Here is a 144,179-nt window from a genome sequence, read left to right as displayed (position 1 = left end):
CCCAGGGGTAACAGAAAGTATCTTCCACTTATGGTTAATTAAAAACTGTAAATGAGGGATTGGTGAGGATCCATTAAAATAAATCACGGGATTTATCTACAACATGTGGCACGAGTTATACCTGACAGTTTAGTAGACAATACAAGAAAAGGGTACATCAACAACTACAAACACTGTGCCAACCAAAGTATAACACGTTTTTATTTTTGTCTTAGTGTGACATGGTTAACTTCCTTGTGTAATCACATTGGAGAGTCATCAGATAAAAGCTATATAAAACTGTGCTCTGGAGGTGGAGTTTATATGCCCATTTGCCAAACCCGGTACAGCTTTCAAGACATTTTGCGAGTCATTACTGGAACAAAAATGGCTTCTGCCTTTAGCGAAATTTCAAATACAGTAATTCATCCCAATATTACATTTCCACTGGTGAATCATTGCAGCTTGGAGCATTTTCTGTGACGAAAAGGAAAAAAACTAAACTAAACTGTGCACATTCACTCTTTGCCTGTCATCATATTAATGTGGAACTCCTGGAGGACAACTCGACACAAATGGATGCGATCAGTGTTCATCCAAGGAGAATATGGCAAAGCTCTGTGCGCCTTAACTGTGTGTTTTAACTTAACTGGTGGAGAAATGGTGCCAAGTCCTCTGGTGCAAAACAACATGCAGACAATTACTCATACCCGCCCGTCTATGGGAAGAGCTGTTGAATTTGCTGGTGGCTAATTAGGTCTTTGATAGAACTTCAAACGTGTTAAAGGGGTTTCTATGGCACAGCTGGTAAAACTGTCACCATGGCGATTAAAATGACCCAATTCCCAGAAGATTTCAAGACAGAGCTACTGCCACTGAGGGAACTGCCATCTCCTGTGTCAGTGTAATATACTGTGGGCAAGCAGTGAAAGTGAGGGTGGGATAGTACGGATGGAGAGAAGTGCATATAATGGCTGCAAGTGAAATCCTGACAGAAAGTATGGAATATTAAAAAGAATAGTTTTTAAAAGTTAGCAGAGAGCAGTTTTGCATCAAATGAAGGAGCTGTATGCAAGAATTGTTTTTTAAAGGGCCATATTATGCTGTTTTCTGACCTTTTATAATGCTGTGGTCTAATCAAAAACATGGAGTTGTGTTTTGTTTCATTCACACATTTTTAAAACACACAAACTGCATATTTAGGCTGAGTTCTCTAGAAGAGTAAACACTCTGTTCCACCTTGTGATGTCATGTGGTAATACAGGAAGTGCTCCACTGTGTTTTTAGACTCATTTTCAGCCCTGGAATTGCTAATCTTGACTGAACAAAAGGTAAAGGTAGCTGTTAGAAGAAACTAGAAAACTACTGCTTCATGACATCACAAGGTGGCACAGAGCATTTTGAAATTTGGAGACTAATAATAAAGCATTACTCAAATGCATTACTGTGAATGAAACGGAACACCACCCCAGATATGTTTTTGATTAGGAAACAACATTATAACATGACTTAAAGCTCAAAAGAGAGTGTTTTGTGTTTTATAATACAAACTTGACCAATCTGTATGTGTCCCATATCAAATATAGCTTTTACTGATAATAATTCTCATGCTGATTTCCTGTTCATTTGGTGTTTTGGTTCTTAAGATGATTATCCAATCAAAAAGTAGAATGAGCCTCACATGAGTCTCTCATTTGTGTTGCCAGTTTGACTCTCCCTGATCTAAATCCTCACTAAACCCCAACACTGGTCAGCGCTAGTGCAGCTTCTGAGTGAATTCTCCAGGTTATGGAGTGGCCTATCCATATGCTGAGAAAAACATATATGCGTCCAGAGTGTTTCTCATGATTAGAACACAAATGTGGCATAGGAAGTGAATGACGTTGCCCACTAACGAGACTCTTGACATGTGTAATTCCGGTCCCTAATAGAGTTTAACACACCGTAATGATGTAATGAACATAACTTAGAGAATGTTTTACAGTGCAGCTGAGGGACAGAGTTTGAGAGGGGGAGGCTGACAGTTCCAGCGTGTCATTTGGCTCATGTGCGAGTGTGTGCACTTATTTAAATATGCACTGCCAGGCTGCATTCTGAGTACAGACACAACTGACATCTCTCCCTCCTCTCTCTCAGTAAGAGGAACACAAAATGTCATTTCTGCCTAGCAACCACGTGGTCGCCTGCAGGGCTGTACTGCTGTGACACCAGTTTTATTTGTTTTGCCTTTTCTCCTTGTTCCATGTGAAAGTCATTAGAATGAGCTGCTATCTCACTGTCACACTTCAGTATTTTTATTACTGCCTATGGACAGTGTCTAATATAAACCGAAAATACCTATTCAGAATACTGTTTTGAGTAACTGTATTCCAGTAGAATTACTCTTTCATTTGGTGGTATTTACAATAAATTCTCAAAATCAAAGGAATACATGAAGATACTTGATCACGCAATGCATAAAAAAATAGAACACAGAAAAAAATTTATAATAGATGAGATAAATGTGCATATATTAGTGGGATTGTTGCTTAGTTGTTCAGTTGGATGAATACTGAGGAAAAGCCTATCTCCAGCACACTGACAAGAGCTTGGCATCTACTGTCATCAAATGTTGCTCAGGGACATAACAGTAGTATGCACAGGTTGAAAATAGAATTGAACCACCGGATTTATAGGAGCATATAGAAAACGTTGAAAGGACAGCATTTTTGTTGTATCCAAGTTGCCAATATGCAGGCAAAGAGTGGTATCTTATTTGGTAAAGTACGAACTGATAAAAGCAGAAAATACAGTTTAAAGAGGTATACTCGTCCAAGCATCGTAAAGGAACAGTCCAGAATTTTAGACATAGGACCTCATTTACTAGTGAGCCAAAGTGAAAACAGTCTTACCCACTCCACAAAGCACCCGAAGCAAATCTATTATTACGCAAGACTACCGATGTAACTGTTTGTGTTGATAGAATAACGCTTGAAATAAAACTAACCTTGCATCACATGAATAGTCATATGTTGAGGGACTATTTTCTCAGCAGCAGCGGAATTTTACTTTGCCGGTGAGATAGGTGCTAGGTGATATCACTCCGCCGCTGCCAAGCTTTCTATCAGGAAGTACAACACGCTGCTGCTGCTGCTCAGACATAAATCCTTCAAATGCAAGGTTGGTTTTACTTCTAAAATTATTCTATCAACACAGACATTTACATTGACAGTCTGGTGTAATAATAGATTTGCTTCGGGTGTTTTGTGGAGTGGGTAAAACTGTTTTTAGTGGCATGCTAACTATGGGTATTGACATGCACTAGCCTAGCACCAGCGACCTCTGCAAATACAAGGACTGGATGGAATATTTAAAAAAGTGTCTCCATACTTCTCCAACACTCTGACTTACAAGGAAATGAGGCCCTATATCCAAAATTCTGTCCCTTTATGGGCCTGTACCTGTTTTATTTCCATGTATTTGAGCGAAATTTGTCTTACCGTATTACAGCTATATTCATATATATTGAGGCCCAAATAAGTCAGCTGTGTTCAGTCTGCAACTATATATAAATAATTTTATTGTTCACACACGGTTAGCATGCTGTTTGTTTAGGCTTTACCCTGTCAGCAAAACTCCACGCAATGCTCAGAATGCATGAGGTAAGTTTGTCAAGTTTTTTAGACAGTACAAATCAGATTCAGTGCCCTTACGAACTTTTAGCCTCTTATTGAACTTTGATGTTTTAATGAGTTTCTACATTGTGCGCATTCCCACTTGTATATTGTGTAAATTATTCACTATAACACTGGCCCTGTCATGCCTGGTATTGTCACATCATCTTTTCGTGTCTTGACCAAACTCTGACTTCCATCAACATCAATAAGTCATTAGTAAAAAGGGAGTAAACAACGCCACAAAGTTTAGCGGATGTTAAAGTGAAAATATGAGCTACTAAACGTTGGAAAGCCTTTTCTTGTGACCAGATGTTCCAAGCGTTCACCGTCACGCTACATTTATATTTGAGAATAAAACAGTTCAGGCTCAGTTCAATGTCCTCAGGCAATCGAAACAACACAACATGTCTGCCTTAAAAAGCACAAGTTGTGAGCTCTGGCCCCAGCGGCACTCAGTATACACAACAACAACACTTTTTCAACTCACATCTGACACAAAGATTAAAAATAAATGTGATGATATCAATTTAGGAGTCCATCCAGGCTGATTCGCACTGTTCAGGCTGTAGGGAAATGTTTCAGAGATTTGATCTGTTTTGTTTTGGTGGTGTTTTTTTTTTGTTTGCAACCGCATCTGCCACCATTGTTTAGCTGACAAATGTGTTTTTCTCTAGCTGCTGGAAAAGTTGAAAAGCCATGAAATGCAATACAACTTTATCACAGAGGTACTTTTAAAAATATATAGACTCATCTCGTACAAGCTGGAAGGATGGTATTTTCTTTCACTTGGTGTCACTTCACTCTGGATAGCTTGATAGCTGTAAGTAATTGTGGAGATGATGTCTTTACTTTGAGATTGCTTGGGGTTGGGGCTGATAGTTCTATTTTATAGTTTGCCTCATAAAACAGGTCATTTACCAAGTAATGAAAGTATGATTAGTCCCTCTTAACCTATTACAAACAATATGGCCGACACCATGCTGATACCAATCAACTTATGTGTACCAAACGGGCAGTCGTGATTATTATAACAATAGAAAGTGTTTCAGTTGAATCATAAAGAGCTGTTTTTATATGCTAAATGAATTGTTCTTGGAACTAAGTTGTTCAAAGAATTGGTGTTACATCATTTACACTGAATGCATTACATATTTAGATATGTTAATGGTTCGTTTTAGCAGGAATTTACAGTTACCTCTTTTGGATAAAAATTGTGTGATTTCCAAACAATTTAAAGGTCCTACATTATGAAAAGGACACTGTGGTTTGTTTCATTCACATGTTTGAGTAATCCTGCATTATTAGTCTGTTTACATATCCAAAGCTCAAAATGCTCTGTTCCACCTTGTGATGTCACAATTTGAAGTTAACAGCTATTTCACAGGCAACAGGCAATTTCTGGGCTGAAATAGTCTATTCTTGTGAAAGTGTATGAAGTTTAAAAACACAGTGGAACACTTCCTGTATTACCACATGACATCACAAGGTGGAACAGACTGTTTTCCATTTGAGAGAAGAACTCCCCTAAACATGTGTAAATGAAACAAAACACAACTCCAGGTATTTTTCTGATGAGGAAATGACATTATAACACAGATCAGAAACTAGAGTAATAAAGGCATTTTAAAGCTCAAATAATTCAATAATAATGCATGTTTAGCTTGTCCACATACTAGAAGATTTCTGGTTCTGGTGATATACTATTGTGAGATAAGGCCACTGTCTGTCATAGTGGGAGATCTGATTAAAACTCCCAGCATTATTTCTGCTTTTATTCTGCCAACAAAGTCATTTAAAAAGTTGTGTTAAAGTTCCCAATTAGAAGTTCAGTACTCCCTTGAATACACGAGTTGTTACAGCGCTGCGGCACACTCAGGGCCAGGGACTCTGGGGACTGATCCGTGGTCTATTTTGGCTCTTGACCTAAAGTGTGCAGAGCTAGCTCATGTGTACGTAGCTGATATGCGAGCTGTTCTCTCCCCACTATCGAGCTCCCAGTAGGACATCACAAAGCACCTCGGAGATACTGCGAAACAGAGCAGAACCAGCTAAATTAGATCTTTCTCCAGGCTTGGTCCTAACTGTCCCCATCCTTTACTGCACATACTAGCAGAGAACACCACTATATAAAGCAAATGGAATGGATGACAGAACAAAAATGAAAGAATAACACTGGGGAAGGACTTGCGGTGGTTTTAACAGTTAGCTTTGAGATGGATAATGTGCAAGGTAGCTATCATAAATTTAACCAGTGGCACAAGGCATTGACAAAGCAGTGATATGTATTCCTTTGTGTTGAGACTTGATGTTGGAGTTACAAAAAGGAGATGGGGAGGCTGAGGTAGGTGATGGTTCTGCTGCTGCGGTGAAGATGGTTAGAGCAGGGTTTGGAGTCGTGTTGTCATGATACTAAAATTTCACTTTTGATTTTGATACTAAGGAAAAAGACTGGATACTTAATACTAGGGGTGTGCAAAATATCGAAATATCGAATATCATATCATATAATGTGGTGATACAGTATCGATATCTTGGACTGCTGTATTGATATATTACCAAGACTAATTTTTGATATATTTTACTAAATTATTTTGTTACATCACTACAGTTTTGTTGCTTGCTTAAAGAAAGAAAACACATTTGACATATTCACTGTTTTGCTGATTAAAATGAATTTTGCACAAGTGTTACGGGCCCCGGCCCTTTGATATTTGTTTAAAGTGCTCCCGTTCTTCTGTAATTGCTTTTGTGTGTGTGATGCTCCCGGTCCGCGAGCCCTGGACCCGGATGCGCGGGAGTTCCCGACGCGGGACGGAGGCTGGCGTCGCAGAGCATTGGTGATTGGCCCTTCATCCCTGCGCTCCCACCAATCCGCAGGATGCCACCTGTGATAGTGGGGGATTGAAAAGGGACCATCTTCCGCCTGCTTGAGGCAGCTGGATTACTGCGGCCAGCTCGCCCCTTTTGTTTGATGGGCTGTCTCATTTTGTTATATTGCCGGCTGTTGCCTCATTTAGTTCATTGAGACACCTTTTTTTGTTCGCAGTAAACCTTGAGTTAGATTTGGTACATGTATTTACTTAGGGCTCTTTAGTTTATAAGATTATTTAGTTTAATTCCTATTTATTTTCACCTCTATTGCCTGTTTTTTGTTTTTTGTTTTGTCTTCCCTTACACTGTAAATAATAAATGCACAATTTTTAGTTAAACCTTTAACATCCTGTTTTTTTTTTGTTACTTCCCTTTCTCCCCTAGCAAAGGGGACATAGCAACAAGTGGTTTAACAAAGATTTTTAGTAACACAGCCATGATTTAGCCTTTATTTTTTATTGAACCGTATCGAATCGATTTGAAATATATTGCATCAAATCGAAAGCGCACTGTATAGAGATATGTATCGTGGCCTATGTAAAGCATCAGCAATTTCTTAACGATATCCAGCTCTACTTGATACCAATTGCGATACCACAATGATGGAAAAAAAAGCTGGACAACAGATGTAATTTTCATCACAAAATAGTAGTGCTTTCTTTTATTTTTATACTGGCTGTGATCAAGTTTAAGATAACTCCAAAACTGTTCAAAAGATACATGATTAGTATCTGATTTTTGATATATTCCCAACCAAGATTGTCAAAAGTAAGTGGAAGTGATAGGAAGTGAGTGGAAAGGATAGAAGGATGTGATTGGCTGACAATGCCCCAAGAACCAATAGATTGCCCCATAGTTATATTTAGTCTAAAGGTCATTGATTCAACACACACAAATACTTTTTTGTATCGACTGCATCACTGACAAAAGCATTTAATATCTGGACAGACCTGAGACATAAGAGGTAGCCAAACTTTGATCAGTTTTCTTCAGAATTGACAAAACTTCTTCGATGATGGATGAAACACCTTTTAAAACAGCATTCATCAAACTTCATTTTAACCTTGTATTGATTGTGTGAAAAAATATCTGAAAACAGAAAAAGTCAAAGTTGCACTGCCCAACAGGTAGCATAAAAATACCATAGAATTAAAGCCAATTCTCCAATTGGTGACTATTGTTAGCATGATAGCTGGCCCTGGGGTGATAAATACTGTTTGCAAGTATCTGTGACAGGCTGGAAGACAAGGGATCATCATGGGGTAACAGCTGGCTACATAACACCCTCTTTGCCTGTCTCGCCGTGCTGTCCCTGTCCTCCGGGTTTATTTTCAGCCTTCGTAACTGTCTCTCTCTTCTCTTCTACCCACAACCTCTATCTGTCCCTATACACCCCAATGGTGAAGTATAGCCCATTCTATTTTGGATGAGAATTTAATGCACGCTTAATGCCGCAACCGGGATCGATCACATTTTTGACGTCAATGAAGTCTCTGAAAAATGACTACTAATGTATTTTTATCGACTGTCCCATCACTAAAACCGTCCGGGGCATCCGATTTATTTGGCGGCGTCAAAAAAGACATCACACTTGAGTGGACAGTTGAATTAATGGTCGGGGGAATGGATCAATAAAGCACTTCGTGGAACATTCAGGGTGTTGTGGTGTTAATCCCAAAACACAATTCCATCGCCATCTCTGTCTCCTCCCACCCTCTTCATCCCTCCATCTATTTCACCTGTTTCACTGCGGGGTGTGCTTAGCGTAATCCCGTGTTCAGCACATCTCTGACACACTAACCTTAAGCCAAGCACCGCCAGGGCTAATCCCAAAAGAGGAGTGCTACTGTAAGGTTTCATCAGTTAAATATTAGGACAGAATTAAATGTTAAAGAGTTTTTTAGTACTTTTCTGTTCTCTTTGTAAAGTGCCTTTGAGTTTGTTGAGATGCCCTATATAAAATGTAGGTATTGTTGTTATTATTAGATGTCACCAAGCCCTGAATGGAATGTTAAAGGTGCACTGCTGAACATTTCTGGTGGAGGGTCCGCCACCTCCTTGTCTCCATGAAAATGTTATTGCTTTGTTTAGAATGTTTCACAGTATAGATTAAACCAATCTGTCATGAGAGAGACAAGCAGGTTACAGCACTATTCCACATTACAGTTCAGATCTGTAGAACGAGTTGCCCCTATTCACAGAAGGAATTATGGTCTTTTTGAGCCCTAGAAACACCTGTAATGAATAAATGTTGAATAAATATGTTTTATTAGCCAGGCTGGTGCCACTTGTTGCCTCCACTCAATTTCATTTCTCTCCAGCCACTAGGTCAGGAATCAGAACACACTAGACGGTTTGCAAGAACCCCAGAAGTTGTAGACCGCATAACGACCAACTATTGAAGAGCTGTGAAGCCATGACGTCAAACTCAAGTGCCTGCCTGGGTCCCTTTTGTGGTACAGCACAACAGTAAACAAAGCAGTTGAGATGGATGTAGATGAAGCCATACATTCTGTGATGGCAATGATTCCAAGATCGAGGATTTAAAGCTGGAACAATGAGAATGTTTGGTGAATTTTATCAAGGGGAAAGACGTTATTGCCCTTCTTCCTACGGGATTTCGCGCATTACATACATCACGACCAAATAGCTGCGATTGGTTAAATTTAAAAAGTACCGTCGAGCGAATGAATCCTAATGCTGCGAGGTCAGTCGGTTTCCACGAAGTTAAACCAGCGGATGAATCAGACTAGTGTTTAATATCATACCATGGAACATTCCAGGCAAAGCAATAACATATCCATGGAGACAAGTAGGTAGCGAATTCTCCACCAGAAAAGTTCCACAAAGCCCCTTTAAAGTGCATATGACAGGTTAGACTGCACAATTTACTAAAATAAATATAAAATATAAGGTAATTATTTATGACTTTGCTAAAAAAATATTTCCTGGTTGGATATGAGCAGGAGGCATGACATACATAGAGGTAATTTAGCTGTTACCTAGAAACCATAATGAAAACAAGAGGCAAACCTCGACTCATTTATACAATAGTTATTGTTTAAAGACTAAAATCACTTGACCAAAACTGACTAAAGTAAATTGCTTTTTGCTTTGCTTTTTGGGTGGATACTGATGCCATGGAGGGATTCTACATGTAAATGTCCTCATTTTGTTTTCATATGAACATTTACCATTGATACTGTCCCACCAAATCACGTAATAATTAGAAAAACATGAAAACTTGTCACTTTTAGAGTAAAGTGAGCAAAATAACATGTGCGTTAGAATTTTGTTTTGTAGTTTCTGATTACCACAAAAGTTTCTGTTCGCTGAGCAAGAAAACTCTATTCACCAGACAAAAGCCAAACCCAAAACTTGGAAAAAGTTGTTTGGTCGAATGAAGTTTTTGCACCAAATGATTTGCAACACGATCAGGTGTAGGCCCAGACTCAATAGCAGCAATGTCAAAGGTCTCCATTCACCTTGTTTTCTTTGCTGCTTCAAGTTGCCAAATACCTGAGGATGGATAGAGAAAAAGGCACAAACTTGTTTCACCGAAGCAGAAGTTTTCAAACTAAAATAAACCTGTGCAACATTTGAGTGGGAGTAAGGCTCTATTTTTAGAAGGCAACAGTGATGGTTATTGGTTAAAAATAAAAATAAAAATCTTTTAAAGCAGCACTGGGTAAAATTTCTAATTGTGGTGATTTTTTTAAAGCCATTCTGTGGAACATTTCAGGTAAAGCAACATGTTAGTGAAGACATTTAGCAACCTGCAACCCATAAGGCCAGGTTACAAGTCAGGTCTGGGGAGAGGCAAACTTGCTTGCAACAAGGATACTTGTGTTTCAGTGAATTTTAGTGCAATAAAAACACACAATTAAAAAAATATTTTTAAGTCTAGTGTAGTGGATATATCGGGCCAATATTTGCACTTCAGAAAGTAAGTAGCAGGAGTGTAGACAGATGATGTTCACTAGCCTTGGATAAATAAATGAAATGGCCCAATCTCACAATGAGGAAAGTGCCATTTAATATTTCACTGATGCATTTTGCAGTCTTGACTCCTGTCTGTCTTATCAGTTACCAATCTTCTTCCCTCTTCCCAACCAAACACTGCTATGAAGCTCTATATATTCCTATATTATACATGGACATATGTTGGCTTTTTCCTTGTTTTTACACCAATTTGTCACTGTCAGCCTACCATATAGCCTGCCACAGCCCTTCAATCAATCACCACTCAAGCCTTTTCTATGAAGCTCTCATCCTTTTTTGATGGTACCACACCAGCTACATACCACAGCCTTATCCCAAACCCTATCATCACCACCGCAGCAGGATGAACATCCCCTCCCCTCCATGAATAGTTATGCATAGGCCTGTCATGATAACAAATTTTGAGCACAATATATTGCTACAGAAATATTGAGATAAACAATAATATTGAAACTACTTCATGCCACTGACCCAATTCTAATAAGCAGAATAATCCCAGGAAACTATTTTTAAATAGACAGTATAATTTAAAGACATGAGCTGCAACAAATAAATAGCAGAATAAACCAATAATTACCCACAAGAGTGATTTATTCAAACCTCTACAGTTCAAATCTTATTATATCACAAGTAAAATAACAAAAATCTTCACACTTTTGCAAAGAAAATGTACACACAATAGGTATTGAGCTCCAAAATACATTGTTCCAGCTTTCATATACTGAATGATAAGCAGTGGTGGAAGGTAAAGAAGTACAGAAGTAAAGGTACAATCATCTGTACTTTACTTAAGTAAGTTTTACAGTGGCTAGTTTTTACTTTTACTTCACTACATTTGAGAACATTTACCTATACTTTCTACTCCACTACATTTTAGAGCTGGTCTGAAAAGTAAAAAGTACTTTTCTTTATGGTTTAAGACCCCCTGAAATGACAAATTTGTATTTAGCACATTTAATTTAACTTAAGCCAAACACACAAAACAGCTAGAAAAAGTAAGAAATCAGTTTTTACTCCACTTTTAAACAGGTACTTCAGTTGAGTACTTCATCCATCACTGACGATAAGTCCATGTAGTAATTATCGTGACAAGCCTAGTTATACAAAACAAGAGCAAGAATCTTTTGTGACAGTAACAGGTCTAAATTAGCAGCAGCCATCTCCCCCGGGTTCACCCCAGTCCCTATGACGGAGCACACCCCGACAGGCTGACATAGTTCACCACAGCACACTGACTAACCCACAGAGGTGAGCGGGCGCTGTGGAGCCAGATGGTGACACACAGGGGCTATTTATAGACTCTGAGGCATTAAAAAGGCGCTAAGAACAGAACAAATGAGAGAAAGAACATCAACGCAATAAGAGCAGTGCCTGCAGCTTCTAGTATCGATGTCTGGGCCTATTCTTCAGCATCGATCGGGCTGGGTTTGAAATGCTCAGCGGGAAAAGTCCATGCCACTAACTGCGTTTTTAACAGTAGACAAATACAGTGACACAAAACGCTTTCAGCCAGCTTGTAGTATCAGTCCAACCAGCTCAACTATGACAAAGCTCAAGCAAATACTGAGAAGTTTTTAAAGTTGCACTATGTAACTTTTTGCTAGGTCTACTGTATAGAAATATCATTGCTCTGCTTGGAATGTTCCACAGTATGACATTAAACAGATTTAACTTAGATTTATTCAATTGCAGGTGGTTTTATAGCTCAAAAATACCTCAAAAAGCATGCATTTTGACTGAGCGGGGTTGCCTCTCCTGTTACTTCACTGATGATACAAGGTTTAATGCCATACTGTGAAACATTCCAGACAAAGCAATAACATCTCCATGAAGAAAAGCATTTGACAGAATCTCCACCAGAAAGGTTACACAGTGCACCTTTAAGCAGTGGTTATTTGTGTATTTTTATAGTTTGGGGCACATCTAAATACTGCTGGCCGAGTGCATGCTGTGAAGCGGAATAAATACAGCAATTTTCCTCATAGCTCCTCTTTATAGGGCATCAAATATATTTATGTAAAGAATAAATATGATATTCATTCAAGCATAAGTTTTTCACTTTGTGAAATGAAATTATGGCCATGCTGTGCTGTTAAGAGAAGACATTAGAGACTATTATATTAAGTACAAGACACATTCTGCGATATATAAGATGGTGCATTTCCTTGAGTGTAATTGGTTAAATAATAACTTCCCCTACAGTGTCATCATTCTATTAGAATAGTAAAAATGTAGATATATGAACAACAAAGGCTGATTTTTTTCATTAAGATTTATCGTGGGCAGTCTTTCATTGTACTTCGTTGTGAGAAATTATAATTATTATTATTATTATTTTTTATTTTTTTTTGCTATACAAGATAAGATTTGAGCCATAGAAGGTGTTACTGCTGTGTTGCATTCTGTTATTTATTTATTGCAGCTCATATTTTTTAACAATATTGCACATTTAGAACACTGTTTGGGGGATTATTCTGTTTTATGGTTTGGTTTCAATAGTATTGTTTATCACGTATATTAATTATGCGATATATAGGACAGGATATTTTAAAAATTGCAGTGTTTGGGATTTGATCATTTGCCAATATTTACGCAGCCCTAGAAGTGTGCCTTCTAACAGCAGTACAACTTTAAGGAGCCTGTTGGGAAGGTCATGTAGAAGGCAGCTTTACATTCTAAGCAACTGTGGCCTATATCCAAACTCGTTAATTTTGTCTTACGGAGATAGACTTCATTTGCATGTTGATAAATACTTGTGGGTAACATACAGTACTGTAGTTTGCTGTGACTGCAGAAACAAAAGTATGCACAAAAGAAACCGCTAATGCAGCAACTAGGAAAACGTGCTTATTGAAATCACTGACAGTGGAAACTCTATATTGAAGTGGGACAAAGCCAGAAGAGTCAGAAGAATCAGATCTGGGGACAAAACAAACATGGCAACACTGGGACAAAGAGGCCATCAAGATAAGGACAGCTTATTGGACAGTACAGTGTCTTGACAATATCCTGCCTCACATCTTCAGCTGTACAAATGAGAATACAACAAGACACGGCCCGATGACATAACATGAGCCTTCTCTTTTCATAAGCTCATGATTCAGAGTTATGAGTACATTAAGCATCTAAGACCTCATTAATACATGCATGTGACTTTCAAGTGGTTTTATTTAAGTATTTTGTGCGGGCAAAAGATGTAAATGCTGGTGCTCTATGTTTGAGTCATAGAAACCCAAAAGTGCTAAAGAACTGTGAAAAGTAAAAAAAGAAATGCTCTGTCCGTGTGCTCTTTTTACAACAGACTGTGTATTTGACTACTTATGGTAATATATGAAGACATTGTAGCAGCATCTAGAACTTAAGTGGAAGAAACAATTAGAGAAATACTTGTTTGTACATTTCACAAACCATTTAAAAGACATTAGACTCAGTTCAGCAGAGTTTAGCTTCAGGCCGTATGGTTAGTCTTATAGCTGAGGGACCTCAAGCTGTTGCTTAAGGGCATAACACAAATGAAACATTTACAGGTTACACTGGAACAAAACTCTGGTCACTGTTAAAGCTGGGTTCAACCTCAGGCTCTGAGCAGGTGGAAGAGGCACCAGCCACTTATGCTGCAGGATTCAGTGTGGTTTGTGAATGCACCAGGAGTTAAAGTTACAGTTAGAGAACCATAGTCATAGACACTTTGTACATTACAGTAGAATAAATACAGTGTAGTCACTTTAACTGCCATTGATTGATTTATTTGTTCAAACTTTATTAGTAAGTATAAGTAATACACAGTGACATTTATTTGTATAAGAGAACAACGTAAATAAAACAACCTCCCACCCCACTCGAGGCTCAGAAAAAAATCCAAAGATAACAAATAAAATAATAATAATAAATATATAGAACTTAAACCAGACATAGTACTCATTTGCATACAGCAATTTAGACATCAAAAGAGAACGTTAACATAGTCCACAAATGGGTTCCAGGTTAGGGGAAATCTTTGCTGCGATGCTAATACCCTATATCTGAGCTTTTCCAGCTATAGGAAAGACGGCACCTGCTGTTTCTTCTTGTCCATATGCTGCACTGCACATAACCACACTCTTAACCACTTATTATACAAAGATTTTGTAGGCTTATAGCTGCTGGCTTGTGTTGTTACATTTTATGTTTATCTGTTATTTTTATCTTTTAATATTTTGATCTTGATTACATGTTCCTCTTCTCCTGCTGTTCTTGAACTTTATGATGCAAAACTGTAATTCCCCCATTGTGGGATAAATAGAGGTTTTCTTATGATCCGATTCTTGGTGTCAGTATAGTTGTTAATATAGGCCTATTCATGTCTAAAGGAGGCATTTATTGAAAACATAAACAGAAGGTAATGCTTAGCTGTTGCAAAGATATTTTTCAGCACTGAACATTATGGATACTATTTGGGTAACTACAGAGTTTTCTTTAGGGACCTGCTATATTTCTGTTTCAACGGTGAGTAACCCAAGTGACCTACGTTCACTTCTTTACTGCATTCTATAGAATAACTCTGCAGTTTAAGCTCAGCGTTTGTGTGGGGGGGATTCTAGTAAGTGGTATTTGCTAACCTCTGCCTGCAACCACATTTCAAATAAAGCTGCAAACCTGGGCAGTACCTGGCAGACTAAAGGGGAACGAGTGAGGGAGGAGGAGGGGCGTAGTCTGGAGATCTAAGAAACAGTGTGACTGATATCCACAATTCAAACTCCGCCAGTGCAGCCAGTTGTTTGAAATCAGAAATACTTGGAGTATTTTGTGATGTCACCAACTACTTGAAATCACAGAGGCCACTGAAGGCAGCACAGACTTAGATTGAGCGTATTTTACCAAAAAGCCACAAATTCACCTAGTTTGCACTAAAGATGCGAAAAAATGACTAGGACACTTTTGACAATCCCCAATATTGGCCTCTCTTGTTTGAGTAATATAAAATGTTATTCAAAATGCCTCTAATAGTGACTACACAGGATTTTTGTTACAGGGTGTCCCAGAAGATGCAGAACCATTTGGAGAAAATCCAATAAACCGGTACAGCCTGGTCCCAGATGTCCCAAACAACAATATTCATTTCACGAGGACACACTTTATTCCCCAATAAAACATATCCGTATCTTAGCAATTTCACCTGCACTCAAGAGACTAATAAAAGGAGCTTTGTCGCGCCAATAAATATGAAGCAGGATTATCACTAAATGGAATATTTTTTTGCAATTTAACATCTAATGAGGAGAGAACAGTTCGAGATATTTTGAATTCTAAAAAACCTTGCCTCAACCAAATCTTGAAGAATTCGAGCATTGGTAGATTTTAATTTTCTGGTAGACTGACAAGGCTGCCAATCTGTGCTATCAACACCTCTGAACACTACCAATCACTCACACACAAGACACAGCTTTCATACAAGGTGACACGTCTTGCCTATGAGCACAACAACATTAGGAACGAACCTCAAAGCTTAAAGATAATGGACTAACACTGAGATTAAAAAATATATATTATTGCACAAATTAACATCAGTAAGATAGAGGGAATGGTAAAAAATAACTATAAATTATTCTGCAGAGTCTGTATTAATACTTTACAGTAACGTCACACTGGAGGTGCACTGCATGTATGTCTATGGTGGAACATTCAGCAGTTACCATGCACATATTAGCAAACACTGCCAAACACTAATAAGTTTTAGGATCCAAGTCTGGAAACTCAAGAAAAAATACAAAATTGATTTTTCAGATGAATTGTTCATGGTCCTAATTAGATATTTATTTTCAATTAAAAAAGTAAGACTAACTAACTGAAAACTGTTGACTAATGCTGGCTAGCTTGTGACTGTAGTTTTAAGTGAGAAGGACTTGTTTTACAGCAGACCAGCTCACCTGCTGTAGCTCCAAGGCTACGTTCAGACTGCAGCCTGAAGTAACCCAAATTAGATTTTTTCGCCCCTATGCGAACTGTATATGAACTTTTAATGACAGTCTGAACAACACAGATCAGATTTTTTCAAATGCGACCAAAGGCCACTTGGACATGTGCACCTAAAACTGATACATATCCGATCTTTTGACATGCGACTTCAGTCTGAGCGGCCAGATCGCATTCATCCCACCTACACGTCAGACTCAGAGTCTAGTCAGTGGAGGGAAAGCGAGGTTAGCAAGTTAATTAATATTTGGGGGGGATCGCTGTTTTCAGGCCAAATTGGAGGGGTCTTATTGGAACCGGGCAGTTTTTGAAATGGCCGAGCGAGGGAACAGGCGGTCCTGGCTCCAATGTCAATGAAATAAAGAGTCCCTGAGCCAAATAAAAGGAGGCTAAAGACTCAAACAAACAAAGTGGCAGTGGACGTGTAACATGTCCATTTTGCGAAGAACTGGACCGTGAGACAAGACCAGCATTTAGGCAGCTTCCATAAACACTGAGCACTCTCACTGCATGTGACGTCGTCATGTCGTCCAATGCACATGCAGGACGCTTTTGAGTCCTTTAAAGTTCACACTGGAGATCGCATACAAGTCGCATTTAATTGGAAATGTGAACAACCTCTCTCAAAAAAAAAAAAAAAACTATATCACAAAAAACCTGAACTGAGCATTAAGCCCCGCAGTCTGAACGTAGCCTAAGTAAATTCTTTATGGTCAGATTGTGTTAAAACAAAGCTCAGATTAAAAGGTAACTTGAGTAACAGAGCTTCAGACAGAGCAGTGCCTTCATTTAGCATCACACCCACCGAAAATGTTTATATCAACAGCTGCAAAGTATCAACTAGGACATATACACCATATTACGGGAAGTTCAAGTTTAACTCTCAACAATAAAAGTGAAATAATAAGCTTTTCAAATGCATCTCCCTCATTCAATTCCAAAAAGATGTAACCACAATATTATAACATTTTTATAAGTGTTTTTACAACCATCTTTGAGCAAGCTTTATTTCATTGCCTTGTTTAAAGATTACTAAGCAGCCCTCTTTTCTCCCTCTGTGTGTTGTGTGATAAGACTCATTGTCATATCCACTGATGTTGTTTTTCTGTTTTTAATTTATTCAAAGACTACGCTACGCAAATAACAAAAAAATAAATGAGGGCAGGCAGAAGTTATTTTCCCACAATTGAAGCTAAATGCCAAGTGACGTTCAAAATTAATATCCATGACTTATTTTGTGATGATTAGGTCAGCTGTTTGTTGTAATACAGATTCTACTCCAGACGGATGGTGTTGGAACATCCATTCCTCACTGGCCTATGACTTGAACGTTATGGGAAATCATGTGGCCCGTCAGCAGCCTTCTGCACGGATAACTCTCCACTGTGCAGGGTTATGGGGGTGCCTCCTCTATTGTAATTGAAAAACAACACATTTGCATAAGTAATCTTAATAAATTAGACGCAAGACATGGCAATTGTTAATCCGTAGTAACCCCAGCCATGGGAGTCCTCCAGTGTCACGCAATTTGTCATAACACAAAGCTTGAGAGTTTATTTATTTATTTATTTTCTTAAGTTATAAATGAACATGGTAAAGGGTTGCTAATCTGCAAGAATTAACCAATGTACTTTAACGCATGAAGACATTTGAGGGATACAATCATGTTTTACTTGCTATTATTACTGCAGTTAATAAGAGTGATCATGAGCACGCATGGGGGTGTGATTTGACAAGTTTGCATGTCAACAATTTTTTTTAGGTTCTCATTGTCTTCACATATCATCCAAAGTCTGTGTATTAATGTTGTTTGTCAGTTTTTAAAGGTTCACTCTGTAACTATGGGAGGAAAAGTCTATTTCTTTGCTACATGATGCCATTAAGCTTATCTTTATCTATAAAGAGGCAAGCAGTGACCGAGCCACGTTGCTGCTTTGCTCTGTGGATATAGGGCTGGGTATCACTGGGAAGTTGGCAATACGAATACATACCTCAATACACAGGCCACGATACAATACATATATAGATATAGTGCAGTTTCGATTCGATATGATATATTTTAAATCGATTCAATACAGTTCAATAAAAAATAAAGGCTAAAGGCTGTGATACTAAAAGTCTTTGTTAAACCACTTCTTATGCAAAGTGAATATGAAACACAAACATTTTAATCCTCAAAACAGTGAAAATGTCAAATGTGTCGCAAAAAAGAGTTTCCTTCCACTAAACAAGCAACAAAACTGTAGAGCTGTAGCAAAATAATTTAGTAAAAAATACCAAAAAATACTATATATATCGAAACAGCAGCCTATGATATCGATACTATATCATCACATTAAACAATGAGATATTTCAATAGTTTTGCGTCCTCACTCACAGTAAAATGTGTGTGTTTTTTTTGTGATTTACTGCTTTTTTGAACAGTTCCTTAACATGAATGGGTCAAACTAAATGTCATTTTATAAAAGAAACAAATCTTTTACTTTCAGAGTTGTATGCATTTATTTCCTGATTAACCCTGAACCAACACAAGAATCAGCAGAGAAGCAGAGTAGGCAACACGAGTGAGAGATTTGTGCACAAATAAACGCATATGGCATCATAATAACAGCTAGTTATTGAGTAATTATCATTATTGTAGTGCATATTTATTTAGTTTTCCATAATTTCACTGGGTAAACACACTCTCACTCTCACATCTTTGAAATGAATAGATCATAAAGATTCAGATCCCACAAAGAAGTTGAAAGTCCCATCACTACGTAGTGTTTTTCAAGGTACTTTTGAACAATAGTTTTTTATTGTTATGAAATAAATGCTGCTAGATGTCTAATGCCATACTGCCAAACATCACAGGCAAAGCAGTAACATCTCCATAGAGACAAGCAAGTGGTGGACACGACAGGTTACGTAATACACCTTTAAACACATTCAGAATACCAAAGGCCTTCTCCCACCTGATGTTTTGTCTCTACTTAATAAACTTCACACTACACATAATCTTGACAAGAAAGGTACCCAGTACGCTATGCCAGAAATGTCACGTAACACAAAAACAGATGTCATTTTTAAAGATTGCTTTCATTCTCTACAATGTTTTCAAAATAAATCAGCACACAATATCACAGTTCAGCATGTGAACATTTGTCTTTCAACACAAATGAACACATTACATTTCAAAAAATACAGATTGCCTCCTCTGGTCTTTGTAAAGCAGGAGTAATTACATTCCACTGTTCCCAAATGAAAACAAAATCATTAAATCATACATTGCCTCCACCTCCTACTGCACTATTTACCACAACACAGCATCTGTGCTACCAAAGAAATTAATACAAACTTAAACAACATTACTGTTAAATGTGTGTTGCGCTATTTTCTGATCTATGTTATAATGTTGTTTCCTCATCACAAATATATCAGGAGTTGTGTTTTGTTTCATTTACACATGTTATTCAGCCGGTGTTCCTCTCGCAAACTGAAAATACTCTGTTTCTGCTTGTGTAAATACAGTAAGTGCACCACTCCACAGACTTTGACAAGAATCATCTGGCTGATTTCAGCCCTGGAATTGCAAATCTCTACTGAACTAAAGGTAAAAGAAGCTGTTAACTTTCAAACTGCTTCATGACATCACAAGGTGGAACAGAGCATTTTGAGCTTTATAGATGTAGACAGATAAAAAATAACTGGCTACTCATGCACGTGCGAATGAAACAATACACAACTCCAGGTGCATTGTGTAACTTTTCTGGTGGAGGGTCCTTCAGATGCTTTTCTCAATGGAGCTGTTATTGCTTTTGTCTGGAATGTTTCCCAGTATGGTATTAAACCTTTCTTTTAGGGATGTATGATATCCAAGTCTCTCAGTACGATATTATCACAATATGCATCTCTCGGTACGATATTTATTGCAATATTTTGGAGAGGCTGATATAATTGTAGATAGAAAGCTTTTTTTTTGCTTTTTTTGACAAGAATTTGGTGTGAAATATTCCTGTCATAATCCCAAGAATTCAAGTAAAAACATATTTCTTCATGTTGCCTGCACTGAAATGAATCCTGGGATATGTAGTTCCAGATGTTTATTAGATATTGCATCTGTAAAACAATGCATTTAAGCAAAAGAACTTGTGATCTGATATATTGTGATGCCCCACGATACTATTGTGAGACATTTGACGATACGATACCACATTTCAGTTATTGTTACATCCCTACTTTCTATCTTCATGGAAATCAAACTATGTATTTTAGAGCTCATGTTGTGGAATGTTACAGGCAAAGCAATTATATGATTGTAAAAAAAAAAAGAAAAAAGCAGGTGATGGACCCCCAACCAAAAAGTTACATAGTGCACCTTTAAAGCTCACAAGAGTCAGTGTTGTGTAATATAGGACCTTTCACAGCACATCCAATTATTGGTATCTATGGAGAAGGCAAAAGTGAGTCTGACGGTTGATGAAAAAAACAGAAATAATAAGGGTCCAATGAGACAAAAAGAAAATGGAAAAGTGGATGGAGACTCGGCACAGGACTGCAGGCTTGTTTATGAGCCATAGCCTGGAGAGAGGTCAGCTGTGGCCGCCAGACAAGCGCTAATCTCCCATTACTCTCATCGGGCTACTGGCACTGCTAACCACTCTGCCGCTGCTGCTGCTGGAACTGTCATTTTTGAACATTTGTGAGGGGTACCAAGTTTCTCTATCTTGCTGACTCTGGAGAAAAATGTGGAATCACCGTGGTGACCTGGAACTGAGCAAGAAAGTTCAGCTAAACCACAATTTTGAAGTTTACACATTCATATTTTTCAACTTTGGTGTCGTATAGAGGCTAGTGTTGTCATGATGATAAAGTTTTGAACTCGATTTTGATACTAAAGGAAAAGGCTCATTAACAGATAACAATTTTGATACCACTATAATAGTTAAAATGCTCTTTTTTAAGACAATAGACATGGATGTTTTTTGCTGTTATTTTTGAGCAATAAAAACACCCATAATTTAATACATCCATCTTACATATAAGTTTAAAGGGACAGTCCAAAATTTTGGACATAGGACCTCATTTCCTAGTTGGTCAGAGTGTTGGAGATGTATGGAGACACTTTTTTAAAATATTCCATCCAGTCCTTGTATTTGTAGAGGTCGCTGGTGCTAGGCTAGTGCATATCAATGACCATAGTTAGCCTGCCACTAAAAACAGTCTTACCCACTCCACAAAACACCTGAAGCAAATCTGTTATTACACCAGACTGTCGATGTAAATGTCTGTGTTGATAGAATAATGTTTGAAATAAAATAAACCTTGTGTTGTATGACTCGTCGCATGCTGAGGGACTATTTTCTCAGCAGCAGCAAAATTTTACTTTGCCGGTCAGATAGGTGCTAGGTGATATCAGTCCGCCGCTGACAAGCTTTCTATCAGGAAGTACAACTCATTGCTGCTGCTCAGACATAATTCCTTCAAATGCAAGGTTGGTTGTACTTCTAAAGTTATTCTATCGACACAGACATTTACATCGACAGTTTGGCATTAAAACTGTTTTGCTTCGGGGGCACTGTGGAGTGGGTAAGACTATTTTTAGTGGCAGGCTAACTATGACTAACATGTTCTAGCCTAGCCCCAGTGATTGGATGGAATATTTTAAAAAGTGCTCCACATGTCTCCAACACTCTGGCTAACTAGGAAATGTCCAAAATTCTACACTGTCCCTTTAATACCACATTACAGGCAAAGCAATATCATCTCCATGGTGGCAAACTTCCAACCTGAAGTGACACAGTGCACCTTTAAGTAACAAAACTGAGTACTTCTTCCACCACTGGAGAGAAGAGAAAAAGGCTGAGGAAAAAAAAAGACGACTCTAAATAGTATAGACTGCTTAAGTAGGTCCCTTGTCGCTAAGTGAGTTTGAACCGACCCAGGACAGACAAGAAAAGGGGCTCAATGACCTTAGCTAAGGACAAGGAAGTGTCCTCTCTTCAACTGCCCTCTGCCACACTATCAATCTAAGTCTGGTCTGATGCACACAGCACATTTGTATCATCGCCCAACAGTTAGCAAATGTCCTTCGCTTGAGGCTACGTCCTAGCTAATGCTTTTACATACTGGCTCGACGAGAAAAAAAAGTAACCACTGTCTGATTTAGTTGGAAAAGTTGACAGCACAAAACTTCACAACGATTTGGTCTTCAAAAAGGTTTTCCGCAAGTAGCCAAACGAAATATAAAAGAATTGTATCATTGGTTTGCTGTTTCTTGATAAGATTCTGAGGTATGCTTCAGTGCAGCAACTATCCATGAATGTTTTATACGCACCAAGCAGACAGTGCACTTCAGTAATCCGGCGGTACACTGAGGAGGAAGGAGATGACCCACAATGCACTTTCTATCAGTCATGTAACAGTGAAAAAGCTTTGACTCACCGCTCCATGAAGTTTTCAAAAGAACCATTGTTTTAGATTACAAAACCAACTACTTTTTTTTTTTATTTCCAAAGCCGAGAAAAAAGTTAATTGCTGGTGGTTATTCTCCCAAGGTGTGACATGTTCTTCTGTTGATTCTGTGTGGATAGTTTTCCACATCATTTTTATGTGTTAATGAATTCAGGAGTCTAGATTACCCATTCATGACCCATTGTAAGTAATGTAAATCCCAGAGTACAAAAATTAGTAAGTACATTTCTTACCTGACCAGCCAGAACCACACACTTCAAACCAAACTTTACAAAGACTCCCCTATTACACAAGGCATGATTGACGATTAATGAATTGGAGAAACACATGGTTCCATTGCGTCACAACAAACATGGGAATTTACACATAAAAGGGGGAAAAACAAGATGAAGGACTGAGGAACAGTGCAGATTTTTACAGAATCAACAATTGAAGGATCAAACTATTATCTCAAGTAAAAAAAAATGATGTATTTTGTTCTGAATTATATGAGAATTTTGGAGAGGAGGTGTTTTTGGCATTTGAGAGACACATGATACAAATTAACGGCTGTGGTTGGTTGGATGGTCTCAAGTTTGGGAGGAGGGTTTTCTTCCATCATCTGGTTCAAGTCCCTTCTTAACTCAAACTGAACGTAGAAGGGTCTGACTGGTCAGAGAATTACAGATCACTCAGACTGCACATGGTCAGACTGACTATTGGTTTTGAACCCAAAAGGTCATCATCTTTGAAAGCTGCACACATGAGACCATGTGTTCACAAAATAACTGTACATTTATTAAAGGAAAAGGCTTGTGGTGGGATCCTCAGTCCAGTCAGAAAGAATCTGGAACACGGCGAAACCTCATACAGCACCAGTTCACTGCAGTTTGAGCCCGGGGTTAGACTATACCTGTATATACACTGAAATTAGAGGAATCATCGGATTGACTCCTTTAACCCATGATTCAGATACTTAGATTTTATTATATCTTATCTATTTCAAAATAAACATCCTTTTTCACAGTCCAAGGCTTTGATAGATGAAGGCCAAATGTCAGCCTTGCAGCCCACTGCCCTATCAGTCATGTCACACTCTAATGTTAGACTGAAGTTTTCTTCAAGTATAAACTCTGCGCTAGAGACATTTTTGTGCAACCCACGTTTCATCATGAATCATTACTGAAATAATGCCAACATTTTATACAATGAATACTTATAAGAGGCCTGAGAATGAGAAGATTACTGTTTACTCAGCTGAATATGCAGTGCGATGTGCATATAAAAGAGACACATTAGAAAACACCATTGTTGCTCTCAATTTAGACTTAATTACCGCTGCCAAAACAGTCCATCATATCAATATTGACTCTTCGTTTTTGTTTCTGATTACTCATTTTAAAGCCTTCCTTTTGGGTATGACTTGTTCATTTTGCCAACTACCTTTTAATGAGAGCTTGAGAAGTCCTAGACACTGTAATTATGCTGCACCATTGGGATTAACTGTGAACCTGCAAGCACTTAATACCAAAACAGAAACATTTCAACATTATTGCAAAACAGCTTGGAGTTGAGTACGTTTTAAATTTGTAACTTGTTTTGAAACTGTTTACACATCTTTGTAGTCAACTTTTTTAACTCCAAATTTGATCTGATTTCTCTTATTGTATGCAAAAGGGTGAGATACATGTAATCACACATTCAGGTACAAATGTTATGCTGCAGCAGACATCAAAATGCCACTCACTAACCTTCATTGATTTTCTTTTAAAATGTGACAAAGGCTTCCAACCTGAGTATTGACGTAACCTCAAACAAAAGACACAAGCATATGAATGTGCACTTACTTAGCAGATACTTGGACACAGAGTGGAGTCAATCTAAGTCCCACCTAAATTGTAATGGTGTGACTATTAAAGGGTCTGTACTATGTTAAAATGTTTTTGTCTTAACTATGTTCTCTCTTGAAAACATGCACGGATTTGTGTTTTGTACATTCATTTATACTTTAAAAGCTGCTATCTATAAGTTTAATAGATTTTTTTTTTTTTTTTTTTTTTACCTACTGGATGCAGATGTGAAGCATGTTCCCACCTTTTCCCCTCACCAGGCCTTTGTTCTGTCATGGCATTATGTGAGAATATAACAGGGCCGGGTCTGCCAATCTAATTAGAAATGGGGACTTAAACTGCATATTGAGGTCTAAAAATGTGTTCTTTCCACCCAGTCGTGTCATGAGGTGGATCTCTCCTGTATTTTAAAGTCCATGCCAGTTTTCCTAGTTTTGTATGCTCAAGTAAGTAGAGCTGAATTACTTCAAGTTTTTCTTACATGTTTGAAAGTAATACAATAGGCTGTATAACAAAACACACAAAAAAATATATGTTAGATTGTCTTTATGCTTGTTTTGTGCAGTTCAATATGTTTCAAACCTCATCATCAACCAACAATAAAAATAAGAGCAAAAGAATAGAAAATGTAGAAAAGTGGCCATAGGAGCAGGTTTTTCTGAAAGAATGAAAGCTGATGACGATCAATTGGTAAATTACATGCTGCACTGATTACCGATCCATAAACCAACACAGGGACAGAGAGAGAGAGAGAGAGAGAGAGAGAGAGAGAGAGAGGTCGCTTTAGAATGGCCTGTACAATCACATCATCTTCGCATTTAGCGTAATGCACTGTGTATTGGACATTCAGGACTTGTTTTATTTAGAAAAGCATACCTCTACAGTTAGAATAGTGTTTCCATATTTTCATTTTATCACCACTTAATATATCTGATAAACGCATGCTATCAGGCACAAATGAAATCTTTTTTAGCCTTAAAAGTCCTATACCACACACAACCGACTCTTGTGAGTTTTTAGTCATGTTATAATAGTGTTACCTCCTCAAAAACATACCTGGAGTTGTGTTTAGTTTCAGTCACACTTGTTTGAGTGATCTTTTATTATTAATTGGTCTACATCTACAAAGCCCAAAATGCTCTGCTCCACCTTGTGATGTCATGAAGCAGTAGTTTTCAAGTTAGCTACCATTTACTTTTAGTTCAGTGGAGATTGGCAATTCTAGGGATGAAATTATCCAAGTGATTCTAGTGAAGGTGTATGTAGTTTAAAAACACAGTGGAGCACATCCTGTATTATGGCACGACATCACAAAGTGGAACAGAGTGTTTTCAGTTTGAGAGAAGTACTCAGCCTAAATATGCAGGATTTGTGTGTTAAATATGTATGAATGAAACAAAACACACGACTGATGAGAAAACAACATTATGACATAGATCAGAAAATGTCTTAAAATGGACCCTTAAACACAACGTCTTCTTATGTATTGATGGATCCACAATGATGGATGATAAAATTGGGAATACTTAGTTCTTATACCTCAGACGGCTCCTGATGGGGCATGGTGAATACTGCTGAGCCAGAGACACTTTTTTTTTTGAAGATTGATCGTTGCCATCTAGCTGAGACGAGACAGTGCCTTAAGGATAAACAGTAGCCGAACGACTCTGATAGACAAATATGTCATTACTGAAGCCCATGCATATTCCCATGGGCCATATACATTGGCGTTCGTTTATTGGCATGTTGTCCTTAAGTGACACTTGACTCGATGCCCAACAAAGTTTTCAGAACCAACTTTAAGCTACAAAGTCCAACGTCATCTATTGTGATTCTGTGTAAGCAAGTGGTTTGTAAGATTTATCTATAGCAATAATAGTGTTGGCAAGTCTTTGTAGACCAGCCCGCCAAAGGAAATATGAAGTTAAGCCTTGGCCATTGTACCCACAGCAGAACATAAAACCAGAGCTACACCTTAGTCTCTTTAGCTAACTCAAAGTGTGAAGACAATTCCACTTTAAAGATAGACCACTCTAAAAGTCTGCTAAGTAACTTTTCAAGCAGAGGGTTTACTTGCTTGCCTTGAATATTCCACAATATGGCATTAAACCTATCCATATGTCCATAAAGACGGCACAGTGCCAAAAAGATTAGTGCTCTCATCTCACAGCCTTTCCGTGTGGAGTTTGCATGCTCTGCCTGTGCCTGTGTAGGTTTCCCCCACCACTAAAAACACAATAATACACAACAATTGGGTCCTGGGTGGGACGGATTCCACTGAAAAAGAGATTCTTAATCTCAGCAGAATTATCTTGGTTAAATAAAGATCAACAAAATAAAAAATAAAGATCGATGTACATGTCAGGTATGTGGAGAGGCAAGCCCACCCACAGTAAGAAGGGGCATTTCCACTGATCCAAAGGTTGGCGGTTTAAGATCACTCTCAACATAAACCTCATTGGTAGAGGTTGGCACACAGGTTGTGATGTGATTGCAACAGATGAATGCTGATGAATGCTGTTGTTGTGTCCTTGGGCAAAACACTTAACCCACCAGTATGAATGTATGTGTGAATGGGTGAGTAGGCCGTTGACGTAAAAGTGCTTTGAGTGCCATGAAGGTGGAAACGCACCATATGAAATTGTGACCATTTACCATTTAAAGCAGATGCGGTTTAATTAATTCTAGATAAAAATGTTTAATGCAATAATGTGGAACATTTCAGATAATGCAATAGCATCTCTTGGGGACACACAGGTGGCGAACCATCCATCAGAAGAGTTTTGAAATTTCACAAAGGAACACCAGACATCTGCAATACCTTAGCGGATGTCATTTTCATAATATAATTGTAATTTCATGGCTATTTCATGAACAATTAAGAACTAACTCAAGCATTATCTTGTGTCTCAAGGTTAATTACACTGTCAGAATACACAGGTATGAATAAATATATACATATCCTTGCCTTAAGACTTTTTATCTCCCAAATAAAATAATTATCGCTTGGTTTTAAAGATAACCTTCCCTCTCTCGCTCCCTAAAGTCCATATTACTTTGGTTTATCTTCTTGCACCTGAAGCGAAGATTTGGAGCTTGTCTTACACTGAAAAAATACGTCCCATAAAAACAGATGTGAGATAAGAAGAGGAGGGCACACTTGGTACTGTGTGTGGGCAGGTTAAATCATTCAATTAGTCAGGAAGATGAAGTCAAGCTTGTCAAGGCTGCCCAATGTGTGCGGCTGAAACAAACCAAGCGGATGCAAGGTACAAATGTTATGAAATGCAAAGAACCAGGGCACCACTTGAGCTACTATAAATAAAGCATGAACAAAGATTTATTCTTAATAAACATTTAGTTCATTATGAACTAATTCAGGCTCAGTAACTACTTAAGGGTGTGACTTTCCTTAAATGTTAAATGTTAGTCCTCCATAGAGACAAGCAGGCGCACAAATCAGCCAAGTTACGGGTCAGATCTGCGAAAAAGACTCTGCTCACAGTAAGAGTGCTTTTTCAAGACTTTTTTTTTTTTTTTTCACCTGCACACCTGTAATTGAATAAAATAAATGTTTAATGCCATTCTGTTTAACATTCGAGGCAAAGCAATAACATCAAACAGGTGTCAGACCCCCCACCCCCACTCCTAACCCTCCTTTAAAGGAGGGTTTAGGAGATAAGGTTATTGGATATCAATTAGTTGTTAGAGAGCCTGAGCTATTTGTTCATTATGAATCAAAGTCTTTGTACTTTTGTTACATTTTATTATGTCTAATTTAAGTGTAGTCAAGTATTATTTAAACCAGCACAATACACTGCACATTTGCTATAATGTTATTTTGATGTACATACAACAATGGATTTTGATTGGAGTGATGATGAGATTTTATTATTATTTTTTTATAAAAATACCAAATTCAATAAAATTATGTTGATGAGATTATAGCTTCTGTAAACAAACTAAATAAAAATACTAGAACATAGTGCTTCTTGTATATTTCAAATGCTCCATTCAATTGTGGACTCATTGAGAGTACCGCCATTTTAATAAGTTTGATGTTTTTAAAAAAAAAAAAAAAAAAAAAAAAAAAAGCTTATTTCAAAATGCTGCAAAATTCATGTTCTTAAAAGGAAGTCACACTGGGAATAGAATGAACACTTAGCTGTGACTTTCATCTTGAAAGTGGGTTTAAATGTTAAGTAACAGAGAGACCAGGTCCTTTATGCTATATGACAAGAACAAAAAACGGTGGTAGTTTGCGGCCCCTGGGACTGGCGTTGGGAGAGAAGATTGGATGTGCAAAACTGTGATCTGAACTAGAGCAATTTTTGTGGTTCTCCAAAGGCTCCAGTGCACACAAGCAGGTGTTAACTGTCAGGCCATTTTCTTTCTAATATAAATGTAAATCTTACACTAAAACATGGCTGGCCCAGGAAACAGCCACTAAAGCCTTTACTGTTGTCCATTTAAAGTGCTTTAGCTACAGCCTCTGCACTCAGCACTTCTGTGGCTGTTTCACCAACCTGTGCAATACTCCACTTACACTTGTATCATCTTATAGTACAAGTACAGGTAAAGCAGCACTATTTTCTTCCACTACTACTACTACTGCTACTGCTGATGCTGCTGCTGCTGCTTTTTCTGCTACTACTATACTACTAATATCTGCTTCAGTTCTACTTTAAACTACATCAAAGTACTGCTTTTTAATTCTTGAGTATACCTGTACCTGTACTATAACACATTTAAAAAGTACATTTCAAATCAATTGGTTGGTTGAATATAACTCCAAAATCATAAATGGTTAATAGATAGATTGACTTTCTATACATATACTGTACACTCATAGCTGCTGCTTCTTGATTACACTGGAATGCCAAAAGCTTGCAGTCATCACATCTGAAGACAAGAGTTTTTAAAATGCATGTATTCTCAGTAGCATTAATTAAAAGTGTGGACTCTGGGAGATTGTAGAAGAATGCCTTACAGTCCACTAGTGATGCATTGGTCTGTCTGTTTCTCTTTGGGATTATGCAAACTACTAGGTGGATGAGTGGACCACGGGGCAGTGGTAAATCCACTCAGAACAAGATTAATATAAGGTACATGAGAGGAAATGGACTGTGCTGAATGTAATTTCTCATTCTCTGCATGGATTTCACACTGTTGTCACTCTATCTAACAGGTACAGTGAGAACAATTAGAAGACTGCAAGACGTGGCACCGGCACCTGGCAGAGCAAAAGCAGCTGTTTTAAATACCCTGTGAAAGAAGACTGAGAGATAAACTCCTGGATCGACCATGAGTAAATATTACACTGGAACATATCAATAAGGACAAAGACACATCCTCATCTAACCAGATTCAGCTGAAAGATTTGACTGTGTAGACCTCTGGATTAAAAATTAAACTAAACCATAGAATTGATTGAGTAGAGATGATGGAATCGTGATCCTGATTAAAATACGATTAATTGCACAGCACACAAACACATGTGCCCTGTTATTGCAGCAGGATAAACCTTGAACGATGATCAAATGTCGTAATAGTAGTAGTAGCAGTAGTAGTAGCAGTAGCACTAGGATTATCAGTAGTCATAGAGATAGTAGCAAGAAATTGTGGAAATGGTAGTAAAGATGATTAATGATAGTATCAATAATATTAGTAGTAGTCATGAAAAATAGCAGTAATTGGCTGTAGTGGCTGTAGTAAAAAAAAATATTGGTAGTTATAATAGATAGTAGTAGTAAAGCTAGTGGCAGCCCAGAGTCAAACAGTAGTACTAGTAGCAGTATCAGCAGCAGCACCGGTAGTAGTAGTAGTAGTATGTAGTCATAAAAAATAGCAGTAACATTAAGTGACTGTAACAAGTAATAGATAGTAGTAGAAGTGAAGCTAGTAGTAGTAGTGGTAGCAGTAGTAGCAGTATCAGCAGCAGCACCAGTAGTAGTAGTAGTAGTAGTAGTAGTAGTAGTAGTAGTAGTATGATGTACCATGACGTATGACTGTCAGCATGAAATAGAGTATACTAGAGAATACTAGAATACTGGGTGGGAATAGTCATTGCAATATCTTATAGTAATGTTATAGTAATACTAATAGTATCAGTGTAGGTGATTTAGTAGTATTACACAACATAGGCTATTACTTAGACCTACAGATTTTATATATATATAAAAAAAATCTATATCTATTTATTTATTTATTATGGATGGTTTAGCAATAACAACATTAGCATGATGAGCCACATCTCTCTAAAGCTCCTCGTCTAAACAGCACTTTGCTCTCTTCACATTCTGCCCTATTTATTGGTTATATAACATGCTAAATTCATTACTCACAGTCCTTGGGGGTGAGACGCCAATTAAAACATTTTTTATGAGTCAATATATAATTACAATCCTCCTGGCAAGCTGCAAAAAGGACCAACTAGGTGTAAACGCACGAGCCAGAACAAACGCTTGCCATAAAAGTGGAGTATACGTCCAAATGCATCATGGGATTATTCTGGGATGCCACAGATAAAGCTACTATATTGTAACAGATGCCATGCTGTTGCCTTGGCAGCGTCATAGCAACAGCTGGGGCTGGGAGTCAGGATGTCACACATGTACAAAGTATCCGGCACACACTATCAAGTTAGTTTGTATTGGATCCCATCAAACTAGAGCACAGGAAGAACTGATGAGACGGGGAAAGAGAGAGAGAAAAACATTGGACACACGCAATAAAGTTAGAAATACTACACAAATCAGGAGTGATCAGGGTTCATTTGGACGCTGTAATTGTTAACAGCGGCCATACTGGCTCTATACCCGTAGCCCATGGCAGTTCTGGAGTAGTTTGCGCATCTCTAACCTGATTTATGGAGTGCTTGGCTCTTCCGAGGAAAACAGCTCACAGCTTTGGGCACCTCTGTGAGTTGATCTGAAACAGAGCAGTCTTGGTGGGGAGCCCTGAACAGATGTCAGACCTTAGCGAGCGCTGGTCCAATAAAGAGTTAATGAGATCCACTTTCGTTTATTAGTGCCAGAATTCATTTTTGCATGCCACCATAACACATGATTGGGATTAACAAAGATGTAGACAGAGCCTGAAGTATCTAGTGACTAAATGTAATGGAGGAAATATGCGGCATGGTGAGTTATGCAAATATTTTAAGTTTATAATATTTCCTCTTTTAGACAAACTTGAACCACGAGGGAAATTATTTGGACACAGCAGCTCACACATCAGAATATATTACAATAAAAAAGAGCAAAATATACAAAGAACAAGAGACTGGTGTCAAAAAAGGCATAATTATATATGAACAAGTAAAAAAAAAAAAAACAAATATATCGCTCACCTATATACAAGAGGTCGTAAGGAGAAACAATGCAATGATGAAGTAATTGGCATGACATAGGGTTATATATTACATAAGAGTGAGTTGTTGTACAGTTGTATGGAGTATAGTTTTAATGTAGTCCTGTATCTCTCACTGAGTTGAGGTATGAGAGGTTGCTTGAGAATGAGCTCTCACAAAATTTACACAAAAATATTGCATGAAAGTACTAGTTAAATAAGTGTTTAAGATGATTGGGTAACTCTGCATAATAAGTCCACTTGAATTTGCCTTACATGAACAAAGACTTAATTCATAATACAAAAACAAATAGTCTAGTCTATTAAAAATGCTACTGCCACCTCCTCTCACTTGACTCCCACACCATTTCATTGCACTTTCTCAATCAGCAGTCTCAGACAATCATAGCTCTAAATTTAAAGCCCTGCAATTTCTGTGATTTCCTTGAATATGATGGAGGTAGTGCCTGGGAAGTGAGTATTCAAGTTCACCAGGTTAGACTGCTATTCTCTCATGCCGTGTCATTACAAGCAAAAGAAAAAAAAAAAAAAAGATTGGGAAAAATTGACAAAAAGTTATATTGAGTCAGATTTTTTATTTTATATATATATATATATATATATATATATATATATATATATATATATATATATATATATATTTTTTGCGCATGTGTTCAAATGTACCTGTAAATATCTTCTATGTCTTCATCTATTGCTCAAAAATACAATATAATTCCTTCTGAGAATAGGTACGACTCTCCACAGATCTGAATTGTAATGTAGGGCTGTAAACTGCTTGTCTCCCTTCTGATAGACAGGTTTAAATGGACAGTCTGGAATTTTGGACATAGGACATCATTTCCTAGTTAACCAGAGTGTTGGAGACGTGAATATTCCATCCAGTCCTTGTATTTGCAGAGGTCGCTGGTGCTAGGCTAGCGAATGTCAATGGCCATAGTTATCCTGCCACTAAAAACAGTCTTACCCACTCCACAAAAGACTTGTAGAAAATCCAAACTATTTATGTAAATGTCTGTGTTGATAGAATAATGTTTGAAATATAACTAACCTTGCATCGCATAAATCGCCACATGTTGAGGAACTATTTTCTCATATATCAGTCCTCCGCTACCAAGCTTTCTATCAGGAAGTACAACTCACTGCTGCTGCTCAGACATAAATCCTTCAAATGCAAGGTTGGTTTTACTTCTAAAATTATTCTATCAACACAGACATTCACATCGACTTCGGGTGCTTTGTAGAGTGGGTAAGACTGTTTTTAGTGGCAGGCTAACTATGGTCATTGACATGCGCTAGCCTAGCACCAGCGACCTCTGCAAATACAAGGATTGGATGGAATATTTTAAAAAGTGTCTCCACACATCTCCAACACTCTGGCTAACAAGGAAATGTGAATGAACTACAACATTAACCACAAAAGGACAGAAATATCACTTTATACCCTTGTTTGAGAGGTCTCTTTTTAGGTAATTTTAATAATTACACTCAATATTGTAATTTTCATATTACATTTTTGGATAAAACTCCCACCTCTGTCAAGAATATGAATGTGAGGTGAACAATACCTAAAATATACTGAAGTATGGCAAGTTATCTGTTTTTAGGTAATTTTAGTAGTTTTAATTTTAGACAACAAACTTTTGACAGTATTCGAATTTTTCATATTTCCAAGTCAACAATTGTGATATTATACATTTTTCAATAGAACTCCCATCTCTGTCAAGAAAATGAATTTGTTTCTTGTTTGAACCCTAAAGTCTACTCTATGGCAGGTAATCTGGCAGAAGCCTGGCGCTCACAGTGGAATAGAAAGAGCGGCTCTACACGGCTGCTCCAGAGGGATAAACAGTATGCCCCACGACTTTGCAGTGATAAAAGACACCAACACTCTGTATACAACGTACTCTGCTTCTAAATCTGTTTTCCTACCAGGACATGCAAACTACTATTTGCCTTTTGGGAAAATCCAGTGTTTTCCTAACATTTGTCTAGCTCTGCTGATGTCTTTGCAACTGTCAGCCCAATAATGATCAAATATGCGCCAGGAGATGTTTCAGCATTGAACGTGTCCCTCTATTCATGTACACTTCTTAAAGCTGTTGTCTATAGAGAATGGTAGTGTCCTTTTGAGTGAATGTTAGGCCAATTTCATAGGAAAGTTCTAACTGAATCTCAAGTCTTGCATCTATATTCAAAGTAAATGCATTTCACTGTTCTCAACTCTCCCAGCTCCGGTTGGACTGCTGTGTTCTTAACTTTTCGAAAGGTATGGAAATAAAAATAGAAGGTAGAAAACATTTTTTTTAAAAGCTGCCAAAATTGAATTGATTTTGCTCATTTTTTGCTGAGAGTGTAATGGATTCTTTAACCTGCTTAATCAAATTGATCCAACACTAAACTTTATGCCAGAAGGAAGGAGAAAAATCAGTAATGCGTCTCTAGACATCAACAGATACCAATTTGGACTGTGGGACTTATCGTAATAATATGCTAATGCTACCGTTTGCGTCCTTGAAAAAATGCCTCAGTATTCATATAAGTTTGCTACTGTAGGGCATCTGGCAAAACTTGACATAAAACTTTCTCTCGCTTTCATACAGAGGGATGTCAGTCTGGTCACCACACCCTTCATCACATCTCAGGCCAGAACCAAACATGATCGTGCAATCAGATTTATTTTATTTATTTATTTTTTTTCAGTGACAAATGTGAAACAAAAGATCTCACTGGTCAAATCCACAATGTTTTTCAGTCCCTTCTGATAATTTTTCCTTTCTTTTTCCCTCATAAGTAGCCATATTTGTTTTGACAGGGATGGAAGATGCACATCCCTGAATGGCTAATCCACCTGTCAATCATGCTCACCTGAACTCCATTTGGGAGATTCACCAGTGAACAGACTCACATCTCCGTAACGTACTGATGGAGTGTATCATCTAGATCCCAGGCAATTGCAACGCTAACGTGGCTGAACAGTTTTCCCTGGCACTGTACATAGCCCACTTAGCTGTGTTGAACATTAAGAATACAATATATTAGATCTATTGCTGAGTACACATTACTACTGCTGATACTGTTGAGTTGTATAAGAGTACCTGGGTGGTCTTAAGTGCATAATTACCAGAGATTGCCCCCTTAAGTCCAATTATTTCCCACACCATCTTGCACACACGATCAGGCGCATCAAGTGGAGCTTTCAACTCAGCAGGTTGTATCCTTCTAGTTCTGTATAATAAACCCTCATTTGGAAAGAAAGGGAGTGCAGAGTGCTCTCAAAACAATGTCGACCACTGTTTTGCAATGGAGTAACAGGACTATCTGAAAATAACAATGCCTTTGAAATTATGTGTGTTTGGTCGTGGTTCAAGCCCAGTTAGGTTGGGATGTTGACGTGGCTTAGTAAAGTTCTACTTATGGTTAAGTCTAGTCCACGTTTAGTTCTGGATTTGGACCAAGTTTAGTTCTAATTGTACTGTGTGCTTATACAAGTGTGAACGCACCCATAGTCATCACCCTTAACACTAAGAACCAATAAAATACGTTTGGTTCTATTGCCTGCTCACTGAATACAAATGGATCCAGTCCCCATTAAGCTACCTGAGAGAGTCCTGACAGTGAGAGCCCATCAAATGAATGAAACAGGGAAAGACTATAAGGAAAGACATAACACAATTCCAGAGCAGGGAGTGACGCCGAGTTGAAAGCCGAGATGAGGAATGAGAGAGTGAGCGTCGAACAGAGAAAGGGTCCGGAGTGGAGGGAGACGAGCAGGCACCCATCCATCATGCGGGCCTGCGTTTGTCAGACACGAGTAATAGATCAGGAGAGATACAGAGGAGAGCAGACACTCCTCCCCTATCTATTTGTACGCGCCATCAGAGCTCTTCTCCTCTGTCACCTCCAGACCGCCACAATTACAGGCCACATCACTACACGCAGACGGTTAATGAGCAGCGCCGCATACTGAGACTAGACCGGAGTTAATGGACACCGTATTCATCTTGGGGGCGAAATATAACAGGCATTACTGCATAATTTATGAGTTTATTTATGTAATATCCGGAATTAAGCATCGCGTCAACACGGTTAATATTTAAACACACTCTCTTGGCCACTTCCATTCTCACAGATTGTCTTGATTGCCAGGCACTACACAAGCACAGACTCAGCGCATCTGCCTCAGAGCTGGGATCCATAAAGGAAATAGATGTAATTACAGAGAGACGCCAGCCATTGACTAGTTAACGGCTATTAGAGATCTTAAGAAATCTATGGCATGGGTAATGTTTTGGTTAAGGTCCCCATATTCATTCATTTGGGTATTTAGAAAGCAATGATGGATAATTAGCACCCACACTAGCAATCTGCACAGCAATCATGCTTGACAAATGACTGAAGGTGGAAAATGAAGTGAATGGTAATAGCTTAATGTAAAATTCATACACAGACAAGTATTTCTTGTATTAAAGAAAGCACCATAAATGAAAAGATTTGGCACAGTGAAGTTGTGGGTGTGCTGCATTTGCATGGATCAATTGACCTTTGTGTACGGTGTCCTTATCTGTCAATAACGGCTAACAATTAGAATGTGTTCATTCATCATCTTCTGTTCGGGGTCAAGGTCGGTTTGGAGTCTATCCCAGAAATTCTGGCCAGAGCTTGTAGCAGGGCTGGAACAAAACATGCAACGATAGATAACCTTTTAGAATAAAATTATACAAAATAACCTTTCTGGAATCTGGTATGCTTCACAATATGACATTAATCTACCTTGCATTTACTCAGTTACAAATGTATAGATCTGACCTGTGACTTGGTTTGGTGGTGCCATCTTCTTGTCTTAATAAAGATAGCTTTAGATGGCAATAACAAGCAGATGGCAGACCCTGCTCCGGAGTGGATAGCATACTTTAAAGTCTTTTCACAAAACAATGCATTGCTTGCTTCAGAGCACAGTTTTGTGGATCACAGCATGCCCCAAAATGTAGTGTTTAGATTTGTAAATAGCTGAATATGAGTCCTAAAATATCTAAGAGAGGTAATTTCACACCACATTGCACTGAATATCTTTAATACATGCAAGTAAGGTGATGCTTTCAGCTATAGCATAACAAATACAGCTACTGCAAACAATCTTCAAATATTTGTAAAGCAGAAGTAATTACGCCAAGTTGCAAAGGTTATGTTTTTGCCTGGTAATTAGCTACATATTTGTGCAAAGCTGAAAGTTTGCTTGGTCTCATGTGCGCACAATAAAAGATGACAAACAAAGCCTTTTTATGCCTCCCTCCATAATTTAGCAGATCTCAAAAGTTTTCACACATTTAATCAAAAGCAACACTTCTCTATCTCTAGTCAAAAAACACGGGAGGCGGGCTGCTGCTGCGAAGCACGAGTCATCTCCAAAAGGTAGATCATAGGCCAGTAAAAATAGAAACCCACATTACTCTACAGTGTTTGTGGTATCCATAGCTACAACCACAGACTGCTGTAATGTTTATGCTTGGATAATTCCCTTTTTTTTTTTTTTTTTTTTTGCATACTAGTCACAATGGATTTGAAAATTTAGTTTGACAAAAAAAATCCAGCAGTGTAGTGTCAAGTGTCTAGATTGCCAGCAGTTATGATGTTATGATAAATTCAAATTTCAGATAAAACTCAAAACTCCTGCTTGTGTTCAAAATATGAACTTTGCACAACATCAAAACATACATTTCAAAAATCACAATTCAATATTTCTTCCAAAATCTTCCAGCCCTACTTGCCACTCCACACAACAGCATTCTTCCTGCTTACTCCTTAACATTCAGCTCATAACCTTGGCTCCCTCTTGCTCTCCTCTGACGAGCCCTCTCTCACTCCCCCTTGCTCCTTCGCCTCGCTCGCCCGCTCTTCCCTGGTGAGGTGGGATTGCGCCACTGAACCGGCATCTGTTGCGAAACACAGAAAGCAGGCACTCAACGCAGGCCTGTGTGCACGGGGGAGCGTTTAAACCCCTACTGTAGTGGACAGCATGGGGACATCTTAAAGGCATATTTGCTGGGTTAGAATATAAAACAGTATGGTGCCACAGTCAGAAACTATCATACTTAACACGGCAGCTTTAGCAGTTCTCATAACAAGGAAATGAGCACAAAAGACCAGGCTTCTGAGCATAAATTCTCACAGGTGAATATAGGGCTGAGGGATTTAGTGGCAAAAAAAATTATCGTGATCTCATTCCTGTGATCTACAGGTCATGACTCATTTTTTCCTACCTCACTTCTATTATTGGTTAGCTTCTGTAGGCTCAGACTGAGTAACAGCTGGATTTAGCCAATTACAGTGAAGGGTGAACTTTCAGAAGAAGATGTCTTTATTTACCACTTAAAGGCAATGGACATGGAAAGAAGACAAATTCACCGTATTTAGTGCTTTTTCTACCAATAATCCCACAGCTATTTAGTGAATGGTTTAAAAGCTCTTCTGGGGACTGGTGTTGTGAATTGGCCTTGACTATAAACACAGCTCCAAGAACACTGTGATACACATTATTTTGGCTTGATTGGTTAGCCTGTTAGTAGTACACAAATCAAGAAATGCTGTGTATAAATAACACAACTTGGTAGGACTTTTCAAGATAAAGTAAAGATAAATTCGTTCAAAACTGACAGTCTTTCTTTGAAGATGGGGCATTTCCTTTTAAATTCTGCATGCTCTTGCTATAATATTGGGCATCCCCAATCAGCTTAAAACATACACAAAAGGCTAGTCTTTCAAGTATGCCCCAGTGGCATTGAGCAACTTAGCTGCAAGGGATGAAATAAAGAATTTGGGACAGCATTGCTTTTGTCTTTATAAAACAGAACTCAACAGCACAAAAACTATGTCAACTATTTGTTTGCTAAACTGAAGATTAGCATAAAGTCAGTGACAACAGATAATTCTGAAATGTGGGACACAGAGACACAAAGCACATTATTTGATTTTACTTTGGAGATTAGCCGTTCATTTTTGACTGCATTTTGGCATTTGCTTTGTTGCTTGGAACCCATAGATAATTTGTTCGCAGGTAATTTCTTCACAAAGTGGGGTCAGTTTCAGAAAGACATTTAGGGCACATAATGACCCACACAATCAGATACAGAATATATGGACAATCATGGTTTCAAAATACATCGAACAAATCAATATATGTCACACTGCCAGGTTCTTCTATCTTCAGAAGTATCACCTCCCTCTTTCAACTGTAGCCAACACTCCCAAAATTAAATAGTGTGTGGGGGTTCTGTTCCTTTTGGCTCTGTCTCCCTCTCCAGCTCAGACACATCAATCAATTACACTTACACTCCTCCAGAATTTACACTTCTCCATGGATTCATTTTTCAGCCTGACGTTGAGTGAAGGAAAGGTACTTTGTGATGCCAAAAATAGGGCCCCACTGTTAACAGCAGTCACTGGAGTTAAAAGGCTCCTCATAGACACGCTGTTTATTGATGGGGTACTATGAAGCCTGCCGCCATGTTGTATGTCAAACTTTGATCGATCAGTTGTAGAGATGATGCGTTATGGCATTGTCCTCCATGAGAATGATTTATTAAGAGGCGTTTATCCCTTAACATATGTACACACCCCATTGACAGAAAAGTAAAGTAGTAATCACTGAATGCTATAAAAATGAGGATAGTTACAAGAAGGTGAAGATAAGAACAAAAGGGCAGAGCTGGAGCATGATTGACAGCTGTCAGTGCACCCGAGCAGGTGTCCTCCACACAGAATCAACAATGGAGAGAGCTCAGGAGTTCAGGGACTGCAACTGCGTGACATGGACAACAGTACAGTTACTATGGAGTAGAAGAAACTACTGTTCATAAAAGGTCCTATATTTGCAAAATTGTGGATACGTTTACACATAGCTGGGTATGTTGAGAAACAAATATTTCCCTCCGTAACATTGTGCACATAGCATCGTTTTCAAAAAGAAATCAAAATTAACCTACATAAATACACCATCGAGTGCCATCCTAACGACACCAAGCCTATGGGCGGCACCTGGATTAGATCCAAACCTGTAGCATTTATTTCATTACAGCTGTAAGTATTAGTCAAAAATATCTTGAAAACGTCCATTACTGAGCGGACTCGCCTCTCCACAGATATGTTAGAGAAGTGGCAAAATTGCTGCCCTCTGAGCCTCATTCGTCTCTGGTGATGGATATGATACATCAGCTGTTTGTGCAAATGCAAACACATGAAAAGTGTTTGCACCAGAAGAAACACGACTGCTGCTCTGAATACTTCCACGATCATCATCAGAGCAAAAGGGAAACACTGGTCACACTTTTGGCGTGTCAGCTCCTAAAACTCCATTTATCTCACTTTACATGCAAATGCCAAACTGTAGTTTTCCAGAATAGAGTTTTTAGAAAGATTTGTTTTCAGAGGTGAATTTGCTGTTTGTGTGTAAAAGATGAGTACAAACAAAGGGAAATTAATCTCTGTTTTTAAAAAAATATTCGTGCACGTGTGAACGGGGCCTGATTATCTTGATTTTAGCCATGTCATAATGTTGTTACCCCCTCAAAAACAGACCTGGAGCTGTGTTTTGTTTCATTCACACATGTTTACTTGTAGTACTTTATTATTAGTCTGTCCACAAAACTCCAATCCACTTTGTGATGTCATGTGGTAATACACACTAGAATCATTTGGATGATTTCAGCCCTGGAATTTTTTATCTCTACTGAATAAAATGTAGCTGTTAACTTGAAAACTACCACTTCATGACATCGCAAGGTGGAATAGAGCATTTTGAGGTTTGGACATGTGACAGACTAATATTAATGATTACTCAAACGTGTGAATGAAACAAAACCCATCTCCAGGTATTTTTTCAAGGAGATCACATTATAACATGGCTTAAAGCTCACAGGAGACATTTTTGCATAATATACGACCTTTAAGTATTTGAATCTCTCTGTTATGCTGGATCACGTACCAACTCTATAACCTCCTGCTTTTACAGTGGAAATCAGGATCAAGCAAGCTCACCTTTCTGAACGCTTATGGAATATTTTGTCATCTGTAACTTACATCAATACTCACATCAAATCCCAACTTCACTTATTAATTCAAGAGTTAAAAGTGATGTTTAAGGCTTACACATTAACCACTCTCTCATGCATATTAACTAAATGTGCTAAGCTGCTAATGGGCAGTGCAGATACGTGGAATTATAAATCACATGGATCTAGCACAGTGCAAATCTGTATGCAAACTTTTCTTCCCTCATTCATATTCAACATGGTCTTTAATGGTAAACATTTTATTTCACCATAGGCAATTTCATCAAAGCTCTAGTAAACAACCAGACTTTGGGATTCAAACTATGCGTGTGGGGGAAAACACATCATTTTTCATCTATGGAAATATTCTGAAGGCGTTTAAAGGGTCCATATTGCGCTATTTTCTAATCTGTTATAATGTTGTTTCCTCATCAAAAACATACCCAGAGTTGTGTTTTGTTTCATTCACACATGTTTAACACAGAGAGCCTGCATTTTTATACTGAGTTCTTTACAAATAGAAAAGAAAAAGAAACAGAAAAGTTAAAAAGGTAGCTGAAAATTACCACTACATGACATCACAAGGTGGAACAGAGCATTTTGAGCTTTGGAGATGTAGATAAACTAATAATAAATGATTCCTCAAACATGTGTGAATGAAACAAAACAGAACTCCAGGTATGTTTTTGAGAAGGAAACAGCATTCTAACATGTCTTAAAGCTCACAAAAGTCATTTTTTCATAATACAGGACCTTTAAAGTGCAAATATCAGACACAGCACAGCTCCAATACAGCTTGGAACCTTTTTAAAGAACATTTTACAGTTTACACATTTATGGCTATTTCTGACTCCTGTGTGAACTCGGTTTCCATGGCAGTGAAGGATATTCTGTTTAGCTGTACGGTGATACTCAGAATAAAACCATGAGAAAGGCATCCACGATCGGCTCAGATTAGTTGTGTTTTTTATGCTTTTTGCCAGGAATAGTATGCGAACAGCAGCGTGACAATTTGTCAAACTGCAAATTTAGATGTCGGGGTGTAGTTCCTTTTGGGATCAGTCTTCGTGTTAATACAATCTTCCCTCAGTATAATGTCATGCTGTAAATCATGTTAAGATCAAAGACAAATCCAAGTACATCTCTCATTATGTCTGATGGGCTTCTGATGAGCTAGAACTGGATATTCCAGCTGACAGTCCATGTGGGTAATCTCCAGCACTAGAAAGCTTCATTTGGACTGCAATGTACAAGAGAGAGAGAGAGATACAAAATCTTTTCAGCCACTCTGAATGAGTAAACTTTAGATCCTGGCAATGCGCAATGTTAGATACATGTAGATGCAACGACTCGCATTTGGGCATCACCTCGTGTATGTGTTCTGGTCCATCCAAGCAGTGACATGTTTTAAAGGGCCCATATCACGCTATTGTCTGGTCTATGTTATAAGGCAGTTCCCTCATCAAAAACATACCCAGAGTTGTGTTTTGTTTCATTCACACATGTTAAAACACACAAACCCTACATATTTAGGCTGAGTTGTTCTCTTAAACAGAAAACGCTCTGTCCCACCTTGTGTTGTCATGTGGTAATAAAGGAAATGTTCAACTGTGTTTTTAAAAGCCATACAGCTTCACTAGAATCAATTGGATGATTTCAGGCCTGGAATTGCCCTGGAATTGCCAATCTCTACTGCACAAACGGAGTTGTTAACTTGAAAACTAGCCAGGTTACGCCACCTAGTGCCTCTGCTCAATTTAATTTCTCTGTAACGACTAGGCCAGAATCAATGGTTCGCAAAAATCCCGGATGTGCAAGTTCGGGCACCAGCCAATCAGAGAAGAGTGATATATTCAGTGTTGCCAACGGTTCCTCAGATCGAGGATTTAAAACCGGAATAAAGAGAATGTTTGGTGAATTTCATCAAGGGGACAGACGTTATTGCCCTTCTTCCTACGGGATTTGGGAAAAGCTTAATATACCAGTTAGCCCCGTTAGTGGCGCATTACATATGTCACGACCAAATAGCAGCGATTGGTTAAATGATAAAAAGTACCCACCTACCATCAAGCAAACGAAATCTAAGGCTGCGAGGTCAGACGGTTTGTACAAAATGAAACAAAGTAAAACCGGCTGATAAATCTGGCAACTTGAAAACGACCATTTAATGACATCACAACATGGAACGGGTTATTTTGAGCTTCGGATAAAGACAAAAAAATAATGCAGAATTACTCAACTGAGTGAAACAAAACATAATATGGTAACAACATTCTAACATGGCTTAGGAGAAATAAATTTTGTGTCATGTAGGACCTTTAAATGTTGGAATGTGTTGAAAATAAAGAATCTTAAATACAAGTGATCAATTTACTAATGACTGCCAATAACTGTTAATTGTTTAACACAGCAACTAGTCGCCAAATAATCAAAGCAGTGGCGAATAACAACCCATTTTTAAACGTTTTCCCAAGTCCCAGTTCTTTAATGATGGATTGCTGTCATCAAATATAAAATGGGCAATGTTTTTTTCACACATCCATTCGCCCAACTCTGGAGCAGATCTCACGATTGACTTTATACTGCACTTCTGAGTAAACCTGCTACTAACAGTAAGGCTGTATTTTGTCCATTATTGATCCACAGCTTTAGAGACGTTGATGAGATGTTCTTAAATGAGCATAATCAGAAAATAAATAAATAAAAGAAGCAAACAACCACAACCCAACTGCAAATCCAGATCCAATCATCATTAAAACCTGTACAAATCATTTTCTGCCACTAAACCAGTTCCAGCTCTCGGGCAGCTGGAGATGGGCCCGCCTGCACTGGCCATGGACGATTGGCAGTTAATTGCATAACTAATGGGCTACACTAAGACTCTGATTGATAGACATCCATTTACACTCAATTAGTGTTAATTCAAGTGATATATATCTACAATTTCACTCAGACTGCACAGAAGTTCGCTAATTCTCCAAATGTAAAGTGAATGGAAAATCTAAATTAGAAGACAATGTAATTCAATAGGCTACGCAGTGTATTATGTACATGTTCAAGTCTAATGTGAAGCTCTGACGCATTGTCCAGGATTAGGGAACAGAAAACAGAAGCAAAAATAATGGAAACTGAATCTTTCCCCAAATGGTGTTGATCAAGGGCTTGAGATAAACCACAGTCATACATTTTTTAAACAGGAACCCCAAGTCCTTTACCAGACCTAATTTCACATGTGTTTGCGTGCGTTTTAAGGTGGCTTAGAGCTCTATCTCCCAAGTCCATAAATATGCAAATGGAACAGTAAGGCAAAAGGAAGAAAGCAGGTGCAGGAGGGGTGAATGTGCGCAGCTGACACAGCACGTGGAGATCTCCCCCCTGAGCATTCGGAGGATCCCATGCTCTCTGATCTCTGCATGCACCAATCATATGGGATAGTGCCATAGAATACGCACTGTTAGTAAGCTGTACCCTATTCTCCACTTGGCCTGCAGCAAGCTATTGTTGGAGCTACCTTAAGGGAGTTTTGACCATGCCAATCTACAGCACCTGGCCTCCATATATCCTTTATCACGCTGTCCTAAACCTCCTGAGCCGTTCCCCAGCGCTGCGCCCCCTGGCCTCGAAATCTATTTAATTACAGACCTCTTCTGGCCCCATGATGTTTTTTTTTTTTTTTTAGGTTTTTTTTTACAGCTATATCCGACTCCTACATGCACTATTCTAATTCACTAACCAGATTTATCCGTGAACTTATCCTTTGGCGTTGAATGATGGGTCAGCTAGAGCAGAACCTAACCGAAAGAGGGTTATCAGAAACTTGGAGTTATTCACCAGCTATAGCCTCCGTTTCTCCATGGTAGTCTACACATCTCGCCCAGTAGCCCTCCGCACACACTTAAGCACATCACTTCTCAGCCCATGGCCATAACCTACAGAAAAGCATATCACCATGTCTAAACCGTGTGGGTAGCGAAAACACCAGCGCCATTATCTCTCCATCTGCCTTCTCTCCTGTCTGCGCCTCCCGTGACTGTGCGCGTGCACAGGGTGTGTGTGATCAACTCTCTCAGTGTTACAAACCAAGCACAAAACGATGCGGCAACACCAATCGGGTTACACTGAACTCAGGAGCAAAGTAGCCTTGTTAAAACAGTACCATACCTGAACGTGTCTTCAGTCCCGTTTGGTAAAGGATCTGTCTGTGCTTTTCTCCACACTTTCACTTCAGGTAAAGAACTCCACTGAACAATCAATACGTCCAATAATCCTTCACTCACACAAAATTAAATCTCGTATCCAGAGTTTGGTCCAAAGACGACCACGCACACAGCTTCTAGAAGGCGGTCAAATAGAATAAAAGGTCTTGGTGCGGCTACAGGAATCCAGCAAGCACCGGTGATCCACTGGGACGGTGTAGAGAGCGTGAAGAAGGCACCGTTAAAACGGCGCACCGCCGCGATGCGCACTCATCTGCTGTCCGCATGAGCGTTTCTCTTGAGTTAAAAAGATATCCAATAGTTTGGGAAGAATCCACTATTCAGTTAAGTAAAGAAGCAGGCAAGTAATGAGTGATGAGGAGCGTTGAACCTGCTACTGTCGTTTGCCGGGCTGCTCCTCAGATAAGCTCTCATAAACGCTCTTTTGCCCTCCCTTCACGCTGTTATTCCTGCCCCAATATCACATCATTTAGAGCCGTCTACATCCCTCTCGCAGTGGTCATTTGTCCGCGTGAATATATCCTTTTCCTCCTGTGGTACGTGGGCTGCTATCTGCCAGAATGCTAAGCTCTTGAAAAAATAAAATAATAAAAAAAATAATAATTGAGAAAGAAGCGAAGTGCAGCTTGAAGCCGTGTCACTTTAGCCCACCGCGCTCGCTTCTTCAGCCCCTCAAGTGACTTTGTCCTGACCTCTCTCTTGTCTTCGCGGCGAGACGCACGGCTGCCTGCGGTCAGAGCAGCACTAGGCGCAGAATTCCAATAGAGTTCTCCCAAACACTTCCTCCTCCTGTTCCTCCGCCACGCCGGTGCCTTTCCGCGTCTGTCTCTTCGCCTACTTTGGCAGTGTGCGGCGGTTTGTCCCGCGAGGCGCTACGCCTACCTCCTGCTGTCGTCCAATCCAGTGCGCCTGCTTTGAGCGTAGGGCGCAGGCTGTATCCGTCCCGGTCTGTCTACTGGCGAGGCACGGCGCGGTAAGCACTGCTGATAAGGCGAGCGTTACCGTGACGGTGACGGCCGGGGCGTGTGCTCACAGAGGAGGTGTTTTCAGGACTCACGCAGACACACACCGGCAGGGGTTCTCGCGCTGAGGTCCGTGGGCACAAAAAGGACTGACGCACCACACAGAGGATGGAGAGATGAAGTTCTTTATAAATTTCACAGTTTGCATTGATTGTTTTTTGATCATGCGTTATCTATATGTATGTATATATGTGCAGTCACTGCAGTATGTATGCTGCACATCTGTACAAATGCAAAGTGTAATGTCATTTTCATTACTTCTCCACATGAATGCAACAGAGATCTGCAACACCTGTGTGAATCTGTGACATAGTTTTGATGGAAACAAAGGTGTAAACACGAGTAAACGAGATTGCACCAGTGAGCCCTCTTCTACACAGCTGGAATGGAAATGGTTTAGTGTGGTTATTTCTGCCCTGTGACTGCATACATCCCTATGGAACAGTTCTGACTGATGCATTACTTAGTACAGAAAATCCTCCTTTCCCCAAAACAATACAGTGACTCGTTATAACTCATAGCTGAAAAGGACAACATGTTGAGTCACTCATTAGCTATCTTACATGGAAACAATACAGTTATGCAATATGTGTCAGTGCTGATCTATACTGGTTTGTTCACTAAACCACCCACTATTTCAGACTGCAAAGGCAACAGCTTTGTGCTCAATAAAAGCAAATATTTGTTTTGAATCAATCGCTTGATCCAGTGACCTATGAGAACTTATCCAGCATGCAGTCAAGCTCTCAAGGCTGGTGGTCAGGCTGGGAGGGCAGAAACTAATAAAAAGATAACAAATAATCGCAATGGTGGCTCGTATAATCATAATGGTAGAGATAGATTAAAGGAATGGGCTGAACTGTGCTGAGGCCAGGGGAGTGCAAACCCTCATGTTTTTCCGCTTGTTCTCAATCAGAGTGGAGCACCTGTAGGCTATGCAGGCCAAGGTCAGTGTGCAAAATGAAACGCAAGCTGAGGGTAAGAAAGGAGCATGGAGCCAGTTTATTTTGGGTAGCTCTCTAGTGACTGTTGCATTTGTGGAATTAAATCGCCAAGAATAATAAAACTGAACCAGTGAGTTTTACATGTGGCTTTCCCGTGGGGCCAACACAATTTTCAGAGGTCTACACATAATAGTTGACCAAAAAGGACACTGTCTGGTATTGTTATAAGCTCAAACACTGGTCTAAACTAGAATGGTAAACTGTTTTCAGCAAGTAAGAAAGTTGTTGGTATCGCAGAAAAGACTCAGAATCCAAACAAACACTCAACACTTGGTAAATAATGAAAACCATTAAATCTCATGGTACACTAACACACATTGTTGACTGGCCTCCCCTGTTGGAGCTGAAAGCACAGATCTGTTCACCACAAGTTGGACTGGGATAAAGAGCACAGTGGAAAGCCCCAGGTCTCTGAGGTCAGTGCAAGGTAAGCCAGGTTTTGAGTCTAAATACAACCCGACGGAGCCATTAGAGGGAGCTGTGGGCTGCAGAGTCAAAGGTGAACCAAGAAACCAATTAGGCGTGGCTCTTAGGAATATGAGATGAGTCCAGGAAATCATGATAGCATTTTAGACATTTTTTGTTAGATATAGTTCAATTCATATTCAATTCAGCTTTATTTTTGTTATTGCAGATACAACTTCAACACAATCTCATTATTTCTGAGTATATATTATTTAGGTATTTTTGTAATATCCACAGCAGCCCTGGGGTTGACTGACAGATGGGGGGCTGCCAACCTGAACCACCAGCCTCTCTGACCACCACCAACACACACCAGATTCATAATAAAAAATTTGGGTGAAGCATCTTGCCTAAGGACACATCAGCAGTCTCTTCTAGAGTGACTGCTGCCCCACTGTGAGTTTTTCTTTCAAACAGAAACCAATCTGTTCCCCTTTATGATGTCATGACAATACAAGAAGTGCTCCACTATCTTTTTAAACTCCATACACCTTCACTGGAATCATCTGGATAATTTCAGTCCTGGAATTTCCAATCTCTACACAACAAAACTTAAAAGGTAATTTGAAAACTACTGCCTTATAACATCACAAGGTGGAACAAAGAATTTTGAGCTTTGGAGATAAAGGCAGACTAATAACAAAAAGTTATTCAAACATGTGTGAATGAAACAAAACACAACTCCGGGGATGTTTTTGATGAGGTAACAACATTATAACATGGCTAAAAGCTCTTAAGAGTCAATTTTGTGTAATAAAGGACCTTTAAGATAATTGCTTATGTTTTTCTGCAAATAGACAGGCTCTTCTCTTCTACATGTTATTTTATGCAATTGACTGTAGTTAGTGATGAGTCACAAAATAAATTAAAGCAAGATTTCTACAAAAAGTGCAAAAACTAAAGTAAAATACTGCAGTTGAGTGTGACATAAAACAAGCTTGTTATTTTGCTCATATTTGCCACCGCGTTCCAAGCCTGCTCACAGAATAAAATGGCTGAAACATTGGCGGCACAGTGATCAAGACAATGAGGAGACAGACGAGGACAGAGAGTGGGGCAGAGGGAGGGAAAATCGCTCCCACTGAGAGAGGAGGGAGCAGCCTGCAGCCAATTCAGCACCACGGACAGCGACGCTCTCGGATTGAGCTGCACAAGGCCCGAACAAGCCTTATCCTCCCAGAGAAAAGCCAAAAGCCCTCCACAACACGCTCTGATCTCTCCCTCTGTATCCCACACTGACAGCCTATTTCCACTGCCCCCCCACGCCCATCACTCACTACCACTTCCTGTATCCATTTCCAAACGCTGTTTCCTCATCATGTCTGTGTATGTGACTGGTCTATGCGTGAACCCACATACACTGGCACGGAGACATGTGTGTTAAATCACTAAGCCATCCAAGTTATAAATATCTGGAGATTTGTCAAATGGCTGCATGATGCGTTCAGACAGACAGAGGCTGACACTACTGTATATGTGCTATTATGGTTTCAGAGCATGTCTGGTGGTTGGCAGTTATGGAGTCTTATTGAACTGCAAATGAAAGGAGAATCACTTTGAAGTCGACGTGTTTAATAAAAATCTGAACATGAGTAGTCGTAGTTTGGTTTGATCAGAGACAATTACGACAAAGGGGTCAAGATGAGGTAAAAATGTGTAAAATGTGATATATTCAAGTAATACTTCAAAATATTATTGAAATTTCTTTAACCTGTAGTAGTGTTTTTTATAGTACTTTTTGTAGCCTTGGATATAAATAGTATTCAAACTATAGTAACACTTAAGTTAAAGGTCACATATTAACTAACTAGCTAACTAGTAGTAATAGGAATATGTAATTAGTTAATTAGATATTTCTTGGAGGACAGAAAGTATTTGTTTTTCCATCGGGCAGTAAACACTGGTGGAGAGAAGAAGAAGACTGAAGTGGCTGATAGTTTTCTGGCAGTGAAGATGCAGTACACAGCTGAACTAGAAGGCTAAGAGAGGGGGAGGATAAGGACATTTCAGGTTGTGTTTGAGTGACAGCAACAGATGACAACAAGGATACTGCCACCATATTAACAAACATATTGACAATGAGGAGCAGTGATCAAGACTTTTGCCTCACAGCAAAAAGGTCCTGGTTTGGATCCATGTGAAGTGAAATATTTTCATGGGAAATAGTAAATTCTATAATTCTACAATCTGAAACATGCAGTTCAGGTTTGTCTTTTAACGAACATTTACTTTTCACAATAATCACAAACACATTATTGCAGTCCCTTGGCAGGTGAAAGAATCTTTATTACTCCATAGAATGGTTGTATGATTTGTACACGTCTGGTCTCCCCCCTTGCCCTTCTGTCCTACACGTCACTTCAGAATTGAGCACTTAGTCAATGAGCCAATCAGTCAATGGGCTGATCATAAGATCACTGTCTGTCTGTGACAGGGGATCAATGCTCCTGTCCACTCATTGACAGCCATTGATTGGCTAACGCTGTTGGGAAGTGCTTTATTAAGAAGTGCTTGGACTGGTGCAGAACGTATCTGAAGAGAATTGTTAGAACACAGGCTTGTTTATTGACTTTTCCACTCAGCACACACTTATGTCAGACATTTGTACTGGACAAAGTTCCTGTATACTTTTGATCACTCACTGGGTGTTGGTTATAGGAAGATCCTTTATTACATTATTTCATGATTCATACAAGTCGCATGTTGCATCATATACATATAAGTGATTAGCTGTCTCAGTGTCACTTCTACAAGTGGAGATAAGTTGTATGTAAACATGTAGTATTGATGCCTATTAAATACAAGAATTAACAACAACTATATTTTTACACACATTATGTCTTTTGTCTTCCACTTCTCCATGTCAGTAGTCAGATAATGATCCAATTCCACTCAGACTTCCTCTATGTCTTTTACTAATTATAACCAAGAGAGTCCTGCTCTAGGACAACACATGCTGTGTGGTGTGATGATTGTGCATGTTCAAAATTACAGATTTGGAGACTGGAGATGTGAGCCCATTCAGAGGAAGGCTGTACAATAGACACAATTAAAATGATTGAATCAGTCTTCATGAACTATTTGTCCATTATGAATAAATATTTGTTAATACTTTAATATGACAAATTAAGTTGTATTTTTACAATGTGGTACAAGTTTTTCTAAATTTAAATCAATGAGAACTTAATTTCTCCATCTCGGCCGTGTCAGTTCTGCTGTCTCCAATCCATAAAACATTTCTGGTCTCACCACTGTCTTCACCTTCCATTATGTAACCACACACTGAATATTGATATATTGAAATTAGGCTGGAAACTGCGGTGCCAATTCATTTCATTAGCTGGAAACAGTAAATTGAAGAGCTGACATATCTGAGCAAACTGTGGAAAAAGTGCGTCTTGACAGATTCTTGCGACACTGTTGATTCTTCGGTGGCATATTTTACAGTGCACCAGATGGGGAGTGTTGTTTTCACCACAACCTCATCATCTTCTTCAGAATCTTCCACAAAAATGATTCACTCTCTTTCTTTCAGCAAGTGGAGAGGTAGGACAGAGTCTATCCCACAGCACAGCGTTCACGGACAAATTGAAACTCATTGGCTTGACCCACGGCACCTCAGACAGCCCTCTCCACAGCTAATGCATTGTGCTAAATGAATGTCGGGAAAGAAGAAAAGAAGAACAGCCAAACCACAAATTGCATCGCATATTCAAATATTCAAAGGTTATGAATCAAAAAGCCCAAGAGTAGGAAGTTATTATGAAAATTTCTAACAGTTTTTTGTTTTGTTATTTTGTTTTTCTGTAATTTTATTCCAGAATTTACGTTTTGTTTTTGATAGAGACACAGGCAGAGGAAAGTACAGCAAGAAATGGTTTGCAGAAATGCAATGTGAAATAATTTTGTTCTTCTTCCAAATAATACATATCAGAACCAATTCAGATTTGTTTTGTCTGTATGATTGTTTTGTTATCTACTAGAGAACATCTGATGGTATGGAAATGTGTTTATTGCGCAACCCAGAAAGAAAAAGATTAAAGAGATTTGCAAAATTGACTTTTTGGAGCTTTCTACAATGCTCTCATCAAAAACATGCCTGAAGTGGTTTTATGTTTGAGTCATCTAGTGATCTCTCCTGAGCCCTACTCAAACCCTACTTAAATATACAAAAGTATGATGCAAAACAATACAGTACAACTTCACCAACCTGATATGATTTGCAGTAGTTTCATTAGTGGGATGCATGCTGATTGTGATGAAATAGTGCTCTGAAGGGGGACAGCAAAGGGAAGGGAGACTGAGAGCATCAAAAACATAACCGAAACATATTAAACATTTTAATATATTGATTTTGGCAAATACAGCATTTTCAAATCAATAAAATCTAAATCTAAATATGTTGCGTGGTAGTAATACTCCAAGGAAGTGTGTTACCTCCTCTTTAAAGAAGCAATTGGCATATTAGTTTTGTTATTTTCATGTAACAAAAGACATACAGATGTTACATATATTTTAACAGTGTCCTTGAGAGTGTCAAGGTTACATTATAATGGAGCTGGTGCATGTTCCCCACCTCAGCACAGGCATGTCGTCTATTATGGCAGGGACGAACAGGCAAAAGGACACCACAAGACAGGCCAATGACACCTGACAGACAGGGGGACAGGGAGGGGACAGGGAGGGAGAGAGGATGGGTGAGAGACAGAGATGGGGGTGGGGGCTGTTTAGAGACAGCCCCAGACTCTGACTTAACCCATCACCGTCATCCATAATGTCTGAAAACGGAAGGCAAACGTGATATTCATAGCACCTGTACTGCATAATAATGAAAAGAGCCAATACATGAGTAGTCTATGGTCAAATTAAAGGTCCATTATGTCACTTTTCTGGTGGAGGGTTTTGCCATCTGCTTGTCTTTACAAAGATGTTATTGCTTTGTAAGGGAAATTCCACATTATGGCATTCAACATATTTTTCATGTATTGAATAACAAGTGCTATATTGATAAAAAAATGCCTCTTCACCGATCTGAACTAACTTGAGATGGATGAGTTTAATGATATACAGTGGAACATGCCAGGCAAATTTGTAACAGCTACTGAAGCACCAGAACTGTGTGTGGTTTAAAATTTATTCTCAGGTCAAGTCCCCCAGATTAAGAGTTTTTAAAAGTGTTACTTCAAAATGAATAGCTGATCAGATTTTGTTGAGATATACACTTTTAACGCATCTCCAGTACACTTGAAATACATAATTTAGTTTAACTCATCCTACTAATTACACTACAACTGTCAAATAAAAAGACAAAGACAGACATTTACAAATTTTTAACAAACCTAAACTCAGTGAAACATTACCAAGTGATTGGCAGAGGCACATGGGCAGCATACTGTATGTGAGAATGGAGTGGGGTTCATCAGTACAGTGGGACAGAGCAGAGGGAGCACAGACACTGAACTCCTCCCTGTCCTGGGATCGGGCCGGGGTGCAGAGATGGGAGAAGGGAAGTCAATACACAGAGCCTGAGAGTCAGGAGCAGTGGGAGAGTCTGGAGTCTGTGTGGGAATGCTCAACAACTATGGACGTCATAAGGCAGGGTTAAGTTTAAGGCAGAAGTTGTCAAAGGTTTCACAACACCCAAGAAAATATATAGTCTCTTGAAAATGTCCAAAATAGCTTAATAAGGTCTAAATTAGGACAAAAAACAAGATCTAAGTAGTTCTGCTCAAATACTGACCCAAAAGTGATAAAAAGGTTGGAAGTGACTCAAAATGAATTATGAAAACACCAGAACTGTAGAGAGGTATAGCACTGGATTAATTACTTTATCGATCCCCTTATGGAAATGTGCTCTCTGCATTTGACCCATTCTTCATTGCAGACACGCCCAGTAACCCATGGCCCATATTAAGATCTTGAGCTAGGTTTAGTCAGGACTAACTCAGATATGGTGCATGCTTTTTGCTTGACAGGCAAAACCAACAATAAAAAAAAAATAAATTAAAACTTTTGTTCAAGTTTGCAATAGCTACAAAGATCATTAATGTCTTTCAAGTTTAACAGCAGATTTTATTTACTGACTGCATCCAATATAGTAACAAGTTTGAAATGTACTTGTATTTATAAACTTGTAGCTGTAGTCATAAAATTAATAACAGTCTATGTTCAAATAAAGCAGATCTATTATGCAAAATCGACTTTTCTGAGCATTTAACCATGCTATAGTTGACTCCCCTCACCCTTTACTCACTCACACAAGTTGTATTTGGAGTGATTTGTGCATGGCTGAGTAAGCTTTAATCATTTAATTTCAAGACACCATATTGCAGATCAATCCCAATTTTCAGTGCCACTGACATACACCTACTGCTCTGCACTTACTTTGTTCTCCAATTTTATTTTCTTAATCAGTGATATACGTAAGACTTGGCAGTGGCACAACTCACTAGCACAATCAAGCACAATATGTGTTCAAGACATTTTTAACCATTTTCAAAGGAATCAATTTAAGAGAATGTTCTTTTTAATGAAAGAGAAATAATATGCCATAGTCAAAAAAGTGTTTGTGATTTTATTTATAGATGTGTGCAAAAATAGTGAAAACTAAAAAAAAAAAAAAAAGATATATTTACAGGCTGTAGTAGCCTTTAAATAGCTCCTGAGCTGGTGCCTGTGGTGCACACAGCTCTCCTCCTCAAAACACACTGCCTCTGTGCAGATGGGAGTCCTCTTTTAAAGTACTAGGCTCCTCCCCCAAATCAATTAACAAACAAAAACAGATTTTTGTCTACAAAAAATAAATAAATATATTCCTCTTTTAATACAAAAAGAAAAAAGAAAAAATCTATGACAAAAATGGAAAATTCACCTATTCTTCACACCCTACATGAGGCAACATAACACGGAAAACTGTGATGTTCGGATTGGCTGACGGACACACATGCTGAGGAGCAGTGGACATGAAGGAAAATTTGAAACTGAGAGAAGGGCTATGGTGATCAAGTGTGCACCCCTGACTGTTGCGATGGAGATGTGTAGAAATCTCGTGGATAACAGTAAACAGTGGGGTAAGTGAAACATCGGAATGAGAGTGTGTGTGTGTGTGTGTTTGTGTGTGTGTGTGTGTGTGTGTGTGTGCATGTATATGTATATCATCTACTCTGTCACAGAGAATAAGAAATAACTGCCATTTTGAAGAGGCTGGTATACCTTTGAGGAGGCCTGTGGTATTGGCTGTGTCACTGATATGGCCACTGCAGTGAGCGCTCAAATGCACAGTGTTTAAAGACATGTGAAAGCATTTAACACTAAGACATGTGAGGAGCTAATTGTGCACGATCCACACCAAGAAAACACGAGTCAAGGCGTGTGCTACAGGTGTGATATGCTATAGCTGATTGAAGACTTGTAAGAAATATAAATAAATTCAGTGCAAAGTCCTATCAGTGCCATTAAATAACCCCCCACTGAACCTTAAAGTGTGATTACAACTTTCAAAATCGTAATTATTCACACTTCATCACAGCTCTTAATACAATTTATTAACTGGCTTCAAACCTGGATAGATTTGTGTCAGAAGATTGTGTCAAAAAAGGACAGCATGACAAAGATTTTTCATTTGAACTGACTAACCAATTAATTTGATTCAAGATTCTGTTCATGGGGTTCATTGTGAGGACTTTTCACCACTCAAAAGAGAAGATGTTAATTGCTATGGCAACTATCCTCACTAGATGGATAGGTAAAGATACACTACAATGTAATGAAATGAATGTACAAAGGAGAAGAGTCAGATTATATGATGATGGTGTAACTGTGATTGTAGCACAGTCATGAAACACTCTGGATGTGTATTTGTTGAACAGTTTGAGTTCATAGCAGTGACTGGGCTTCTCATGCTCGCGCCAGTGAATCAGCTCTTCTTCACTTGTACATGTGACTGTGCGTGCAGTGTGTGTCTAATCCCGTGTGTGTCATGTGTGTGTCTGTTCTCATGTGTGTGTCATGTGTGTGTCATGTGTGTGTGTCTGTTCTCGTGTGTGTGTCATGTGTGTGTGTGTGTCTGTTCTCATGTGTGTGTCATGTGTGTGTCTGTGTGTGCTGTCATGTGTGTGTCATGTGTGTGTGTGTCATGTGTGTGTCATGTGTGTCATGTGTCATGTGTGTCATGTGTGTGTCTGTTCTCATGTGTGTGTCATGTGTGTGTCATGTGTGTGTCATGTGTGTGTCATGTGTGTGTGTGTGTCTGTTCTCATGTGTGTGTCGTGTGTGTCTGTTCTCATGTGTGTGTCGTGTGTGTCTGTTCTCATGTGTGTGTGTGTGTCATGTGTGTGTCTGTTCTCATGTGTGTGTCATGTGTGTGTCTGTGTGTGTGTGTGTCTGTTCTCATGTGTGTGTCATGTGTGTGTCATGTGTGTCTGTTCTCATGTGTGTCATGTGTGTGTTGTGTGTGTCTGTTCTGTGTGTGTCATGTGTGTGTCATGTGTGTGTCTGTTGTCATGTGTGTGTCATGTGTGTGTCATGTGTGTGTCTGTTCTCATGTGTGTGTCGTGTGTGTGTCATGTGTGTGTCTGTTCTCGTGTGTGTGTCGTGTGTGTGTGTGTGTGTGTGTGTTGTATAGCCCAGATTCAATCAGTTGTGTTAATTAGCTGCAGATGTGTGGCTTCCCAAATTAGAAAGTGATGATTCAGTGAAAGCACCAGCTCCACTCTCACATCCATTAGGAGGGCACAAAGCCGAAGAATCCCACTCCATGGAACATGCTCGCTCTCAGTACTCCTGCACAAAAGAACATTTGGACTCATGAAAATTAGACTACATATGTATTTCTCTAGAAAACAAGATTGGATTTGTGTTAAAAATATATGTACATTAGCTATGAAAGGTAATGCACTTTTGTCCATAGATGTGTGTGATGTTTTGGCCATACTTTCACTTTAAACAGAAGGCTGGATGGCTGAGTGGCTCAGAGCTGCTGTTAAAGCGTTTCAGGACTCTCGGATGGTGGTGGCACACTTCCTAACTGCTCATTAAAGAACTTTAGAGTTCAATTCAATGGAGCATGCCGGACTGAGAGTGTGGCAATGGCACCTTCCTCAGGCCCAGTGGGAACAGCAGACACTGTGCCACTGAAAAGGCTATGGCACAGCATTACACAAGAAATCACATTTGAGCTCTGCTCCACATGCTTCTGCCAGGCACAGTTTGACCCAGAATAAAGCACCGTAAAAACAGCTAAGAGCGGAGCACTGCATTTCACACAGGCCAACTGAGTCAAGGTTATAAACAGACATCACAACAAGTCGGTGTGCCATGGCTTGGTCACATTTAATTCAACATAACAAATTCATATTTTACAACCATCAAGTTTATGATGATAAATCCTGTTATTGCTGTTTATGGATTGCCTAATTACTAAACCTCCAAGACTATGATTATTGTTTGTGCAATGCACTATGGGAACATAGTCTTGGATAATCAAATTTCATAAGCAGTGACTGCGAGGTATGAAGTTGCCACCTAATACATTACAGCCCTTGCATAAGTTCCCCTGTTGCTCATCTAAGCACATTGGCCTGATTAATAAAGTCAATAAGGTCTGGTGGAACAGGTGTGAGGCTGCTGCAGCCTGTACGTGACCAGGATGTGAGAGCTCTGTGCTCTGTGCTCAGCCCTGTGCTCAGGCCTACACTCAGCCCTTTGCTCAGGCCTATGCCGTGAGGAGCCATGGGTTGTGTGTCATGCCAAGCAGGCTAACTACTCTGACATGCTTCAGTGATGCAGAACGGCAACCACATCTGCAGCGGGGAGCATCAGAAGGGGAAAGAAGGCAAGAGAGGCGTGACACACGGAGAACGAAATGAGACAAGGGCACGAGATTCAAAATTATGAAGAAAAAGTACAGAGAGAAAACACAGATAAGAACACACAAAGCGAGACAAAGTGACCACTGTACCGCAACAAGATCACGCGGTTTGAGAGATAAAGCACGGTAAGGCAGGTGCAAGATGGTAGGAGCATAATTCTACATCTTGGACTTTTTTTTTGTATTACAACAAATTTAAAGCTGCAAGATACTATTCACTTCCTCATGCAGAGTAAGGGTATGACATGCAAGGTGTGGACATAGTGTTATACAAATACATGTATATAACTTTTATGATAACAAGGGTCTGTCACGGAGATGTTATGGCTTTGCCATATCCTTCCCTATGGAGACAAGCAGTGCTTTGAGAATTTAAACACATTTAAACAGATGATTTAATGCCATATTCTGGAACATTCCAGGCAAAGCAATAACAAACCCCAACCAGAAAAGTGTTGTAATGCATCCATAATTAGGTCTGGCAGTCAAATATAACCTTTTAACCTTTTAAGTAGGAATACAAAACCAAAGAAGCCATTATATTTGCTCTTCTAAAATGTACAATGAATACACTGTCTTAAAAAGAATACCTTTCATTGAATGCAGCAGATATCAAAACAAATGTGTTTTATAATCATAATTATAATGCAAATTACTCTTTGTGGGGCTTGCAGGAGGAAGAACTTTCATTTGTGGATTGTTGAGATCTAATTTCTCTGTGGATCGCCATGTTTTGGAAAGCTTGAGTTTGGGGAAAAATTCCAAACTCCATCCTCCCAAGTCTGCGTGAGTGGAATGGCTCTCATCCCTGTCTTTGCCCATCTGTGGGTGCTTAAAACACACATTTACAGAGACATTGATTTTTTTTCTTTTTATTTGTGCTTTCTAAATCTTGCACTAAGTTTAGTTATACCAATCTTTCCCTCCGGGCTGCTTCTTCTTCACACATCCTTTTGATCACGATCTCGCTCCCCATGTCTTTCACATGAGCACCATTACAGGCGCTAGCTAGCACTTTTCCTTTGGGGTATCTCTCTTCTCTTCAGATCACTGGATAATGATTTAGATGACAAGATAGCATGTTAGTGCGTGGTTGCATTGCGTATGTAAAATAAACAAATGGGCGTTCCTGCACTATGATGTATGGTTGTTCATGAGAAAAAGAAGGTAAGGGAAATGGATATGGAGCAGCTTTAAACTCAGGAGGAAATTTGGGAATTGGTGTTGGATTATTAACGCTCTTGACTAAATGTGAAGTGAACAGCAGCTCAGTGACGTCTTCTGAAGCCTTGTATCTTGCTCTGTGTTTACTGACAGAGGAGGGATGGAGACTGTACAACAATGTCTAACAGCAGTCAGGGAGAAAAATGGCGCCAGACATGGGGCCCACCAATACACAAGAGAACCTCTGGCCTCAGTGTGGTATACTGCTGTACTACACACAGCAGCCACTTTCACAGGCTTGTACTTCTGGGCATATGAAAGGTCCAAAGCATATTACAGTCATATATGTACCATTATTTATGATACGTAAAAAATGACTGTATTCAAACAAAACAAGGATCTGGGGATATGCTGGGGTAGAGTTGTGAGTTGTTGTGTGGTGCTGTGACATACATGGTCCATCCACAAAGAAAATATAGCTGATTATGAGAAAAAAACAAAGTGAAAAACATTGCAGGCTCTGGCAGAATCAATGAGAGAAGGACTAAACTGTTTGAGGTGAGAGATGTTTGAGGCTTAATGGAGGGGGAAGTGACCAGACTGATCTGTCTCTGCCAGGTAAGTGTTGTGATTATAACATTTCAAATAATTATAGAATTTGTGTGTGTGTGTGTTTTGTTTTTTTTTTCTTTTTTTTTTTTGTTTTGTTTTTTCCCATAAACTATTCAGCCACATTGTATGCGTTATAATATGCTCTAAAACTATTTCTGTGCTGTAGTTTGAGTACTTCTGCTTGCAGGATACAGGCCCTTAATATTTAACAGTCTTGGCAGACAATGTCCCTATTATACTAGGTCCTACTCAGTATATTCCCATTGCTTGTTCTGAGTAAAGAGTTGTCAGGAAAAGCATCTGTTGTAAATCATCTCCACATCTGTCTTATTATAGAGAGCCAAACACACCCAAGAGTCCTACAATACTCATGGGACTAGAATCCTACCATATCTAGTTCAGAATACTCTGTGTTCAACTGAGCTGCCAGAAACATAAACGAATGCACTGCTTCAGTATTTCATGTGCTGCTTTATTGATATAAATTACACTGTTTTTCAGCCTTGACTCTAAACCCCATTCACCAGAAATAATGATCTGTGCACAAATCCCCAGACACATCAAATATGGTAGAAATCCAACCCCTGCTGTGCACTTTTAATGTGGCAAAACAAGCCTTCACATCTCTCACCAATCAGCACCTAATTATTAATGCCCTTTTCTAAAAAACAGCTATTTTAAGAATAGTCAAATGTTATGTGTTAATAAAACAACAAAAGTATTTCAGTTTTGTAGAAGTGGCAAAGGGTGGTTGTGGGTTTGTTCACAGGGGTGAGGTTGTCTCCTGCTGTTCAAATATTAAATAGACGTGACAGTGTTAGGGTTATGCCCAACGCAGCAGGTTCTACCTTTGAACCATATCTGCAGTAATTGGAGAAAGATAAATGTATATGTGTATTTGCTGTGATGAACAACAAAAAGATTGCAGCCTTAAAGTGCTGGAGAGAAGACACATTATTGTTTTAGAGCTGTTTTGTTGACTGCACAGTACCCGTTCTAGTGAGTCTATCCTTGGGGCCAGTCATGGCACCTGGCAATATTTTTGGCCCCTGTCGTCCATGATAAAATGTGTTGCTTATGGCCTCCAGCTCTGTCACGACACATTCTGGTTTCAGCTTTGTCTCTACATTTGCTCATGTTTTCCACAGCTCATAAAACACAACTGACAACAAGCCAAAACAAATTCTTGTTGTTGTTTGAGAACATGTTGTCATCACTAATTTCTTTAATGCTCACAATTTTAAAGAAATAAGTGCGTTGCCATTTAAAGGTGCACTGCATAACTTATATGGGGTTTGGGTTATTACCTTCTTGTCACCATGGAGATTGCTTTACCGATGTTCCACAATATGGTGCTTAACCAGATTTTCTTAAATTCATGATAAAAAATAACAAATTAATGGTTAAATGATTTGCTGTGGTCCAAAGTTATTCCTCACTTACCTTAAGTAACCTGAGTATCCTAAATATTCACTGTGAAGAGTTTATAAGCACTTTTCACGTTCACAGACCAATGCAGAGTTTTGCCGAGACAACTAGTATACTAACATGCACTTCCTGATTATGGAACAATAAACAGCATTCTAACTAGATGTGGACAGCATGCAGCAGGCATATTTTGACCTTCAGAGCTGTTTTCTTCTCCACCAGAAAACTGACTCTGAGCTTTTAGCCACATTAATGTTGTTACTTCATGAAGAAGCTACCTAGAGTTGTGTCTTGTTTCTTTCATACATGTCTGAGTGATCTTTTATTATTAGTCTGTCTTTAACTCAAAATGCTCTGTTCCACCTTGTGATGTCACCAAGCAGTAGTTTTCAAGTAAACAGCTAACACCTTTTACCTTTAGTTCAGTAGAGATGGGCAATACCAGGATGGAAATTATCCAAATGATTCTAGTGAAGGTGTATAGAGTTTGAAAACACAGTGGAGCACTTCCTGCATTATCACATGACATCACAAGGTGGTGTTTTCTGTTTGAGAGAGGAACCTAAATGTTGCAGGGTTTGTGTGTTAAACAAGTGTGAGTAAAACAAAACACAAGTCCAGGTATGTTTTTGATGAGGAAACAAGATTATAAGATCAGAAAATAGTGTAACATGGGCCCTTTAAGTTTTCTTAGATTCATGATGATCCTTTCAGATCATTTGGGCAAAAAGCTCATGTAAACATTATTATAGCCTATTTGATGCATCGACTTTTACAACTCCATTATCGGCAGGGAAGACTAATTAGCCACACTTTTCCATAAGAGCGACGTTTAATTTCACAAACCCTGATGTCGCTCCAACTGCATCATCTCATTTAGGGAATTAAGTCAACAGGCACTCCAGCTGTCATTAGCGAGATTGATGGCCTATCCTGGTATTCCTAGCGCGGCCATTTACACATCAACTTCGTCACAAACAAACTGCTACTTTTGCTTTACGAGATCCCATCCGCCTGTCCATCTGCTGTCCCCCTGCTCCAGTGCACCCTTATAAACAAGCCAACATTAAACAACAACCTGGTCAGTTACTGGAACGAGGAGAATTATGACGCAAAGGGGGCACCATAAAGCAGATTAATTAAATTGGGACATGGGTATAGCGTTTGCGAGCCTATGTTCTGGACCATTTCCGGACTTATTTGAATCCCACTGAACCTGACTAATGTGTTACAGCTAGTATGTTTAAAGGTCATCCGTAATCCCACTGTCAGATAAAGTCATTTGATGCTTGTGACAAATTGCTCATTTACTCCTATGCCCTTTGCAGTTTCTCATTTACTGTTCAGGTACAGTGGCATTTTTCCATTTTAATATTCCTATGACATTATTTACTGGGTTATTATGTTTTATATGTTGAAATAAATTGATATGAATTAAGGATTTTTAACATACATGTAAACAACATTTCAGAAGTATTAGGAAGGTAGCTATGGGGTTAAACCATAGTTAACACAAAGCATTTGAGAGTTTGATACTTCTGATATTTTCCCACATAACTAAAGAGTAGGGTGGACTTGCTTCAGTGCACTTTGAATTTGTTGAATAACATTATAATAATATATGACAAGTCCAGTCCCAGCAATGCCAAAGAGCAAGGGTCCATCATCTGCTTGTTTGTGATGTTATTGCCTGGGATGTTCTACAGTAGCCAGGCTGGCGACACCAACTGCCTTCGCTCAATTTCGTTTCTCTCAAGCAACTTGATCAGGAATAGGAGTACGCTTGACGATTTGCAAAACCCCAGAAGTACAAGTTCAGGCACCAGCAAATCAGCGAAGAGCCATATATTCTGGGATGGCAACGATTCCCAAGATTGAGGATTTAAAGCCGGAACAAAGAGAATGTTCGGTGAATTTTATCAAGGGGAAAGACGTTATTGTCCTTCTTCCTACAGCATTTGGGAAAAGCTTAATATACCAGATAGCCCCGTTAGCGCGTTACATACATCACGACCAAATAGCAGCGATTGGTTAAATGAAAAAAGTACCTGCTTACCATTGAGCGAACAAATTCTAATGCTGCGAGGTCAGACGGTTTCCACGAAGTGAAACTGGCTGATGAATCAGGCTAGATCTACAGTGTAGCATTAAACAAATATATTGTATTTATTCATTTACAGGTGTTTTTTTTTTATTTCCCAAAACAACTGCAAAGCATTTTACAGTGAGCAGGCCCTCTTATCCACAGATCTGACCTATAACTTAGCCTGGTGATGTGGCCTGCTTGTCTTCATGGAGATAGTTACTTCAGGAAAATGCATCTACATGGAGTCAAACAGGTGGTGGACCCTATCAGAAAAATTACATAGTGCAGCTTTAAAAGGCTGTCAGAGGTAACTACGCTCCCCTACCAAAGATAACATAATAAAACTACTACTACTGTTCTCTTAAGTCTCTCCAGATTGAAAGGTAGCTGCAGTGTCCGCCACAGTATTGATTGATGTATTTTTATTCCAAACCTATAAATGTTTTAAAATACACAATCATAAAAACAGCATGGACAATCATTAAGAATCAACAGTCACTATGTTCAGTTTGTTTGAAGGGGCGTAGGAAGAAGTCGAAACTTTTTAAATCTTCCTTTAGCAAAGTTGTTATGTACATCATAAAGTACCTCCGAGTAGCAGACAGATTTAATTAAAGTCCAGGGAGTCCCAGCAAGAAAGTAATGAGGATATAACATTATCAATAAGGCACATTATAGTATACAGTAGATGTTTGTTTTTATTTCCCCCTCGTTAACACAATAAAATATAAAACGATCATGGTCTCAGAGTATAAACATCGCCTTAATTGATAATATTTCCAAAACAAAAGAAGTAAGAAAAAAACACCGCCTGTTTGTCACCATAGAGATGTTATTGTTTCATTTATTGCAAAGGTGCATTTTTACTGTGAACGGCATCACTTCTCCACAGATCTGACCTATAACTTGGCCGAGCGGTGTCACCTGCTCATCTCCATGTAAATATATAAATTCAATATCACACTCTGGTCAGTGTCAGTGAGACAAGGCAGTAAGATCCCCAAAGAAACAAGCAGGTGGCAGACCCTTCACCAGAAAAGCTACATAGTCCAACTTTAAGTTCACTAATAACAGTCACTCGATATGTAATTTTGTCCAACAGAAGGTGCTGAATTCAGACGATCAAGATCTACATCACATTTAAACGTCAACACTGACACACATTTCCAAACCAATATTGATCCACTGATTACAACAACAAATTGCTGTGAAATGTAGTCAGTCAAATAGCACTAAGGATTTTTTTTTTTTTTTTTTTCTTTCCTGTTTTGAGTAAGTGGGCAGAAAACAGGATCCAGATCACATCCAACACCAACGCTGACACACTTCCGAATCAATACACCAAACTGGCCACCTTTCAACTCTTCATTATGTGATGGGGCTTGTAAATTCTGCTTAAATTGAAAGGTTTCTCACATTCAATCTTCCTTGCTAGCAACATCTGGCCTCTGCACACCTGCAACAGCTCTCCACTGTGAAGAGGTGAATGGGGTTAACGTTAACACAGCTAGTGTACCCCAGCCATGAGCTTCACTGGAGACTGTGCCCGTATTTGATTTATTTTCATTTGTCCAAAGCGCACATGGGTCTGAGGGCTTCTTCAGTCACAGAAAAGGATTCCTCATTCCTCTCCAGTCAATAGCTGCTTTTGATGTCTGCAGTGTAAACAGTGAACAGACACACAGACAACTAAAGCCGAGCTCACAGGAACAACAAGCAAAACCAAAGCCCAAGAGGTTGAACACTGGCACATCCTTTACTAAAGGCTGGCACACATGTGGAAATATGAATGAAATATGTGTTCAGTTTATGTTATTAGCAAGAAACTTAGTCTCAAATTTATGCAAAAATGCTGAAAATATGTGCAAAGAAAATGGCACTTTTTTTTTTTTTTTGTTTGTTTTTCATATTGCCCTGGTTCCATTTCAGTAAATTTCATTGGATAAATGAAATATGATAGAGAAAGAGAGAAAAAGTTGAACTGGTGATCAAAAACACAAAATCTTTGCAGGGAGGCAGAAATACTAATCAGTCTGCCACAAAGCTTTTAAAGCCTTGTGGTCATACCAGCTCGTCAAAGTCTGATCTTGTCAGATCTCAGAAGTTAAGGAAGGCTGGGCCTGGTTAGTACTTGGATGGGAGACCACTGGGAATTCTAGGTTCCAGAGTGGGGTGCCAGTTGCAAAAACTGTCACTGTGTTTTTATGCAAGACACATCATTTACATTGCCTAATAAGAAAAAAAAAAAGAGCTGGAGGACGTGTCTGGGGTGAAGGAAGTCTCGGAGTCCCTGCTTAGACTGCTGCCCCCATGACCCAGCACCGGATAAGCGGAAGTGGATGGATGGATGAATTTTATATCCTTAGCCTAATTCAGTAGGTACTCTGCCTCTTCCGATGGAATTTGCATGAATCAATAACTGAATGTAATTTGTATATACAAACTGATCATCTTTATCTTATTATGTTCAGTCAACACAGTTTGAAATGTCATTTTTCTTCAATACATTTTATGTGCGAACAATAAAGAGATTATGTGAGCCTTTTATGCATGCTTATTTTAATACTTAGAGACACCTATAAATGCACTCCCCAAATGCCATTGTTGTCCAGCATTTTATTTTCCACTAATACCACATCGTCAGATAAATGTGTGAATCATGTGAATTATACAGTATATTTATGAATGCAATCATTGTATTCAAAAAAGTAGATTTTTAAAATAAATTACAAATGCAGAGTAATGTGGGAGTTCACCAAGAGTGCATTTATTTCTATTTAATGTCCATTCTGATGCTGTGTATTCTTGAAATACAGATTAAGTACATGTGTACCAGTGTGAGTAAATGTACACTTAATGTATGTGCTTCTTATTCTTGAAGGTCTCTGCGCTTGTTAGAAGAACTAAATGAAAGAGCTTAATAAGACACTGAAAACAAACAGGCAGAATGCAGATCACCAGTGGGACCCCTTAGATACGCTGAGAGAGCCCGGGGCAGAACTAACTAGATATAGTAGGCATAATGGAAGCACCTCTGCGGACAATCTAATATGAAGCAAGAATGTACAATATTTAAGCTGCTACTGACAATATTCTCTAGTTCTATTGCTTTTTAATGATGGGCAAAGATAGGGCTTCTAAATTAAAAACGGAGCAGAGATGTAAGCATGGACTATATTAAAAAGTAATTCTGTTCGCCCAGCAACTTGACTAAAGGGCAAGACCATGATCTGAAATAACCGTAAGGGTAATAGTCTTATGTCCACCGTGTTTGTGATATTAAAGACTATTTACGAAACAAATATTTTGTGCTTATTTTGCATTATCTTTCTTCTGTCCTTTCTCTGCCATTTCACTGCCAATGCAAACAATGCACTAGAAAGAAATCTTCAATACACTATCAATTTAAGAAGGGTTAAGTCACAACCTAATTTGTCTATTATTAATTGTAGTTTTAATGCACATTATGCATTATCTGTATGACGCTAGACAGATATTCTGCCCACTCCAAGACTGGGTCCGGAACTAATTTTCCTGATATTTTTTCTCCCAAAGTCTTTAAAAAATATCTAATAGTAAGAGTTCAAAGGAATTAAAAAGGGTAAGCAGCTATGTGGTCCAACTAATGTCCCAAACACAATAGATTTCAGTCCAAAAACACTTTCAATTTTTTAATTTTGTGAAATGTTTTATGAAGTTTCCAAAACAGGTTTCAAAATAAATTATAGGTCTTGGGGTAGTTACCACATGATAACAGGGTTAACAAAGCAACCGTGAATGAAGCAAAATACAAATCATCAAAGACAGGAAATGCAAGTAAGAATTTTAACACTGAAATCAGACAAAATGTGGTAGAAGTATTACTTTCACTAAGAACTGACTAAATACAGTTATCACTCCATTCCTCGCAGTGCCCTTTGCTGTTTTGGGCTGCTACCTTTGAGGATAATCATCTCCTCCAACATAATTACAATTTTGTGTTGTGCTGTGGAACTCTCACAAGGACGCTCACAGTAGATAGTCTCTAAACTAATTATAAACAGCAATGATTTAGCAAAATTTTGCTTCTTTTTTGTTTTCCTTGGTACTGTTTGCTATTTTAGTGATAATGTCCAAAGTGGCTCATTCATGCCTGTGTTTCAGTTACTTAAGTTTAGATGCTGAATGAGCTGGGTAACTGTATTTTTCCTGCATATTGCCCTTTGCTCTAGTCCATCATGTTCTTATATATTCAACAGTCACAGGAATGTTATCATGGGATGCAAAGGTTCAACAATTAAAGCACATGAATAGTGAGGAAATTTTTTAATTTTTTAAAATAATTGAAGTAAATCATGGGTCTTTAGAATGAGTTTAGAATGTGGATACTTTCACTTTTATTGAAGGTCATTGAGATTCATTTATGTAATCAGAACCAGAACAAAAGCTTCATAGTCATTGTCAGTGAACAAAATCCACAAACTTGACAGATAGAAAGATACTGTATTGATCTCAAAGGAAATTCATATTTCGGCAGCAGCAACAATGAAACAAACAAAAAAATAGCAAACAAAACATCCCATCCTCTTGCATTCATCAGCTATAAGAATGTGCATTGACGACACAAGTATTGTACAATATGTGGGACCTGGAGGGTTGCTCAGACTGACCACACTTTGTGCCGCCTGCTGGTCTCTAGGATAATGTGTCCAAGGTGTGTGAAAGAAGGAACACTCCTTCATCATGGTTGATGGTCTGTGCCTTGCTGTGCCCATCCCTGTGCACGATATCGCTGATTTTATGTTAAGTTATTATTAAGATGCATATAGTCTTAAGTTCACATCAGTTCAGTATTATTTAATTTGAAACCTCCAGGCTACCTCAAGGGGACAACAATGTTGAAATTTAGTATGCCAATTAAGCTTGTTTTCAGCAAACGTCAGAACAATACCCACATACACGGTGACTGGGCACAGCCTGCTGCCTCTGTTTTGAAATGTCATTAGCAGCTGTAGCCACACTAGTTCTGCACCATGTGATGTAACGACAGCGCTGTTATAAATGACCAGTAGATATTTGGCATTTCCTGAAATAGCTTTTGCTGTGCATGCCATAATTCCATTTTGATCTGTTTGCTGCTGAGTGGAGACTGTGTGGAGGGCTAAATGAAATTGTATCTAACAAGATCCAGGCCATTCAGGGACACATCAACTTCTTATCCTAAACCAATGTAGTGAAGAGATCAGACTAATGACTGCTCCCATGGTGACACCAAGTCTCCCCTCCCAAACACTTAAGCTCTCGTGAATCTGATTTCATCAAGAGAAAATCTGTCAGTGGAGCATTTTTCAACGTAATGTCACAGCTAAGAATTATGTATAAGTATTAAACTAAGCCAAGAAACCTGTTTGTCAGTAGCCAGAAAGGATTAACAATGCAATATTAAAGGATATCAACAATGTACTTTTGCTTTGAAACATGCATTGCAACTTTTTTCATCAGCTTGAGTCAATTATGTCACGAGATAGTATACTCTTTCTACCAGGTCAGTTCCATGTGCAACTGTAGGGAAATATTCATCAGGTCTAAAACATTAGGCATTTTACATCAAAAGCAAAGGACTAATAATAATGAACTTATAATAATGCTAATTTATTATTGTGTACTTGGTTTCAGGAAGTTTTGTACTTTACAGCTTGTCTGCAGTGTACAAACTTCACATTTAGTTTGCTTAGAAGCAGTTCAGAGGTTTTCAAATAAAGTGACGATTTTAGTGAATTTTAAATTTGAAGAGCACAGGTTTGCTCATGATGAACTATAAACTACACTGTGTTAATCACTGCTGTTAAATTCATGAGCAAATCAAGGAAAGCAGATAACTACTGTTCAGCGGCTAAAGCAAACTCTAAACTTATTCCCAAGTTGCACAATAATGAGTTTCAGCACTTTCTTTCTTATCATCTTTGGCTGTTACTGTTCTATTTGTTTTTGTTTTTCCTTATCAGATGCATTGAAAACAGTGTACTCCTAACAGTTAGCATGCAGGGCCCCTTCCTTTGCCTTCTGACTCATGTTGGCAGATTGGTGCTTAACCCTCTGTCTCAGCTGTGAGCCTTTTAAATATGCAGCAAAGGTTGCTGTGGCTAAGCTATGCTACACCCGACTATAGCTGCTGACAATAAATGGTAAGGCTGCTGGTCTTTGAAATAAAAAAACCTAGGGTATTGTTGTCAAGCTTGGGGCTAAGTGTTAGCTGTAAAATATGCAGCCTGGTAGCATTAAGGCCTATGGCTGCTGGCGATGGTATTAATATGCAGCATAAGGCCAGTGAGGCACAATGCTAAAGCTGCTAGCTGTGATGCCCAGGGAAATCCCTGCTGCTGACCTTTCACTGACAGGATGAAACCTGACACAGACACACACATAGTAATGAGGGCTGGGAGAGGATGGATGGAGAGACAAGATGGAGGAGAGAAGTCAGTTCAAGACCATGGTGACAGGGGTTGTAATATGGGAATTAAAGCAATAAAGGCCACTGCACTTGAAGAGAAAAGAGAAAGAACAAAGATTTTGTTTGATTGATGTGGACTGGTGAGACAGACTGTAGATCTATCAATTTACTTTAGGGATCATCAATGGAGGAAGTGTTGATAAAAGTAAAGTGAAATCTTTAAATGTAACTCAGAGTGTAAGGTGGACAGTGCAGTCAGAAAAAGACAAAACCGAGGACAGTGGTGGAAACAAGACAATAATGTGATACAATCAAGTGAGCAGGAGTAAGATTGCAGCTATCAGGTGGACAGATCAGCAGATACCCAGAATAGACGTCACATGAGGGGAAGCGGATAAGAGACAGTGAGAGCACACACGGTCCCCTCACAGCCGTGCGGTGGAGGCTGCAATTTAACGCTCTGTCAGGTCGCAATCAGCGTCTGTGTGTGCATGTGTGAGTTGGCGAGCTAGCCAGGAGGGACTGAGACGGTGGTTTGGGAGCAGGATGGGGGGACGATAAACAAATGAGCAGACAGGCAGACGGAGGGAAGAAACTAGCAGGCCAGATCTCTTGGCCTTCTGGATGTTTTTGTCTGTTTAAGGACATGTCACAATAGGATCAAGTCAAAGAAAGGAAGTGAAAGTTAAATGGGGAAAGAAGACACCCCTGTTCCAACTGTGATCCCCAAAGAAAAAAAAAGTTCTGTATTTGTAAGCAGGACATTAAGCTGGGGTGCTGCTGTGTGCATGTTTTAGACTGGTGAAGGAAACCAGTACAACACACATAAGAAACAGGGATGCTAAGAACATGCAAATTCCGCACAGAAAGACAGTTTGGGAATAGAAAATAGGACATTGCTGCTATGAAATGCTAAACACTTTGTCACTGGGTATTTCAGTGCAGCCAAGCCATCTTTTAATGCTTTCCCCATAACACAAATTCATAAATTTAAGATAATAAGAAGTGAATTAGCAGTTCAGATATCAGGTGTTTATTTTAGGTACATACAAAAGATTTGCTTATAGGCATATGAAGAAGGACAGTCGTGGGTGAGAAGAGGGCAGCTGGAAATGAAAAATCAGACCAAATGGAATGGCACCTATAAAGTGAACAGAGAGAAGCTTCTTGGATTAGGAGAGTGGAGAGAGAGGCTAAGGGGAAAGGGACCTTGGTTGTTACGCAAGTAGAATAATCCCTCAAAAACTGTGGCGATAAAGGCCAGATCAAAGGAGTTGTTAATTTGTGAGAAAATTATCAAATAGAACACATTTGGAATCAAAGCTCTGGGTACAAAGGCTTGTGATGCATTGGTGAAGAATATTTCTGTCTCCCTGGGAGGTGAGATTACTGCAGATACACGTACTTGAAGTTCAAGGCAATCTCCTCATTCATTTCTTACACTTGCAGTGAATGTTTGTGTCCTGGAGTCATACTGGTGCGCACAAAGACTTAGACACACAGCTAAATGATTTATTCATATCATGGCCACAATTGGGAAGCACATTAATTTTACAAATGCAATCAGACACTGTGTAGCCCTGCAGTTACTACTATGTTTAACAAAAGAGACAATGGCACTCATCTGATCCATGAAATTAATTCCATAATTCATTCATTCATTAGAACTTCTAATAACTTTAGCCAGAGCACACCTGAGCAGGAATCATCATGTTAACCATATAGGTATTGTCTTTTATATTGAATTGTGGGACTTTTTTTTTTTAAATTTGACTTAGATTAGAATTAGATTAATGTATCAGAGGATCGATTACAAAATGGGTAGTAGCTCACTCATTTGTGGTTTATTCCTCACTGCATGGTAACTACCATGGAAAGACATCACTCACACTACCTGGTCCAAATTTATGAACAACACCACTTTTCTTGACCAGTAAGGTGCTATTTGGTCACACATGAGACATTTGTCCAAACTAAACAGCAAAGTCAAGCAGTGCAGGTATGAAAGCCCTTTAAGCAACCCTACCCTGCGGCTGCATCAATAATTCACTGAAGAATGTTTTTTGCTATGTACATCAGACACTGCAGACACACCCACACCTGAGGGGACGCAGCCACGCAGAGAAAACAATCACATCCTCCTTGTATACGAAGTATATTCTGCATTAGCATGTAGAGATATTCATATTTATTCACCCACTTAAATGAAACATGGCAGAGTGCGTCCAGAGCATGGGAAGCTGTAGGGCCGGCTACAACAGCTCTGTGTGACATCATCAGTCAAAAGCAGGCTCCCGGACACAGGATAAGTGTGTAATCTTTCACACACTATAACCAGATGTGATGGGTGACGAGTGACAGGCCTGCCCCGAGCTTAAGTACCAGCAAAGGGAGATGCACAGAGCACTTGCACAGTAGAGCTCTATGTTGAAGAGGAATAATGAACAAAAATATTGAGGTTTATAAAATTTCAAAAGACCAAGATGAAGAAGATGAAATCTGTAAACTTTATTTACTGATTTTGTTTTTTCAAAACCTGGACAAGGCCAGGGCTAAAGCAGAATTGGAAGAGGTCAGACTAGCCTTGCAAGCAAGATGAATTCTCATTTTGAGTTCACAAAATCTTAAAACTCTGTGTTGTTCAACTATGACTGAAGCATTTTCATGTCATCTGAGGTGTGACTAACACAGGGCAGTTTCAAGGTTTGGGCAGAAACCAGCGCGAAATAAACAAAAACAAAAAAAACAATCCCAATAGTGACATATTTTAGGCTATTTTAGCAGAAATACAAACTATTTTATTGTTGAAAAACATGCAAAAGCTTTGCACATTTGATGTAAGAAAAATGTGCTTTTCTCTCAACTGGATGTAACCAATGTTTGATTTTTCGTCTTGTTCCGCTGTTGTTATGCCAAGAAAAGGCATAACACAGATCCAGCCCAGGCATCTCCAGCTCTCATGGGACCTTCATCCAACCAAAGATGAAAGATGGTTCTTTCCCCAAGAAAGAGGGCAGGTCTAGACCCAATCCTGAAAAACAGAACTAGGCAATCACTGATAAGAGATGGCAGTATTCATGTCCTAACTGGAGGAGGGAGGATGCTGCCAACAACCCCAATACTGACCTAAGATATGTCAAGAAACCCTGCTGTCAGAACAAAGGAGCAGAGACATCTCTAGTAGAGAGATCTCCAGAACAGGAGGAAGAAGACCTTTTAATACTGGACAGGAAACAGAGAAAAGAAATAATGATGACAGACCTAGTTTCTTGTCCTAACAAAATTAACAAAGAGATATCCCAAGGAGTGGCACTCAACCCCGACCTGATAGAAAAGGACCAAAACTAAACACGGCCCAGGAGAAAGAAAAACCCAAGTTTGTGTCGGCTCCTGTATTCAAAGAAAATCATTGGTTTAAGAAAATTTTTAAAACATGGGAGGCCTATCCACCAAAGCAGGGTGCTGAGGAGGTTCTAATTGATGGACAAAATTGGTGGATCCCTCCTCACCCAATTGAGGTGTATCCTGAGAACCAAAGAAAGAACGAAGATGTCTTCCAAGAAAGGCAGGTGACCGCAAGACTCCAATTGAAAACAAAGAAGAGAAACCAGCTTCTGAAAGTAAGCAAACTTGTGAATCACAGAATATTCAGGCTCCCGCACCAAAGCCTGAGGTTATCGAGGTGTATCCTTCAGAACCACCAAAAGAACAGAGGCCACCATGTCGAAGGGCAGGAGATTGTAAGACCATAAAAGAAAATGTTTGTCATTTGACCACTGTTACTGGCATTTCACAAAGCTGTCCAAGCTAATTCATTGAAACAATTGGCCTATATCAGCAAAAAATAAATAAATAAAATGAAATAAAATAATATATATATAATAGAATACAATAGACAACAGAATCTTGAGTCTGTGTTAAGTGTTTTAGAGCATGTAAAGACACCTCTACATTCAGTCTGAATAGTCACTTCTTCACCCACCTCTTAAGTAAACATGCCATGCATAAGCGCTCACACAACAAACAGAAGCAGGCTGAACAATAGTCCCCCAGCATATTCATCATCAGGGCATATAGCTGTGCTCCACTCTGCGCCTGTCTCCACCTCCAAAACAGTGACTAATCACACTGGCTTTTCTTGCTGCTCATTTTTTATGCTAAAGGGAGCCTCACTCTGCCACTGTGAACCTGGTCAGAATAAACAGCATGTTCAGAGAAAAAAGGGAAAATGTGCTCAAATTATGCTGTCAGCTATAGAAAAAACAGTGATTAATACCTGGAGTTTTGCAGCAGAGATTCATTGTGCATAAAATTTGTGTTATTGGGTTGTTATTTTTATTTATTTTTTTGTTAAAATATAAATTTTCTACATAAAGAATTCAGGTGTGAAATCTGGCAAAGTAAGGCTTGGACATTTTCATCAGGAAACTCTTTCAGTTAACATTACGTGGGGATTTTACTAAGGTTTTAGCCAGACTCTGTCTATTAGCCCAGGGTGACCATCTGAAATCATAAGTGAAAGAAATTACAGGTGGGAATTGTGGCTTTCACATTCTGTAGACCTTTTTTCATAATGTCTATTTATATGTTTACAGTAGCTTTATATCCCTTTGCTTTAAATTATATTGACAGTTAATTAATGCAGGGGCATTACAGGTAAATAGAACTAAATGTAAGAAAAACAATACATCAAGTTAAGGTTTTCATCATGTAATGCTTTCATATGGACCCCTTCAAAGTTTGAAAACACTGTGCCATTTTCTCTGGGGCAGAGCTAAAATTGAGGCAAAAGAGGAGCTGTGTGTGAACAAGAGTAAACCAGCATGTTTTAGCAGGGATGTTTTGTTTTTTAAACATGGAGTATGTGGAAGTAATGACAGGTTCGGTTGAATTCGATCTTGGAACTGTCGGTCTGTACAATCACTGAATCTGTGGGGGCATTACAGCTACTTTGGTAAATGCCGATGGAGGCAGGCCGGGTTGACCGATACACTGCACAGGCAATGATCCAGTGACCAAGTGTTTAGCCGAGTAAAACCACAGAAACAACTCAGTGCGTGCCTAATAACCATAACTATGTATAACTATAACTTCCCTAAGAAATGGTCAAACAAAACTTTCTGGTTAAGTCTCTCTTTTAGTCCAATAAATGTAAACATTTTGAAATATGGCTACTGGTATGAAAGAACTGAGAAGCAATGATCTGAATAAATATGTGTAGACCTACATTCATTGTAAATGTCAAGTGCACAATGTACAAGTGAAATGGAAACACCCTCTTGCATTTTCATCTTATTATCAAATTTCTGTATTGCGCAAATAATAATCAAATGGACACTAGAGTGACAACAGTTAGGGCAGCAAAGTTTGGGGAAAAGGAGTATTGTAATTCTGGTTGAATGTGTATGTACACACAGTATTACAACACACTTTGGACAAAGTTGTTGGGGACAATAGATCGACAAAGATTAGCACGAGCCGCACCTAACAGTTTCCATGTTATCAAGAAACAGTATTTCATCTGGTTACTCTCTTTTTTGAGTGCATAATAGTCTGTTCTTAAGTTTCCTAAGTTGCTATTAAGCTGTTTGTTCTTGTGACTGTTGTATAATGCTTCTGTGACCATGGCTCATGGTCATCATCTTCCTCTTGACCATGAAGCATTACTGGCTCCTCTTCAACTGTGTGGTAAAAAAAGAAAATGTTTATGTATGTTACCCACATTCAAAAGCCATACATTCTAAAAAAAACAACGTTTGATCCACAAGGAAAATTACTTAGACACAGTAGTTTAGAAATAGAAGTATTAAAATAGTTGTCAAATAATACACAAACACAGATTTATATATGGACTTTTAAAATATACCAGATATAAAATGGAATATAGGTGATGTATAAGAGATTGGATAAGGCATTTGAAGGGACCCTGGAAACAACTTATATCTCCATCTTTTGACCTGCCAGACCCTCCTGCTGCTCACAGAAAACAGAGGGGACGAGCTCTGGGCTTTCAGCATCCACTGAAGCTTCTCATTCAATTTCAATCAGAATTCAATCTGAATGGCGAAGTGATTTGTGAATTTTTTGTGAAGGAATGTCTGCAAGTAATTATGTGGTAAGACTTTTGCACCACAAGTGCATTTCCTCTTATTCTGACACCAGAAAACACAGCAAGCAAGTCTGTAAAACTTCACACATTTACAGCTCCCACTAATGAGCCTTTCCCCCTTGTGCCTAAAAAAGAGCTGTGACGTCACTGTGACGTAGACCGTAAAGGGGTCTATAAGAATAAGGGTTTATCTGTAAAAAATTAAAAAATTTACACTTTTGAGATGTTTGAATCTGAAAAATAAATAGAGCCAGGTTTAAATTCCTTGAAAAATGAATTTTGCCTTAATGATCTGTAATGTAACTTTTCTGTTATTGTTTTGCCTTGAATGATCCATAGTAATGAATTATTTAGCAAAAAGGAGAAACTGTTGCACAGTTATGAATAGTAGGGTAAAAAAAAAAAAAAAAAAAGACAGATAGAGAGGAATTACAGCAATTTAGCTCCCCAGCAGCATCCTGATGGTTGGCCTTCTCTCTCCCCCACCCTCTCCAATCCTTTCCCAACTTCTCCCTCCACTGTCTCCACTGAGTGCGCTCTGTGTGGGTCTCAGACAGACAGCACGGCCCCTGGAGGATTCAGGGGCATGTCTGCATCACTCACTGCATTTCCACAGAGGATGAGGCAAATGAAAGGTGACAGGAGGATGGCAATCACAGCAGGGACAGTGCGTTATAATCAAATGTATGGTGCACAGGGCTCTGAAATACAATCAAAAAGACATAGAATTCATCTAAGGCAACCAGACAATAGCAGAATAATAGAAGTGCAATCAAGGATTCACAAGTGTAAATGCTTTCTTTGACTACGTGAAATGATTCAGCTATTTTGTGCTTTTCCTTCCTTTATCTTTGGCCCCAATTTGTCTAACTTATATATTTATTAACACACTGCCTTGCACTATGGATTGACACCAAAATATCAATATATTGTCACTGACAAGCAATTAAAAAATAACCGTGTGCATGCATTTATTTTTTTTATGATATGTTAATAATTGATTTGAAATACATAATTTATATTAGATTATTTGCAGACACATTTACTTTAGGCTGGAGTGAAAATAACTTCAATGCAATTTAATACAAAACTCACTGGTATACTTGTATACAATATTACTTGGTATTGGGTTAAAACAAAAATCACTGGTATCGCCCGTTGCTTTATACATACAATCATTTTACACTCACAGCCACAACCTCTGCGTGACTGAAAAAAAGGCCAATTTGTGCCAGCAATTCTGACCACCATCAATTATTTAGACCCGTGAAAACTTTAATACAAGGCAAAATGAGTCTTGTTCAGGGACACAACAACAGTACTGACCTGAGCCAGGACTGGACTTCCAACTATTGGTTTTGTGGATGCCCACTTTATCGCAGAGCCCCTACAGCCTCCAGTCTTCAAAGAATCTTAAAGACTAAATGATAATTGAATTTGTATGATAACCTTCATGGAATCTATAACAACTAAAGAGTACAAATTCGAGTTAGCTTGAGTTTGTTTTTGATAAGGGTCAAATCTTCAGAACTGATTCTCTTGAGTGTTTGCAATGCAGATGAAAGAAACAAACTTAAAAATAGGTAAATGCTTATTGAACTAGCATGCACACAAGCAAAACAGTTATGATTAATATGACTTTTACTTTTTTGAATAATACATGCTTTCTCAGAATCAATAAAAGAAAAACATTGTGCACTGACTAAAATGTGTAGACTGCTTGGATGCTGCGGCGAAATAGACTATGGTCACCCAAGATTGATTTCATTACACATAAGAACAGAAGAGAGCTGGCCCACAGTGATAAACTCTGGCCTGGAAAACAACAACTCTGCATACATTAAGACATAATGTGGATGTGGCAGCCATTTTTAACACCCGCATGAGCAATACAATGTCTCACTTACCCTGTTGTTTTTACTGCAGGGACTGTTACAGAAGGAAATAAAACTGTCAAAGGACGCGTTAACAAGATGTATCGAGAGGGAGTGAACGAGCGGTGTGGAAGTTGTACTGCAAACATCATCGTTTCAGTTACGGGTCCATTTGAAAAAACGAAAGATAAAATGTAGCTTTGAGTTTGGTGTTGCACTTGATTTACCCCAACGAGATTCTTGTTTATTAAAGGGTCGTTAAGGATTTGTCACATTACTTTGCACACACTTTCTGCTTCCATGGAGTAGGTAAAGCTAATAAGGTATGAAGGACAAGAAGCATTTTACCCCCCATGAGACATGCTCTTGTATCGCCTTTTCCTGGATTTATTTCTTCTAGCTCAGGGAAACTGTTTTTACTCTGTTTAGTATTTTGTACAAGCAACTATTTGTGAATAAATAGACTGAAAACTGACATTGCCTATACATTCTTAAAAAGCATTTTGTTTAAGATAGATAGACAGATAAATACTTTATTGATCCTGAAAGAAATCCAATAATAATGAGGACCATAAGGGAACTCTGTCAGGGACAAACAATTCCAATCTCATCTGAGACGCTGTTGGATGAGAACCAAAGAGGAATCAAGTGTCTGTGACTATCCAATGTTGTTTCTCTGTTATGGTTCATCAAGGGACTAAGATATTTACCTACTTGTCACTGCCCAATCTCATCATATCTCGGAAGCTATACAAGGCTGGGCCTGCTTGAATGGGAGGTCACTGGGAATACCACGTGCCACAATGGGCAGCACTGGCTCTACAGGAAACTGTTGTTGTATCCTTAGGCAAGACACATGAAGGGGGTCTTTATGAAATACAGTATGTTCTTCGATCATGGTTCAGAATCAGGTACAGGTTTTCTAAAATTAGAAGGAACACACAGAAGTTGTTAAATTAAAATGATTATAGTATTTAAAAAAAAAAAATGTTTCACTTAACATATGAGAACTGAGCCACAACTAAAGTGGTGAAAACAGATGAGGATACTGGTTGAAGGGAGAAACTTACTGGAAGTTCTTATTGCAAGTGATAAAGATGGATAGAGTGAGCAGTGGGGGCATTAGAGGCAGTGCTTGAGCAGGATGTTTTGGAGATAAAGTTTAAAAGACCACAGTGAGGTCGTTCAGAGCAGGGCTAGTGACTGCCGAGTGAAGAGCTGCTAGGCAGGAGGCCAGGGGAAAACCAGGGGGAGTTTACGGTGTAGTGAATGAGGACACAGTCAGAGGTATTATAGAATATGACTAAACACTGACTACATGATCACACTGGCAAATAAATAAAAAACAGAAGCATAGATCCAAGTATGAATACGAGTACAGCTAGTTTTGTCAGAATATGCAGTGACTTTCCCCATTTAATTTTTCACCCCTTTCGTCACCTTCATAACCTGGTTCTCACCAATGTAGCCCTCTGAATAGAGTTCTACATATCAATCTGGGATACTCTCATTGAAAGTACTCAGAACCAATGATCTGATCATTCAAACAAAGAGTTGACGTTTATTGGTCGAAGCATCACAACAGTGGAAAAAGACAAAAAATCTAACTTTAGTTAAATCCAGTTGAGAGAAAAGCACAGGCCAGGCCCAAAAATGCACAAAGCTCTTGTCTTTCATTTTTCAAAAACAAAATAGACTAGATTTATATGTCCAAAGTAATGGACATATAGTGCAAATTTGGACAATGAATTATTTTTGAAAAACATTACATGATAAATAAAACTACAGAAAAAGTTTCAAATCTCTAACCCTCTTAAAAGATTTTTTCCCCTATTTACCTGCAGAGTCTTGCCTTATAACGATCTGCCCAAATATCAACAAACACACACTTACCGCAATAACAGAATGTTGTGGTCTCAGCTTTGTTTTTGCAAAGCAGAAAATCCCTTTCATCAAGAAGAGAATGCATTCCCCTACCTCATCACATATAAAAACAGAATATTTATGCAACAAGTGCAACATACTAGTGCATGTTGGGGGCTATTTCAAACTTAGTGGGACTTGATGTAATGTTAAGAAGTATAAGCGGCGTCTCTTGTGTTAGCAGCTGGGTGCAGTGTGGGCGGTCCATCACACTCTGTTTCCCACTGAGACCTGCCAGAGGGAGGGAATGCAAAAATATGACTTATTTGCATTGGCAATGGTTTCTGTTAATAATAAAAGCCTGCGTTGGGCGAGAGCCTGGGAGGCAAAAAAGTGGTGAGCAAAGCTCTAGTGTTAAACAAAGCTGACGCTAGAGCCCCTAGAGGCCTCCAGTGGAATACACTCTGCCACCATGGGAGTAGTCTTTCACTTGACTGGAAGGGACTTTTAAAATGTTGTTCTTGTTAGTCTGTATGTTTACATTCAAGCTGTGAAGTATAACATTTATGCAATCTATCTTTTTGAGTTTATTTCCTACAGTCAAGACTAATGTAAAAGTGTATATATTTTACAGACTGGCCACTTTTGTTAGTTTCAAAATAATAAATGATAAATCCATTAAAGAACACCTATTATGTTAAAGTTACTCTTCTGAACTTTTAACCATGTTAGAATATTGTTCCCTAATTTAAAAAAAAAACAACAACAAAAAAAAAACATACCTGGATCTGTTTTTCAGATCATTCACACTGGTTTTAGACTGTGATGTCATAAATAAAACTGTGTAGGGTTTCTAAGTCCCTAAATAATCAACAGGCTTGTTTTAAGCATTGTTGCCATCAAATAGTGCTCAGTACTCTCACATGCCCGCACATATTCCCCAGGTTAATTGTGTGCATTGTGGTAATTCCCTCTGCTGCCAGTAGATGGAAAACTGTGCCAGATCAGAGAATATTAAGCACTGAGGCTGTTAAATTATGTTATGGAAAATGTTTTATTTGATTTTGAAATTTTGTTTTCAAATTATTCAACATATCGATAAACCAATAAGCCTGAAGAAAAACATAATTTATAATGAACTAAATATCACAAATGACTCAGGCTTAGTAACCACTTAATTAATAATCTATTCTGTTTAGTCATTAAACTTTTAATACACTCCAGCCATTTACTTCAACACTGGACATGCTCTAATGATAATGTTTTCCACAGCATCAAAAACACAGACATGTTCCTGAAGTTTTCTTAAAACTGCAGTTTACCATTCAAATGAAACCTACCTCAGTGACAGATGCTATCTTATGATGTATGGTACAAAGCTGACGACACTGTCTCATTAATCGAATACCTATGCCCTCTGTATTAATTGCACGGACCTTGCTGGCTTCAATTGCACTGCACACTGCACCATGAGTGATGAAGCCACATTAGAATATAAAGAAAAATGGAGAAAAACCAAAGCAATTATAAAAGGAGGTGTGCTGCATGTTTGTTCTCATTAGGAACATCTAATCAATCTTGGTGCACCTGATAGATATTACCCTCATAAACATTTGAGGAACACTGTGAACGCTCAGCAGATCTACTGGACCCATTCATCATGCTTTAAGAGCCATCCATCTCCATTGTCTGCAGCTGCCACACATCAGCCTTGACTACATGCTTCCAGGCAAGGGACGGGAATGGCTACAATCGCTCTGCTCCAAAAGTCATTCACAAGAAATATGGAGAATACCTCTGACACAAATGTTCCGTCACTCTGGTTCAGATCCAGACTTGGTTCGCATGATTTTATTAGATTTGTTCTTTTTGCTATTGCAATTTAACAGAAAAACGTAAATGATCTTAAACAGATACATACTTCTTTTGCTACTTTTTACCTGTTACAGGCATGGAAATACACTGGCAGACAGCTCAGAGGTGATCATCTCAGAATGTGCCAAAAAAATTGTTTCCAAATGTTGGTATGTATAACTTGTCTGCCCAGCCATTCTCTTCTACATTCAGCCCAAATCCAGAAGGGTCTCTAATCAGACCATAGACCATGAAAAACTTATGTCCAAATTTTAGATGATCCATTCACATCCACTAATTTGAAGGCCTTGTCTCTCAAATGCGGAAGACATCTCTTGAAAATTCTCGTAACATTCGAAACAAAATACATAACTTTTGATCTGAGATAATAGCTTTGTGCTTCGGTTGTTGATTCTGAGTAAATCCATGCTGTTTCTCAATCCTTTATGTTGTTTTTGTCATGTTTGTATGTGATGCAAACAGGGCATTTCTCTGATTGGTTAATCCACCAGTCAATCATGCCCACTGATATTGAGGAGAGAGGATAAAGTGAGTGAGCTAACTTGGAAATAAAAGAACAATAGAACCAAACAGGTAGCTTCATGTTTACACTATTATTCTAAAAATGACAACCAGTAAGTTACATCACATCACAGTTTATTATATTTCACAAAAATTACAAATGAATCTGTGAACTTTACCACAACTTTCTTGCAATTTGTGTGCCTGGGAGGACTGGGAATCACAGGGTCATTCATGACACTCTACATGGCTCATATGATACGATATCCACATGATATTCTGTGATATACTGATGTTTTTTTAAACACCAATCATTTGACCAACAGTATTTCTTTGTTAAACCACTCACTACTTATGCAAAGTTAATATGAAATCATTTATTTTAACCATCAAAACAGTGAATATGTCAACTGAAAACAAGTTTCCTTCCACTAAATAAGGACCAAATTTGTGGTGTAGATACACACACACGCACACACACACACACACAAGCTAAAAAAAAAAGTTGATATTTCAGTATGTTGGCACATCCCTATTCATGCCCAGGAAATTTGGGAAATGGAGCAAGAACTGAGGGTCCAACAACTGACTTGTACCTCCCCATCTACTGTCTTGCCCAAACTTGCCATTGAGTTTGACTGATTGATAACAGCATTGATAATGGCATTGGTTTTGCATAAGAGTATTATCTGGAAAAAGTCACATTGGACCATTCAGTAAACTAGTAAAGATCTAACAACACAAAGCCAAATGTCCACAGACCCCTGACTGAAAACATAACTCTGGCCATGAAAAATACAAGTAAGAGTTCATAGAAGACAGGTGCAGCTTTTCATGAAAAGACTGGGTTGCACAGGTAACACTGCAAAGCTTTTATAATTCAAATTACATCAGCCATCCCCATAATTGCTGTAAATATGATTATTAGCTTGCACTGGGCTTGTCACATATTTAACACAATGCTGTATTTGTATGAGATTTAGCCTTGTCTAAATGATAATGAAAGGTTTGAGCCATTTATTTTGTTGCAGACAAAGATACCGGCTGTGCCTATCTGCCGAACAGGAGCAATACTCTGATGTCTCATGCATTCAAAGCTATCAATTCTGCACACCTCCAGGAGCATTCTCTATCGGGGACCAGGTATTTTTCACTGCTCTCTCTGCCATTTGTCAAAGCAGAGCCCTGGACACAAATATTATTTATGAGCAGCTCTTGTGCACTAATGATGGATTAGAATGGATATATGGTGAACACATGCAGTCAGTCAGATAAATAAGTAGTAGGAGAGTTTTGTGTGTGTGTGTGTGTGTGTGTGTGCGTGTGTGTGTGTGTGTGTGTGTGTGTGTGTGTGTGTGTGTGTGTGTGTGTGTGTGTGTGTGTGTGTGTGTGTGTGTGTGTGTGTGTGTGTGTGTGTGTGTGTGTGTGTGTGTGTGTGTGTGTGTGTGTAAAATTCTAATCAAAGTAAAAATATATATTATAAAAAATAAATTATATCATTCTGAAATTCCTGATCAGAGATGTGTCAAGAACATCTCACTGGTACATTTGTATCTGAATGAACATTTTTATAAATTTTGTATCATTATTCAAAGCTTAGCCACATTCACATTTTAAAAACAAAATTTATTAGATGGTACAAAGGAAATTTGAGTTTTAAGAGTGAGTCCAAATTTTAATGCAGAATTAACCCAGAGCCATGGCAGAGTGCTTCTCTCGCTGCAGTCATAGTTTTAGCATACAGTAACCTTGTTATAATCCCGCTTCTTCACTGTACTCTATGGGAAAGGCTGCAGTAGCTGCCCACAATAAAAAATATATGATACAGTGTATGAGCCATGGGCACCTCACTGTGAAATAAAAATAAGGGAGGAAGAGATAGAAGCACCCTGTGGAGTGGACTAAATGAATATGAGCAAGTGAGCGAGACTGATGCTGTCAGAAGAGAAAGGCCTGTGGATGAGCTAGTCTTAGCTCAAAGCATGCAGCTCCTTTTACAATAAACACTTCTCATATGGAAAAAGGTGTCTGAAAGTGCATTGAACTAGCAGCATTTACCAGCCCCTCAGTGAGTCTTATGGTTCTATGTTTACATATGAGAAAAAAAAAAAAAAACACAAAGACCAGCACATTGTCAACTCTAACTAATTCAATACCAGTAGGAATATTGAATGAACTCAATGTGGAAAAATGTGCATTATTGTTGACAAATGAAGTGTGCAAAATGCATTTCACAAATAAATAGTCACACTCCTAGTTAGAAAGTCCCTAATGTTAGTCAGGGTTTCATCGACACCATGAACTATCAGGGAAGGCATACAGTGACCAGAACTAAATGAAAGGCATCAGTGGTATAAAATAAATAATAATCTGTGCACCTGGTCATGGTCGGAGGGGCCAATGGTACAGATTGTCAACCTCACGTCCTTCAGTCTGCCTCAAGGCAGAGTGTGGTATAAATGAATAGTGCACTGTAAAGAGCTTTGGGCGTCTTGAAAAGAGCTATATAAATCTAAAGATTAATTAATGGATTATTTAAATGTATTAAAAACTCCCACACAAAGGATTTATTTTACATGTGAAAAGTTCAGTATTTTGTATTTGTTAGATCAGTACATTTGATGGCCTTGCACTGTTTTTACACTCTATTTATCAAAAATGAAATGAGAAATTTTGAATTCATGATATTTAGGAATGAATAGCATCCAAAAATTACACAATGTTATTAAATTTAATGAAGTCTCATTAAAATGTTTCTAGTTGGTCTCCGGTATTACAGTGAGTCAGTGAAGTCTGTTAGAAGTGCACAGCACAGAAGTGGAGATTTGTCCCATGCAGACAGCGGCAGGTGCAGAGTTGTGTGGCGTGGAGGAAATCAGCTTCACCATCCTGAGTGATTGGACAAAATGAGTGTGAGCAGGTGAGAGGTGATTACAGGAGCGCTGGCCACTCGTCAACAGTATACAGAGGTTTTTATGGGACGTTGAACTAAATAGACATACAACAGTATTGCATGTTGTTAGTAATACATCAAGTGGTGAGGGCTGATTGATAAATACACTGTAACTACTAATTTGAACAACATTTACACAGTATCAAGTGATATAATGAGATAATATATTCCACTGGAGCATAAGCCTTTATTTTACACATTACTAATAATATGTAATAACTTTGGGTTTGGGAAATCAGTTTACATTTTTTTTAAATTGTACATAATGAGGCAGGTAAAATAAAGAACATTTCTAAGAATACAGAACAATTAAAGTACTAAACTGATCTGATGTTGCTATGTAGTTGTGAGGGATATAATGATAAACAGTGAACAGATCAGAAGAAAATGGGTCAGTAAGTCCGTATGCTATTTTAAATTCTCAGACAGTGAAAGACTTGAGGTTGGCGATAAAGTCTTTATGCATCTGTGTAAACCCTGCCTCCCAATTACCTCCTTTCTACTTTTCATGACCCCGTATTGAGCGTGTGAAGCTTTGTTCTGAGGAAGAGCAAAAGTCTTAAAAGCTGCTCATAAAAACCTGGGTCAAACACAGCTAAAAGAGCCCCTGTAATAAAAAATAGTCACATTAAAGCCTGTCAATCTAAAACTCAACAAAGAGATGGGTCAGCCCCGCAGGTCTGTATAAATTCTTTACCTGAGCGCTATAAGGACCCTATAACTATCCAGTAGTTCTGACGGAGTGAGTGAACTGTCCCTTTACAGCTTCCATATCATTCTCACATCATAAAATGTGTTCTAAAGCTTTCAATACCCTGTGAACATCTAGCCCAAAGCGCTGCCAGACTATTACTCAGAGTGTTCAGAGCCATAATTGAATAACTATTTGCAAGAGGGACAACCTCGAAGAGAAATCTTCCTCCCAAGGATGATCCAATAAGAGCAGCAGCAGCTTTGATTTCAAATGGCACACTGGTACACTAAACAGTCAGTTTGACTGGTCTGGTGTGGTATGATATGTTTAATGGGTCACTTATGTCCCTCTGCTATTTTGTACCCTTCCAACCTCCAGATTTTTGGATGTCTCAGGATCAAACTATTAATTATATTAAAGGGGAGCCCATGTGAGTCTTCATGTCTCTGGCCTCCAAATTTCTGTCAGCGGGCTTGGTCATACTTCACAGAATATCAGGCTCTATGCTCTGTATGATAAAGTTAATGCAGTTGTACTAGTTAGTTTTCAAGTTTGTAAAAATGACGAAATGAAAGGGAAAAGGGGAAAGAGGGTCGAGTTCACAGCTGAGCTCCTAAGCTGCTACTTTACTTTACCAGAAACTGATCATAGACACAGGGGGGGGGGGGCAATCTGACCAAAATTTCAAAATATCAGGCACGCTTGATGTCAGTCGTCTTTATCGTATGACAGTTCTAAGTTCAGTCCTTGCCCCTCTCTCACTGCGAGTCTTAAGACCTAAATGATCTGAATATTTCATTGCAGTGGGCCAATATCATGTAGTGGACAACTGACTTAAACCAGGAAACCAACAAAAACTATTTCTAAAACTAAACCACAAATTATGGACAAGCCCATGTGACCAAATGCTAAACAGTTTTATACTTCTCATTCTGGCTCCCGACAGTACTGGTGTATCCACAGTTCAAGAATCACTGAGCCATAGTGACAAGTTGAAATTTACAAATGTGTGGAGCTGTCATTGATACCCTCTTCCACTCAAGTTTCTTTCACTCAATTCAGAACAACAAAACCCCTATCACTCATATACGAGACTATTTTACAAATCAGAGTCTCAATTGTGTTTTCTGTATTCAAAGACAAATGAAAAAGCGTGAGAGGGAGCCGAGTCTTGTTTGGAGCTAAAGTGAAAAGCTTTCCTTCAGTCTGACTGCAGTGACAGAGGAGATGTAGGGAGGAGGGATGTGGCACGGGGCATCATTATCAAGATAACCCTGTGATCTCCCACAGTAAGAGGACAATACAGACCACAAAACAAAGTACAGCCAGTCCACACACAAGAATAAGAGGAGCTGTAGGAAATAAATCTAAAGGGGAGATTTCTAGCTTGGGTGACAATACAGTAAGTAAACAATAAATCGTACAGTGATCAAATCATTTTTAAAGGGCCCATATCATGCAATTTTCTCATCAATGTTATAATGATGTTTCCTTATCGAAAACAGACCTGGAGTTGGATTTTGTCTCATTAACACATGTTTAACAAATAAACCTTGCATATTTTGGCTATGTTCTTCTCCCAGATAGGACCCATGCTATGCTATATTTGTTCAGGTATTTAATATCAAACAACAACATGCATTATTTATTTACATTTTGGTAATTGTAAATTGTAATAGTGATCTTTTTACAATCAAGTTAGTACAAAGCAGTGGATAGAGATAGGCATAGGTGAAAAATGCAGTCTGAGCAGTCAAGTTTAATGCAAGCATCAAACGTCATAAATAATTTACTTGTAGACACAAGCATGTGGCGCCGCAAGGCAAAGTTACAGGTCAAGTCTGTGGAGAGATGTTCCTGTTCACAATAACAATGCATGTCTTTTAAGGTATTTTTGAACAACTGAATGAATGCAAGCCAGATGAGTTGAATGTAATACTGTGGAAACAAAACAATAACATCTCTATGGAGACAAGCAGGTGTTGGAAAAGAAAAAAAATCACATAGTGCATATTTCCACTGAATCTCGAGAGTTGACTTGTTAACAAAGTTACTAAGTTACTAAGATACTTATTTTGGATGTATGAGCTTCTATGGTAAGGTGCAAAGCTGATTAGATCAGTCTCTCCCTTTAATGGTGGGATTCTCTTAAAACATAAAGCCCTATTCTCCCCCTCTTCTAAACGCAAAGAACCCATAAAGAAGCTGACTTTTACTAGACTTACTTAAAAGTCTTTTTCAGTGAAAAACATCTCAGTAAAAAGGAATTTCCTACAGGCGTGTAGTGGATCCATAATATGATTTATCTGTTGCCATGGAGCTATCCTTGAAGTATCCGTCAAGAGAGGAAACGAAACAGAAGGGAAGAAAGCAAAAGCCTCTGGAGCTCACTATATATTTTGGGCTGCCTCTTTACCTTCCTGGCAGTCTCTTTGCTGGGCAGAGCTGCAGCCATTAGTCCTACCTGTATATTGATCTGTGCACACACACCGAGACACACTCAAAGCCATGTGAGTCTACAGACCGAGCAGCAGTGATAGATTCAAGAACATCATTACCTTTATACTAGTTTCTAAGCCAATTCCTTGTAACGTTAAAGAAGATAAATAAACACTGGCTGTGGGGTAGCAGTGGTAGAGCAGTTGCTGTGTAACTGGAAACTTAGAGATTCAATACCAATTCCGAGCAGTTCATATACATTTTTTTGAGAGAGACATGGAAAATATGGTAGATTTATTGGTATTTGCCAAACATAAAAGTATCTACCTCATAGTCTTTTAATAATTAATTTTCACTTCCACTTAAGTTATATATATTTACAAGTAGGGTATACAGTATTTGTATTTATGCCATATAAGTGTGTGTTTTCATTCTCAAACTGATAATCCAATAAGAAAGCAGAAATCCCAGTTCTTCAGGCGTGATTGTAGAAACTTTTTTTTTTTTTAATGAATGTATCCTACACTACCTACACATTTTCAGGGGCTGTATCCATTTTCAAAGTAATAAAGTAAAATCTCTCCAGCAGATATATTGTAGAAGCAGCTCGTAGGGTCACAGTAACTGTCTCCAACTAATCAAGTGGTTTTTCATCATGTGCAAACCAGGAAGTGACTCTGTTGAACTGTTTGCAGGCTAGGTTCGTCACAGTGAAGAATAGCTAAAGTATATTGCAGGAAATGGAACTATAAATGCATTTTGAATGTATTTTCCATTCCCATTCCATTTGTACCATTCCTTCAATGTAATATTGACGATGTATGATTTATGTGGTCATGGGTCTATCCACTTCTTAAATCCCACTTGACCCAGTGTTTGCCCATTCTATAGTGATTTGAGTGACAATGCCTTATATGTGCACACAGAACTGGAGCATTGTCAATTTAAAATAGATGCAGCTTAAGCCAGTGGGAACTGAATTTAGAGAGGTCTATTTGCCTGTCTCTTGTTTTGATTACAGTCATACAAGATATGGGGTCCTGCATCAGTGAATCTCAAACTATTCTTTAAAATAGGAGACAAACTCAAAATACACCACAGAGCCCATCTATGTTTGTAACAGAGGAAGTCAGACAATGATTGAATGCTTAAAATGGCTTTTAAAACAAAGTCGATCGCCCTATAGATTTCTGTACTGTGAAGAAGGTCTATTTAATTAAACTTGTGATGAGATACCCAAGTGTGTTTTTCTTTTCAATATTTAATCTTAAAAAGTAAATATACTTATATACTAGTACATAAGATAAAAGCTGCACAGACTATAACTTCTAGCAAACTCGAGAAAGCCCATTATTGCTTTTTTCTTCTTACTAAATTAAAACTTCTGAAACTTGCCCTGTTTGGCACCTAGTGTATTTTTTATCCAACATCTGCAAATTCGAACATGATGTATGTCTGATTGTTTATTCTTATATTAATCATATGCTGAACTGTACACCATCATTTATGTCAACTCTATTGAATATATACTCTAGATTTTTAGTTGTTGCTTTTTCTTCTTTTTTTTCTTGCACTCAGAGCACTTGAATTTGCCGCCTGTGTAAGAAATAAAGGTTCTCTGTCTTACCTTATCTTAATTTGAATTCAAATTTTAAAGGCCTATATATGAAGAATGTTGGCTAATAAAATTTACAATATATCTTGCGTATACTGGTTCGGACAAAAGAAAACTTGCTCAGAGAATGCACAATATATAATGAGAAGTTCCCACAAGAGAAGATTGTATGTGTATGTGATATTGCTGACCAGCCGCAGTCCATTAAGAGGATTATAAAATTAGTGGCATAGCTGTGGTCGGAGAGTGCCGCACTTCACTGTATTATAACTCCTATAATCAGATTTTGTCACACTATGGCCCATGCAAACTCACACAGAACATATCATTAAGGACATGTACTGCCCATTTAGAGAAAGATGGACCTGCTAATGTCTGTCAGTCAGAAGAGTAATCGTGACAGAAAATATTATACAGAGTGAACCCATTAGGCAGTATAGGGTAAATACTTTTCAGAAAGACAAAAGCAAAAAAGCATACTGGTAGTTGTGTTTTGTTTCATTCACACAAACCCTGCATATTTAGGCTGAGTTCTTCTCTCATATAGAAAACACTGTTCCACCTTGTGATGTCATGTGGTGATACAGGAAGTGCTCAATTGAATTTTTAAACCCCATACACCTTCACTAGGGTCATTTTGATGATTCCAGACCTGGAATCTCTACAGCACTAAAGGTAAAGGGTAACTACTGTTCACTTGAAAACTACTGCTTCATGACATCACAAGGTCAAACAGAGCATTTGGACATGTAGACAGACAACAATAAAGGATTATACCAGTCCTTCTCAAATAGTGGGACGGGGACGGGGGGATACTGTTAGCATCATTTTAGGTAGCATACCAAATGGCAGAGGAGCTGATACTGCCTGCAGCATTAGACATGGTTTCTGTCATGCTGGATGACGCAAGTGCCCCAAACTATAACACGGACATCATTTTTAAAGACAACACACGACACTCACGACGCAGGTCAGTACAGGGTGGAATACGGATGGACACGTGCTGCGTGTGTCCTGGGAGTTGCTCTGGAGATGCAACTAAAACATTTGCAACTCTTGTATGGAGGGTACTGAAGGCAAGGGTGGGATTTGTCCATGTTTGGTAGTGGTTCTGTGGAGGGGGGGCCCGATATGTTTTCTTCTTCCTAGGGGAGCATGACAGAAAACAAGTGAGAAGCACTGGACTCATCAAACATGTGTGAATGAAACTAAACAACTCCAGGTTGAGGTGATAACAACATTATGACATGACTTAAGGATCCATTTTGGGTATAGGCCCTTTAAGCCTCTACAAAATATCGCAATAAATATCGTACTGTGAGCTATATATCGTGAAAATATCATACAGAGAAATTTGGGTATTGTTACATCCCTAATCGTGAATTTCCCCACCATATCCTGAGCTTTCCCACGATATTGTAATAAATATCGTACCGTGAGGTTCATACCGTGACGATATTGTATCATAAGAGTTGGCTATCGTTACTCCCCTAGTGGATCATTATGTTATAATTTGCACATTGCAAATTGTAATATTAATCTAAAACTACTTAATAAAAAGGTCCGCTGACTTCTGCATTAGAAAACTGGTGCTTTGTGGGAGCAGACAAGCAGTAAACGTCATCACAATAAAGAGTCAGAAACAGAAACAGAAACAGAAAATAATAAGTGCTTAAAGTACCAAAGGCATCCACATTTTTCCGTGGAGAAAACTAAGAGCAGTGGATATAATGTGTTTGTCTATGTAAAGAGAAATAAGAAGGCAGACTTAAGATCTTCAGTCATCTTCATCACACATGTCCCAGCACACGCAGCAGTATGAGTGGACAAATACATTAAACTAAGCCCTGACTCAAAGACAACACCTCATCATTATCAGACACAGCACTTAGGCAGTTACAGTGACAGCCATTCTGAAGGAACAGAGCAAGTGGACAGCCATGGGGTAACAGGGCATGCTGGATGGTTAGACAGATTCAATGTCAAGTATATTTTGGCTAACAAGATACTAAAAATGGCATTAATGGGAAAAACTTGTAAGTGTATTTAAAGCCTTACATTGATAAGGCACTGTGGGAGAAAACAGTGTATGTACAAAATTTAAGAGAACATTTTAAGATAGACACATGCTCCTAAAATAAAGGACTTTTCAATTTTGTATTCTTGTTAGAAGCCGTGGGTGGCTGTAGCCTGGCCCAGCAACCACGGCAAAGAACATCTCAGACAATAGTCACAGACAAAGGCTCGTGGTCAACCATTCATTGGAACATTTTCAATTTTGGTTTTAAAAAAGTTTAATTTTTAGGTTAGATGATACTTTGTGCAGGGAATTTTGTCTTCTGCATTTCACCCATCGTTCAGCGTCAGTGGAGGAACCTATCAGGAGCAGTAGGCGTGCAGCTGTGGATTTTGAGCACTCGGTCAGTATTATCTTAAAGATGCACTATGTAACTTCTAAGGTGGAGGGTCAGCTTCTCGCTTGTCCCCATGGAGATGTTATTTCTTTGCCTGGAATGTTCCACGGTAGGGCATTAAACATATCTCCATTGCACTTGTTCAATTACCTGTGTTTTCTAGATCAAAAATACCTTAAAACCATGAATTATAGCCATGTGTAGGCTTGCTTCTCCATAGACCTAAATCATTAACCTGTCTCCATTCTGAATGCCAAGTTTATTTCCATACTGTGGAATAATCCAGGAAAAACAGTAATATCTTCATGGATACGAGCAGGTGACCTCCACTAGAAAGGTTAACTGGAGGATTTAATACTGTGCAAACCCACCTAGACAGGGAGAAAAATGCAAACTCCCCACAGATAAACCCGGGCTGACCTAGAAGCTGAGTTCCCAACCAAAGTATTGGCCACTCAGCCACCCGTTTTGGTTGACAAATGGAAGCGATGGAGCATTAAGTTCAAACATGTCATTGAGAACGTGGCCAAATAAGGCGCGAAGCAAAGTGTTATTCCTTGAAAAAAAAACTTTGCGACACTTGCTAATAAATACAAAGTCAAACATCAATAAGACAAAGTGAGTGAGAGGAGACAGGCGATGGAAATGGTCTGTCTAAAAGTCTAAAAGGCTCATGTAGGGGACTGCGAAAAGGGAATGTAAATGGGTGCACTTAAGGCCCAGCTACACCAAAGACACCTCCTCTTTTGTTCCAGCCCGTCTGCTTTGGCCTTCATCTGACTCAAGAGCAGAGGACACAGAAACCAAAATGGAGAACAGGCCAAGACAGCTTTACAGTGGTATCGTCGAAGAACAAAAAAATATGCTGAGAGAGAAGGAGGAAGAAGGCTAAGTGGAAGAGGAATGAATAAGATAGATCCACAAGAGAAGACATGGAGAGGAGTGTATGAGGTGAATCAAAAAGAGGGAATTGGGAGCGCTGAAACAAGAAAGAAAGCGAAACTAAACAACTCTGCATCAAAAGCTATCTTCGTATTTTTCATTACGCTCACTTAGAATCGCGTCAGATTACTGTGACTTGTTCTGGCTCATGTTTGGGGTAATTGAAAACGAGTCTGGCTCGAGCTGCTCTGTTTAATTTAAGAGCTGTGGGAAAGAACAAACTGGAAAAGGCCAAGTTGGAGTCACAATGTTGTGTATTTGAGAGTGGCATTCTCCCCCCAGAGGTTATGCTGTTCTTAACAAGATTTGACTTCGAAATTAATTAATCCTGAGCATGTTGATAAGCAAGTGGCACTCGGTGGGATTTGAAGTCAGAAATCAAAGGCAATAATTTTGTTTTCTTTACATTTTGCCCTTTTGGAACTCGCTGGGTTAATCACTGAAGTCTTATGAAATAGTTTAAAAGAATGTGTGCTTGTTTGTACGCCGGCTTACCATCCCAGTCTTTCTCTATGGATTTGGGGCTGTGGGTTCAATTCTAGTTCTAGCTGCTACTATTTTATCTTCAGGTCTCTTTTCTCTACATCTATAAACAACCTTTTTGGTTTTCATACCTGCAACTTCATATGGCATAATCTATCTCCATGGAGACACACTGGTGGCAATAGCAGGCCGAGTTAAAAGAGAGTTAGAGAGGTGACCATGCTCACAAAAAATATGCATGTTTTCAAGTTTTTGAGCAAGAAGCTGTGATGTGGCAGTCAGGTGCTTCGGAGAGGCACCAGTCATTGTGTCTTTAAGCAAACAGGTTATACCAAGGTTTGACTACCCCAAATTTAAGATTTTTTAAAGACCTTTTTAAGACAATTTAAATGAAAATTAAGACCAACATCGCACCCATTATGCGGGTGAAAATCACCAGATGCAATTCTAATAATGACCATTACTCATTACTCACTCACTCAGAACTCATTTATAGTAGTACGCATTGCTTGTAAAATGGCCTAAAAATCATATATAGCATTCTACCAAGACAAACCTTTCACATTGTTTTGTCTCACATTGTCTTTCAAAGGGCTTCAACATTTTAACATTTTCAACAACAACAAACTGTTGTCTACTGTACTGATTGTTTACTCATTGCCACTGACGCCAGAAACCAAAATATTGTTCATGCATACTCCAAATTAGATGTTCATTCAAGTTATGTAAAAAAAAATAAGACTTGGACAACAGAATTTCAGACTTTTTAAGGCCTTATTTTAGAAACATGAGATTTAAAACCTTTTTAAGACTTTTAAGACCCCGTAGCTACCCTGGAAAAACACTTTACCCACATTGCCTAGTATGAATGTGCTGTGCGGGTGAGTGTTGGTGGTGATCTGAGGGGTTAATGGCAGCCTCGCTTCTGTCACTCTGCCCCAGAGCAGCTGTGGCCATAACAGTAGCTTATCCCCACAGTGTGAAGTAAATTAATAATGCACAGCGCTTTGGGTATCTTGAAAGGTGCTATATGAATCCAATGATTACTTACTTACTTATTTAACATTCTAGGCAAAGAAACTGCATCTCTGTGGAGACAAGTAGTTGGCTGATCTGTCCCCCACCATCAGAAAAAAAAGAGTGCATCTTTAAGCTGGGTGCACAATGTAGAATAATCCTGATGTAGACAAGAAACATTTTTTAATATAAGTAGGCCATTTTATCTGCTACACCTCAACACATAATTACTATTCTGAAAATAAAATACAGTCTATATTTATGTAGTGCAATACCACCTCAATATCTCCCCAATGTTGGCCTGCATCCACCTACACACATGCACTTTCACATTTACACCATGCACACAAACCAACCTCTCTTTTGCCATTCTGCCCTACAGTCCAGTGTCTCCTAATTGATAATTAGTTCCACTAGATTTACACAGAACTCTGAAGAGTGCTGTCTTTAAACCAGCTTCAGTGTTGGTTTTTATTATTGCTTGTGTGTGTCTTTGTGCGCTCAGACAGGGCTAATGCTGAAGGCGCTCAAAGTCCTGAAACATTTATATCTCATTACCGTGAGACACAGAGCGGGCAAAAAGACGAGGGGAAGAGTCAAAACAAAAATAGAAGAGCTAGAGACTTCAAAAGAAACAAAGGAAGATGTGCAAAACAAGACATTACCCAACAAAGTGAAAAGCATGCAGTATGGCCTATTTGCAAAATCATTCTGCCAAATTGTTAAAATATTTGAATCTTAGGAATACAAAGCAATACAATCTGAAACATATTTATCTAGTTGAAAGTGGTTCTGAAAACTTATGATTAAAGGAAAGACTGGTTTAGAACATGAGTGATTAGTATTTTTAGTCGTTTCGAAAGTACTTATTCACCTACCTGGAATATGTATTCATCTCAATGGACCTTTGAAAAAATATTCAAGTGTTTGGCCGTGAAACTCTATGTCTAGGGGCTATACATCTGCACACATAAGATAAATACAGATAAAAGGAAACAAAAGTTATGGTCCCAAAACTAGTCCTTAAGACTCACATGGTACTTTTGCAAATTCTAACTATGATCATATTTTGGTTGGTATTGTTTATAAAATATATAATAGAGACAAAATACACAGTTTTGCATCTGCTCAGCATGAAATTGTGTTCTGGGGAGAATAAAATATGCATTATTGTTATCAAACATTGTGTCAGAAATCGTCACCAACATTAATAAAACACTACGCGCATCATTTGTACAACTCTGAGTCTCAAAAGCTGGAACTCATTCAATTATTCTCCTGCTTATTCTCCTTATTGTGACTTTGATACTATTAGCAATGCTTGCCGTTTGTATTTGTTATTCCAACATCGTCATTATTCAGTTCTCAGCTGACAGGTTTTGTTCTCTTGCTAGTGTGACTGTGACATGTATAGACACAGAACAAATGGTGCATGAGGATCAGAGTGAGTGAGAATGGATCTTTCAGGTTTTATAATTACCACATGTTAACTCAGTCAGTTAATTCAAATGTCTCAATGATCATGCTGGACAACCGTGACAAAGGACTTTTTTTTCCAATTGCTTTGTTCTACACCACTTGCTTTCCCCCCCAGTGAAAGTAAATTTAAAATATCAGTTACTTATTGCTAGTAAATCCAAAGAATTAAGATTAAAAGTGCTAAATGGGTTATTTCTTCATCTGCACTGAAAGCAAAGGATCATGGTTAAGGTGGCTGCTGCCATGTGAATAAACAATAATAAACCCAATATTTACAATATTTACACCTGCAGAATAATTGATTAAGCTTGAATCTAGATTTATTTAGACAGCTACTGTCTGCTATCTAAACTGTTCAACTAACACAATACAACAGTACCAGCAATAGATATAGTCCCAGAGTACAAAACTCCTAAACAAAAAGGGGCATGATGAAAACACTTTGCTGGTCACTATCACAGTTCACACAAAGAGCAAAATAGTTGCCACAGCAATGTAGGCTTAATGTCCATCATTTAAATAAAACAGTCCATAATATTGTCCGTAAGTGCATAAACAGAGTTTTTGTGATGAGTGAGAAGTGTGGGAGCCGCCTGGCTGCAACAGGCCCTATCAGACCGTAGAAGCAGTTATAGAATGATTGTTGTATGGGTTCTTTGGGCTTTCAGCTCACCATTAGGTGTTGTTGTGCCCAACTGGGCACACCTGGCCTGTACTGGACAAACAGGAACAATTTTAGCATAAAAGGCAATAACATAGAGGCTCGTAGGCCATCTAGTTATTGGCCATGTAGTTAGCTAGCATGATTCCGGTTTTAGCAGTATACACATAGTAATGTGTACACAGTCATGAATAACAACAGCTTACATTAATACAACAATAAATAAATTGCTCTATTGACTCAATGCTCTTTGCATTAAAGTGGATTACATATACATCAATACAGAAACCAATGGAAAGTTCCAGTATATTGACAGTGTCATACTGGGATAATTTGGCTTAACGGCTTTAGTTAAGCAAAAGACTGGGGCTAGTATGGCCAATAATAGTCAAATAAATAGCGACATTATCATAACAATACATCGCGATGTATGGAGAGGTAAGTGGGTGCAATAGCAATTCATATGCTTAAGAGGAAAATAAGTGACAGTTTGTGACACGGGGCAGGTAGCTTGTATGCAGCACTATTACGCACGTGACTGGTCAACTAGATCTGGCAAGAATTGCACATGCAAGTGGTGCATTTACTGACAGCCAATGATGGGAATATTTAAAACTTGACCGTAGATATATAGGTATTTTAAACCTGACATGTTATAGCATTAAACCATAGACCATATATATTAGCCTCATTTGAGTGGTGCTGAATGCTACGGGTGACATCACCCTCGCTTAGCCCACTTCTTTTATACAGTCTATACAACCAATTAACCAATGAGCCAATTAAATTAAATTGCAGGTGTTTTATAACTCAAAAATACATAAAAAATGTGAATTCTTACCATGTGCATGCTTGCTTCCATACTGTGGAATAATCAAGTCAAAACAGTAATATCTCCATGGAAACAAGCAACTGGCTGAACCTTCACCAGAAAAGTTACAGAGTGCACCTTCAAAGTTATAACATCTCCATGACAAGAGCTGTTACATAGTGCACATTTAAATTAAACTGCTAAACATGACTCCTGAAGCATCATTTGTGTTGCTAGCACAGCTGGCACACCTGTGTGGTCAGCTCTTTCCTTTTTGCTGCCCTGGGTAGCTGCTCACCTTGCCCACAGCAAGAACCAAAGAACCACCATGGGTATGTATTGGCAACATGAATCATAATTAAAGGCTGTAAAAGGAAAAACAATACATCAATCACTTTTGATTTACTGTGCAGTGTGTAGAATTGTCAGATAGGGATAAATTGTGATTCTGAAAACACACATGACCACACTATTAACACATTACATTGACTAAATCAGTTACTGCCTTTCTTAATCATACTCTCCCTTTGAATACTCCTCCGCAAACTCATTTTAGTAAAGCCTGAGAATTAGTTTATATTCATTACAAATAATAGCAATTAGAACACTATTAATATGTGTAGACTTTGCACACAAATCAAGCAGGCATTTCTCTTCTTGGGAAACTTTATGGCTTCCAGTTAGATTTAATTACGGCTTACACATCGAGCTGTGTGTAATTGCAGGAGCTTTTGCAGATGCACAGTGTGTTCTGATTCTGAAGGCTGCAGACTAGTGTAGAATGGTGCATACTGATGGAGGAACACAGTGTAGAGGTTCAGCCTGTGGTCAAAGCAGTATCTTGCACAAAGATCAAAATTTTCAACTATTTACTGGTGATTCTTCTTTTTTCCGTTTTTCTGCATGTTAATAATTATAACCAACAGGCCTTAACAGAGGATATTGAAGGAGTTTTGTGTGGCCATGACAGCTGTGGATCATTATGTTATGTTCTGGACATTTTAAATCACAATATTAATCTAAAACATCTCAATAAATGTAAGAAGCCTGCTGTTTTCCACCTGCCCCTTACAGTAAAATGCTGCATGCTGTCAATCCCTCTTACAGTATGTATAGCTGCAGAACACGATTTTGAATAACAGACATTTTGTTTTTGTTTTGTTTTTTAGTTTTTATTTTGCGTTTACAGTGGTCCCTCGTTTATCGCGGGGGTTATGTTCTAAAAATAATCTGCAATAGGAGAAAGCTGTGAAGTAGTCAACTTTATATTTTACAATTATTATATATGTTTTAAGGCTGTTAAACCCCTCACTAGGGCTGGGTATCGTTAAGAAGTTGCCAATACAATACATATCTCGATACAGTGCACTTTCGATTTGATATGATATATTTCAAATCGATTCAATACGGTTCAATAAAAAATAAAGTCTAAAACATGGCTGTGATACTAAAGTCTTTGTTAAATTACTTCTTGTGCAAAATTCATATGAAACACAAACATTTATTCATCAAAACATCAAAAGTCCTGCACGGAGACCCGCACCACAGCACCACACCTGCCCGTTAACCTGAGATTATATCAAACTTTTGTGCTGCATACGCCACAGACTGAACCAAGACTAAACCAGAATTAACCCAGGACTAACCTAGGACTGATTGCAGGACTGAAGAGGAGGACTAAACCAGGACTGAACCAGGACTAAACCAAGACTCACGATCGGGACAGGCTCGGAGGTGAACCCAGGAGAATGGACATACGGAGAGCTCCGCACCTCACGGTAAATGCAGCTACGTGCTCATACGCTGTGAAAAAAAAAAAATTTTTAAAAAGCATGCAAAGTTTCACTAAAAAAAATCTGCGAAACAGCGAAAGGTGAACTGCAATATAGTGAGGGACAACTGTATATGCAATGCTACAGAATCCTCCTTGATAATAAAGGAGTAAATAAAAAGCTGTGGGTGTGTATCAGGGATTGGTGAAAACTGGTGTTGTAGAAGACTGCAGGAAAACAAATATTCCTCAAACATGCATGAATCGCTCTGAATATAACTTTGAGTGGGTAAACGAGAAAGGGAAACTATTTTAATAAGGTTAGATTGGTTAAAATGTCTCCATGACGGGTACTGGCACTTAAAACTGGCACTGCAACTATCCCCAAAATTAGAAGTTGAGAAATGGCACAACTACCAACATAAAAAACACATGAAAGGAAAAAGAAAAAAATCTCCCAAATCTTTGTGCAAGCAGCTCACTATTGCCACAAAAAACGGGGGAAATGTTAAAAAAGAAACAGGCCTGCCAACACACTAAAAATACACCTTTTAAAACTAAAAGCCATGTGGTTTGCAAAGTGGATGTTGAGATGTTTTGAATGACACTTTTGGTGCAGCAGTCTTCCAGTACTGACCCTAAACATCCCAGTGGAAATATGTTTTGTTATAAAATAGGCAAAATGGCTTGGTACTTTTTCATTCTCACCTATTTCTGTGGGTAAGGGAGTAGTAGAAAGTATTAGAAGTCTCAGAACCATCTTTCTAGCACTGGTGTAACTTTTACCTGGGCAACACCTTTAATCCCCCCTAAACCCACTGTCCAATGGCTTCTGTATTTCAGTGCTCTTCCCTCACTCTGTCTCCCCCACTGTCCCTGTCTCTTCCAGTCCTTTTTGTATTTTATAGCTGTTGTAACTGCTACCTGACCTTTCTTCTGGGTGATTACTTTATAATGAGACCACCGATCTCTCCATCACTCCCCTGCCCACCTCCTCTTGCTCTATCACTGTACATGTGTCATTTCTCCTCTAGATTACTCACACAATGAATGAGAGGAAGTGGACCGCTTTAAATAGATTTGAAATGATTTTAAGAACGCAGATAAACGTATCAAAGTGATTTATCAAGGTAATTAAATTTTAGCATATAATTAGTATATAGTATAATTTATAGTATCACTCACTTCTCTCTCGTCTCCTTTATTAAAAAAGATATTTGACCTGGGGTCAGTTTTAATTACTTTTCATTTCCTTAATTAAATAACGAGTATAAAGGGTAGAGCTTCACGCACCATAAGGTTTTGTTTATAACGGATATGTAAGAATTGTAGGAGAGGATATGGGATACAGGTCAGGAGTAGGTGGCAAAAGAAAATTGCAGTCATGCTTCATAAAATGCAAACAGTCACACTGAGTCACATTGACAATTGTTGAAAGAATAAAAGAAACTGTATAAGAGGTATAGATATGTGCAGAGACACTGACTTTACCCTGTGCAGGTAAATGCCTAAAATAGTTTAAAAGTCCTTTATTTGACTATTGTGATGTTATAATGTTGTTCATCAAAAACATACCCCAAGTTGTGTTTCATTCACATATGTTGGGGATCCTTTATTATTAGTGTGTCTACATCTTTAAAGCTTAAAATGCTTGCTCATGAAGTGGTAGTTTTCAAGTTAACAGCTACCTTTTAACTTTGTCATAGTAAACATTGGCAATTCCAGGGCTGAAATTGTGCAAGGGTGTATGCAGTTTTAAAAACACAGTGGAGCACTTCCTGTATTATGACATCAGAAGTTGGACCAGAGTGTTTTCTGATGAGAGAAGATATATACAGGGTTTGTTTGTTAAACATGTGAATAAAACAAAACACAACTGCAAATGTTTTAGAGGAGGTAACAGCATTATAACTTGGCTAGGACCTGAACTCTTGCATAGCATGCTCTATTGATTTCTGTTTGTTATTTGGACTGATTGTGACCTGTTGAGTGCAAAAATAAAGAATGATGTTTTTATAATATTTTTATATTTACATGTACACATGTGATATATAAAACATTAATTTTATGTTTTAATAATTTTGATTGAACACAATAAAATCACAATTTAATAATGATTTGCAAAACTATTTATTAAGTGCCTGAATAACCTAAAATGTGTTGGACATATATGTCCACAAATGTAGACACCAGGTCCGAGGAAGCTACAGCTCACGAGAATTAGTTTTGCATATTATAGGACCTTTAATAATGATAAAATAAATAATGATGCATTATATTGTATTACTCATTCACTCCATACTCGAGATGGTAAAGGCTAATATTGTAGCCACAGCTGCCCTGGGGTAGACGGATGGAAGTGAGGCTGTCAATCTGCACCAAGAGCCCCCAATTTTTCTTCTTTATATCCCTATAGTGGATATGCTACTATGTTACCTATTTTTGAACCTATTTTTGAAGTATAGTAAAATAAAGAAAACAACTCCACTTTTCTCCTCTTCCTTATGTCTAAAATGTGATGCTTTCCTCAACCACCAGCAGTGCACAAAAGAAAACCTCTGGCCAAAGAGTGGTGTACACAGTGCTTCAAAACTTCAAATATTCATGTTTTTCACTCTCAAAAAGCTTGTGTGAAAAAGCCATTTTGATTGACCCCGACCTTAATGCTGTGTAGTTTTTGTAAGCATGTCAGCTTTTGCGCCTGTTCAGGTTAAAGCTTAAAATGCCACACAGTGATGCTTGGGGTCAGGTGCCAAGTAACATTCTGCACCTATAATTCATAATAAGTTTGTTGCATCAATCTTGAATGACAAGAGGAAATTAGCTTTTTTCCCATTTATGGCTTGTAAATGTGCAATTTCTTTTAAAGGTGCACTGTGTAACTTTTCTGGTACAAGCCCAGCACCTGGTTGTGTCCATGGAGATAATGTTAGGGAGACTGCTTTTCGGAATGTTCCACATATGGCATTAAACTTGCTTATTATGTAATTATAGGTGTTTCTTTACAATAATACCATGTAAATTATGCATTCTATTGTAAATGGGCCAATTGTAAGCAACAACCAGTATAGTTACACAGTGCTCCTTTAACATGGCTTTTACATTAGATAGAAACATTAGCACGCATGCATAACACCATGTTGGATACAACGGATTACAGTGGGCTCAGATCTTATCTTTGTGCCCTTTAAATGCAGGATGGGTTTGAGCTGTGAATGGAGGAGTGATTAACATTGGGTTGAATGAAAAGCCTAATGGGGAGAATCCAATATGACACTGCTACAGGCACGCAGCTCCAGTGGTTCGCTGAGGAAGCAAATTGTGTGAAAATGGATTTTACACTTTCCAGTTCTAAATCTGTTCCAGTTGATCTTAAGCCATTCACCACCATCAGCACAATATCAAATGGAGGAATACCTGCTCATTCTTCATTGTGAGGGGCTCCTAGACATGGCCACAATGGGCCTGCTGAACTTCTGAGGAAATTGAGAAGTAGAGCAGATTGTCCAGTGAGAAGCTGAAAAAAAAGAAAGAAAAATAGTATGTTTACCTGTTTTGATCAAAATATAGAATGAATTTATATAATATATGAATTTAGTCAAAGGTCAGTGCAATTACATAAATTAAAGGGCCTATATTACACTCTTTTCTGATCTATATTATAATGTTGTTTCCTTGTGTTTTGTTTTATTCACACATGTTTTATTCACATGTTCAACACAAATCCTGCAAAGTAGGCTGAGTTCTTCTTTCAAACAGAATACACTCAGAATACATGTTCCACCTTGTGATGTCACTTGGCAATACAGGAAATGCTCCACTGTGTTTTTAAGATCCATTCTATGTCACGAAAATCATTTGGATAATTTTAACCCTGGGATTCCCAATCTCTACCAACCAACAGGTTAAAGGTAGATGTTAACCTGAAAACTACCTTCATGACATCACAAGGTGGAACAGAGCATTTTGAGCTTTGGAGTTGTAGACAGCCTAATAATAAAGGGTTACTCAAACATGTGTGAATGAAACAAAACACAACTCCAAGTATGTTTTTGAGGAAGTAACAGCCTTATAACATGGCTTAAAGCTCAGAAGAGTACATTTTGCACAATAAGAGACCTTTTAAAAATGTATGTTAAACTTTTTAAATGTCTGGTATATACATAACATATTCTTCCAAATACAGATTCATTGTTTGATTGTGGTACCCTTGGTGCAATTGTTATTTAAATTTAGTTATACTTTGAATTAGGGATGGGCATTCGATTAAATTTTCTTAATCGATCGTCGAGAGAATTATCGATTATCGATTAATCATTAATGTTTTTATATTAAAATTATCATCATTATTATTACTATCTGCATAAATAAATTCAACTTTACGACACATAAATCATAACCACTCCAGAGCCACATCAGCCCATTTGAGATTATAATGTTTTTAATGCAGTTTTGCGCAAGTCTCACAGAAACTAAACTTAAAATCGCATGGCTAATTTGCATAAACTAAGCAAAGAAAAAAAAACTGCTCTTGTGCGCTGATGCGGCATGACTCAGTGGAATACAGGTTAGTGTGACCATATTTGTGTTTGTCAAAACCAGGACACCGTACGGGGGTGGAAGGTGGGGCCTTGTCATCGACATTGCGCTACTCTCACCTGGCAAAGCTTTTTCATGTTTTCGATGTCCTGGTGAGCTTTTTTCCACTGGACACCGAAACATATGTGCCTGCTTTGTACACTGTGCACATGGCCTCCCACTTGTCCCGACCGGAACAGAAAGCGTAGAGTTTCTTGTACAACTCATCGTTAAATACGCATTTGTGCTTCGGTAAGTTGTAGACTGACCGACTGTTTGTGTCTGCTCGCTCCTTCTGAGTGCAGAGAGCTACATGTATGGACCCCCTGTTTGTCCTCGTACACGGACGTTTGGTCACCCTACACGACGCACAGCAACCTACATTCGGTTTGTCGATTAAAATTTACGTAATCAATATGCTCGTAATGATCAATTATCGATTAATCGCCCATCCCTACTTTGAATAAAATTAAGACTTGTTTGAAGCTACCTTCCTGATGATTGTAAGGCAATTTTAACAAAGAAAAAAGTTCATTCAAAACTACAAAAGCAAGTGGGATTTTTACACCAGTTTTATCTCTACCCTTCACTAATCTAGTTAAACCGCTCTAACTAAACTGCACAAAAGTAGCAGTAAAGAGTTCTCTTGAGTGACGTGAGAGCTGAACCAGGATCTGTTTTTGCGCTGTGGCTCTGGTCGGCACAGGTGGTTGATGATCGATAATTGAGCGCATCCGAACAGAAAAAAATATAAAAAGAAAGAAAAAAACTCAAAACACAATCAGTCAACCAGCGTGTGTGGAAATCAGCTATCAGGAGACAAACTTTGGGCTGTTTTGACTCCTCACACTCACACGTACCCAAGCCACCCCCCTGTTCCTGACAAACACCACCCAGGGAGAAGAAATCAGACGAGAGCAATCAAGCAGTGAGGAAGTGTCTCTACGGGAGAGTGGTGACAGGCAGGAGGAAGAGGAGAGGAGGAGGAAGAGGAGAGGAGGAGGAAGTGAGATGAAGACAGATAGAATGGGATGGAGAGGGAACAATACTTTCTGTGGGCAAGACTGATTAGATTATGGATCATGTGAAGGAATCTAATGCCTTAATATACATGAGAGGGAGACTATCAGGAGGTAGTTGGTTCGAATTACATCCAAGCACATACAAGATTGTGTTGTGGGACTTTTGGCTCCTTTATGGGATCTGAATCATTTGGTTTTGTTAATTTCAAAGGGCCATTCAAAATAAATCCATATCTATGGATTTTTCGACAGAGGCCAAACAAATCACAGAGAAAAATGATCAAGGCTTAGATTTGTTTAAAATGTTTCAATGTTTCTCAATGTTTCTTATTGTCATAAAATTCTGGTTGCTAGGTGAACACGTGAAACACCGGGACCTCTCTGAGCATGCAGGTCCCGAACAGGGGTAAGCACCCCCAATTTTGACTCACTCTGGAGCCACACATTGGTACTTGCTCTGATCTTCATGAAATACATTCTCTGTATTGGCTATTGTTGGCAAAATAATTTGAAAATGAATTGCGGCTGCGTCTTATTGCACTGGAGTCGTATAGCACGTCATTTCAGGCAGAGGAGACATGTATACCCTCCCATGATGCATTTCGAATAGTTCGTTTGGACCTACTGTCTATGGTTTGGACCCGAGTTCGCGTTCACACCAGAGGAACCGCACCAGAGTTTGGTATCTGGTGTGGTGGATTCATGCGAACCAAGACCGCCTCTTTTTTGAGGTCTTGGTCCGCTTGATTTAGTGCAGGTCCAAGTCTGATTGATGCTTTCAAACCAACGAAAATGAACCAAACTAAGAGCTTTTGGTTCGAATGGACCGTTTGGTGCGTACCAATTACTGTTGCTGACCAACGTGCTCGGAGTACGGCACAAGACCAAGGACCAGACCCCAGCACCATCTTTAGCGCTGTTGGCTGTTGTTCTTACCCGAGCTCAGAGCTCCCCAGTAGAACAACGGAGTCCCCGGTCGGTGCACTGTCTAGTACCCCTCCCAAGGACTCCAAGAAGGCCGGGTACTCAGTACTGCTGTTCAGTTCATAGGCTGACACCACAGTGAGAGACCTGTCCCCGACCCGAAGGCGCAGGGACGCGACCCTCTCGTTCACCGGGGTGAACTCCAACACACAGTGGCTGAGCTGTGGGGCAATGAGCAGGCCCACACCAGCCCGCCGCCGCTCCCCGCGGCCAACGCCAGAGAAATGGAGAGTCCAGCCCCTCTTAAGGAGTTGGGTTCCAGAGCCCAAACTGTGCGTGGAGGTGAGGCCAACTATATCTAGTCGGTAACGCTCAACCTCCCGCACAAGCTCAGGCTCCTTCCCCCCCAGCGAGGTGACATTCCATGTCCCCAGAGCTAGTCTCCATGTCCGGAGAGCCGGTCGCCGAGGCCCCCTCCGTCGACTGCTGCCCAGATCCCTATGCACCCTATGTGTATGTGCATTCAGTACATCTAGTTACATAATTTATGAGAAAAAACACAAAGGGTACAATTTATCATTACATTCACTTAATATAATTTAAACCACTTAATTGCAGTATTGTGAATATAAAATAATTGGCAAAATAATTTTGACAAATATGTGTTAAATTCCTGATTTATAATAGAATAACACTATGGTAGCTTATAGTTGAAGTTAAATTCAATTAATGGTCAGGTTGTTGCTTTTGTCTCTCATGTACTGAGCAGGAGCAAAACACTGAGGTTAATAAAGGTTAAGGAGATGTTAGTGTTGAATACCACACAGCAAACGACGCATTACCCTGTGCTGTAATAATGGCTGCTGTTGGTACTACTCTGAAAACATCTCCAATGTAAGCAAGCTAATGAGCAGTATTTACCCACTAAATATATTACTGCATATAATTATCTCAATTAACAAGTACTCTCGGTATAATGACAAGGGTAAAGCGGAGGAGGTGAAAAGTTAAACATGCAGCTAAGGGTTGGGACAAGTGGTGTTTTGGAAAAGCAGCTACACTAATGATACCTTATGCTTTACTTTTTTATGGTGTTTACAAAAACATTACATATTTATACATATTTTACATTTTGTTTATTCCAAACTGCACTGTTGATCTAAAGTGTGTAACCATTTGTTCAAAACTGCAGAGGTGATTCTTTGCTGCAGGCCACAGCTCTATAACAGCAGATGAAAGCATACTCTTTTCTGGATCTTTTAAATGAAAAAATTACATGCTTACTCATCCTTACTCTGAATAGGCTTGGACCTCCACAAACTGGAGTCTTATTTGGTATGATTGAGGGCCTCCTCCTTCTTGTTTTCATGGAAATTTTTATCTTATGGCCATAATATTCTACAGTGTCGAATAAAATGTTTCTCCATTGAGAATGTTGAAGAGTGAGCAAGTATGGTTTTAACTATCTATTTCCAGAGAATCATGCAGTTTGCAGCTCCAGAATGTTAAACTGTAGAATAAGATTACACAGACATGAAAGAATCAGTGAAGTACAACGCTGACTGTGAGTAAGCTTATGATGAGGGAAAAAACTTATAAGGTAATTTTGCTAATTCTATCCTTCTTGAACAGATGAAGAGACACACATATGAGACATTGCATCCATTTGCATAGACTTTATTTACATTTGCAAATCCAGGTAGATTTTAATGACTGCCCCCAACGTTGTGAACTATGAATTACATTTATAGCGTGTCAGTGGATGATTTGCAGAGCTCACTTGAACAATAGTTACATGTTTTAAAGAACAATTTGACTTGAAGTTGGAGGGTTAAGCTCATGCTTGAATGTTGCCATTGTGTGGCATAAGGCAGTCACGACTGCACTGTACAAGTGCAATAATGACACACAGGCAGCGCAGGAGAGACCTGCCTGCCCACCCAAGACCTTGAGGGCTACAACAACCAGGTGTCTCCTAGCAACAGAGAAGTAATTGTACAAGATAATACAAATGAGAATACGTCAATGCACTGCAAGGACATTGGAAAGGAGCAAGATTTAAAAGAATGATTTTAGTCCTTTAACACATTCTAATAATTACTCATTTTGCAGTGAGATTGCATGACTACGATCTTTCTACGTATGCAGCCTGTGAAGTATTTGTAGAGCACAGGTGACTAACTTGCTGAGACAGATCATTAGTGAGTCCTATCTTCACTCAGAATGACTAAGAGTATTTTGTGAAGTCACACTGATTTCTGTTCAGAATCTCATTTGTCTAGACCAATTCAATTACATATATTTCAAGGAATTTTAGTTCATATTTCTCTCTGGCTGACAGCACCTTTTGAAGACAAAATAATAAGCTATTAGCCATGGTTACGGCCCAGTCACCTGAAGTCTATGTGAGAATACCAAATGTCCACATGAGGGTTTATGCTGTTCAAGCCAATGCACAAAAATGGTACAAATGTGACCTGGGATTTTTCTATTGTTTTCTAAAGCAGAGCCATTTAAAGCAGGCGTCATGCACAAAGGGGAAATGCTTGGATTTCCATTTGAAAAGGGCACTTTTCCACCCAAAGGTCAAAGTGCCACAACAACAGCTTTGATGTGAGTGGACCGCAAACACGATTGTACTACTGGGTAACGGCCATTAAAATGCTCCCATACACATTGTTTACAATACAGCACACACAACAGTGTTCTGTGTATCCACATGTCCTCTCCACTTAGTAAAAACAAGGACATCTAATGAAGCTGATGTTGGCCACTATCTCATACTATATGTTAAAAAATATCCACATTTTATAGATTATTAGTGTATTAGTAACTGAACTCAACTTGGGAGTCCATAACATTTAAAGCACATCTCATATTATGTGGCCACTTTTCTAATGAAATTTAGCAGACAGTTGGCTATAACATGCTGCATGTGTGTTGGTGCTTGTGTCTCCAGTAGGGTACACTTTAACAGTCTGGATTATGAGTCCAGAACTGTCCAGTCTGAGATGAACTTGGTTTCATCATTATTCATTAAATCAGAAAAATATACATGACATTGAAGAGTAAATGTCCTGACCAGGAGATCAGTTTTAACCCCATATTGTTTGAGGGTTAATCGCCTTTCCCCATATTTCACATTAAAAATAAATAAAACTACACTGTAAAAAGACTTATGACTATGTACTCTGGGAACTGATCCAGAGAATTAACGTTTTGCCTTAAATGCCTTTTCAAGCTTGTTTTATTCCAACACTTTGGCAATGATTAATGGTAAACACTCTCTCTAACTCTGAATCTATGTCATTGATCAATAGTCTTTCATCTACCATATACTTGTCTGGAAAAGCAAAATTAGTCCAATATTTCACAGCTTTCATATTGTTGGAATTTATCTTGGCTTAACATTCGTCTTCAGCATCAAAGTTTAATCGCAACTAATTATTCAGCTCTGTCCAAGCTTTCTCCAATAGAGCAATGTAATTTAATTTTCCCTTAAAATGAATAACAGATTAAATTCAATATTCTTTTGATATATGGTAGATTTAATAAAAAGTTACAGGTCATCACAGACTGTGGTGCTCAGTTGGGTGTGCTGCTATTATGAGTACAGCCCAATATTATGACGGATCGCCCTAGTGTTAAACAAAGGACATTATTCTACTCAATTATAAAAAAAAATAAAAATCACACAAGGAAACTACACTGAAATTAACACACCCTAGTGGTTTACAGTAATGATGTATCTGTTATCCGTTAACTGCCTCTGTACTTTGACAAATCTTCATGAAATCCTTATCCTGTCCCCGATATCAGATAGCTATGATTGACAGGTGGATTAACCAATCAGAAAAATGCATGTTCTATTCATGTCAAAATAAACCTAAAGGAACAAAACAGCACACATTGAGGATATGTCTTTTGTATTTGAGAGGCATATGTCACAAATTAGCAACTTCGGTTAATGTCCCAAATTAGGACAGATTTTTTTCATACTCTGTGGTCCAAAACCACACTCTTCTGGATTCAGACAAAATGTATGGACTGGCTGGTCAGTCAATCTGTGAACTGTCCCTGTGTCATACTTTGGGATGATCATACACAAAGGAGTAATGACTTCTGTTGTTTAAGTACAGATTAGCAGAAGCGGAGCTATTGCCTATTTAACAAATCAAATCATATTCTTGGCACACATTGGTCAGGTCTTTTTCATGTCACATCAGGTCAAAAAAATAAATTGGTGTCTGCACTTCATATGACTGTATTGTCCTCATAATATGTTATAGCCCTCTTCTATATTGCAGCATTGTCTAATCTTCAATGTAATATCAAACATGTCATAGCTAAAGTCGGTCAGCACATATGAGTCATCCCTCTGTCCTGTTGAGAAAACAATCAGACCTAAACTGTTTTTCACCAAAGTCATCGCTGTGTAACAAGCCCACATATCAGCCTCAGTCACAAAAGGGTAAAGAGCCACAGAGGCAGGTTACCATGACAAATCAACTGTCATACTAACACATTCAGATGAGTGCTTGACGCCAGCACTGGAGACACAAAATCTCCAGTGTCCAAATCTTGTTCGGTATTTCTAATGTGGAAAAAAGTGATTTTTCTAGTCTACACAAGTTAAAGCAACAGTGCAGAACGTTCTAGTGGCACATCGCCTGCATGATTCCATGGACACAGAAAGTCAAAACCAGACTTACATTTTATGGTTTTACTCCAAATTGTGGAATATTTTAAACATGGGATCCATTTCTGTGCAGACAAGCATGTACAGGTGTCGTGGTGTGATGATATGATATGGTGCCTGTAGTCTCTGTATTTCTTTGACTTAGGGATATCAGTCTCATCTCCGTGCCCTCTGCCAAGTCTTGAGCCAGAACCAAACACGAAATTTGTTTTGATACAGAAAGACATGTAGCCTACATTCCTGATTGGCTAGTATACCTGTCAGTCATGTCCATCTGAACTCAGGGAGATTCATCGGTGACCAGACTCATATCTTTGTAAAGTATTAAAGAAGTGTGTATTCTGGTTCCTAGGCAATCTTTCAGGCCAAAGAGTCAGATGCAAGGCCGTTCACAGTAAGCATGCGTGTTTTTCAGGTTTTTTTTTTTTTTTTTTAAAAGCTTTTATATTTGTATTTTTTGTTCTCAAACCTTTCTTGCCACAAATCTTGCCATAGTTTTCTGTAGTGCCTTGCTGAGGGAGTTTATGAGATGGGAAGCAGGTTGAGGAACCACAATGAAACACAAAAGGTAGAAAACAAAAAATAAAGTCATGTATTTTCTGAATTCCATTTCACGCATGTTCATGGTTGGCTTTGGCTCCATCTTACTGTTTCTCTCACATGGCAGAACAGTTTAACACCTTTTTCGTTACCACTATCTCTCACACATTCAAGCTGTTCAGTAAGAGTGCTATTAATACATGTATTCTGACGGTGAATACATCTGATAAACCTCTGAAACATAAACAGTTCCACAAGAAATACCTCTGCAAAGTTAGCTACTATGAGCCATTTTTAACATTGCTTCAGTACAGTAGTTTATAGCTGATTTCATGAACTGCTTAAAGGTACACTGTCTAAAAGGTGAAGTATAGTTCTGCGTCAACTTAACGTGCACTGCCACCGTTGATGATTTGATGATTTGACGCTAGACCGTAAATTGAAATTTATAGAAATTTAACATTTCTAGTGGAGGGTCCTCTACTTCATGTCGCCATGGAAATGTTATTGCTTCATCAAAAATGTTCCACAGTATAGATTAAACCTATCTACCTCACAAGGAAGACAAACAGGTTACAGCACTACACTACATTACAGTTCAGATCTGTGGAGAGTTGTCCGTATTCACAGAAGGAATTATAGTGTTTTTGCGCAAGAGAAACATCCAAAATGAATAAATGCTAGATGGAAATGTTTGAAGTCATATCATGGGACATTCCAGACAAAGCAATAACATCTCCACGGAGACAAGCAAGTGGCAGACGTCACCAGAAAAGTTGCACAGTGCACCTTTACAACAAAAGTGAAGATATTGATTTCCTGATATTTTATGGGGTTGTGAAGATAACTTGGCCTTTCAAATGAATGGAAACACTCCTCTTTGTCATTCTATTGTCAGAACTGTAGCACAATTACTTCCGGGTAACCACTCTGGGTCTGGACACAGTGGTAAATATATGGAACGACAAGCTCTGACTCTCTATCAACTTGTCATGCACCATCTGGGAGAGCAAAATGGAGGGCACAGCAAGGAGAAAAGAGGTCAGAGAGCAATCTAATGTTATAAAACAATTCAACAGAACAAATCTATGAAGCCAGCCACACATTCATACACTCGGGTACCTCATATGAAATGCAATTACACCAGGAGTTGACTGTGTGGAGTGGCCCAGGTCATGTGGTCACGACAGGCCAGCGCTCATTAGACAGGACAGGTCTCATGGCTCTGACAGCACTCAGATACAAATGACAGGTTAAACTGGGAGCATTTATCACAGGGGAGACATTTGTAAACAGTTAGCACCTACCAAAGCTACCAGATGTGGTGTCACTGTGCTGGATGGGAAAAGGCAGAGTGTGATGCGGTTGCAAATCCAGTACTTAGCTGTGTACCAGTGTTGTCACAATATTAAAATGACAAACTCGATTTAATTTCTGATCAGAATCAGGATGAATTGAACGTTATTTGTCAAAACAATATAAAAAGTCACCTGGTAACAGCCCTATTATAACTGTTGGGTCACTAATAATTATCACATTATTTATGTTTTTTTTTTTTTTTGTTTTTTTTAATTATTTAATGAGGCAGGCACAGTGCACAATTTACATTAACCTTGACAGGAGAGATGCATTGTACCAGACTGTAGCCAGTGCTAATTTCCACCTGTAGTCCCTGGGCAGGTTAATTGATTGATTGTATTTAATTGACCTTAGCTTGGAGACCTATGTAGCATGTTTTGGTTTGATGGGAGAAACCGGTAGCCAGGCTGGTGCCACCTAGTGCCTCCACTCAATGTAATTTCTCTCCAGCAACAGGAATCGGAATACACTAGAAGAACCCCAGACGTTGTAGGCTGTGCAACAGCCAATCAGCAAAGAGCTGTGAAGCCATGTGAAGCTGTGAAGCCATGACATCATTACCTTATTGCCCTTCTTTCTATGGGATTTGGTGCATTACATACATCACAACCAAACAGAAGCAATTGGTTAAATTAAAAAAGTACCCACCTACCGTTGAGTGAACAAATCCTAATGCTGCGAGGTCAGACTGTTCCCACAAAGTGAATCCAGCTGATAAATCAGGCTTGGAAACCAGAGCACCTGGATTAAACCCATCCAGGCACAGGGAGAAACATGTAAACTCCACACAGAAAGGACCAGTCGACCCAGGGATCAAACCCGGAACCTTCATGCCATGAGGCATGAGTGCTAGCCACTCAGCCACTGTGCCACTGTACACTGTACTACACTATATTGTAATACTTGTATGAACACAGTTAATATGAGGTATCAGGTACACTTCACTTTATTGTTTCCATTTGTGCTCTACGTTTGACCCAGCTTTGTCAGGAGACCGATTGCCCAGACTGGCCAAGACCACCTTAGCTGGAGGATTTGACATATTGTGTAGGTTTTGGCTTGATGGGGGAAACAGGAGTGCACAGAGTAGACCCACCCACCCAGATACAGGGAGACAAATGCAGACTCTGCACAGAACGTTCCAGTCTGGCTCTTGGGTGTCAAACCTTTCTTGCTGTGTGGTGAGGCCTGTCATGATCGTTCAGTATATGAAAGTGGGAACAATATTTTTGGGGGTGAATATTTATTGTGTGTAAAAAAATGTTTGCACTACTGGGAACTTTGGGAATATGACAAGTTTTAAGCCGTAAAAAACTGAGTTAATGACTCATTACAGATGCAAACTAAGTGTTTTGCTCTGATATTTATTTATTGCAGCTCATTTTATTTATTTTTTTAATAATGGTGGTCAGGGTCTTTTTCTGTATGCAGAGAGCTTAGATATGTCATATTTATCACAGTTTTCATTCATTCAAACCAACTCTGCATTTCCTGTCACATACTTCTTCTCATCTCTTTGAATTCAGCCCTCCAACCACCACATGCCCCGCCCACCTCCTTGCCTCATGCCTCTTCAACTTCACTTTCTCACCACTTGGCCGTCCACCTCTGTCCACCTCACATTTATTTCCTGTCCCGCTCTTCGGCCCCCCTTCAGTCGGTCCATCTGTCCATCCCGTCCCCTTTGATTTGAAACGGCGTGTCAGCTGATGTGACGGTTCCCTCCAGCTGCTGTCTGCCAAGCGCACCTCAATTTTCCCTGTGTGCCGTGACCCCTCAACCTCTGTCTGTGCATGTCACTCTCTCACTCTTTAACTCTATCATGTCCTTATTCACCACTCCCCTCTTATCTTATCAGCGCCCCCATATCCTCCCCCCATCGCCTGTCAGGGGACATACAGCCAGTTTCTAGGAGCTGTCTCATGCTATTCAGTCCTTGTGTTTGTATGCGTCTGTGTTATATATAAGAGGTGGTGTAAGGAGTAGGTATAGGTAAGGATGGCACAGCTGGGCCTGTCACTTTCTGTTACTTGTTATTTGAATGCATGTGTGAAAAGTGTTGCGTTCAAGTAAACTGCGTAAAGCCTAATGACAAGCTTGCTAACAAGTCTTCAATATATAGTATAGCTAATGTTTTTGACAATGTGCATCCATCATCCCATTATTATTATTCCAAATGAAGGTTTGGTAGTTTGCGCTATTGTTCTGGTTGTTAAGGGTGCACTGTGTAAGTTACATGTCAGATCTGTGGAGTGTCGAGCCCACTCACAGTATTTTTTTAGTCAATAAAAAACATGTTATAGAATAAATACAAGATGGATACATTTAATATCATGTTAATACCATATCTCCATGGAGAAAAGTTGCACAGTGCCCCACCAAAGGAACAGTCTGGAATTTTGGACATAGGAGCTCATTTCCTAGATAACCAGAGTGTTGGAGACGTGTGGAGACACTTTTTTAAACATTCCATCTAGTCCATTTATTTGCAGAGGTCGCTGGTGCTAGGCTAGTGCATGTCAATGGCCATAGTTAGCCTGCCATTAAAAACAGTCTTAGCCACTCCACAAAACACCCAAACCAAATCTATTATTACGCCAGGCTGTTGATGTAAATGTCTGTGTTGATAGAATAATGTTTGAAATAAAACTAACCTTGCATCGCATGAATTGTCGCATGCTGAGGGACTATTTTCTCAGCAGCAGCAGAATTTTACTTTGCCGGTGAGATAGGTGCTAGGTGATATCACTCCGCCACTGCCAAGCTTTCTATCAGGAAGTACAATTCACTGCTGCTGCTCAGATATAGATCCTTCAAATACAAGGTTGGTTTTACTTCTAAAAGTATTCTATCAACACAGACATTTTCATCGGCAGTCTGGTGTAATAACAGATTTGTTTTGGGTGCTTTGTGGAGTGGGTAAGACTGTTTTTAGTGGTAGGATAACTATGGCCATTGACATGCGTTATAGCCTAGCACCAGCGACCTCTGCAAATACAAGGACTGGATGGAATATTTAAAAAAATGTCTCAACATGTCTCCAACACTCTGGCTAACAAGGAAATGAGGTCCTATGTCCAAAATTCCAGACTGTTCTTTAACATAAAGGACATATTGTTAGAAGCACATGCATTATGTTGTGTGAGGTCAGGATTTGATTCTGTTTACATATGTCTCCCCTGTGATTCTCTTTTTTCTATATATATTCATATTTCATATCACGCAGACAGTGCAAGGGTAACTATATAAAAGACCAAAGCTATCCAAGAGGCAAATTTCTTTTTTTTCTGTTTTGTCCACTAGCTGGTGCACACAAGGCACCCCAGAGTGTAAATGTGGGTAACTGAATGAAAATGACGAAAGAATGAGCAAAACTTGGTATCCAAATAGCAGGGATGGTGATTTTAACCTCTAGTCTACAATATACGAATTGTTGAAGTTTGAAACCCACAAATTCCATTAGTTTGACAGTTTCCATGGCAGCAAGTCATAGTGAATATGGATGTGCTTGAGCTTAGATATAGCATAGTTGAAAGGGATGACACGCCAGAAAAAAAATCAATGCTCTAAGTCAAAACTATTCTTCCTACCAACAAACACAGAGCTCAAAAGATTCCTGAACATTCCGTCTACAGTTTTAAACCTACACACATTTTCACAACATTAGGGAAACATCAAACTGTAAAGGTGTCAAAGCATGGCACAGAGAATAAAAAGACTTGGGTGTGTCTTTTTTCCTTGCCTAGCTGATCAAAGGGCCATGGACAGATTGCATGAGGAAAAGATGGATGACAGCAGAGGGCCAGTGGATGTAAACAGATTTAGATGTTGGTGCACAGATGGGAGAGGGATGGAGAGGAGGGGGGTACATATGAATATTACCCAATTTAGACACAGCAGGAGCGGAGACGAATCTTTGGAGCACCTCCCAACTTTTCCATAGGTGAATAACGCTGTCCACTTCAGCAATGGACCAGAAAGTAAGAGCCGATGTATATTGAAGTACTGACAACTTTAGGAGGTGAAAGAAGACTGTTAGTCAATAATGTTTTTGTGGTTTTGATTTTATAATTATATAGATTTGTTCTTATTCTTCTTGTCTCAGTATTTTGTAACGATCTACACTGTTGCATTATTTTGACAGTGACTTTGAGAAGAACAGATGATGCCATCAACATTCTCTGGGGTGTAATGCAAACTGGAAGCACTGCTCTGTCTGAAGCTGTGTTGTTCAACAGCTGTAACTTCAACAGGTGAGCTGATCTGTGCTGTTAAACAAGTCTCTCACACATAAAATTACTGACACAAGCTAGCTAGTATTATAGTATCTTCTCTCCAATTTATGTCTCTCTTTTTTTATTTTAATCTTCATGATTATTTATGTTTTGATTTGTTTTTATTATGATTTTAATGTATTTCTTATTCTGTTAAGCACTTTGAATTACTTTGTGTACAAATTGTGCTATACAAATAAACTTGCCTTGCCTTGCCATTATCCAACAGTTTTTCAGTCACTCACACTCAACATTTTTGTTGAAAATCAAACATCTAAACAGAACCGTGAACATTTGTATTGATCACAGGCTCCTGAAAATGTGTTGTTGAAATCGATTTTGTGTTTTTCTTCAGTTTTCAGACAATCTTAAAACTTTTGGCAATGTTGGCTGATGTGTCACCATGGTAACTCCTCAACATTACACCATTTGAGATACATGTAGAACACCTCCAGCATGATGTAATTGCAAAATATCACAATATCACAAGAGGACATCATAGGATTCACACTGATCAGAATGGGAAGGTATACACATGTGCAGAGGTGAGTTATCTGTAAGGCCAGGCAAAAATTCCAGACCGTTGCTTATTATTCTCCATTAAATTATTAGTCCTAAATGCTCCATTATTAACATTCTAACACAGTATTCCAAGCATTCTCCAATTACATTCATAACAAATGACAACAACAGAACTAAAACAAAAAAGCTTCAAGGTCCATGGTCAGCATTCCAGCCATGTTCGACACTGGAGAGTTACTGTTTACTTTGGCAAATGTATTCTGCTGTTACCCAAACACCAGTTCACCCAGGGAGCCGAGAGATTATGGGAGTATGTTGAGCTTGTGATATGTATTGAAGAGGACCACGGTTAATCACAAGTGCATCTCCATAAAGCTTCAGTACCTGGGTTTAAGTGATGCAGGGGAGTAATGGCGGGCCAGAGCAGCCAGTGTGAGATATTAGATGAGGAATTGTGTGCGACAGGCTGCATACCTCCGACATCTCGGCGAGGTCGGGCCCAGGGAAGCAGCCAGTGTTGTTTGTCCTTTTGTGTTGTGCTGGAGGAGAGCCAGCCGCCCACAAGAGCAGCACCAATATCACTGCGCACTGAAGCTGATTACAGGAACCACAGCTCCAGGGTTATTCATTAAAGACCAATTCCAGCCTAAACATCCAACGATTAAAATGTCCCCACTAATATTCAAAGGCAATGTCAATGCTTGGACTAGTTGTGTGTTTTAGGGAAATGTTTACTGGGGGAATACAACAGGAAATTAACATATTAGGTGCTTTGTTTTTATAAGAAAATGGTTTACACTCGCTAGATAGCTGTGTTGTCTTGTCTTGAAATTGAGCTTGGTTTGCATAGAATGGCTATTTAGGGTTTGTAATCACTTTTTAGGAGCATAACTTGGTATCTCTGTTTTATGCCTATCTGATCAGTGCTGGAAAGCAATTCTTTATATCATATTTCACATCTTATTTTGAAACTAAAGCCCAGTTGTTTGAATATCTCTAGATACTACACACACCGAGACAAAGGGTCAAAGGGTTAAGAAACTCCATAATTCCTAGATATTATTAGAGAGTATCATCTTTAATATCTTAATTGTTGTTTTGAAGATAAGCAACAATTGAATATATTATGTAAAAAAAAATGCAAAAGAGCTGTAATTTTATCCACAAGGAGCAGTAATGTCTTTTTATACACCTGTTTGAAATTTTACAATATGTTCATTTTTAGATATTTATTATAAATAAGATTGAGCACTTTTCTGTTAGCCTCCCAAAATATCTTCTGACAAACATTATTTTACCTGGTTAAATAGAGTTTAAATAAAAAGAATAAAATTAAAACCCATCTCTCAATGCCTTTAGGGCAACTTGTAAATGTCCATGCAGGTACCATTCTTCACATCTTAACATTTGATCATTGTGTTTTAGGGTACTGGAGCAGAGTACTTCAATCAAACAACTTTTTGTGAGACTGGAATGCAACTGCATACAAAAGTGGATATTGAATGTGTGATTTTTAGTTGCTATGTGGTAAGAAATGTCACAATTACCAACTGAACCTCCTAGTTGTTAATTTAATGTGTCAAACGTTCACATTCACAGATCTAATGGTAGGGGCGAGACTGTTACTGCCGGTGTATGAGACTAAACTTTGTGCTGTTCATTTAAAAATCCTATATCACACAAATAGACTCTTATGTGACTCTTTAAGCCATGTTACAATGCTGTTACCTCCTCAAAAACATACCCAGAGTTGTGTTTTGTTTCATTCACACATGTTTGAGTAATCCTTATTTAGTTTGTCTACATGATGTCATGTAGTGGCAGTGTTCAAGTAAATAGGTACCTTTTCCCTTTTGTTTAGTAGAGAAATTGTGTACACGCAGAGCTAGTACAAGAGATGCTACTCGTGGCAATTGTGTTGTTCCCAAGTACAGGACCACTCTTGGTCAATCTTCTTTCTCTGCTAAAGGGACCAGACTGTGGAACTTACTTAATTAAATAAACCAATAAAAAATATTGTATATTTCCAATCAAAAATGGATTCACTGAAAATGTACTGTATATATTTTATCTGCATGTAACTGATGTGTCTTGTCTTGTTTGTTTTTATGCATGTAGTTTATTTATTTATTTATTTTTTATATGGACATGTTGAAAACTAGCACTTGTGATAAAACACTCAAAGCAATGCATCTGGTTTATCAAATGCAATTGTGGTGTCCTTAATAAACATAAATAAAATTACTCACATGATTCTAGTTGAGTTTCTAATGGAGGTTAAAAACACAGTGGAGCACTTCCTGTATTACCACATGACATTACAAGGTGGAACAACGTGTTTTCAGCACAAGAGAAGCCAATGTAAATATACAGTGTGTTAGACATGTGTGAATGAAACAAAACACAACTCTAGGTATGTTTTTGATGAAGAAACAACATTACAACATAGATAAGAAAACAGATTAATATGGGTCCTTTAATGGAGTGTTTTCGACAGGTTATGAAGGCTTGACTTGACACGGTGGCACTAATCAACTCTTGGCACTCAACGCTGCCTGGGTAAAGGTCTGAAGACTGTGCTGACAAAACACTGCACTCTCAGGTGTCATTTAGCAGTCTAAGTGGCTCACTCCGAAGCTCCTGTTCCCTAATGAGCTTAATAAGATTGAATCCCAGTACAACTCCCCACACCAGACCCTCTTTCAACTATCTCAATTAAAAAGCAGGATAGGACTTCTTACTGGGCCACCATGCATTTAATTAAACTTTCATGCATGTGCGGTATATGCAGAGTGTGTTCATAAGATACTATATACAAGAGAGTGCACTAAGGCTTACACCAGCGAGAGAGTATGATAAATGTCAGAACTGTCACTACGCATTCGTCACATTAGCAGGAAGCTGTAGCCTCAGTCCATATGATATTGATCCAAATGCACTGCTGACTATGAAGGAGCGGTGAATGAAAACATATTGAGATACCAAAGTGTAGTGTATCCTAACATTGGTTGGCAGAAGGTTGGGTTTATGGGAAATTGAGTGTTCTGTAGTATTTATTGTGGATTTCATTTTGTCTGTCATTTCAGATAAAGATATTTTACAGTATTTCTTCACTCACTACAATTTATATTGTAGGGAGTGTTTTCAAGAAGGCTACTATTGTGAAAGTATTTTCTGATTGCACCATATCACAAAATTAACTATGAAGCTAAATTAATGATGAATGGTGTAATTTTTCTGGTGGAGGGTTCATCTCTTGTCTCCACACAGATGTGATTGCTTGCCTTGATGTTCCAATGTATGGCTTTAAACATTAAACTCATTAGTTACAGGTGTTTTCATTACTAAAAAATACATTGAAAAAACATGCCTTCATTGCCGTGAACAGGCTTGTAGATCTGAACTGTAACTTAGTCTAGTGTTGGTCTCCATGGAGAGAATATGATGAATCAAAATAATCCGTGTATCATTCGTTCATTTATTTTTCAAAATAAACCCAAAAATAAGAACAAAAAAACCCCAACTATTTTCTTCAATTTTTTGTCTCCAAAATCAAAATGAAAAAATGGATAACATTTAAATGAATAATGGAAAAAACAGATAAAGGTTGTTTCCCGTTTCCATGAGTTAAACTGCGATGCCGGACTTTTTTGCTGCATACAAACTCAACCAGGACTGAACCAGGAATAAACCAGGACTAAACTAGGACTAAACCAGGACTTAACCTGTCTCAGTCCTGGTCTCAGTCCTGGTCTCAGTCCCGGTCTGAGTCCCGGTCTGGTCCTGGTTTCCTCATCACCCGACAGTCTACATGACCATGTCACCGGGCCCGTCCTGACACTCCCGGTTCAGTCCTGGTTTAGTCCTGGTTCAGTTCTGGTTTAGTCCTGATTTAGTCCTGATTCAGTTCTGGTTTAGTCCTGGTTTAGTCCTAGTTCAGCCCTGGTTTATGACTGAGACCAGGACCACACCAGGACTGAAACCGGGACTAGACCGGGACCAGACCAGGACTGAGACCGGTTTAGACTTGTTCTAGTCCTGGATAAGTCCTGGTTTAGACCTGTTTTAGTCCCGGTTTAGTCCTGGTTCAGCCTGTATGCGATGCAAAAGTTCAACATCGCAGTTTAACTCAACTGGAAATGGCCATTATCCGTTTTTTCCATTATTTATTTAAACACAAAATCGAAAACTGAAAAAACAAATCATTATCCATTTTTTCACTTTGGTTTTGGAGGCAAATGATGAAGAAAATTCTAGTTTTTTCTTATGTTTGGTTTTATTTTGAAAAACAAATGAACGAATGATACTCTTCTCTTTACTGTATTGTAACTATTTATTTGACTATGTTAGAAAAACAGTTTGGCACCAAAGGAAATTTAGCACAAAAAACTTTCCAAAGCACACAAATGTTGTCTTTGTTATTTCCTACATTTCTAGGTCCACATATTTGCTAATACTGGACATAACTAAAATACTTGAATGTTGTGTACGGTGTATTTAGGGTCATCTGCAGGCAATGGCCAATCAGCAGGCTGTGAAGTGACCAGTCCTGTAGTCACTCTGGTGCTAAATGTCAATCATCATTGGAGGAGCCAGCTGGCAAATTAGTCATTGGAATAACATATTAGCAATGCAATTACGTAATGTGTGGACTGTAAACTACTTTATTATATTAAACAAGACCGCAGGGAAGTACAAATGTGGACAATGCTGTTTGTCAGTCAGAATTAAAATAAACACTGTTGTAGAGTTTAATGTAAGAAAGCTGCAGTTGCAAGAATCAAACCATTGCAGATAAACAATCAAATAAAGATGTAAGACAAGATTTTTGCCATTATATTTATGTGGACATTAGCAAATACACAGCAGCAGTTCAACAACCAATGTATTGTACTTATCTTATGCATAAAGACTTTGAACAAGTTAACTTGATTAAAAAATCTTATTGGGGGCGTAATACAAAGCAAGTAAAGGGTGTGGATAGTTGTCTTGCCGCCTAACTAGCAGATTGTGGGTTCAGTTCAGTTCAGTTCAACTTAAAAATTTTTGTGGCACATACAGCTTCCTCCTCTCTGTTAATGTAAAGAATGACAGGCTTATTTTAAATGATTAAACAATTTTAATTTACTTCACATCAATTTTTTTAAGCAAAATGCAAGCAAGATCAGCACTTTCTTTACCCACAGAAAGTTACTGCTTCTGACGCTTGATATTTTTACCCTGTTGACACAGACTGAATTTTCTAATGATTGGCATCTCATTTATCCGTGGCATAATAGTTTGCAATAGGTCAGCTTTTGTGGTTTTGTTACCTACTCTCTGAATCAATACCCTTTGTTCCCATATACAATTTAATTTGAATTAGGCCAGTCCATAATGAGAATTAGTCTGAGCACCTGCAAGGCTGTGGAGAGAAAGGAGTTATGTTTATTTGATACAATATTGTGGAGTCTTGACAAATGGGCTGTTGCCAGTTCCCAAGCAAAACATCACCCAAATGCCAAGACTGCAGCAGTATCAGGTAAATAAATCAGTTGTACAGATTGAAAAAAGGTAAAGTCTTGCTGGAGAGCCAAGGTATCTCTGGAGATGGGTCCTTCAGGGGAGACACTGCGGTGCACACTGCTCCTGTCAGGTTGCCCCAGAAGCATTGAAGGATGGGTCAAATACAGAAGACGAATTTCCGTACGGGGAAAATAAAGGCTAACCTTAACTTTAAAGGTGCATTGTCTAACTTTTGTGGTGGAGCGTCCATCAAATGCTTGTTTCTATGGAACTGTTATTACTTGTTATTGCTGGAATGTTTCACAGTATGGTATTAAACATTTTTAGCTTCACAGAAACCAAACTAGACCAAGTTACAGGTCAGATCTGTGGAGAGTATCCCCACTCACAGTTAGGGTTCATGTTTTCTAGATATTTTTGAGCTATAAAATTTTCTGTAATTGAATAAATGTGAGGTAGAAATTAGAGCCAGACCCGATATATCGGCTGGCCGATATTATTGGCCGATATGGGCACCTGGAGACATATCAGCTATCGGCCGATATGCTTGCTGATATGAGCCGATATTTCACGTGGGCATGTGATACGTCGTTATAAAGCTCAGACTCTCTACATTATGTTCATTTAATCCAATTTACTGACAGATAAATGTCCTAATATGTGGCTCCACATCAGTATTTGTCTGTGTCTGAGTCCGTACTGTCCCTGAACACACCCCCAGAGTCACGTCACTTCACTCACGTGCTATTGTTTCCACCCGCAGCCGTGTGCATGTTACGGCTCGCTGCCTGTCTCCGGCTCCGCATCGCCTGGCGCTCCCCGTTTGTATTACCGCTTGTATCTTCCGTATTTGCATGTCCTGTGTGGTGCCTGCTATCTGACTGGTGGGCCGTGGTTCCGATGCTGTGGGCTGGCTCCGACACCCCTTGTGCTGTGGTTGGAGGATTGACGTTCCGTTCCTCCAATCCCTTCCTTCCACATCCTTCCACATCAATCACCTCGACCAATAAAAGTGCTGTGCGCCTGTCCCTCCTGGCGGCTGGATGGCAGTTTCAGTTCGCCCCTCACATCTATAGACGTTCGCTAGTTGTGTCTCTTTGATATTGTAAAGTGTGTTTATATTACTACAAATTTTAGTTTTGCCAGTTTGGCTCGGCCCTTGGGCAGTTGTTTTTTTTGTTGCTGTTAGTTACCTTAGTTTAGGAGTGGTTTAGTTAACTTTGGGGAATTCTGATTTTACACATGTAAAACGTTTTATGTTGTCATTGTACTTACCTACATCACTTTATAAAACCCGTTTACTTTACATCATATCTGGTTTGTGTTACTTTCCTTTGTCCCTAGCACTGGGTTGTAACAGTGCAACACTGAGATTATATTCTTTTTACGGACAATCGGTGTGAGTCTGGATTAAAAGGACATTTATTAGTTCAGACTTGTGATGTGAGGAGGAGCCTGTGTGAGTGGTGAGTGTTGGAAATATGTTAACTTTGAAGAAGTGAAAAAAAAAACTGGAATACCCATCACTAGTAGCTAGAATGTGATGCAAAAATGCCATTAGGCCAATCTGCTGTATGTAAATATGATGTAAAGGGTCAGAATAACAATAAATGTTGCCTAAATAAACCCAATTTAGAATCCACTAGAGCCAAACCTAAGTTTTTTAAACAATTCAACATTTACAGTGAATTTTTACATCACTAAATATATCGGCCATTATATCGGCTATCGGCAGCTCCAACTCCCATTATATCGGTTTCATATCGGCCACAACAAAATCCATATCGGTCGGGAACATTCTAGGCAGAGCAATGACATATCGATAGAAACCATCAGGTGACAGACCCCCAACTGAAAAGTTATCCAATGCACATTTAAATATAAAAATATATTTTTACCAGCAGATGTAAAACCTTCTATTATTGTCATGAAACATAAAGAATAATATATTGGGATAGATTTGCTAACAACAGGAATTTATGTTTCAATCCCACAATCATATTTTGGTCTTAAATAGAGACTTTTTGCCCATTTAAAACTACTTAACATAACATAAACATAACACTATTCCAACTGGGCTCATTTTGCAGTATTAAACTTGCCAATGCAACAGCCAGGGCAATATTACGGCACAGCTCTTTACATTATGTACACAAGAAAGAATTAATGCTTTGAGTGTGTTTAACAAAGAAAATCACCACTTAATTGAAAACCATGACTTTTCAAAGGCCAATTTTTCATTTGGAGGTGTTCCCATGCACTTATTATGACAAATGCTCTCGGCGCAATAAAAATGACTTTAATAATCATTTGCATAACCATCTGAAAATCTGATTTTGCCAAATCAAACTGAAGGAGGACAGTGAAAATGAAAAGGAGATGTACACAGCAGGTGAGAGAAGACTGAAAGAATTAACAGTGACCTTGACATGGGCAGCTCTATTGCGGATTCACACAAAGGCAAACACACTCTGAAACTGTATGTGTTTTAAAGGGCATAATACGCTTTTCACAGCAGAGAGCACAGAATGTGCATTAGTTTGAATAGGATCTTTAGAGGAACATGAAACATTTTTTGAAGTAATTTAAATACTATGATAATATAGCAACTTGTAGAGAAAGACTTAAGGCATATGAAGGAAGAAGGTGATGTATTTTAAATAAACTAGAGAAATCGTGGAATAACAGTAATAACAAGTAACAAGCATCCATTTCCAGCCACAGACATTTATTCCAGCAGCCATGTTCAACTACAAGAACTCATGCAAAATAATTGGGATCCAGCCTTTTATTATACCTAATAATTCAATGTAAAAATGCATTTGCAAGTGAATAGGAATGGGAAAAAGTGCATGAGAGATATTATCAGATGCAGTCAAATAGGTTTTAGAGAAAAAAGTTAAAGTGGTAAGGTTTTTTTTTTTAATATATATTCTTACATTTATAATATATTTCTTTAAGAACAAATAATTAGTTATTAGGGGTATAACGATATCTAAGTCTCACGATACGATATCGTCACAGTATGAACCTCACAGTATGATATTTATTACAATATCATAGGAAAGCTCACAATATGGTGGGGAGGCTCACGATTAGGGATCTAACAATATCCAATATCCAATATCCTCTCGGTACGATATTTTCACGATACGTATTTCACTGTGCAATATTTACTGTGGTATTTTGTGGAGGCTAACAAAACTGTTAATATGCTACTTTTTCCTCTTAAAATGCCTTGACAAGACTTAATCCAAAGAACTAAGACTTAAAAGTGCATAGAACTGTTGTTTCTTCATGCAGTCTGCACTGAAATGGAGCAAAGGATTATGGTCAATGTAGTTCCCTCTGTCTATTTTAGCTTTTGCTGCTAACTCTTAATTTAAGCAAAGACACTTGTAATTCAATATATTGTGATGGTCCACATATTATTGTGAGAACTTTTACAATATCACAATATTTTGGTTATTGTTACATCCCTATTAGTTACACAAGTTACACAAATCTTGGGCAGAACAATAAACACCAACAAATTCTTAGGATTGTATAGAAAAGTGCAGTGTACATAAAACAGCCTTACAATGTTCCTCCTACACCACACATGGGAGGAGCCAGAGGTCGGCCCTGTGAAGGACAGTATATGACCCGAAGCTTATGGCACTTTGCTTCTTTGTCGTTTCATCTAATAATTTCATGTTGTGTCAGAATCTCTCCCCAAGCAAGGGTAAAGGGTCAACAAGTCAACAGCAGAGCCTATCAAAGTAAGGCCTGTCCTGACACACACAGGAATCCAATCAATTTTCCATTATGGTAATTTCTGACATGTTTTATAGGATGATCACATTTATAGTTCTTTGTATCTGTGCATTCCTATACATATGTTAATGACCAATGGAGTTGTCCCATTTGAGTTACAGTAAATGAGGCGTTCACAGACTGTGCGATGATGCCTTCCCTGTGTGAGTTTGTGGTTTCCCTTTGGCGATTTCAGAGTTCACGGGGAGGCTGATAGTGCATCTGTAATAGGTGACCTTCTATAGGCTGTCTCGCCCTAGGACAGTATTGGCCAACCTCATGCTTGACCAGACATCATTCCTTAGTCATGGAAGTTCAATGAATGGAGACATCAAGATTAGACACACTGTATACTGAATTTATGTGCAGAATGTCAAAGCATATTTATTTATCTGTATTCCCTTTTTATTTGTCTATTTAAAAGGTTCAGTTTGTCTTTTGTTCTTTTAGGAAGCAACAAAACAAAAATGAAGGAGCATTCCAACTTGGACACATGGGATTTCCTAAAGACCAGACACCAGAGTGAAGCAGGTGGTGTGTCTGATAGACCTGTCAGACTCAGGTTTGTCATGCAGGCCCAGGAGGAACACTTTCAAATCAAGGAAACGGTCCATTGTATACACATGCTATAGTTAAAAAAGTAAATTTATAACATACAAGAGTCATCAATATTCCTTTATTCATCATATTTTGATTAGAATATTATAACTGAAAAGATCAATTTTAACTTTCCAGTTATCTGTTTTTTAACAATGAAATCACCATTAAAGGTTATATGACATATTTTTTACGATTCTCTAATTATTGGTTAATTTGATGGAATAATACCTCTGTTGTAATATAAATATATAAATTCTGGTTTTACGCACATCAAGAGACAATTTGTTAAGAAAAGTTGAAAAATATGTTGAAAATAACAGAAAGTACAGAGTTCAAAACAAGCTGATGAAATCACACCAGGGAGAATTCTATCTAAAAGTTTGACCCAATTTACACACAAGAAACACATTTGTCTGATACTTTAAATGTTATTTCAACAAAATAAAGGTGTTTTCTTGTCTTTGAATTTGTCAGTTAATCATTTAGGCTAGTTTTTCTTGGTAAAAGTTGAAATTCCCTTGTGTGATGTTACAATTTCCTAGCCAGCCTGGCACCAACTAGTGCCTCCACTCAAATTCATTTCTCTCCAGTGACTAGGTCAGGAATTGGAATACACTAGACAGTTTGCAAAGAAGAAGAGCTGTGAAGCACAACAGTAAACAAAGCGGTCGAGATGGATGTAGACGAAGCCATACATTCTGTGTTGGCAAAGATTCCCAAGCTCGAGGATTTAAAGCCAGAACAAAGAGAATGTTTAGTGAATTTTATTAAGGGGAAAGACTTTATTGCCCTTCTTCCTACAGGATTTTGGAAAAGCTTAATACACAATTTAGCCCCATTAGCGGCGCATTACATACGTCAGGACCAAATAGCAGCAATTGGCTAAAAAGAAAAAAAGTACACACATACCGCTGAGCGAACGAATCCTAATGCTGCGAGTTCAGGTGGTTTCCACAAAGTAAAACCAGCTGATGAATCAGGCTAACAATTTCCAACCAGGAAGTCAAATTTTTAACCTAAAAATGGCCAAACTGGAAAAAAGAGCATGAATGTTTTTGCTAAAATCTTAAACAGTAAAATCAGACTTGGGCAAAGATGCTGTCAATAAATATATAGAACAAAGAAGAAGAAAAAATAACCCCTAAAGACAATTTCAAAAAGTTAACTTAATATTTCTTTGACCACATAATACTACTTTAAGAATTCTCCCAGAGTATAGCAGGTGCACTGGCCTTCACACCTAGATGCATGAAAACACTAACACTTTATAACCTCTTGGACAGGGCATAATATCTGAACTAAAAGAGCAACAGAATTTCTCTTATTATGAATCAACAGTCACATTGATTTGCTACTTGACTCTCCACTCCAGACCACTTTTCTTATGAAACCTTAGTCATCCCAATATAATAATAATAGTTGTCCATCTTTGTGACTCATGGGTATTTGGCACATTGTAAGAAAGAAGCTAAGCAAACAAAACCAGACATGAGGTTGTTTTTCATTCTTTCTAGCTGTTAGTTCTTCGACAGGCACATCTGCGGGACAGAGTGAGTTGACAGAAAAATACACATTGCTAATCAAGCACTAAAATGAATAGGCCAGGCGCTAGCTGTCACGACACGCCTTGCTCGATGGTACAAATGTGATCTGCTATGTGCAAGTGTATGGGATATGTTACTGGGATGTCGGTTGCATGTGGGTTATGAAATATTTAAAGAGAGGGCTCCTGACAGGGAATATTAAAAGCAAAGTCTAAATGAGGAAGTGTGCAGGTGAACACTACAGGAGGTGATTTGTAAAAGTGACAGAAGTGCACACACAGCAGAAAGGAGCAGACCGAGCACACTCTGTCCTTTGATTGAACTCACGTCCATATGGTCCCAAGCCGCAGTTTAGTTAGAAGCTAAACTAAACTTTTTTGGCACAAACAAAAATAAAATATTATGCCTATTGAAGAAGACATATTGTGCTTTTGCCCACTAGATCTAATCTGTGACACAGATGGATCATTATATTTTGTACATTTTAAATTGCCATATTGATCTAAAGCAATTAAAGGCTTTAATTCCCTTTTAAACATGCTTTTGGTCACCTTGGGATAAGTATTTCACATTTTCTAACTTAAAAGAATGTCTACATTCAGAAAAAGTACTTTATAAACTTCAGCTCTGAATCCAATGAGACAATTAGGTGCTGGAGCTCCCTCTGCTGTCAGAAAAGGAATCCACATTTAGAAAGCACGCATACCCAATGAATGCAGCATTGGAGAAGGTGGCTATTTTGCAGAGCATTCTTGAGTGCACGAAGAAGACCATTTTGAATTAATAGATTAATGAAACAAGCATGAACAAAGCATGCTTTTGATGAGGCGACAATTTTGCGTAATATGTGTTCTTTTATAAAAGAAACAAGTCAGCTAATTTCCAGGTTGGAAAATTGCAAGGCCTAATGGGAGCCGACATCACCATAAATGTCATCACAACAAAGTGCTGCTCTGCCGGACCGTTCAAGCAACCAGCAGGTTTTTTTAATTAATTTATTTATTTTTTCCACTTGTGCCAAAATGGCTTATGTGGAGCTACCAAATCCTATGTGTATTACTGATTAAGAAAATAAAATTGAAGAACAAAGTAAGTAAAGAGCAGTGGGTGTGGCACTGCTGGTGGCAGTGAAAACAAGGCATTGATGCCTTGAATACAGGAGAATAAAGATTACTGAAACATGCACAAATCATTCTAAATAAAACTTCAAGTGGGTAAATGAGAAGGGAAATAACTACAACATGGTTTTAAGCTCTGAAAAAGTATGCAAGTATTATTATGCAAAAAATGCATAATAATACGTATAATATAATATATATATTATATATATTACGTATATAATAAGTCTATAAAACTATAGTCCAGTTTAATAGTCTATAGTTCAAAGTGTGATTGTTTTAGGTAATTTTCTAAAGCAGCCATCCTTAGTGTAGTCTTGGAACTGGTAAAGCGTACACTGAGAAATTATACCATTGTTGTATACTGACACTGCACAACCCTGTCTACCTTCTCAGTCAGTGTCCGACCATAAAGCACTGACTATAAGCCCAGCATACACATTTATAATGGGCCATTAAATCTGAACTTTATGAAGTAGGAGATCATCAAACACACTTATTTCCAGAGATTAAGTGCTGGCATACACGCTGTGAAGTGGTCCATGTTAATATAAGATACTATGCCATGGACTCCTGATGGGGAGGCAAGGTTAAGTGTGAGATTACAACTTGGAATGTAAGATATCTAAATCAGCTATTTCAATATATACTTGATAATATGACAGTATTAAATGTGCAATGGTATAATGTTGGAATGCTTATTCTCAAACAAAGTACTGTACAAGTTAGTGTTTAGTTAGTTATAGCTAAAAAAAATAATAATAATAACAATAATAATAAGTGTCAGGTTTGTGGAGATGTCCAGAGTAAAGAAGCATCTTTTCTATGTGGAATAAACCCCTAAAATTAAAAATAAGAAAAATAAAAAATAAAAACCATACAGTGCTGTTGTCTATTTTTGGGCTAAAACGAGCTTTTAAGAAGACCCTACCCCACTTTCCCTTTCACTCACACCTTTCCATATTTTTCTTTTGGTTTGAAGTCACCATAAGAGAGAAGTAAATTTCACACTATGGAAAGCATTCTCCCCAGCCTATGTACAGCCACTTGAGAAGATCTCAGCAGGAGCTTGGACACAGCAGCGTATTGACAGCACCAGACCCACTAATATTGGTGATCAGAGGCCGAAGCACGCGCCTCAGTCAGGGGTAGAGAGGACAGTTGTTCCGGTTTGGGTTTCTTCTTGTTGTTGACAGAGAAGATGAGAAAGAGAGACAGACACGGGTAATTAGACCAGTTTCTTTGATTCTTATTATCTGTAGAATTGTGCAAAAAGATACATTAGCAAAGTGTCAGTTTTGATCTAGTCTCAGACATCACATAGACAGAAAATGGTTTGCTGAAAGTCCACGATTTTTTGAATACTCTCAAACACACTCAAAATCACTAACTACGCCTTATCAAATAGTTTATTAAGAACAATTCAGGTTTAGTAACTACTTGGTTATGGGGTTACTTAGGGTTAGAATTGGGAGTTATGGTAATAATTAAGGAGTTACTCATTTTGAAATGATTAATAATACATTCATAATTAATTAACTGATTAATTTGTCTTTGTTCATGCTTCATTAAGGCTAATTAAAGTGTAGTTATTATAAAATGTCATTAAAACAAAACTGTAACCTAACATCACCTAACAATAGAGCTTTTCAGCTGCTAAAAATAGATTGTGATATCACATTGCAAAGTGTTATGGGATACCCCCTCAGACAAACAAATGCTTGCAAAGCCGATATATCCTCTTCTGTCAAAACAACCTCCTCATTTCCAGTTCTAATATCCTGTAATATTAACTTGTTTTTTCCTACATCATTTCTGCTTTAGAGACCTTCTAAAGAATCTGTGCCATGTGCCAGTTTGTTTGTCTAAGGTTGTGACATCAGTTGTAAAGTGGGCTATTGGAACTTTATGGGATTGAGACAACCTGTCATAACCTGCAGCACTGTTTGTTCTCCTCTCTTTGTCTCCTGTCTCTCCTCCTCCTCTTGTGTCTGTATGTTCCACACATCTGGGCGTGGCAGCATATGTCTGCAGAGCTGCACATCTGCCAGTAATCACCAGCACTATAAGAAGAACAGCCCCAAACAGCGCCTTGCGCTTCACTTGTACTGCTACAGTCAGTAGTTTTTGGGTCACTAACTCATGACTGGATTTTTGCTGAATGTTTGTTTTTTTGTTTGCAGTATCTGTCGGCCCGTCTGCCTACCTGCTACTTACCTGTCAGCCAATTAGCTACCTCCACCTAATGGCCCTCTCCATCTGTTTAGCTCTTTACATCAACATTTACCCTCGTAATAAATGTTCATTACCACTTACCTGTTGTGTTCTGTTATTGGGTCAGAAACTGTGACACAACTAGTGCTCCCCCATACAAAACTGTGCCTGTTTCACCACCAGAGACTCTCTCAGCTCTCCCCTCACCCAAACCTCCCCGTATTCCACCTCCTCGGCCCTCCTCACCTGGTCACTCACCCAAACTCTCCCCTGCTCGCCCTCCCCCGCCTTTCCCCAGAGCTGTTATCACCAAGAGCTAGGACGCACAGGGCCTCTGCTGTCCCAGGACATACAGTCATGATAAAGGTAATATCAGGCTGGGGCCCTGCGATGGAGCTATAGCTCCAGTTACAACACGTAGACGGATTAAAAGAAGGACAGTTAGACTGTCTAATCAGAGAAATTTAGTTCACATTCCCTGTAAGAAGATAACACCCAGTCCTACTGAAACTAATCAGAAACTTGCTGTGCTCAATGTCAGATCTTTATGTAACAAATCATTTCTAATTCATGATTTTATTTCTTCTTTTAATCTTGACTTGATGTTTTTAACTGAAACATGGCTTGACAAAAACACAGGTCATGCAGTGCTAGTGGAATCAACCCCTCCCAACTTCAAATTTGAATCTGAAACACAAGCAAATAAAAAGGGTGGAGGAGTGTGTGCATTTTTTAGAGATCATTTGGTCACACACAGGTTGTCATTTGGGGTGTTTTCATCATTTGAGTATGTTTCCTTCAAAATGGAGCTAAAACAATCACCGTCCATACTTTACATAGTCATATACAAACCTCCTCAGCACTGTCAAAGTTTTATTGATGATTTTACTGAGATGCTTTCAGTTGTTTGCACAGACTTTGATGGTTTAGTCATTACAGGTGATTTTAATGTACATGTGGATAATGTGTGTGACAAAAATGCCAAAGAGCTTAGTGTTGTCCTTGAAACTTTTGGTCTGACTCAGCATGTCAGTGAGCCCACTCACAACAGAGGGCACACTCTGGACCTGCTCATTACAAAGGGTGTAAATATTTCAAATGTCAATGTGGTTGATGTTGCTCTGTCTGATCATTTCTGTGTCTTCTTTGACCTGTCTGTTATTCCCAAACCACCGGCTGCTCCTACAGTTGTTCGAAGAAGACACATAAATGATACACAGGTGCACTGTTCATGGAAATGATAAATTTTGAAATTGCCTCATGTTTTAATGTTGATGATGTGTTGAACTCTGTGACTTTGAGTGTTTTGAATGTTCTGGATGCCATTGCCCCGATAAAGGTTAAAATGGTTAAAGATAGGCAAAAAGCTCCGTGGAGAAATGATGACTCAGTCAGAGCACAGAAAAGGGAGTGCCGGAAGGCTGAGCGGAAATGGCCCAAGTCAAACCTCCAGGTTCATTATGAGATTTACAGAGAAACAATGCATATGTACAACTACACTTTGAGTAAAACAAGAGAGAAGTATTTTTCAGACATTATTGGTAATTGCAGTAACAACTCTCGTGTCCTGTTTGCAACAGTGAACAGATTAACAAACCCTCCAGCTCCACTGCCACTAGAACTAATTTCCACATCTAAATGTAATGAGTTTGCAGTTTTCTTTAATGACAAAGTTCAGGGCATCAAAAATGCCATCAATTCCACAACACAAATAACAAGCATGCAGCCACAGAGACACTTAGAGCTGAATCACTTTGCACCTGTAACTGACAAAACTGTTTTAAAGATCGTTACCAGTCTGAGTTCATCTACTTGCTGCCTGGACATGTTACCCACTAGATTTCTAAAGTCCATCCTCAACAGTTTACTTTCACCACTCACTCACATAGTTAACATGTCACTTCAATCTGGAACAAACGCGTTGAAAACTGCGGTCATTAAGCCTCTCCTAAAGAAGAGCAGTGTTGATGCCACAGTACTGAACAATTTCCGACCCATCTCAAATCTGCCTTTTTTTGGCAAAGTCCTTGAAAAAGCTGTTTACCAACAGCTTAGGAACTTTCTCCAAATGAACAACTCCTTTGATGTTTTCCAGTCAGGTTTTAGAGCCCACCACAGCACTGAGACTGCTCTTATCAAGGTGACAAATGACATCCGCCTGAACACTGATGCAGGCAAAGTCTCAGTCTTGATCCTGTTAGATCTGAGTGCTGCTTTTGACACTGTCGATCATGGGATCCTCTTACAGAGACTAGAGGACTGGGTGGGCATCTCTGGTACTAAACTGGTTCAAGTCCTATCTAGAAGACAGGAAGTATTTTGTTGAAATTGGAAACTGTGTCTCAGATCACATGGCCCTGACCTGTGGGGTGCCTCAGGGGTCAGTCCTGGGCCCCCTGTTGTTCAATCTCTACACGCTGCCATTAGGCCAGTTAATAAGCAGCAATAATGTGTCCTACCACAATTATGCAGATGACACTCAGATCTACGTCTCTCTGGCAGCAGGAGACTATGGACCAGTGGACTCACTTGGTCATTGCATCCAACAGATCAGTGTGTGGATGCAAAACAACTTTCTCCAGCTAAACTCTGACAAGACTGAAGTCATAGTCTTTGGTCCACAAAAACAAAGGGACAGTGTCAGCAGTCACGTCCAGTCTCTCTCTCTAAAACCTTCAAATCAGGCAAGAAATCTAGGGGTAATAATGGACTCAGACTTGAATTTTAACAGCCACATCAAATCAATAACATCTGCAGCCTTTTACCATCTAAAAAACATAGCAAAAATCAAAGGTTTACTGTCTAAAGCAGACTTGGAGAAACTTATCCATGCGTTTGTCTCCAGTAGGTTAGACTACTGTAATGGTCTGCTCACTGGTCTCTCCAAACGAGCTGTGAGACGCTGCAGAACATCCAGAACGCTGCAGCTCGGGTCCTTACTCGAACTAGGAAGTGCGAGCACATAAGTCCTGTGCTCAGGTCTCTGCACTGGCTTCCTGTGCCTCAGAGAATAGACTTTAAAGCAGCTCTGCTTGTGTACAAGTCTCTCCATGGCCGAGCACCAACGTACATCTGTGACATGTTAGTGTCATATGAACCATCTCGCACTCTGAGGACCTCAGGGACCGGCCTCCTGCTGGTGCCCAGAGTCAGGACTAAACAAGGGGAGTCAGCGTTTCAGGTTCATGCAGCTAAAACCTGGAACAGTCTTCCTGAACATGTGAGACAGACTCTTCTGTGACGCTGTTTAAATCCAGGCTCAAAACATTTCTGTTTAACTGTGCATATAACTGAAAGGTTTTCATTCCGCACTCTTCTCTCCAATTTATGTCTCTCTTTTTAAATTTTTATCTTCATGATTATTTATGTTTTGATTTGTTTTTATTATGATTTTAATGTATTTCTTATTCTGTAAAGCACTTTGAATTACTTTGTGTACGAATTGTGCTATACAAATAAACTTGCCTTGCCTTGCCTATTTAGGACAGTGAATCCCTATACAAAACTATGGAGCTCAGTCACATCCAAGGAGCTCGGAGTAGAGCCACTGCTCCTCCATGTTGAGAGGAGCTAGCTGAGGTGGTTCAGGCATCTGTTCCAAATGCCTCCTGGGCGCCTCCCTCAGGAGGTGTTCCAGGCATGTCCCACTGGGAGGAGGACCCGGGGAAGACCCAGGACACACTGGATAGCTCTTGGCTCCCTGGGAATGCCCTGGGGTCCACCCAGAGGAGCTGGAGGAAGTGTACGGGGTGAAGGAAGTCTGGGACCACTGGCCTCGCAACCCGGTCCCGGGTAAGTGGAAGAAAATGGATGGATTGATGGACAAAACTATGGTTTGTGACTTCTGGCTCCATTATATTAGGTTTGTAATAGTTCGATAATGATACTGAGTTTCTGTAAAGCATCAGTAAATAATCATCAGAATTAAATACATGAAAAATTATAGCCCTGTAAAAGATTGGCCATTTTCCAGAATCAAAGCCAATGTTACTGAAATACCTCATACCTGCCACAGCTAATCGATATGAGCAGATGCACAAATGCTAATGTACAAATGCTAATGTATAAATGCTAATGTATAAATGCTAATGTATTGCTGTGCCTGTACTCTCTGAAAAATGTATGAGAGAGTGATTGCAGATTTAGGCAGCAGTAGCATTGGCTTGGCTTTATGGGACTGTTTGTTAAGTTACTCCAAAGATGCTCTCCATAAATTCATGGACACTCAGATCAAATCCCTGAATGCACGGAGATGTAATCAAGAGAATAACTTACAATTAGGCCTGGATAAAGTTTCATCCATTTGCATTTAAATGAATAAAACAGTGTGAGTAGATGGATGCGCTGGAGCTGCTCTGTGCCTATGCATCCATTTTGTGTAAATATGATTGAGGGTTAATAAGTACACAAGGGAGTTTTACTGATGCAAAATGTGTAATGTCTCCTCCACATATTGAGCTGGTCCTTACACCTGGTGTGTGGGCTTGGTACAGTCATTAAATTAGCTTAATTACACCCTTGTTTTCATTATTTATGATTATTTACATAATTAAAGTAAAGCTTAGGTCTCTTGTAATGTGTACTAAATGATGTGCAGCTGTTACACCCACTAACACAATAATTCCCACCACTGCAAGAAACCAGAAACAGAACAAAATATTTCTGTTTTCAGTATTGGTTTTGTGTGTAATTAACCCCAGAAAGTAATAGTTATTATATTTGCAAGAATTAACAGTACCCCAGTGTTTGGAGTTCACAGTAATAAACACATCAACACTTTTTTTGTTAAATTTTCCATATCTGTGCATTGTAAGCACTGAGTGGTATAAGGTGGTAATCAAAACAAAGTTATAGCTGTATGAACGTAGATTGCCTGCAAAAATAAATGTCTGTATAAACACATTTGTCTTATTTGACTTAATTTATCTGTCTAGCCTAGAATTAACACTATATTCATGCTAGGTTGAAATGAAAACAGACAGATGATGGTGGAAATAAACAGCTTTATTTAATGCATAAAACATTGCTGACAGTTAAAATGGGTGATTTGAAGTCAGTTCTAAACTTGACTTGCCTGAATCAGTGGATATCCACCTGTCCAAACACACTCATCTGAAAACAGGAAGCTTTGTAAAGTATTGAAGTACCGTATATTCTGTATTCCAGGAAAACACTTACAACACAAACAATGATACAGTTTCCTATTTAAAAAAAGAATTTGTAATCTAGTTACAGATCGAAGACTAATATTTTAGTAATTATAAGTCATAAAATGCTGTATGCAGATGCACAAATCCTACAACTATCTCTGTTATGCAATAATTTCAAAGCACCTATTATGAGTACATCTTTCACCTCCACTCTTTAGCCTAAGTACCTCCTAATGGTGTGTACATAAGCATATATAGTACAATCTGCATTCAGAGTCTGTGATGCCGGAGTACACAAACATGGCATAATGCTATTCAGAGAAAACAGATGTTCTTTAGTAGAGTTTGTTTTTTTCATAAATGCAAAACAGGACTCGCTGATGGAGTAAAAGGATGAGCAAACAAAGAGATGGGCAGGCGTACAAAGGTGTAGCGGTGTGGTTTAAATACAGTGGTTTCTAAAGAGTTGCCAGGCTCTCTTTTTTCCGGCGATTTTACTAGAACACATAAGGACGTGTGCCCATTGTATGATTATAACTGCAACTCATTAGGCAAAGCTGATAAACATGTACTTCATTTTGGAAAACAAAATACTGAACAATAAACACATTTTCATTCAAAGTGTAAAAAAAATTATGATGTGATGTGCTTCATTCTGGCTTGAGGTACGTCAGGGTTTGGCACCAGACTGATATCCCTCTGTCTAAAATACAGAGGGCAACATTCAATCTGGATATGAATGCTGCCCTTAATTAGAGGCAACATCAACTCTAATTAAGGCTAAAAACAGGATCAAAATTATATTCATTAGATCAGGTATTGATACTCAAAAAAACAACACATAAATAGGAGAAATAGAGTTAGTAATAGATTTCCTGAATAGTTTTAGAATGGTCCTTATTTATATAAAAAATATGGCAAATGGTCACATTTTTATATAGCACTTTTTCACCTTCAAGGCACTCAAAGCGTTTACATCAAGGACCCACTCACCCATTCACACACACATTCATACACTAGTGTACGCAGCCACTGGGGGCAAGGTGGGTTAAGTGTTTTGCCCAAGGACACAATGACACATTCATCTATGGGAGCTGGGATCATACCTCCAACTTGTGGGTCAGTGGATCTGGCTGCTCAACCAATGATGTTTATGTCGAGAGCAGGATTCAAACCGCCAACCTTCGGATCAGTGGACAAACACTCTACTGAGCTACTGTTGCCTAGCCTGATTCACCAGCCAGTACTTTTTTTAATTTAACCAATTGCTCCTATTTGATCATGACATATGTAATGCGCCACTAATGGAGGTAACTGGTATATTAAGCTTTTCCCAAAACCCATAGGAAAAAGAGCAATAATGTCTTTTCCCTTGATAAAATTCACCAAACATTCTCTTTGTTCTGGATTTAAATCCTCGATCTCAGGAATCGTTGCCAACACAGAATGGCTTCATCTACATCCATCTTGACCTCTTTGTTTACTGATGTGCTGTACCACAAAAAGGGACTCAGACAGGTGCTTGAGTTTGATGTTATGGCTTCACAGCTCTTCGGTGCACAGTCTACAACTTCTGGGGTTCTTGCACACCGTGTAGTATAATCTGATTCCTGTCCTAGTCGCTGGCGAGAAATGAAATTGAGTGGAGGCACTAAGTGGCGCCAGCCTGGCTAACTGTTGACCACAGTTAGAGAAACTATTATTTTTTTATTGATTATTGTCATTACTTTATTATTTGTATATTCTTTGAGAGAATTCTTTAGTATCAAAATGGAGGATTGTGAGACTAGCTTACTATGCACACTTTGAATGGTTGTTATGACAGTTAATCTTTCATTTCCATGTCTCCCAATAAAAATAAATGACATTATCGCCAGGTGTTAAAATCATTGGCTACCCATAATTCATCCAAAGTATAAAAGGAAATGAATCACCTCCATGAGTCAGCTCTATTTGTGGTTTCATTAAAGCAACCTGACAAAACTAATGCATTTTCAGGCTTCCGGTATTCCCTAATAATAGATAAGAACTCACAGTGCTAAGTGTGAGAATGAGGTAGGTGGGTTTGTCACTTCAGATCACAGACAGCACTCATCTTCATATCAGTGTGGCAGTAAGCTATAGCTCTACTTTTGACTTTGCATCAATCTTGACTGTATATTCACATCACAATTATTCAGCTGTGAGACTGAGTAATGCCTGATCTTGCCTGATCTTACAAACTGAGCGGGTTGGTCCTGCGCTTTGAAAAATAGAGAGACAGGCAAATTAAATAAATGCCTGATTCAATTTTGTGTGTCTCTATAGATTTTACTTTACTCAAGCAGTTTCAGTATGCCTTAACTTCCACCACTGATCCAAAAGGGGTTTCAAAATACCTCAAATCACAACTCAGTACACTCACTAAAATGGGACGAATTTACTTGTGTTAGACTTGCTCATGACCTCCCCGATCACCAAAGCAAAACACTGTTAATCTTTAATTGAATACTCCAGAGTCGTCAGTGCAAAGTTGATTTCCTCCCCTTTGGTCTTCAAAGTATCTGCGGCATTGCTTCTCTAAGGAAGATTGATTATTTCACTACACAGATGAGGTCTTGTATGACAGCAATCGAAGGATAAGCAAAGTCGAAAAGCAGCCCGTGATTAGCTTATGTAATTCACACTTGAGTATTCATTAAGAACACTGGGCAAGGCTGCGAAGTAATGTATGAGAATGGGCCAGCTGCCACTCTGGGGAGCCATGGAGGGTTTGGTTAAGCTCTTGTCTGATGTGTTTACATTACATTCTAATGGGGCTTGGTTGTCTGCACTGAAGATGGGATCTCTTCTTATGTGTTGTTGGATGGCAGATAATTGCTTTTGAAAGGCTATTAAAAATGGAAATAGATGCGCTGTGACCACCTGCAGGCAGATCGAGTCTTTGCAGTACCAGGAAGGTAAGGAAATGAATCACCTCAGTGAGTCAGCTTAATGCAAATGTAATGTGTTTCAAGAATTCTTTTGTAGCAAACCCAGACAAAATAGCTTATTGTGAACTCGACCATCTACTCCATGTTCAACAATATAGAATTTGAGATATCTCCATGGAGACAAGCAAGTGATGCCTCCAATTCCAGATCTAAGGACTCAAACATATTACAAGTATGTACAGTATGTGCACTATGTAGTGTTACAGTGCTTTAACTCCTACATAACCATAGAGTGTATAATGAGGTGGACTAAGAGAGTATGAGGTCATACATAGCATTCAGCTCCAGTCAAATAAAACTTACGATGCTAACTGTTACTGAGCAAATTTGGAGCCGGGTCCAAATTATCCAGGTCCATGAATATGCGCCGTTTGTGGAACAGTCTGCCTGAGGATCTGAGGTCCGCTGCGAGTGTTCGTATTTTTAAAGGTAAGCTCAAAACCTATCTTTTTAATTTAGCTTTTAATTGAAACTTTTATCTGTCTTAACTTAAATTATTATTATTATTATTATTATTATTATTATTATTATTATTATTATATTTATTTATTCTAAATTAAATTATCATTACTGTTTTACTTTGTCTCCATTTGATTTTAGCTCTCCATTTTGGTTTTTATAATAACCTTTAGGAGTTTTATGTTTTTGTTTTTGTTTATGTTTAAATGGTTGTATATATGGATGAAACAAAGGGATGGGGTGGGGGGTTGCTCTTGATTTTAATTATTGTATTGTAATTTTTCTGTTGCATGTGAAGCACTTTGTGCTACATTTTAAATGTATGAAAAGTGCTATACAAATAAAGTTTGATTGATTGATTGATTGATGAATAGGAATTTACTGACGGACAAAATGGGGAAATAAAAATACCAAGGTTACGTAGAGCGACAGTTGCAGAGAGACGGGTGACGATTTCTCAATATAAAGTCAATAACAGAGTCGAAGGAGCCGGAAGCACCTCCATGAACATTTCCTATCTGCAAGGAAGCAGCTAGCGGGTTAGCTGTATGGACATAATGTGCTGCTAAAAAGACATATTGACCCATTTTCAATTTAACAATCAAATAAGTTGAGACATGGATAACATATTATTATTGAATAACCATAATTGCCAATAAAACTCGCAATAGTTCCTCTGGACCCACAAGCATTCACCTTCTCCCTATAACCTCATAAGTGTAATAAGTGATGAGCTCTGCCCTAGGCCTGGCTATGCTTACTCAGACATGCAGACGAATCTGCTGGTTCGGACGTGAGCCGCATGCCAACTCTCTCCTGACATCTTCCTCTCATCCGTATCATCTTCATCCTGGTTATTATCTCTGTCATCTTCTCCCTCCTCCTCTCTTTCTTTCTCTCCTTCCCTCTCTCTTGCTTTTGGGTATATCATCTCGCCACACAGACGCTGAGGAGGACGAAGCACGCGCCTGTCACCTCCAGCTCCATATCGCACGCTAGATCTTCGGCGCCCTCTGTGAGAAGTGAGATTGCCTTGGGAAAGTAAACCAAAAATATGTTGTGCGATGTCCTCTCCCTTGACATGGTGTTTACAGTGGCATGCCCAATCATTTCTGCTATTAAGATTTAAATATAGACTCCAAAGAAGGTTAAGTAGATGTGATATTAAATGATTTGTTATGACATGAAACTTGCTTTTACCTCAGCAGTCAGTCTGTGTTATTAAGATGTAACTGCCAGAGCAACAAACTAGATATTTTTACTCTATAATTTATTCATTTTTTAACAGTGGTAGAAGTGAAGCTCTGTAAATGGACAAACTGACAGCCACTTGCAGGGAGTGAATAAATAATGGCTGACTGTTGCACTATAAGGAGACTATCAATCTTGTAAAGGGAAATATAAATCCAAGCATTTATAAATAGTGATAGTACTGTAGTAGTTAGTAGTATCAGTTAGTGATAGTAGTTTACGGTACTAGTAGTAGAGTTAGTAATTGTTGAAGTAGGCTTAGTATTACCCGTGGATACTGTGAAGACCAGGGTATAATTCTAGCCACACTCCAAAAGCAAAAATCTAGCCAAGTTAAGATAACTTGAATTAAGAAAGTTTCATCATGACTTGAGTAAATTTCACTTGACAAGTAAAATTATCTGCCAGTGGAACAAGACATTTTGTACTTAAAATATGACAATACATCTTGCTACAATTAAATAAAAAAAAAACAGCAACTCTCTTCTGCAAATAAAATAAGAAACAAAATCGAATATTGTTTGAAATAAGAAAAACACACTTATTCCATTGGTAGATAATTTTACTTGTCAAGATGAATCTACTCAAATAGAGTAAAATCTTCTTAATTTAAGCTATTTTAATTTAGCTACATATTATTTTTTGGAGTGCATGTTATTGTAATTAGCTACATTTAAATTATAGGATTTACACACTGAGCACAGCACAAGTCAGAATCACCCCATCCCTGTTCTTATTGCGGTCTCGTCTCCTTTACAAACACACATAACTACATAAACTCATAATTACTGCACTGCCTGCTCTGACTGAACAGAGCTCAGAGAAAATTGTGGTTTAAAGCAACTTATTTCTGCTTCCACCTCTGGTATAAGCCCTATCACTGCACTTTCATATCCAGAGCATTCAATTGCATAAACCAAGATGGAGTTGTTTTTTTTTTTGTTTGTTTTTTTTGCCGCATGCCGAGGGGAGCATGAGTAAAGATGTGCCTGGTTGCATTTGAGGTGTAAACATGTGATGTTGTCCTGGGGGTGGGGGTTATTGTGTAGTCCATCCTTAGGGACAGACTTAATGCTCTCTCCACAATGGCACCAGCCGTCCAACACAATGTCCAACAGGCGCTGTGCTGTCCTGCTCTCGGGCTGCATGTCCTCAGAGGATCATTATCATTTCCTCCACAGCGCTGGAAGAAAGTGCCTCCAACTGTGGCTCTTGGCATGCCCACAGTGTCAGCTGGTGCCCTCCACAAGGCTGCACACAGGCCAGCAAGCACCACACAGCACTGGACCTATAGGAATGAGGCTGCTCTGCTCTACACCGAATACTTTCAAATGTACGGAGTATAGTATGAGAAAACATGACTTTTATATGAGAGGACACTGAACGAGGATGCATTTTGCCAAGGCTGCAAACTGTATATAAAGGACACACTTTTTTTTTTCATTCTCTGTATATGGACAGGCCATGACTCATGTGAAAGCTCAGAGCCTCCAGAATTCCCTCACTGAGCTGCAGAGGCTGCACTAGCACAGATTCAGTGTTTGTTCAGTGTTTGATGATCTAAATGTAATTTTGTTGTTTTCTGTGACAATGACAATACATCTTGAATCATTAGATCAGAGAGAGTCCTTGTAGGTTTAAACCAACTGGAGTTCAACTTTAAATCCAAATGAAGAATCATGTGAGACAAGGGGCAGTTCTAGGGGAGAAGATCAACTGGAGAATTTGATGATCACTGATGTAATTCCACCCCCAAATTCTTGGCAGCAGTAGACCTATTGCATCAATACAACTTAATAGGGGAATAAACAGACCTGTGGAGGGCATTTTTACTGTCTATGCTTGTATTTGTAAGCTGAATTAATCATTTGTGTGCTCAGATGTACCCTGTTCTTGGCCTCTTAATGGTCCCTGTTTCAGAAAAACCTAGAACCGCCACTGTCTGAGACTCACTCTGCTGGACAATCGTCTTCAGTACTAACACAGCAAGTTATAACAAACAACTTGACCGCCATGTAAAATTTTTTATGATATGGTATCTATTCTGTCTAAACAAGATTTAGAGTCTGCCCAAGGACACACATACACTAGTCAAAGCTGGATCTTATTACTTTGCTGTCGTAACTATGTGCGATTTTCAAACACTTTAGTTTATGAAATATATTAATTTGTGTCTTTCTTGGACTCAACCAATATCAGCTTCAGGTTTCTTTGTTGCCAGGCCATTGTTTTCTAGCAGAAGTGTGATTTGGCTACCGTCCTTGTGTTGTACTTTGCTTGTCCTATCATCTGCTACATAAAAGCTGCATATTTCTCTCTTAATATTGCCTTTATTATTTCTGTTTCCCACCAGTTCAGATTCTTCTCCTTCTGTTCTTCGTCAGTTCTCAATGCCACGATGCCAAGGTTCCCAGGTCCTGTTTGAAACAACCTTAAATCATGGCACAAAAGCAATATGGCTGCCGTTAATGCCAGATATTTTGTTGAGTTTGTCCTTGTACTTCCAATGCCACCCCTTTACAGGCCTGTTTTATCTTGCTGCCAGTGCGGAGGCCTGCAGTCTGCGATGGGCTCTGCTAATACAACTGCTAAGTGCATCTGAGAAAGTAATTACCTGATACATAGTGAAAAAGCTGCAGTAAACTCTCTATGGGGACTCGGTGTTAGCTTGAGCTGTCCTTTAGCTTAGACGA

This window comes from Boleophthalmus pectinirostris, unplaced genomic scaffold (genome assembly GCF_026225935.1).
Source record: "Boleophthalmus pectinirostris isolate CB_2022bp ecotype Guang Dong unplaced genomic scaffold, ASM2622593v1 HiC_scaffold_9, whole genome shotgun sequence".
Taxonomy (NCBI): domain Eukaryota; kingdom Metazoa; phylum Chordata; class Actinopteri; order Gobiiformes; family Gobiidae; genus Boleophthalmus; species Boleophthalmus pectinirostris.
This window is presented reverse-complemented; position numbering follows the sequence as displayed.